Source organism: Pyrgilauda ruficollis, unplaced genomic scaffold (assembly GCF_017590135.1).
Source record: "Pyrgilauda ruficollis isolate IOZ18807 unplaced genomic scaffold, ASM1759013v1 scaffold18, whole genome shotgun sequence".
In the NCBI taxonomy this organism is placed as follows: Eukaryota; Metazoa; Chordata; class Aves; order Passeriformes; family Passeridae; genus Pyrgilauda; species Pyrgilauda ruficollis.
In genome coordinates, this window is record NW_024516984.1 from 8130649 (window position 1) to 8274827 (window position 144179).

At 39.4% G+C, this 144179-nt stretch overlaps 1 protein-coding gene and 1 long non-coding RNA gene across 6 annotated transcripts in view; one reads left to right on the forward strand and one right to left on the reverse strand.

The window, feature by feature from the left end:
* The window catches only part of LOC121352003, a 4719-nt gene extending 1097 nt beyond the window's left edge, over nucleotides 1–3622 (reverse strand). Inside the window, exons 1-3 of the long non-coding RNA XR_005954870.1 lie at nucleotides 3492–3622; nucleotides 2987–3141; nucleotides 1–1412 (exon numbers count right to left, since the gene is read on the reverse strand). The exon at nucleotides 1–1412 is cut by the window's left edge and continues 1097 nt beyond it. This is a non-coding gene — a long non-coding RNA (uncharacterized LOC121352003). The remainder of the gene's footprint in view (nucleotides 1413–2986; nucleotides 3142–3491) is intronic.
* Nucleotides 3623–10887: 7265 nt separating this feature from the next.
* JPH1 (junctophilin 1) lies at nucleotides 10888–93646 on the forward strand. 5 transcript variants are annotated; one of them, XM_041464540.1, is made up of 6 exons: nucleotides 10888–11448; nucleotides 17771–18527; nucleotides 65718–65836; nucleotides 82680–83341; nucleotides 90803–90898; nucleotides 91005–93646. In XM_041464540.1, exons 1-5 carry the CDS (start codon nucleotides 11070–11072, stop codon nucleotides 90881–90883), a joined length of 1998 nt encoding a protein of 665 aa, XP_041320474.1. In that variant the 5' UTR covers nucleotides 10888–11069; the 3' UTR covers nucleotides 90884–90898; nucleotides 91005–93646. The 5 variants fall into 5 exon arrangements, with proteins under 5 accessions (XP_041320474.1, XP_041320473.1, XP_041320475.1 ...); XM_041464539.1 differs by having other exon boundaries at nucleotides 91064–93646; XM_041464541.1 differs by having other exon boundaries at nucleotides 91148–93646.
* Nucleotides 93647–144179: the final 50533 nt, after the last annotated feature.

The following is a 144179-nucleotide window of genomic DNA, read 5'->3' on the forward strand; positions in this document are numbered from 1 at the left end:
ATGGTGTATTTGTTAAAGCAATTGTGCATGTAGCAATTGTGCAATTGTACAATTGTTAAAGCAAATGTGCACCTCTTCCAAAATCAGGCAAATAGTTTACAAACTGAAACTCACTCAATAGCCAGAAGAATGAGCCAGGCACTTCCAGTCATTGACTAAACCCAACCTATCTGTGCTAGACTTTGTAAGAGAAAGGAGGAAAAATTTTAAAACCCAAACAAGTGAAAAACACAACAAAATTTCTGATTAAAATAACATGCACATTTTTCACACTTAAAGGGTTATACTTTTTCCAATAGTTTTTTTTTTTAATCTAGAAACATGCCACTGACACCAAATGGCACAGAAAAGATCACTTTTTTTTTTTGTCTGTTAAACCTATACAACTCATTTTCAGCACTAGAACTGGAGAATCACAAAGTTGCATGGTGCCAGATTCATTCCCTTTCTGGTTACTGAAATTTAAGGTAAGAACATCCTGACATCATAAATTTTCAAAATTGGCTGAAATTTTTAAAATATTTCATTTGGCTCAATTTTGCAAATATGCAACCAGCTGGTAAAAATAAAATCTGATGTATAGTTTCGTTAGACAGAAACTGCAGTCTCAAATTTACATAAAACCAAAACTATATCCTTTTACAAGTGAAGACAAAACTGCAACTCTCAGCTTCTAACTTTAGCATGTTGTATCGCAGAAATAGTCCTCCAGCTCTGTTAATTTTTTTTTTTCAGGGCAGAACTTCTTATAAGCAAAAATAGCAGATAGATAACTGTGGGTGAATTAACATAATTTTTGCTATATTATCACATGAAATAAGAGAATTTCAAAATCAATTTTACTTCTCAAATTGGCTGAAAAAAAACTTTGTACCTAACATAATGAAATACCATGCAGGTTAATGACAACTTTTTTAATTAACAACCCAAAACAGCAACTAAGGTGATCTCTACAATGGTGATTTTAGGCATACCTACAAGTGAACAATTCAGTGATGAATACATGCCTAACTAAAAACAAATTATTATTCTGTAAGTCAATTACATTTATTATGCATTCAGACATAAGAGAACATCATATAATTGTTTTTCAAATACACTGTGTTATTAGGAAGACATACATTCCATGATTAGAGCAGACAGTGTCAGAGACATTTTCATATTCTGCAGAAATCTTAGACTAAATTCCACCATTACATACTTAATACAAAGTATAGGTGATTTACAAAAACTCAAATAATGGATAATTTTTCATAAAGGACCTTTTGTACAAGATCATAAACTTCTACATAAAAATATTTTACTTACTATGACAACTGCAGTTTCTAAAGAATGATATTTTGATAAAAATCCAGGTACATACAAAAAACTCAAAGTACATACAAAGACACAAAATCTGGTTTAGACTCCACCTAGAGAAAAGAAAGAAGAAAAGATTACCTTTAAACAAAACTTAAGGCTTAAAATTCTCCAAATCGTACAGTTTGTTTTTAGGAAAAAAATACTGCAGACACTAATTTATCCAATGTCTATCTTGTACTTGCCAGAAACACATAACACATCTTATTCACATGTAGAGCTGCAAACACAAACTCATGTGAATTCACCAAGAGCATAAAAACGGTTCTGCACGTGCACAACACAGACATTCAAAATTCTGCATTGTTGTTTGTGTCTTCCAAAGTGCAGATTCTAATCTTTAAGTGAAATTTCAGCGGACAAATAGAAAACCATTTTGCAGCACTGTGGTATTACAGTAAGTGCACTTGCTAAGAAAGCCAGTTTTCAAGATGCAGAGGGGGCTGATACTGTAATCCACACAGGGAAAGGGTTTCTTCATCATATAAAAACTTCATGACATTATGTTACAAACACTGAAATGGCCAACAGAAGAGAAGCAAATGAAGAATAAATGAAATCTCATACCAGCTGGGAGGTTTAATTCATTGGTTAGGCTGATTATGATGCATTAACCCATACTGTATTCTTTTATGTAAACTTAAATATCAAAACACATTGACGTATTTGTATTGACTTGTATGCTAGCTGTGGTGAGAAAAGTTTTCTTCCATGGCACAAATATTCCTGAAGAAGCTGAAGCAACTTATCAATAGAGTGCACTTCTCAACTCAGGCATATCAAGCATCTGTTTGTCTTTTACTGTTTTATCAAAAATCAGTTAGAGTAAGCCGCATTATCCTCACCAAAGTTTAAGCAGATTGAGGGAGTGGTTTTCTATTAATGGTCTTTGCAGCACAGCCTGCTTAGCCCTATGGTAATGTCCTCTAAAGCTCAATTCCTCTGTTGCAGACTTGTTAATGGAAACACATCTCAAAAGTGACTGTACTGTACCCAAAATATCCATATTGCCTTCAGTACCAAACAGCAAAACCCTCAGCTTTTGTACCTCTGGTAGCATTTGTCCTGTTTTCTCCATCATAAATTGAAAAAAAAAAAAAAACCAAAACAAGAAAAAAAACCCCCAAAACCAAAACAACACCAACAAACCCAAAACACTGTGATATTTAGAATGACAATGATTTTCAATTAATTTTGCAAACGGATTCACTCAGAAGAACCAATTATCTGAGGTGTAAGAAGCACCAACGCTAATTCATTGGTGAAATGCAACAGTTGTTCTGATCCAGTACAGCAAAACAGGAGTGTGACATCAGCCAAAACCTTCAAAAGGTCTTTTAAAATTAGAAACATCATATCTAACTGCTATTTTAACATTAATTTATCACCACTCGATTTTAAAAAAAAATCCATTTTTATAAGAAAAAAACAAAGAAATTCACATGACATCCCATGTTAAGACAAAATTAGTGAATGCAGACAGACATACAGCCTCATTCTTATGTCTGATAAAATCTACCTGATAAAATCAAGGCAGATCATAAGGAACTCCAAGCTCCAGGGAGTAGCTGAAGAACTGTGATCCCTATGGAAGCTGGGATGGGTGCCTTCTTTGAGGTGTACTCACCATTGCAAAGGTCTCCTGGTGTGACCTGCAGAGCTCTGGTCTCCTTCACTGGAGTCACATGAGACAGAAACACTGCAGAGCTGTCTGTCTGGCGAAGGAATTCTCTTTACCAGAGCTCTCTGAAGGTCTGTAATCACTGGTGATGAAAATGCTAACTAATAAAGGAGGATTTTAAATTAATAAGTGGACTAAAACATGGCAAAAAGCCTAGATCTCTGGGAAGATATAAGTGGTATAAGAACTCTCAATAGAGGTATTCATAAAAATAGCACTATGGTGAGCAGGAAGGCCAATGAACTTTTGTTTCCTAAGGTATTACAGCAGCATGTATGAAAATTATTCCATTCACTAGCTAATTTACATGAAAATTACTGGAGAAATTAAAATCTCAAAATAATGCTATTCCTACAACTTAAAAATAGCAAAGCCACAAAGTATACATTCAGGCAAAAGAGGTGCTTTGCACATCACTAACAAATAAACATTAAACAATACAAATTCTTACCTGATGTGAGAGTTAATATGAATCCTCCAGACAATTAGAAAAGCTTCAATCAGGTTTTGGTCCTCCTCAGGCACCTTGGAAATCTGTAGGACATGGCAATGCAGGACTCAAGAGCTTTGGGTGCTGCTGCTAGATCATCAAAGCACAGAACAGGATGAACATGGGGGACTTCAACAACCAAGAGACCTGTTGGGAAGGTCCTACAGGATCATTACAGTACAAAATCATAGAATGGCTTGGGTTGGAAGGGTCCTTAAAAGACCACCCAGTTCCAACATCCCTGCCATGGGCAGGGGCACCTTCAACTAGACCAGGTTGTTCAGAGCCACTTCCAACCTGGCCTTGAACATTTCTCAGGACGGGGAGCCCACAGCTCCTCTGGGCAACCTGTTCCAGTGCCTCACCAACCTCACAGTAAAGAATTTCTTCCTATATCTAACTTAAACCTACTTTCTTTCAGTTTGAAGCCATTCCCCCTTGTCCTGTCACTACATACTCTTTTAGGTAGTCTCCGTGCTTCTTGTAGCCTTTCCTCAGGTACAGAAAGACCGCTGTACAGAGCAAAGTTTTGTTATTGAGCAGATATGTGACTACAAATCAAATCTGGAATATCTCTTCTTTATTAATCAACAGCAGGCAAACTGACTGAAAGTGCAAGACTGAGGGGAACTTGGGTGAAAGATTATGGGGAAAATGTTATTTGTAATTCCTAGAAAAAGAGAATGGAATTACAAACAAACAAGGTGAACAGTAAAGCTGGCAGCTTTTCTGTATGCTTTCAATTGCATTAGGGCAATTGTTTGCATAGATGTTCTGCAAACAGAGCAAAGGATTCAGCTTTAAGAGCAAAATAAAAATAAATCTTTCTGCTGGATTATTTTTAAGCTGGATTGGTTTCCTGATCCAAATCACAGCTCACTGAAGAAACAGTTGTGCTGGCAGCACAGAGGGTTGGGGGCATGAGAATATCTCAAACCAGTGTCTGCCAAGACTGCCCTGTAAAAAAGACAAACTTAAGATTTGCTCTGTAAAAAAGAAACTTAAGATTTGCTCTCTACTAGGTTTTATTTTATTATAAAGTCCAAAGAGAGAAATCTGTAAATGTAATGTGAATATAATGTGAAAATAGTGTGAAGGGCATAAACAGAAACTACCTCGATGAAAAGGGAAAATAAGATGGGTATCATGAGATAAACTTGACTAAATCGAGAGCTCTTCAAAGGTCCTGAAACACTAGAAGGAAGCATACACAAGTAAAAATTAGGTCAGATTTTTTGGGAAGGGAATTTTAGGGAAGAGTGCAAGTATGTAGGGGCAAAATCAGAAAGGCCAATTCACAGAATGAGTCTTAGTTAGGAACAGAAAAGGAAACTGAGACAGCCCTAGAGGAGGACGGCGAAGGGAAGGGCTGTGCTGCTGCTCAATGGGGAGAAAAAGCTTTCAGCCACACCAGTGAGATAAACCAAAGTGCTAAAAGCTTTTCTGTTTCAGCCTTCACTAAAAGAGATGTTATGTATTTTGACTTCAGTAAAGCTGCTGATGTTTGTTAAATGTGATCTAAGTAAAGCTGTAAGAGACTAGACATTGTTTATATTTATTAAGTTATTAATGGTTATTAATCATTAAGTCACAAGCCTGAAGGATGTATGAAATGCTAAATTTGTACCAAAGGCTTTAATATTCAATACCTTCATGAATAACTTTGATCTTGGAAGAGTTCAGTTATTGCACATGCAAATGTGCAAACTGTTAAAAACCTGTGAGGAACTGCAATGTGGAATTAAAACTGAAAATTAACTTAACTTGGGAGTATAATCTCAAAGCGGAAAAAAAGAGAGTGCTGGTGAAAGCCTGCTAAGTGAAGCTCAACTTCACTAATAGAAAGTGGGAAGCAACTAGTTAAATAGTATTCTATGGGAAAGGATTAGGACAACAGTAAACCACAAACTGAAGATGCGTTTTTACACATCATCTTGTTGTGTGGAGGAGAACAGAACCATCACACTACTGATTCCTTGCACCAGTGTAAAAAGAATAACGTCTTTTGGGAGTCACACAGAATCATGCTATTTTAATATGACACAATATTAGCCAAATAGTGTGGTTTGTATTTGAAATCAGACTTTAGCAACTAATAACAAAACACAATTAGATAAAGTCCAGAGAATAGCAACTGGTACAATCATGAGGTCTACAAGAAAATAATGCATCACAGAGCCTCCTTAGGCTAAAGAAAAATGCTCAAGCAAGCCATCTTAAGAAATGGGAATTTGCTCCAAAGGGGAGATCCATAAACCTTTCCCATCTTCCCCAAGGAAACAAGACTTGAACTACAGCAGTTGCACAATTCCTATCACCATTTCGGAAAAATTTACTTGGGATATATCTGATTTTCTAGGTATACTCCTATAACAATAACCTATATAATGTGAATGCTAATTTAGGGCAATCACTGATATGACACTTTTCCTCATATCAAATGTTATAAAATAAAATACATAATAAGTTATATTTTTTTTTCTTTATAAATTGATTAAGGTATAGTGATTCACTCATTTTTGTTCTGTAGATATATATAAAAAACCCCAAACCCAACACAACTCCAAATGTTGATAAGATCCAGGAACAATATATCATATTTTTTCCACTATAATAAAATATTGTAGTATCTTTATACTTTAAAAAAAATCTTTTCAACACACTGTACCTTATTTGAATAGAGATTTCTGTTACTGTTAAAATAACTTCAGAGACAAAGGTGCTCAACATAAATGCTGCATTTCCTTAAAAAAATAAACTGCATTTTTATAACAAATCTAATTCAGTTGCTTGGAACAATGCTGAAAATAGAAGTCTGGGTACAGAACATACTCATCTTGTTTTCAAGTTAGAAGAGGATCTGTATTTTTGTTTTTTTCTAAGCTTTATCAGCACTTTTGCAAAGAAAATAATAACTGTATTCACTGAGTAAGCACAATATCTCTGGAATTAAATATACTGTCTTACTGACTAGGTCTCAGCTTCAGCTGTGAGGCAGAACTGACACTGATACACCTAGGAGAGCAGATTCATAACACAGCATTGCTCAAATATTATAGCAGATTTTAAAAAACAAACAAACAAAATAACCCAAAAAAACTCTAGAATTACTGTTTCAGTATTTACACTAACTTACATGGATTTACAGTGTATAAGAAAAAAGTGTTATGCTCCTGTTCTAAAAGTCACACAAAATTATTTGTGTTAAAGTTATACAGAACTATGTTTAAAAAGTCTAACACAGACTCCAGACACAAAACTTGGTAAAAAAGTTGTGGCTGTTCCTATGGAGCCAGAAAAGACCTATTTGCCTTTGAAATTTCTACACTGTGAGTTTTGTACTACCTTTACTTCTGTATTTCTGCCTCCCACACAGCAGTTTTGTGTGTGAACCCCTCCAATACAACGTGTGAGGCGTGCAGCTCATCAGTGAAACATCCTGCCTCCATTCTGCAAAACACTTGAGAACAGACTTCAGAGCTTTGCTTTATTTGAGCACAGATATCTTGCAGATGTTTAATTTAAAGCTCATGTGTAGTCCCACTGAAGTAAATGGGATTACTAAAGTACTTAAAGTAATTCCCTGCTGAATCAGGCCTTTAAGAGCAAGAATAAATGTGCCTAATTTTTATTCATGCATCAGATATCTATAGACTAATAGTTTAAACTCAGCAGTTTTGTATCCAGTTAATATTAAATGTCTGGAGTTAGTGTGTCTTCACCTGCTGCATCTACCATCCCTACAGCAAGGACCTTTTTAAATAGAACCCTGCAGCACAGGTTTTTGCATACATACTGTGTCATTAGGCACTCATGTTTTGCATACATATAGTGTCATCAGACCTGGTGCTGTTATGACTTTTTTGTAAATAATAAATAAACTGCACCTGGTCCTTGTATTTTTTGAGTGTTACATGCATGAAAGATTTCAGAAAAGAACTCTTGTAACTTAGATTTAAAAAGTAGTGGAAGTAATTCCATTTACTTTGGACAAAAGAGAAACTTTCATATATCTGTAACTGCTTACTTCCTGCATCTATGAAGTTGCAGAATAATTATTAATTTAATTCTGGGAAGAAGCAAAGGAAGGAAAATCTGTGGATCTAAGGTATTTAACGTATACATGCTAAAGGTTGCATATGAACGTTACTCGTGGCTAGAAGCAAATATGACGTGGCCTGAACTAAAGCTGAGATTTGTCCATGCAAAGTCTATCTGCAAAAAAAGAAAACCCAACCAAAAAACTAAATAATAAATCTACAGCTTCATCAGTAATGAGGCACCTGTGGCTTCTTACATCATCAGACCTGGCTAAGTGATGCTGGGAGTTCTCTGCAAAGCACTTTTATTCTCACATCTATTAAAATGTATCCCCTGCTAAAAGTAAAATAAGAGAAGGCTGGCAGTGATGAATTCATCTTGTCATCAAGCATCAAGTTCATTTAAACTGATCACTTCATTTAAATAAGTACACCTGGAAATATCAACCACATGCAAAATTACCACTGATTTGCAGGTCACTAAAAAAGGACCCACTGACACACACGTGATAACAAGAAAAATAATATGATTCCTTTCTGAAATTTTCATTGTTCATCTCTGGCCCACCTGATCTTGTTGGTTCAGCTAATGTAGTATTAAAACCTGGAAAATTTAAATCAAGGGGGTAAAACAGAGGACTAATAGGCAAATGCCTATTTAATTTTTGCAATCTTCTACTGTACAGATGTAAGAACCTAAGGCAGCCCCAATTAGCTATAGGTTTGGGATACCCTAAGAGACAGAATATCAACAGCTTTAAGGATAAACAATTCATTGCTAAGTAACAGTACAGTAATCCATCAGGGGTGCAATTACCCAAGTCTTTACAACAGCAAATTCGGTTACTCACCAATACCAAGCCAAAAGCGATACCCAGCTTGGCAAAGGACTTGCACAACCATGATTACTGTCTAGGCCATCGGGCAGAGCGACACAGCTGGTCCTTCAAAGAGACAGCAGATCCACAGAGGAGCTGGGTAAATCTCCCATTCCCTCATCAGACCCACCTCTTCCACTGCCAAGGTGCACTGTCTGGATTTGCTAATTCATTTTCACACCCCACCTCTGCTCCTCTGCGTGCTGGTTGTGTTCCAGCTGTGCACAGGGCACAGAACTGTTGTCCAAGGCAGCTCTGGCTTTACACCTCATTTCTGCACACTGCACCCAGAAACACCATGCAAAGCAACAGCAGCCCCATAACAGACATACCCATAACAGCTGCTCAGCAGCTCCAGTTCAGTCATGACAACTTCAAAAAAGTCTGCTCATATAATAACATGCACTTATGAACAGGCAACATCAATGCCTAGAAAATTTTACACCAGTATCACCTAGTATGCATGCTGACTTCCAACAAGTGATTCCCCAAACCATATAAAGCATTTCAATCTTCCGTAATTCTGTTCCAACATGACAGGGCTTTATCTTCTGTTGGAAGAAAGAAAAAAGGAAATAACTTAATAGAATGAAATTAGTAAACTCCTCAAAGCACATGGGTTGTCACCACTATTGTTTCCAATCTTTTTCTTGGGGAAGAAATGCAAGACACGTAGGGCATAAAACTCAGTAAGCTCAAGCAATACTCAGAGAATACTGCACTGTATCTTCTTCGGCAATCCCACCCACCACAACATTTTCAGACTTCCCCTCCATTCTCAATAACAGCTTTCCAAAAACACCATATTGCAGTGAAGGTCTCAGTCCTTAACTTCAGCACACTTCATAGCCTTGTCCAATGATACATGCAAGACTGTACCTCTGTGTTAGAGAAACAATATTTTTGTCTGGTTTTCTACACTCCAAAACTACAGAACAAAATTTTCTGGGCCCAAAGGAGCAGGGAAAGCTTCTCCATCTTCTTGTGAAAAGGCACAAGTCTTTGACTGTGTCTTTTTTCTCTTTGTATGTATGTGTACAAATGTGTGCACTGCCTTCCACCTCCACATGTTCAAGCAGAACTAGAAATCCTCTTACAGCACAGAAAGAAGGCTTTGAAGCTCACACTTCTTAAGATGACAAGAGACAGCAGTATCAGTTATGGTGCCCAACTCTCCCCTAGAAAAAGCAGAAATACTTTGGCACTAAATTGTGTAAACCTGATGTAAAAATGTACACAGAAGAGTGTGTTGTGAAGCACAAAATTTGAAAATTTATTCAAGCATGTTTAGTATGTGTAATACTTGAGTTTAATTTAGGTTTAAGTCAAAACTGCTTACATTTGGGCTGAATTTTGTAGATTTCTGAAGTGTAACTGCTTCAATTTCTAATGTATTGAATTCAAATCTTCCACTTGCAATTATTTTTCTGCTTTTATTCATCACTACTAACATAGCTATTGTTATTTCTCTGCTTTTCCAAATAACATGTGTCCCGATAGTACCATGACCCATGATTAACAAATATGATTCATGCTTCTAACAAAATCCCCATTGAAGAGGAACATTTTCCTTCGTATTTCAGTCCTGGTCTGTAACTGTGAAAGAACAAAAAGCTAGGACACCATGACAGCAGTTTTCAATCCCTTCCCTGCTATTCCCTCTGCAGTTTCATCGCTTATGTGTTTCTCCTGTCATTTGCCCTTACAATTTTTTATCTGATTATCAAATATCTGGCAAAGAAGTACTTGGCAGGATTTAGAGCTCTTCAGTCGCCTGATGACCGCAGAGCTGATGGCATAATGAGAGGCTCCCAGCCGTGCTGTCCCTGAAAAGCCTCGATACCACTCACGTTCTTTTTGCCCCGTATTTCTCCACCCGTGAAACTTGGTGGGCTCCACACATGATTTGGAAAAGGGACAAAACACAACTCATTTGTCCTCTTCATGTACAGCTTCGGCTTAAACCTCGTCTGCAAGCTCAGCGCAAGGAAGAAATAAAAAATAAAAAAGAAAAAACCAAAACCAAAACCAAGAATCACAAGGAGCTCTCGGAAGCCCTCTCTTTTTGCCTACTTGTTGCAGGGGCTAGCAGGTGTAGCAGCAACCTGCTCGGGAGCCTGCGGGGCGGGCAGCGCCGAGGCGGGGCAGGGCACGGAGCCACCTCCGCCCCCCGGGCATCGCGGGGGCTCCGGCCCAGCCTGCGCGCTCCCGGCTCGCCCCGCCCCGGGCCGCGCGCGCCCCCGACCAGCGGGGGGAACCTTTTCCCGGGAGCAGACGGCACACGGAGACCTCCCCGGGAGCGAGCGAGCGGGCGAAGGCGGCTGCTCCCGAGGGACGAGCCCGCCCAGGCGCGGCGGCCGCGGGCGCAGCCCCAGCCCCTCCCAGGGGCGCGCACCTGCCCCGCGGCAGCGGCGCGGCCACACCGGGGGCGGACCGCGGGGCTGCGGCTGGGCTGGGCGCGGGCGGCCGGCCGGCGGAGCGCTCGCAGTCGCGGGGAACGCCGGGGCTGTCGGTCGGGCGGCGGGCGGGAAGGGAAGAAAAGGCAAGGCAGGCGGAGCAGGGAAGGGAGCGGAAGGCGGGCGAGAGGCGGCGGCGGCGCCGCGCTCGCCCCGCTGCCCTGGATGACGGGCGGCCGGTTCGACTTCGACGATGGCGGCACCTACTGCGGCGGCTGGGAGGACGGGAAAGCCCACGGGCACGGCATTTGCACGGGGCCCAAGGGGCAGGGCGAGTATGCCGGCTCCTGGTCCCACGGCTTCGAGGTGGCGGGCGGCTACACCTGGCCCAGCGGCAACACCTACCTGGGCTACTGGGCGCAGGGCAAGCGCCACGGGCTGGGCGTGGAGACGAAGGGCAGGTGGATGTACCGCGGCGAGTGGTCTCACGGTTTCAAGGGGCGCTACGGGGTGCGGCAGAGCCTCAGCACGCCGGCCCGCTACGAGGGCACCTGGAGCAACGGGCTGCAGGACGGATACGGCGTGGAGACCTACGGGGACGGAGGTGGGCGCCGGCGGGGGGCGCCCCGCGCGCGGCGGCGCCGGGGGGCGGGCGGGAATGGGGGTGGGGGGGCGCGCGCCTGCGTGGGCGCGCCGCGGGAAGGGCCCCTCCTTCCAGCCCCGCGACCTCGTCGCTGCTCTGACACCGGGGTCGCTTCTGCTGTCCCTGCCCGGGGCCGAGCGCCTTTCCCGGCGCCGTTCGCTCGGCGCCCCCGAGGCCCCGCTGGCGGCCGGGGAGCGCCACAGGTGCCTGGCGCCCGCCCCGCCCCGCTCTGTGAGGAGCCGCCTGGCCCCGGCTGCGCTCCGAGCGCGCTGAGCTGTCCGGGCTCAGCGCTTTCTCCCGGCCAGCTGGTAGAAATCCGCATTACGGCCGCCTGCAGACGGCTTTCCTTTCTCCCCGCCGAGGCGGCTCCCAGGCTCCCTGCCCGAGGTAGCGATGGCCGGGTTGCCGCCCCTGGCTCGGGGAGCGAACGAGGCGGGCGAGCCCCGGCACCTCACCCCCTGCGCAGCGCGTTCGTGCGGGAACGGCAGGAACTTGTTATAATGGAGCCCTTGTGTCGCGCTGATGTGCGGGCTTTGTGCGCTCGATGCGCCCGGCTTGTAAACAAGAGGCTGGAGCTAATGGAGTGGGGACGCAGCTTGCGTGAAATCAATGAAACTTGGGTCCACCCTCATATAATAACTCCTGTTTTTACTGAAATAAGGGATGGTTTCAAGCATCCTGCTCAAAGCAGCAGGTGGGCGGTGCAGTCGCGCAGCCCTGCCTCTCACACCGTTCCCCACGGCAAAGCCAGTGTCCCAGGGCTGAGCTTGAGGTTGGGCGTGCGGAGCGGCCGCGGCGATCCGCCCTCTGCTGAAGTCGGGAGCGGTCGAGTCAGGGTTCAGTGAGGTTAACCAGGGCTGGAGCTTACTTGAGTGCTCACTTACAGTTCTTGTACTTCTGTCACTTCATGCTCTGCATGATAAATAAGTCTGATACTCTTTAATTCAGCCTTTGTTGGTGTAATGTCATCAGCCTCGCTGGAAGTGCCCCCTGCAACTTCTGCAGAGTTGCTCTTCAGCTAGGGAGCGGGTTTGGTCTCTTGTAACAGGAGGAAAAACGGGTCTCAGATTTAGGACTAGAGAGTTGCTGGGATTTTTTTTCCGAAATGCTGTTTGCTTCAGCGTTCAGAAACATGTCCAATTAGCAGGCAGGTAATAGAATTTACCAAAATCAGAGGTACTGTTCACATTACGTGACTAAAGGACTAACCCATGTATCAGCTCTCAACTGATGCTTTTGATGGTTTCTTCAAGGAATTTTGTCACATCATCTCTGGTCGAACTTTCAGGAGAATGGGTATTTTTGTATTATGCAGAAGATGAGATATTTGCGGTTGGGCTCCTATTTTTTCTTTTCCAAAGTAGAAAATATAGCAAGTTGGTAAGATTCAGTTCCTTCAGACAATGAAATGGGCAGTGGGTTTTGTACCTTGCTAGCCCCTAGTTTAGAGATATTTGTAGCTCACCAGAAATTGTTTCCTGGTGTGGAAAGTTCTGATATTCAAAGGCAGCTATGTTTGTGGATAAACTAAAAAAACTAAAACAAAAAAAAAAAAAAAAAAAAAAACACCCCACCAAAATCAAAGTATGGAAGAGATCAGAATGTCAATTTCTCTTTCATTGCACAATGCACTTTTCAACTTTTATTATATTTGTTTTGGCTAAATACAAACAGTGGCCTTCTTTTTTTTCCTCCCTACCCTTCTGGAAAAGTAAATTGCCATTCCAGTAAATCTTCTAGAAAATATTTTCTCAAAATAAAGTTGGTTTTATCCTTTTTTCTTTAGGCTTCTTGTGTCTTTTTAAAAAATCCTAATATAGTACTGGTTATTGGAGGTAAATTCTCTCAATATTTAGACTTGGAACAACATATGAAGGATCCAGTTCACACTGTTAGCTGAAATCTGTTGTCATGACTCCAGTCTTTTGCATGTTGCAGCTCATACGAACAGAGGGTGTGAAGTCCCATTGATTTTAATGAAAGTACTCATGAATGAAGCAGAGCAGTACGTCATAGATGTTTGCAGATGTGCTTTTGTTTTCATGCTCTGGGAACAATAGATGTATTTGCCCACCAGAACAACATCTGAAATGGGTTTATAAGGAAACCAGATGTACACATGTATCTTTAACATAATTTAAAACAGTTGCAGGAAAGCTCTCTCTTCATGAATACCAGAGAATACCAGTGTAGAGAAATAACTCATTAGACTATGCCAACTGCCAGTTTATTTTCAAACCCACTATAATCCAGGCCTCTTTGCTGCTAGCTTTTTGTTTGGCTTTTTTAGTATATCCCCAGTATGTTGCTTTAAAGTGTATTGGTGATATTATGATATGTCATTGAAGGAGGGAAAAGGAAAATAAGCATTGACAGTGTTCCTCAGTTTTTGCATACAACACTTTTTGTGACATGAGTAATATATGTCGTGCTGAGTTTAGATGCTTAAAAGTGTCACTCAGTCAAATCTCTGAGGAAAGCCCTGTGAATTATAAACCGTGATACTTCATTCATTGCATGTGATTACATTGGGCTTTTCAGTGGCCCATCTATCTGTCCCCTGCAGCAATCTGGATTTTTGTGCCCCCTTTAAACACCCTAGGTTTTGTTAATCTGTGTGAAGATGCTAAACTTACCAGAGGAGTGATTGTGGCTTAATTTGAAACTTCAGTATATCTAAATTGGTTCTTTATGGTAATTCCAACAACAGCAAAAACCAATTGCATGTTGTCATTCCACAAAGGGAGATCAGGGGAAAAAGCACCCTGAAGCAAAGGTCATATATGCTCATTGATTTCTGAGAGGTGTTTTTTCTAGGTCTACGCTTATTTAGCATTTGAGTGAGAAAAGCATGTAAAAGTCTTAATGCAGCAACAACTTTTTTAAACCACAGAATATCAAAGTAAAGGGTAAGAGCAAGTGGAGTAGTTAAAGTCTCAGTTTTTTTCACAGTGTAGTTTTAAATTTTAGCTGCAAGTGGGCAATGACATTTACAGCTGTAAGATGCACCAAGGGTGTTTTAGAAGGGATGGCACGCTGTAACTAAGGAAACAGATTATGAAATTATATCTTAGAGCAACTTGCCAACAAAAAGAAAAGGAAAAAAAATGCACTTTCTTGTAGCTCTCAGACTCAAAATATGAACACCTTTTCAAGAGAACCAGTTAAACACCAGATGGATGGTCAGCAGTTGTGGCTGACTGTTTCTTCATTTACAAAGGATAGCAAGCCTAGCTTTGGAAAAATTAGTGCTAAACAATGTTACTATTTTATGGTCAAATACAGTTTTAAATTGTGTTGGTAATTACAGTGTTAATAAAAATTTTAATAATTGATCTTTAGAGGAACTGCTTTGAATAGTCAACTACTGTCGTAAAAGGTGAAACAGAACGTGGTGTGTTTGTTGATATAAAGTTCCTGTTTATCTAGAGAGATATGTAAATACTGCATACATTTTCATCTTCATATATGGGAAAATCTTTATCATCATGTGTTATATCATACATTTTTGTTTTTAGTTATATTGCAATATTGACATGTCTTGCTTATTTAAAGATTTCTAAAAATTTTTTAATAAGGTGATGCAGTTAAAGTCTGATATAGTCAGTCAAATTACTGGTTCTTGTATCTACATTCTGGACACTGCTCTCCATATGTCATTAAAATAATTTTCCTTTAAAATGTGAGTTGAAAAACCAAGGAAAATGAGTTGGCTTTTTAGCATTAGTATCAGAAGCATTTCTACTAACTGATCTGTAATGATAGAAATGATAAGAGTCACTTGCTACACTGCATAAAACTCAGCCGAAATATCTATTACTTTTTAAAGACAAAATGAATTTGAATCTTTCATTTTCTTTTTTACTATTTTCTTCTTAGAAGAAGCTGGCATTGATTTTATTACCCCAATTGAAAGGAAAATTGGACTAGTGAATAGCAGCACATTAATTGTTCTTGTTTTAATGCCCTTACGGGCAGCAGCAAACACTTCCCTTCTTTCTAGAGTAGTGAAAAATACAAGTCCTAAATTAAGTATTTTTGAACTTTCCATTAAACACATTCATTAATTAAAATAGTAGGAAGAAAAAGAGGCTGACCTTTCATACTTCTTTAAAATTCTGTACTGAAATAGTTGATTGTGCTTCAAGTCTGATGTTGTAAGCAGCATGGATAGCCATAATTGTGAGATGCTGCTCTAATGTAATATTGTGGTATAATCAAAATTAGACTTAGATTTATTATTTCAAAATTAAATTAACTAGCACAGAACAATAAAGGGGTTATAATATGTAGCAATAAGTGTATGTAGCCAGATTCTTAGTTCCAGCATATCATTACAGATCCCAGAAATAATTAGGGACAAAATGAAGTAATTTGTGCTCATAGAATATTAATGTATTTCCAGGAATTTTCTGTTTAATAAAACAAAAAAGATTAGATTGTGGCTGTATATTTGCAGTATTTACAGAACATGTCATACCAGTGCTCTGTGCTCATGTTTCTATTTGTTCTTCCCCATATGCTGAGTTTTTTAAAATAATCATGTTCCTAGATTCAGCACCCTTACAACCAGTGCAGTAGTAGGTATCCAGGATACAGGGAATGAGAAAGAAACTAAGAAAGTTATTTGTTTGTGTCAGCAGCCATCTGTTAAAAACCTTCCACTTGGTAGAATTTTCTACCAACATGAAGTTGTTAGTTTTGGAACCTATCTAGTATTATATAATAGCGAAAACAGACTTAACAAATTTAGTTGTGTGCTAACACTGAAATACAAGTTAGCAGAAGAGGTAAAGAGTAAGGCAGGGCTTGATAGATGGTGGACACGTACACAACCAAACCAGTATGTATATCTGGAAGAGATTGAATCTCAAAGCAAATGAATCTTGGATCTACATCTTTAACTGCTGGTACTTCACAAATATTTTCACAAAAATTGTGTCAATCACTGAATTTGACATTTGATATTTACTTCTCTGAATAGTTAATAGGTGCTCCAATTGAAGGAGAAAATTTAAAACTTAAAAAAACTTTTTAAAACTTTAAAAAAAATTAGAAATTACTTATTCATCCCTCTGTAAAAATATTCAAAGTATCTTTTAAAAAAGAAAACTAAATACTCAGCACTAGGTGGGTGAGCGAATCATTTTGAGGAGCTTAAAGTAGTTTAATGAGAATGAGAGTGAAATTACATCACCAAATAAGTTATCTTCTACTTGCTGGTTGCGGTATCCATGCAGCCTTCCTTTGGAGCCTCTGGTACAAATGGCCTTCAGAAAGCAGACACTGGCAAGTGTCAAAATGAAAATGCCTTTCGAGACTACAAGAAGAAAAATTGCTGTTGTAATCTGATAAAAGTGGGGTTTGGCTCCAGTGAAACTTTGCATGGCCATCCATGACTTTTCATACCGTATACCATATTCCCTCCTTACATTGCTGTTTGAAACTTTTTCCAAGAGTAGTTACAATTAAATGTTTGCTAGAATGTTGTGCAGTATTGTGTTACTGCCTTGCCTTTCTTACATACTGCAGAACAAATGAAAGGCAAAAAAAGGGCTAAAGAATTCGTGCTTTTGATCGCTCTGTCCGAACATAGTGCAGAATGCAAGGGCATATTTATGTACTGGGGATACCAGAAAGTGTTAGTATGAAGAGTTCATGAAGAAAAAGGGGTCCTAAGGTTTTGTTCATTTATTCAAATCCGCACAAAAATTTTAAAAGATTTAATTTTACAATGGAGGTTTATGACAGTGGATCCAAAAGCCCATCTGTGGCCAATCTGTCAAATAACTCCTGACAAGGAGAGGTCTGTAGTCACCTTAAACCCACAATAACAGAATGGTTACTTCTCCTACTTGCTCTTTCTGTGGGCAGCTGGGCACAAGAGCTGTAAGTGTCCTGCTCTCTCCCTTATCAGCTGTCTACATATAATGTGTCTCTGTTTTTGCTGGTCACCTTCCTATCAGTCCACCTTAAAAATTGTTGAGGGTGTCCTGCTTTAGAAATTTCTCTCAATTTTTTTCCCCTGAACAGATCCATTAAAAAATGCTTATGGTTATAATTACTGTCTCTTAGTTACCAAAATAAATCAGCTGTGAAAGTGAAGGATTTGCTTCAAAATAATTTGTAAGAAAAACAAGTAACAAAAGTAGTTTATCTGTGTCGTGTGCATCTCTTCTTACCAAAATCAGAGCTGACAATGTAGTGTTGCCTGTATCATATTGGATGGAGAGGGCTAGGTCTTCTACAGCTTCCTAAATTTAACTTCTTGTTACTTTAAAAGGTACCTACCAGGGGCAGTGGACAGGAGGGATGAGACATGGATATGGTGTACGTCAGAGTGTACCCTATGGCATGGCCACTGTGATCCGTTCACCTCTCCGAACATCTCTGGCGTCACTTCGAAGTGAGCAGAGCAATGGCACTGTTCTGCATGACGTCACTTCAGACAGTCCTGCTGGAACAAGAGGAGGATTTGTGCTCAATTTTCACAGTGATGCAGAAGCCATGGGCATTAAGAAAAAAGGAGGCTTATTCAGAAGAGGATCCCTTCTTGGTAGTATAAAACTTAGAAAATCGGAGTCTAGGTCATCAATATCTAGCAAACGGAGCTCTGTAAGGAGCGATGCTGCTATGAGCAGGATTAGTTCTAGTGACGCCAACTCTACGATTAGTTTTGGAGATGGTGACTGTGATTATAGCCCTCTGGAAGACCATGTTGATGCTACCACTACAGAAGCCTACATGGGTGAATGGAAGAATGACAAGCGCAGCGGTTTTGGTATCAGTGAGCGTTCAAATGGTATGAAATACGAAGGAGAGTGGCTGAATAACAGGAGGCATGGATATGGATGTACCATGTTTCCAGATGGCACCAAAGAAGAGGGAAAGTACAAAAATAACATTTTGGTCCGTGGAATAAGAAAACAACTTATACCAATACGAAACACAAAAACTAGAGAAAAGGTGGATAGAGCAATAGAGGGTGCACAGCGAGCAGCTGCCATGGCAAGAACCAAAGTGGAAATTGCAACCTCAAGGTAAGTTATCAAATGGAAGGTTGTAAACCTTTGGGGTAGTGAGCACTTGCTCACCTCTCAGTTTCATGTGTGTAGCTCTGTTGACTTTAGTGGCATTATGCATATGGAACTTAGAACTTCAGCTCATTTGAGTAAAGAGTTTGTGTTTGTTACTTAATGTACTGTAAAAGTAAATTTCCATTCTTGATATATTTCTGCTTTCTCTCAAGAGCTGCTGCATTATGGCTTTAAACCTGTTCGGAAAATAAAACCGGTGAGGAATGTAGTGAATTATTTGGGGCATATGAGGTAAAGTTTTAATATTTTCCATAACTGTGCTCCAGTTATGCTTATTGTATTGCTGATTTTTTTGGTAGCATCTGAAACTCACTGAAGTTGCCCATTTGACAATGGGCATCTTCAGATTCATCTCTTTTTCTGCGAAACTGTGATGGGAACAGCCTAAGAATAATGGTCAAGAATGTTGTGCTTAGAGGCTGTTGATTTGGTTGCCAGGGCAGTATCTGCCAAAAGTATTCTTTATGAGGACTCTTCCATTTTGGAGCGTGCTTCTCCTTAACTCATCTGATCATACGACCACCACATGAAATAGTGGTGGTCAGCTTCTGCCTGTGCCTCTGCTGAATGTTTGAGATGGGAGAAGTGTATGGGTATTGGTAGTGGAGGAAAGTGTCATTTTCACTTTCAACTGCTAACCAACAACCAAGCAAAGTTTCTTGAAATGGAATTGTTACAAATTAAATAAGTGCAGACAATTTTAATTGATTTTATTGTTAAGTTTGAGAGCCCTTTAAAAAGCTATTTCATTTTTATTGCCTTCCAGTAAGTTTCTGTGGCGGTTTCTCTATTGGTGGCTTTGGTTTCCTCAGGCAGGTTTTCTTGAAATATGCTTTGAATAAAAAAAAGAGTCCAGAATGTACATGAAAGAAAATCTTCATGCTATTTTAGAAAGAGGATGTCACATTACTCTTTGAGCTGAACAACTGACTCCTAATTTAGTGTGGTCACTAGTGTGTCCCCAGTGACTACCCTTTTCCTGACTGTCATAAGAAATACAGAAAATACAAAAAAACTGCTTAAGTGGGAGAGTTTGTATATATAAAATGCTCATAGCAAGAAGTAGTTGAGACACTAAGATGAAGAATGTAGCATACCATTAAAGGACTTTTCTGAGAACTGGTCATGTAAGTAACTAAAGGGTCGCATATACTTGGTTACTTCTATAAATATATGTAAGGCATTATATGACAGCATACCATATTAGTAAGGCAGATCAGTAATACCTAACTTTAAGAAAGTGCTGGATCCCATTCATGTTCTGTCAGTACATAATAAGCCCTAGTTTAATAATAAAATAGGTGGGATGTATGGAAAGGGGGTGTCACTCCTTTGAGTCTGTATAAAGCTATTAAAAAAGCTGTTGTCTCAGACCATTACATTCTAAGGCACAGTGCGTTCACTTCCTCTTCAAGAAGTGTCTCTGAAGTGTTTTGTTTGCTTTTCCTTCCCTTTGATATTTAGGTGAAGGACAGAGTTCAAATTTCTTCTTTTGGAACAATTCATCAAAACAATGTTGATTTCTTGAAATTCCGTTTTTGAAAGTGCAATAGAAGGATTCAGTTGTAGTGCAGCTGTGACCAGGGGCAATCTCTGCCTTTGGCTTCTCAGCCAAAAATCTCTCTGAAACACTCCCATGACAGCAGGATAGGCAGCGAGACCGCAGATTCAGGTGTTCTCTCTTTTTAGTAGCCACTGCACCAACTGTACTGGCACTGATTCAAAGGCCAAGAGACCTGACACCAAGCTGGGCAACATCAGGCATGAAGATAATATTAATTTCACTTCTGAGGGCATGTTGGACTCCCCTAATAAGAATGGCAAGACCTTTCCTATCTCACAAATTTTCAGAGTTGTTTTGTGTATCTACCCATAGGAGCAAGGCCATGGACACTGGTGAACTAAAGAACTGTCTTACCAAACTGTCTTTACCAAGTTTTTACCAAACTGATATATTAATAATAGAATAATTCTTTGGACTGTAGCATTCTTGCAATGTCTTCCTATATGAATATGAGGATGGTGGTCTTGTGTGTTTCCCAACAATTACTACTGCACAAAAAAGTCTAGAAGTGCCTTCTGTGGTTTCTCTAGTGTGTAATAAATACAAAGGTGGTTCTGCCCATACGGCATAACCTCACTGCACAGCAGCCTTCTCTGTTTCAGACTGGACAGATGTCACCATCACTGTGTGCTTGATGTAGATTTCCATTCCATTAGTTGAAGAACTCACTAGACAGACCTTTTCTCACCCCAAAAACCAGCAAACCAAAGAGCTAGAAATCCTTACTCTCATCCAGAAACCTTCCTTTCCAACGCAGCTTGGAGTTGTTTGCTGTTCTTCCTGCATTGTTTATTCCCAGAATATTTGTTCAGCCAAATGGAAACAGACCATACTCCTTTTCATAGCTCCCTGCTGGTCATGACAGGCTTGGCTGGTAGTTTGACCTGTGACAGATGTCCATACAGTCTTCAATGAGACCAACCACTGTTTTGCTTTATATTCCCAATGTCTTTTTATTTCTAAAAGTCATCTTCAGTAATCTGCGTAATCTTCCCTTGTGTAAAGTGGCAGTTTTGTACAGACAGGAAAATATAAAAGTTGGGATCAGTAGTGCTTCTCTGAACTTGAATTTACGTTGTCTCTCCTGATTTAGCTTTTGGGTTTTTGATGTATTTGTACTGAGGTGCTTTGAAAATTAGAGCAGCATTTCTCAAAAGATAGCAGATTGCAACATTGTGTGATGTATAAAAAGCTGCTGTATCAGGAAAATAATTACTAGCTTCTACTACACAGATGTGTATTCAAAACAGATTAGAAATTAGCGGTTAATAAAAATTCTTTTAAAATTACAGTGCAGATTAATAGATTTGATTATGTATTAGTTTTACCAGCTGTATTTAAGGAAAAATGTTTTGGCATAAATACAAAAATCAGAGAATTTGAGAAACTTCAAAAGTATGCTCATAACTTTCCCCTTTCAAAGCTTTTAAGGTACCTTTTTTTAAATATCGTTATTATAGGGAGTAATTAATTCAAATTCATCTTTAATGCGTTGTACTAAAAGCAGTCAGGTTTACATGCCTTATTTGGGGTCCTCCTGTCTAAGAGGAGAAGCTGCTTTCCAGAAATGTTTGTTTCTTCTTTATACATATGAAGTGCTTTAAATGCTGGGAGATGTATGTTTGGAGGAGCCTTTTGGAAGCTACTGAAAAGCCCCATGTGTTGACTCAACAAGAGTCGAGTCAAGTGGAAACTCATTTTGAGGATATAATGTAATTCTCACTGTAGGGATTTTGAACTTCCTTTTCATCACTGTCATATGTCTCATTCAAAGGAGATATCCCTCTGCAGATCAATATAAACTGGAATTACATTAGAGCACTTCTTTCCTAGTATGAAAATTACTTAAGTTCTCATTATACTGTATTATATGAATTTTGTTGTCATTAATACTTATGTACAGTATAAAACTATTGTTTCTGGAATTCATTTTCAGCATTTGAACATAAACTTACCTTATAATACTCAGTGTCACTGGGTGTTTTTAAAATACATCAGTCCTGTAAGTAAACATGAAGCACTGGAAGCAGAATAAATGATGTTTGTTTACGAACAACCCTTTATTCCTTACTCTTTCAGAAAAGTCAGTTTTATGCATTCAGAATTGAGCATTCAGAGCCAGGCCTTTTTCTTTTCTTTTCCTTTCAAATATTTTCTAGCTAATTCCCCCCTTGAAAGGTCTTTTCCTTTAAGTGTCAACTCTCTGAGGAAAAACAAACTTCGCAAGGACACAGAGGGACATGATAAAAATACAGTAAGGATAAGAAATATGAACCAGAAGATCATGTATGAAGGAAAAGGGAGAAAGAAATCAAAAGAGAAAAATATTTCCTTGTTGATACTTTCCTTACATTTAATTGATCTTTCAGGTCATAAACAGAATTTAAACTCCTGTTTATTCTCCTTTTCACAGAAGCAGAATACTTTTAATTACTTTAAAGTTTTGAGTGAGTTTTACGTGAAGTGTATGTATTGTCATAATATGCCATGAGAACTTGTGACCGCCTTAAAAGCAATATTGTAATGGGCTCTCATTACATGAGCACCTGAGATTTGGTGAAGCATAATGGTTCCTTTGTGTTAAGCACTGCACAAACAAATTATACTGTCTGGAGACCTTGCAGTCTGGGAAAATGGCAGTGCCCAACAGATGAAAAGAAGCTGGCAAAAGATTGGAGTGGAGAACAAGATAACAGTAAAATCAATATCTTGCTACTAATAATATGGAGCAGTTCCTCCTTGTTAATTAGCTGTCTGTGCTCAGACAGCAGTGACTAGCAAGCCTCTAGTCACTCTAGTGCTCCTTTTAAGTGGAACACTGAAGGGGGATTAACTGACATCTTCTGCAGTGATTTCTTTTTCAGAGCAGCTTTTTCAGACAGCTCAGTTTTATTTTTAACATGTTTGTGTCCAAGTCCGCAGATGCTGGAGCTAAATTTCAGCTTTTATTTTCGTAATAGAAACTGCTGAAACTCTGGTTGTGATCCTGTCTCACAAGCAGGCTCCTTTGTTCTGCATGGCTCCAAAAGTCTTGAGTTCTTAGAAGTGAATGCAGGAGGAAAGTGCAGCAGGATTGACTTGGTAGTGGAGACCCAGAATAACTATTTTGTTTGGGAGTGAACCCACTTTCACAACATGCATTTTCTTGGGACCCTGCTCTCCCTTGCAGTCATAATGGCCTGGGCCAGTAGTGACTTGTGTGATGTCCAATGCTGGGATGAGGCAGAGAGCTCCAGTTTACCCTGGGTCCTGGCCTGGTGCTGCCCCAGCCTGGGCCTGGGCACTTAGCATTGGCTTCAAGTTGCTGGGCAGCACCTCTGGCTCAGCTGCCCACCCCAGAGCACCCACGTCCACAGTACAGCAGTTACTTAAGTACCCACTGCTTATATTTTTCACAACCTTGATTCAGAGTGAGCTTCAGTATTCTGTGCTGCATGGTGGGGTCATATGGAGCGTGTGGAAGTCTCAGGAAGCAGTACTAGGTGATTTGTTAGGCAGCTCCTTTGTTGTGTTCATCGCCTTGTGTGACCGGTGTGCTCAGCTTGACCTGAACAAACTGTGATTTCTATGGAGAGCTGAAATTACACGCATGTGATAGCACAGTTTGTGTCCACACTAGAAGGCAGCTGCCCATCATTCCAAACAGCATGGAATTATTTGTGCCACACACAGCTTTCCATGATGGATTTAGCTGACTCTACCACTCTCACTTTACTCAAGAAACTAAACTGGACACTTGCAAGCCTGGTGCCTCACACGCCTTGGAGATGCTTTACTTATTATAGCTGAAATATGAACATTGTGTTTAGGAATAGAATCCAGCAAATACCAAAGGTATTTATGTAAGACTGCTTGCTTCAGTACAAAAAGCTGCCTGAGGTTCAAAATGAAATCACTTTTAATCATTTTGCTACATAGCTTGTTTGAAGATAACGAATGAAATGCTGTGATAAAACTTAAAATAGGTCTTGAGCTTCTATAGATAGTAATTTTAGAATTAATTCTACATTTTTTATAGAAAAACATAGGTTATTTGAATCCTGTGGGAGTTACACCACTAACTTCATTGGGGCACGTATTCCTCAGATTTCACAAACAACTCACTGGTAAAAGAATATAATCTTGAACTGTTCCTCAGTTATTTGCTGGGGAATGAATAATACAGCTGTTTGAAATACACAAATCATATAAACATCACTACACAGATTTTTTTGTTTTACTTTCTTAGTATTTAATGCACCAAGATTGTGTGGCTGAAAATATGCAAAATTAGTCCTATACCATCTCTCAGCTTAAAATTTTAAAAAGCCTCTAGTATTTTGGTTTTTTTTATCAAATTACTTATATCCAAATATACCTACCTACAGCCATAAGCCTAATAGGGATTTAAGTTTTTTTGAAGCAGTTCTGGTGTGTATCCAGTCTGACCTTGTGTGTATTAGACACAGATTTGTTACTTGGGAGTTGCTTTTCTAAATTGTTTAAAGTCAGGAGATTGCTACTACAAGATTGGAAATACTCAGTGCTTTCAGTATGTAAATGAAACAATGCTGCACCACTGTTTTTAAAATAACCTTCTAGGAAAGCCTTTTACTGCTGTAGAAACATTCTTGAAATATTTATTTATTCAGATGATAAGGGTTTTTTCCCCCAATTTCCAGAACACTTAATTCAGAAACAGAGAGGATTTTTGCAGTAGTAGCCCAGCAAACGTACGTGACAACATTAAGGCTTTTTTTTTAATGATACTGGGATACACAAAGAGACCAGTATTATTTTGTAGCCACAGAAGATGAGTTGTTAGGCAGATTCTCCCCTTAGTTTTTATACAGCCTCTCAGTTTTGATCTGTATTACAACAATTGTTCAAAAGCTAAGCTGCAAATAGCATCTGTCTTTACTGACTTGTAGGAGAATTTCTGTGATGGAAATAAATACCCGTTTAAAAAACAAAATCTGGATCGTTTGTACTGGTTAGTCATGTGTGAACTGTAGAGTTAAGTCATTAGATTTATGTTATTGATTGCTATAAAAATACCCTCAAAACCAAAAAGATATTTTGTATTTCTGCTAGATGTACAACTGCATACATACATCTAGAGGTACTAGTTGGAGCTTGAGTAATTTACTTGATGTTTTGCTCAAAGACTAAATCAACTCTTACAGAACATGCCCACCTTATTTCTTCAAAGAGATAAGAAAACTTGCTACCATCTAACTGTAACATTGTCAAACAGTATTCTGTACAGTAGCATATTTCCCACTGAACAACTACAAAAGAAAAATACTCATTAAAATTATTAATTCATGCCCCCTACATTGACCTAACTCTATATTTCCCAAATAACAATTGATTCATTTTTACAAAACCGGTGTAGTTCAATGAGTAGTACTGTTTGTTTGAATACTAATGGTTCAGTGATACATATTATGACTTCTTTTTACGTTTCTGGTGATTAATACATTTTTCTGCTTTATGTATGTAACAAATTTCAGTACATGCTTCTGTACACTGACCTGCATTCTTCTGCCTATCTCACTATGATCTTCCTCTTTCAGTACTCCTCTATTTGCACTTTGTTTTTCTGCTTTTTTTGTTCTTCTGCAGTTCTTTGCTCTCATTGTCTGTGGAAGTAGAGGCACAGTCTCTTTGTGGCTAGGGTCCAGGAATAAATTTCTCCGTCAAACCCCTGTAAGCGTTTAACATCTGAAACAACCTATTGATTATTCCTGTTGTCCTCTCAAGATTTAGTATTCCCAGATCTGCTGAATAGCAGTTATCTCCCAAGAGCTCATTCCAAGGTCACCTTAAAGCCACTCATAAATCAAGTCAGGGTGGTTCTGCTTTACACATCACTCTTACGCTTAAATTGAACTTCATTTGCCATTAAGAGTGATCAGTGAGTTTTGTGCAGCCCTTCATTGCAGTTGTGCCTCAGACTTCTCTGATGCTGCCATTCACAAATTCAGTTACTTGGCTGTTCAAGCTTTTCCTTGGCATTTAAGAATAATGTGGGTTCTCAGCCCTGAGCCCTATGGGTATCCAGCATTAAACTGCAGTTGAGGGAACCAGTCATTTAGTCTGTCCCATTATGTTCTGTTCCTGAATTAATTTTTTGTTCACTTAAGCACTTCTTCTTTCTCTTTATTTTTTTAATCTTTATTTCCAGACTTTCTGGTGAGAAATGCTATACTTTGGTCCTTCTACATTAAAAGTAGGGATTGATGAGAAACTGTGGTATTACTGTTTTGCATTTAAAAGCCAAATTTTTCCTTCTAGTGTCCGACCAAACTGAAATCGGGTAAATGTGAATTTTCAGCTCTTTTGTTCTAGGAGGTTAAGAAGACAGGTATCTCTCTTTTCTTTTACCACTCTGAATCAGGTGGGTAGGGCTTATTTAGTTACCTTACTGCTATAATGCAGCACCTCCTCTTCGTGCTTGCCTCAGATGTTACTGGCGTATATAAGAAGAGGCAAAGGTCATTTTACTGCTAATGTAGCTTTCCTTTCTGGCTTTGTGGTGAATAATTTCAAAGATATTTCTCTGAATTTTTAGACTACTTCATAATTAAAGGTATTGGATCATGACACTCTTAGTTTTGCAAAAGAACTTAAAATCCAAATGTGGAAACAAGCAAGACTCAAAAGATTGTCACTGTTGAGGTGGCCTGTGGGCAGATACGAGCATGCATCACAGCCCTAGTGTGTTCTTGTCTGGAGCTGGGATTTCATACCATTTGCTGGTTAAAAACTTGATTTCCAAAGGGAAAAGAAAGAAGAACAAGAAATCTGGATGATCACTAAACTGAAGTGACTTCCTAGGATCTGGCTCTGTGTGTGTGCACACATGTATGTGTGTGTGTGTTCTGCCCAAGTTCACTTTTTAAGCTCCTTCGCTTGCAGGAATTTGTGATGTCAGTTGTATAAGCATCTTAGGAATATCTTAAAAACAAAGAATGTAGTGCCAAGTGCTAAGATACAAAATGTATTTCAGGAAAAATAAGAGAACCATCCCTGAAGGTGTTTAAAAGACATGTAGATGTGGTACTTAGGGACTTGGTTTAGTGGTGGGCTTGGCAGTGGTGGATTAACCTTTGGAGTTGGAATCTTAAAGGTCTTTTGCCACCTAAAAAATTCTGTGGTTCTGTAAGCAAAAGTTTACTGTAAGCAAAAGCAAACTGTAACCAGACAGGTGCCAGTTGTCAGAATGCTTTGTGAAGATGCAGTGGTGAACCACATTAAACATATGGGTGTCTTTTCCATATGTCTGTGTCGGGAGTCCCACCTCTACCTTAATGTGTCTTGATAAGGGCTTATTTTCAGTTTTACTGAAAATCGAATGATTTTTCATGTTTTAAATGTTTCTAAATTTATTACCATTCACAACATCATTTTCTGCTTCAGAGAAGAGTTCAGTTTTGGAAATCACAGATTAGCAATAAAGGTGGGAATGGCATCACTTCCATAAAAATCAACAGAACAGCTAAGTTGGTGACTTACTGTGATATTCAGAAATGTTTGATTTGTACAGATCTGTTGAAGTATTAGTCAGTGATTTCTGGTGAAGAGGCTTTCTCTTTATCCCACTGGTGACTAGATTCCTTGTGCAAAACTTAATTTATCTTGAGAAGTCTAATGTTGCCCAGCATTCACAATTTCTTAAAGATGCAATGTACGAGTATAAATATTGTTTTATATTCTCAGTGGATAATGAAATATGAGAAAAAATCATAATGATGTGTTACAATCCCAAGCACTGTTTGATAGTATATGCCATATCGGTGAAGAGTGTCATTTTATTTTCTAATTCAGAGTTTATATCTGTTCCAGAAACTGATTTTAAGACAGAAATGGGACAGATAAAAATTAGTGTATATTTTGTATTCTTAAAATTTAGACCATCTGCAAGAGATGTAGTTCTATTACTTGCTCATAATTGAGTTTTATAGAACTACTTGTTATCAGGAAAAGGCACTAAACATTTTCACCTCAGAGATGCAGGCATGCACAGATATGATGCATTTCAGATGAAAAAATTGTTGATGGAGCTCTGAGGGTGAACCTTTTTTAGCAGAAGGATTAAAGTACATAGCATTCAGCTTTTAGCTTTGCTGCATTGGTGAACAATAAATGCAAAAGCAATTACTCCAAGTTATAGTTCTGAATAAATTTACGAAGGAGTTTGGGCTAAATTTGATTTGATGTTTTCTTCAAATTTTAGTTGATCAGGATATGCTTTAAAATGGCTTTTAACAGTTCATTTGTTAGTTCCATCTTTGTAATGTAACAGATATTTGATTTGAATTCACTTGCTCCTTACACTTGTGGTTAGATCATTAAGAAAGTGATCATGAAGTCTGTATAGCAGTTAAGTTGTGAGTTACCTGTTGAGAGATGTCATGCTGCATAACATGATGAACTTTGGCTGCCGACCTCCATGGTGAGTGAGCAATATGAAGGAGCAGGTGTCTCTTTCAGGAAGGTCTGCATACAGTACAAATAGACTCTCAGAGGTCACACAAACTTGTTTGCACACCTAGAGTTTTGCTGTTTACAGCAAGGATGAAGCCAGACTGGAATCCTTTCAGTATAGAATATTATTACATTTTGGACCACTATTAAAAGTCCTGAGAAATGCTGAATTGTGCCCTGGTATTTGAGTAGGTGTTGCACAAGACTTGGGTCTGTGAAATGTGTGAGCTCATTTCCTCATAGCAGAAGTTCTCCCATTTATTTGCTATTTCGCAACATATTTAATCAGCTCTTTGTAATAATGAAGGCATTTTTGGTTGATGGTTCAAAGAACATACTGACTGGGTCTTCATAGGTCAGTCTGAGAAAGCTCAGCTTAAACTATCTTTAGAAGCCCTGCCTGCTTGTTCAAGGTCCCTGAAAATTTAAGAAATGCTGTTCTGCTTTTAGTGTATCTAATGTGATACTTAAAAAGATACTTTTCTTTGGAAAATATGACTAATTTCCCTGGAATTTGCTGGTACATGAAAATGTGGTTTTGAGCAGATGTATAACCTAGCACTGCTTAATCCATTCAAGAAAATAGTTCTGGTTTTACAGAAGAAATTCACTTTGCAGAATTAGGGTGACTGTTTCCTCTTGGATTTTCTGCTTTTATATGCTCACTGTTAAACTTAAAACCATTTCCTGTCTCTCTGACTCTGAAACCCTTTATTGTCTTTTCATTAGTGAAACTTAATTCACAGCTTTGCATCTTTTTCTCTGTTCTTTGGCGCTGAGTTGTCTCATTTTACAAGTAGAAGTTTCAAGGGAGGCAGAAATTGAGCCTGCTGAGGTGCAAGTCAGCTGAGGAAACATTTTGTGCACAACTTTGACACGTCCATCTATTAATAAATGAAACTTTAAAGTAGACTGGGACCTTTTAATGTTAAGTCCGCTGTAGTTTATTTCAGATTACACTAAGGAGTGGTTTAACTCAGCTTTTTTCAAGAATATTTGCTGTTTATAAAAATACTTTTGTTGTTCTTTGGTGGTCCTATTCCCATATTTTCAGATTAAATATGCTTTGTTCCACTCAAGATTAATATGAATAGAATGTAAGGGGAAATGGTTTATTTTCTGTCACAGCAAAATTCTCTTCCAGAAAAGGTAGAGGGTTCCCAGACAGCATAAACTATGTGCCACCCAGAAATTGCCTACACACTTAATTTTCTGTTTGTTTGGTTGTCTTGAGGTGTCACCAGCTGGTTTTGCATTATGAGAGTCCTATTTGAAGTGTTCCTGTGAAAGTTTGCCTTCTTTGTTTTGGTCTTCTCTTCAATTACTTTTGTGTAAGTGTCACTCATTCCCAATCCTTCCTTAGGAATGGATGCTGTTAAATAATTTTAGATAAATTTTTATTTTCTAGAAGATGTAAATTACTTGTCAATATCCTCATGTTTTGACCCTGTTATTGCTATCAGTGTAATGCATTTTCTTCTCTTGGAAAGAAATGCATTAGATGGATTAGCAAAGCACTAAAAATATCTTTGCTTAACCACCAAATTATATAACCATCCGATTTCTGTTGTCTGCTGGTCTCATGCTGTGATACAGTTTAGAAATCTACATTTTACAATCTATATCAAGTGAAAAAAGTTTTTGATTAACATCAGATCTTCTTTCAGAGTACCAAATACATCTCTTTTTAATATATCATTCTTTATTCAAAAAGTAGAGTTTACTGAAAGCTTTTGATAACTCTGCTCACTTCAAAATTTGACAACGATGCTGCTTTTATACCATGTATTTCTTCTATTTTTGATCACTCTAGGATGGTATGTCTGATGCTTGCTTTGGGTCTGTTGCTTGTTTTGGCAGAGAGGTATTTTTGAATGAATGGTAATTTAGATCAGATGCCCTGCTTAGGACCATGGTTCTCTGAAATAGGATGAATAGCTTTTCTGGAAAGTTCTTTATGTATGCGAGAGAATATTTGATCGCCATGACCTGGTTTAAAACTAAATGTCACATTTTTCTGCTCTTGCTGTGTCATGTGTAATAAAGGGTTTTCCAGAGCTAATTCCAGAGACCCCTGTAAGGAGAGAACAAGACTGAAATTATTAATCTTTCCTTACATTAATTAAATTTTTGTAATATTTCCAGTATTTTTCTCTAAATTTACTGCGAAGATCTAAAGTGATTTATCTTTTAGTTTGCTTTTGCAGTATTTGACTGTACAAGTAGGACTAGTAGTAAGTTGATGCCGTATCTCAGTTTGCAGCAGTGACTGAAGAAAAAAGAGGCTCAGTTTGAACAGTGTAGATAACTGATTGACATGCTCATCATAAATGTTTGTGATGAGATAACTTTGTTTGATGGCAGTATTTTATTTCTCTGTGTGCAGAAGATGATGTTATATTGCAGTGGAGCTGTTGACTGTGGTCAGGTTCCCTGCAACAGGGCTGAAAGGTTTCGTTCCTTGTGAATGTGACAAGACAAATCCACTTGTATCCTAAGGTCAACCAAGTGTCACCTTAGTCTGCAGTTACATCCTTTCCTGCTGTTTGTTTTTCTATTGTGTAGCTTTAATTGGAAAGAAAAAAACTTGAATGCCTGAAAAAAGGAAATGATGCCATCAGAGCAATCACTTTGCATCTAAGGGAAAAGACCCCACATATAATCAGCTGGCTAAAGGGCATGAGAACATCCTGAAAGGTAACTGGGCACCTTTTGTTGAAATACTCTGATATATCCCATTAAGAGGCACATTACTGGGCCTTTGTTCAGAGCCAAAATCTGCAGTTATCACAGTGTACATCACCATCTTAAAGCTGGTGCTGTTCATGGACCGCTTCTGGAAGAGTACGTACACAATGGGTTCGGACTTCTCATGACCTGTTTTTTTGTGCTTTCACCATGATGTTCTTTACAAGTGAGTGGGAGAAATGTATGGCTTTTTGAGATCCTTCTCTGAATTACTTCATACCTGCAGTAATGTTTTCTTGTAGAGTATGAGTAGAGACCTGGAGATGGTACCAGTTGTTTCTGATGGGGCAACTTAATATTGCACTTCTATTTGTTTTTACTCCATTTGGTCTGGAATATTTGTCTCCACATGTTCCATCTCATCTTTTAAGTTGCATAGACTCTCAGGCCTTTTCATCATCCATGTTTTAAATGGTGGACCTTAGTCTACTTGTGGTCATGCAGTTATTAGTAAAATGTATTCATTAATAATAAGAGGAGCAATGAAAAGATGATTTTCTCTAGAGGTTTTTTGGAATGCTGTTGTCCTGTTTTACTTCATTAATACCATCTTTATAAGCATTCTGCTGGTAAGAATAAACATGTTTGTTGGGGACTTTTTTCCCCCAATTTTTCCCATGACTTAGCAGGAAAGAAAATACAGATTTCTAATATTCAAGTGTCCAGTTTCTTCTCAAAAGGAAGTAATTAGCCATGGCCCATGGATGTTCTGATGTATGCAATTGCTTCTAGCCACTAGAGAGAGTGGTATGAAGGCATTGTTTTGGTCTCTTCTGTCTTTCTGCTGCTGAAATATGCCAAATATTTATACCAAAGGAAATGAGCACACATTTTATAACAAAACCCCCCAAACATAGATAAAAGCATTAGGTTGAATCTAGTGAATAAAGCAGGGACTTCAAGAGTGAGCATATTACAGTGACAGCATTACATTCTTCAATAACAAGAACAAGGAAAGATTGGCATGATTTAGATTATGGTATTTCAGAGTGAAAGCAGGAGGGTTTTAATGGAAGGGATACTTGCATTCATAGTAGTGTATACATAACATGAATATGAGAAAATTATTTTATTAAATTGATTTGAAATAGGCAACCAGAAGGGCGATAATATTGTGGGATTTTAATATGAAAATAGGCAAAGGCTTTCATATTATAATTTTAAATAGCCTACCCTTTCATGACCCCAAAGAGTACTTTAAAGTGTACTTTATTAATCCTAGAGGGTAGTTATGAAATAAAGTTCTAGTGAGACTATAGTAATGTAAGGTGTTTGGGTTTTATTGCACCTGTTGTTCTGAAGGAATGAGGTCATGTTTCATGCTCTGATCAGCAACCCCTCATAGCTGTTACTTGGCAAATTCTGAAATTAAGAGAAGCTGGAAAGGAGTATGCAGCTTGCTGCTCAGTAGATGGAGGGAGAAAATTGGTCAAGACTTGAAAATATTCACCTTACTACCAAAATAATTCCTGTGATGTTACTTTCCTTAGGAGCAGAGAAAACATCCCTTTCTAATCAAAGAGCAGACAAATGACTTTTATAGTCCATTTGCTTTGGACTTCACTGACTCCTGTTACTTTAAAGGATAAAAAAGGATGTGAGCTGATCATAGCTTTTAATTTATCCTTTACATAGGCTGCTGGTGAAACACGAAATGTTGAGCATGCTGACATCAACAGCAGAACTTCCCCTGGATCCAGTGATAGCAGGATATCACTGATGGAACAGTGCTCTTTGTGAGCTGCATGTTTTGTGGGAGTCACAGGCAGTTGAAAGGCCAAAGTCAAGATACTAGAAGTTCCCAGCTGGATCAGGAAGGGATAATCAAATACAGAGACAATTCAGTTACCACTGAAGGAAACTTTTAGGTTCTCAGTAGCTATCCACTTATCCTAATTTCCAGAAAAACTAAAATTCAATTTTTTTATGAATTCCAGAGGAACTAATGGTACTCTCTGAGATTTAGTCTTTTCCCTTTGCAAATAATGAAGCTTCTGTAATGAATCCCTATGTCACACGCATTCTGTCTGCTGTTACTCATGCTGAAGCCTATGCTGTTCTGCATACTGTCCTCAAAACCTGAGATTTGAGTAGGGTACAGCTCAGTATGAATAGGTGTGACAGAATTTATTCTAGAAAGACATGTCAGCTCACTTGCTGAGAAAATCCATATTTATGGAAATCAGGTGAGGGTTTCCTCTGAAAAGTAACGGGGTATATAAAGCTTTGTGCTTTATTGCTCTGCTAGTGAATCTGATTTCTGCATTTACATACATGTAAGAAATACTGCTAACAGCTTACATTGTTTGCAGTGTAAATAGCTGGTTATAGAGGTTACTGCTTCTTTATTCTTTTTTCAGTATAGCTTCTTCTATGTTGCAAATATCCTCAGTGTAGCTAACCAGGTAAAAGCATTTCTTACATGAGTGAGTTTTAATCATGATTTGTTTTCTTCAGCTTTACTTGTTCAGCCCCTTTTCTGGAAGGTCATCTAGGCAGTCAGTGGTGCCAGACTCCCCTGGCTAGATGCACGTGTCATTTACCTAGTAGCAGGGAAAGCTAGGTGGGTTATTGCATGTGCAGTGCATCAGAGGCTTCCAAGGAGAAGAGGGTGTTGAAGCCATTCAGACAGCTGGCTCCCGGCTGTGCTTTTCCCCAAAGGATCTTTAGAAGCAGGTGTGGAATGTGCTGTGAAATTCTGGTAGAGTCAGCCAGACAGCCCTGTGGTAGAGGCAGCAGCTCGGGGAAGGATAATGATCAGGAGTGGGCTGCTATTACTTCCAGGGTAATTTAATTGGCAATCCACTTGTGCTGCTCCTCCCCGGCTATCTGTCCAGTCAAAAGCCAGCCCTGGGTGTGGTGAATTGGCCCAGTGAGGTGCATGTGCTCCCAGGCCACAGGCAGGGCGTTCATCCAATGCATCTGAACAACAGTGCTTGGTTAAATGGGTTTGCTTTCCCAACATGACATAAACTTTAGTGTGACCTTTCAGCAAGAGTTAGTTACAGTGGGGTTAGAAATACCTGACCTGGGAGCAAGTGCTCGTTTAGGTTTATGTGAAAGAGAGCCAGAGGGATGTATGAGTGTATAAGTGCAGGTTTTTGTTGTACATCAAGCTTGTGCACCAACTCTCTGTGCATACCAAGAAAAGTGCAGTCTAGTCTAGATGACCTGCTCTAAGGATAAAATCTGATGAAAACTGGTGTTCATCTGCAGCATTGAAAGCCATATTGCCTTCTCTTAAAAAAGCAGGATATTAACTGGGTGTTTTAGCTAACACAATTAATGGCACTGTACAATGCAAAGTGAATTTCAATAGAATATATTGTGATTGTTCCAAAGGAATATGTGACATTGAGTGGGTCTCCTGTATTCAAGAGCTGACCTTTTGGCAGTAGCAGTGAAATAATATACAGCAGAATCTTGTTAATTCACGCTAATGACTTAAAAGACCCATCACAGATTACTTGATTTTACAACTTAGCAAGTAAGCGAAACATGATGACAAAACTTCAGGGATGCACACTTTAACAGTATGTACTCTGCTAATTTCCTCTATAGTAGCAGTTATGCTGTAAATATATTTGTAATAGATGAGTTAATGGACAGTAGTACTATTAATTAAAGCAGTGATGAATTCCTAAAATGACACTGTAGTACAGCAGCCTATTATTAAATAGCTTTAGTGAAACAGGACTAATCTACTAGTTCTGCAAGTGTGAGGCTGCTGAAATGGTTCTGAAAGTAACAGATGTTGGCTTTTAATATTAATAAAAATGTTCTCTCCTTATATGTGTTATGTCATTTGGAATAAATGTAGCTAGAGTTACTTGGGAAAAGAGTTATCCTATCACAGTAATAGTATACAGGTATATATGTAAATAAAAAGTTCATAAAAATTTATGTCTTCAGGTTGAATTACTTCTAGAGCCCTAAGCCTATTCTAGCCTATGCTCATTCTTAAAACAGTAATTCCCAAACAACGGGCTCATGAAACATTACATATGTTCCAGTAAGTTTCTTAGTCTTCAAAATACAGAGTAAATGTCTCCATTATGAAAAAGTCTGCAATTTTTTCTGGCCATTCTATTTCAGTCTACATCGTGTTCCCCATTAAATACTACAAAGAATGCAGTTTTGTTACTGGCAGTGTATTCTTAAATCAGAAAATAAGACTTTTTCAGTTGGCCTTAGAAAATGACACAAAGCCATTTAGTATTTGTTATGCTCTGAGTGAAAGGAGCTGAAGTCTGTATTGGAAGCATCATATGCACTTGTTACTGTGCATTGGTGTGTCAGCAGAGAAGTCTGACTAAATAAGGCAATGCACGAGTAGAGCTTATCAGCGTTTGACAGGAATACAGTCCACTAACAGCTGATACAGTAGTCCATCTTTTCTGTGCTATCATCGTCTCTCTACATGGCACACAGATGTACATTTATCATCTGCTCAGTTGCTGATAGTCCTCAAAACAGCCCTCCACCTTTTCTTTTTAGTTAGTAAATGCTCAAAGTAATACAAGTGAGCTGAAACCCTTAGGAAGCCAAATACTTTTTTATTTATGCAAAAACATATGTGAAGTTGTCAACTCAAACTTTGGAGAAGTACACTGTGCCTTCTGCTTCTTCTCCCACCAGACAGTGTAATATAAATAAAAAATTATATAAATATTATAATAAAAATAAATAATTTATAAATAAAATATAAATAATATAAATAATATTATTTATAAATAATATAAAGAATATTATTGATATTATAAATATCAATAATATAAATAAAAAATAGGAAAGTTCATGCATTTTTGTGCCCCTGTGGTACTACTGTGCACTAAGCAATGCCTGTATAAATTGTCCATAACTTCATGACAGCAAGTCCTGACTGATGGTGCCTTCTTCACTCGGAGAGTCTGATACTGCTCAAATGAGTGTCTAAGCTCCCAGTGATCTTTCCGGGAATAGTATTGCACCTTGAATGTTTGTAGGTGCTTTTTAAAAATACCCAGAGTAAAATACCCTTAACACTGTTTTCAGTGTCATTTTTTCTGTTATGCTGAGCTTGGTTGTCAGACTTTGTCCCTGTGTTGTGCAAGATCTGACAATTTTATCCATAATCTATATTTTTGGCATCTGACAATTTTATCCATAAAATTACTAGGCCAATAAATGCATTTTAAGATTTGTTAGCACCTGCTACAGAATGTCCCAAAACAATCAAACTGGTGACCTGCAAATCTGTTTGCATGTGTGGCCTTTTTCTAAGGGATTTCTGAAAAATATCAGACATTAAATTCTTATTCCTTACTATGAAGACAGGTCAGTGATTTGAGAATTCCTCCTTTTTTTGCAAATTCAAGTCATTAAACTGCAAGGCCAAGGCTGTTGAATTTCTGGTAAAAGTTTCTATTAAAAAAGTGATCAATACCTTTTTTATCAAGCATGAATTTAAGACAATAGTGAAAAACCCTCTTTATTTCTCTATAGCACACTTTTAATTTCATGTTCCTACTGACTGTCATTCTGTGCTGTCTTCTCAAGTCAAGCAGAAAGGGATGGATGGATGGATGGATGGGCCGATGGACCGTCATCTTTATTTGTGCCACTGATTTGGGTCTTCTCACATTCATCCTTTTATACCTGCCTATCAAATGTGTGCCCAAATTGCTTTTTGCACATTCAGGTAAAAGTAGTCTTGATAAATTAGTTAGTCTGATTTTACTGTAAATGGAAAACAGGATTTATAAACTTCTGCATATAAAATCAGATCCAGTGTACTTCTACCTTTTTACCATATATTTGTATGTACTTTCTGCCACCCAGTACTCTACTTTGGCAACTCAATATCTTGCTTATTTGTTCTTCCATATTCCTCCATTACTGTTTTCCTGTTTTCATAACAGCATCATCAGTGTTCACCCTCCCCCCCCCTTGTCCTCCTCTGTACAGGGAGCTTGCTGAGGAATGGAGAGTGCTTGGCCTCATTCTGAGAGCATTCTGAAGGTTCCAGGTTTGTTTTGTGGGAACCTCATATTCTGTTTAGAGTGTTCAACATACTCTATGCAAAATGATCAGGGAAAGATTAAAATTCCCTTAGCAGTTTAGGGAGAGTTTTCTGGTAACAGTCCTGGGAAAGTGTAACAGATAAATCTGAAAAGAAAGACAGTGAGCCTTTTTGTTTTGTCCTTCCTGCTGTCTCTTCCCTAAGCTTGCAATGAAGAATCAGGTTTCTTTCCTTCAAGATTTACTTTCCAGTCAGGACAAAGAAGGGACTTGCAATTCTGCCATGGGGAGAATGCTTACTTCTTGTACTCTCTAGCCAGGTACATGCTTGAGGTATTAGTTTCTTGCACACCACTTAGTGTCACAAAAATACAATGTGCCATTTCCTAATCAGGAGCTTTTAAATCCTATTGGCACAGCAAGCACTCTTCCAAAGTTGGTTGTTTTCAAAGTGTCTTTTCGTCTTACCCAATGCAATGTTTTAAAAACCCAAACCCTGCAATTTTAGCGGAGATCCATCTTCAGTTCAGTAAGCTGGCTTAAATGCCCTAATGTGAGTTCACACATCAGTAGCGTTGCTGTATGCAATATGTGTAACAGAGATGTCATTCTGTGCTCTGAGTCCATCTCTGATAATGGTCCTGGGAGAATAAGCAGTTCATTGGGATGTTTGCCAGTAGAGCACGTTGGGAGGGCTCACAGGAGATGCACAGTGTAATGGACTGTTTGCCATGTGTGTAATAGCTCCCCTCCAAAATAAGAGTACTTCTACAGTGCAAGTAAGGACACTTTCAGGCTGCCTTTTTGGCACTTTCCTGCTGTGCCCAAAATACTCCATTAGTTTTCTGGAGTGTGTCTATCATACACCTCTGTGATCTGCATGGAAAGAAATAAGATGTGTCCAGAGAAATAGAGAAGCTGTACAGCCCTGCATTTAAGTGCCATGACTATGCAGACAAACATAATAAAGTTATTAAAGTTCTGTAGTCATTCGGGGCTACTTTATTTTGAGGAATTTTATTAATTACTTTCATCTTTTTAATTTTAGAAAATGCATTTTGAAAATAATTGTTGTAATCATACTAATTATGTAGACTTACAATTTCATGTTTGCTGGTTCTTTTAAACATACTCTCCTCTTTATAAATATTTTATTATGTTTTCATGGCACACAAATTTAGTGAAGTATGTATCAGTTTAAAAAAGCTTCAGGCAGTCCAGGGCTCTGCAAACCTGGCCTTGTAGCACCTGAATATGCTTCTGTATCACAGCAAGTGTTGGGCAAGCTGTAGTACTATATTATGTATTATTAATTATACATTGTCATGGAAACTAAATGTTGATAAATAATGAACTTCTAAGGAATAACTCATTCAATAGCAGTCTTTTAAACTGCTAAATGAGACAACATGATCAGCCTTTGTAGAAGTTTAGTTAATGTCTACACTAGTTAAGAAATGCATCAGCTTGGACTGTGGGCTCATTACAAATTTTTAGCAAGCGCGTGTCAACTTCCAGTGAGTTTCATGGTAGGTGTGTTTAGCATACATCAAAAACTCATGAAGACCTTAAATTTAGTATATTTTAGAGATGTATTCTCTCTGCTTTTATGCTGAACAGTAACTCTATAAAACATAAGTGCCCCTGAGAAAGGAGTTTAGTCATCAGAGATGGTCAACCAGATCCCGCTCACGCTATCATATTTTCTTTGTAATAATTACTTCAGGTTTAAACGTAAATGTTCTCACTAAAAAGCCAATTGCATATATTGGAAAACATCCATAAATTACTTAATGTTAAAAAAAAATCAACTTTCAGGCCTTCTGGTGGGAAGTTTAGAATTTGAAAGTTAGTGGCTGAGAAGGATGCCCAAAAAATTACAGTTTTTAACTGTGAAAAGACATTTTTATACTGAGATGAAACACTTTGCTATGATGAGACTATATTTTCAACATTACATTAAAGTTCATTCCATACTTTTGTACAGTTACTGTATAACTGTGAAACTTCCAGTAAGCTATGAATTTCAGCTTTTCTTGGGAGATTCTAACTTTATTGTTCATTAACTATGATTTAGCTTTTGGATCACATTATATGTTAACAAAGTGAAGTCCCACATGTGTAATAAATAATCCATTCAGAATTCCCTTCATTACATTGCAGTGTTTACTGCTCATCCTGCAACTCCAGAAGCAGAGTCTGTGATATGCAGGTATGACTTCATCTTCTTAAAATGAGTGTTTTGAAGGTTTTCATTCTGAAATTTTATTTTAAAAAATTGATTTATACTTTTGAAACATTGGTTCACATTCCTTTATAGTTTTGGTTAGAACAAATAAAGAAGTTTTATGGGAGATAAATCTCTTTCAATAGATTTTACCAGCTGCTCATGGACAATATTAGAATCATAGAATGGTTTGGGTTGGAATGGACTTTAAAGATCATGTAGTTCCAACCCACCTGCCATTTACAGGGAGGTCTTTCACTAGACCAGGTTGCTCAGACCTCCCTTCAGCCTGGCCTTGAATGCTTTCAGGGATGGGACATCCACAGACCTTCCCTGTTCCACTGCTTTACCACCCTCTGAGTAGAGAATTTCTTCCTGACAGTTAATCCAAATCTGCCCTCTTTCAGTTTAAAGCCATTCCCCTTATCCTATCACTATCTGCCAGTGCACAAAGTCCCTCTTCCTCCCTTTTATAAGCCTCCTTAAAGGTACTGGGAGACCACAATGGGATTTCCTCAAAACCTTCTCTTCTTCAGGTTGAACAGCCACAGCTCTCTCAGCCTGTCTTTGTAGGAAAGGTTCTCCAACCCTCTGATGGTCTTTGTGGACCATTATTGTCTCTAATGAAACTTCTAAGCTTTTGATGGATGCAGTTTTCAGGTTGCAAGCCCAAACTCTGGTTTGGGGCACAAAAGGATTTCTCAGAGGTGACCTAGTGCTACTTTGTCTAACTAGACCCAGGACCTGACACATCCTGCTGCAGGTATTGAAAGCTATAGTAAAGGAGAGGGTCAAGTCCTGAGTATATAGTCTGTAATAAAGAGGCTGAGATCTGTTTTCTCTGTGTAAGTGTGTACTTTTCTGAACATGAAATTACTCCAAATTTATGGTGACTTGTTACTGTTTTCTCCTACAAACTGCCTTAATTTGAAATATTTTGTCTGTTAAAGCTGAAATTACCTGAAGAAATCCCATTGCTTTTGTGATGAAAATATCAAACTTCTATAATTATTTGTCTTCCTTGGTATAGTTGATACTGAGGGGTGAATATTCCAGTATTTTCTGTAAGGACTTACTTTAAAGGAAGATTAAGAAACTTGAGTAGTTCTTTGAAATGTATGTGGAGAGGTAATCTCTGTGAAGAACCTATTCCTCCTAGGAGAAAGAGCATTCTCCTTTGCTATGAAAAGTATGTGAGGTTTGTAAGGGTTGTCTGTAGTGTGCTAATATGAAGGGGTACTTTTTCTCTCCTATGCTCAAGTTACAGTATGCTAAGCAAATATTTATTAACAGACCTTTAGGAGGCTGTGCAATGTCAGCAAGTGCAGACACATCCTGGGTAACTAGGAAGCTTAGTTGCTTCCTGCCTCTCTCAGAAATACCACCTTAGTTGCCTCATTGTATCCCAGCACCATACATTAGCTCTTTGCTTCCACTCCCAACAAATAAACCATAATTATGGATACTGATATTCATAATCTGCTCCTTGTCTCTAATTCTTTCCCTGTGTCTCTGGGAATTTTTTTTAGCACTTCAACAACCACAGCACCATCTTGTAGTTAGGCTTCGCAGAAGCGCAGAACACACTGGGTTGGAAGGGACCCAGAAAGATCGTCGAGTCCAACTCCTGGCCCTGCACAGGACAGCCCCAAGAGTTCTGACAGCATTGTGCAAACACTTCTTGAACTCTTGTTGAGCTTAGTGCTTGACCACTTCCCTGTTACAGTGCCCAGCCTTTTTCTAACATCCAGCGTAAACCTCCCCTTACAGGACCCAGGCCATTCCCTTGGGTCCTGATCACCACAGAAGAGGTCAGTGTCTGTCCCTCCTCTTCCCCTCATGAGGAAGCTGTAGACTGCAGTGAGGTCTCCCCACAGGATCCTCTTCGCCAGGCCGAACAGACCGAGTGACTTGTGGCTCTGTTAGTTGCTGCTGGGTTTTGGCTAATCATGCAACAAATTATTGTGGGGTTTTTTGCTTCTCTGCCCTGATATTTCACACAAATGCAACAGTTTATTTATAATTATTTCTTTACCATGGTTTAATACAGTGTTTTATCTATAATATAGCATGTTTGAGAATGATCTTTCCTTTATGGAGCCTTACTGCCTTACCTGTCTTTTGTAGTCCATTTCAGTCCTGGTGTGTGGTGGCTGGCTATTTTACAAGCTGTCTCAGTTTTTGAGGTTTTAAATAACCAGGGTAACTGAGGAGATGCTTGCTTGTGTTTTCCCGGAATTTTAAATTTTCAGGGATTCATTGCATTGTCATTCTATGTTTCTGTCACTATTTCTGTTGGCTTATTTGTAGACCCTGGTAAGATGGGTACTGCAATGTGCACCTGTTCCTCTAAATCTTTCTCCTCTTTTGCATCTTGTCCTTTCTTGAAAATGCAGGGTGAGAAGGGGTGAGGGAAAGAAGATCTGCCAAAGGAATTTCTCTTTCAGTGTTGTATTTCACTTTCAAGTTTTTACCTTTGTCGCTGTGAGATCATGTGCCGAAGTCTTGGCGATGTAAAAGCTAGAAGTTGTTAAGAATATACTTGGGAGTGGGGGTGACCGTTCAGCCTGTCTGCAGCTGCCTCCTCAGTGTCCTTGAACAACAGGGCTTAGGAGTAGGCTGAAGGGATTGTCTTGCTGATAGCAGCCCACCCCTGACTCCCAAGGGTACTCGAACACAGCTGCGAGTGGGTAGGGATTTACTGGGTGGAAATAACATGAATGGGAAACATCAGCCTGGATGATATATACATTCTGCAGTGACAGGCTCTGTCTGTCTAGCCACTGCTAGTGGAGTGAGGAGCCACTGCTGCCAGGTGTCTTGGTGACATGGGCCCTGCCCTGCCACGGTGGGGCATTTAGACGCCATTACTCCATGGCAGACACAGTAATTTAGCAGCAATAGGAGAGCAGGGAAAGCATTTTTCTCCACTTTTCCATTCTCTGATTTCTTAGTATCAAGTGGTGGGCAGCAGGTTGTTGCCAAGCAGGAAGGAGCTCACATCTGCACGCACAGAGACTGTGTCCTTAGGCCAAGTGCCGTGCTGTGCCTCAACTGTGCCTGTGCTGATCTGCCCAAAACCAGGAATGGGCTTCGGGCATAAGTAATGTGGTGTGTTTGTTCTGGAAGATCTCAGCTATTATGCTGCAGCCATATCTATATCTAAGGTTCAGGATATTTGAGTGCTGTGGCAGATAATGACTTATTTGCATGCGGTTTTTGTGTGACAGCGTGAGCACCGTTGATCCTTTTTCCCTGTGGGTGCTTTTATGCAGCCCTGCTACTGACACTCACGAGTGCTTTATGTTGGCTCTTTTATGTAGTGTTTTTTGTAGTGTTTTCTTCAGCTTTTGGAAGTTATTAAACCCTTTGTACATTAATATCTCCTTTATGTTTCTGACAGAGTACTGCTAGCTAGCTTTTTTTTTCCTCTGCTTTCTCTTAAGGCACTTTGATCATCAGGACTAGTCTGGCACCTCCTTCTTGTAGGGAGAGTGCTTTAAGAAATCCTTTACCATTTCTGCTGTCGTTGGCTGCATCATTCCTGACTCTTCTGAGCTGTCTTCAGAGTAATTAACCAGCTCTGCACAGATTTGTATTCTCCTGTAACTGAATTTAGACTTTTACATCCTGTGTGTTGTAGGTAGTTTAAAGGCTTGTTTTTCCACTTTTGGATAATTGTTAGGTAAAGCTTTTTCTGTCAGAAGGTTTACTGTTCTGCACACGCCCTCTGGTATGTAGGTAGTACAGATTCAAACTGGAAGCAGGCACCCACAATTCATGTTTCACACTTCCTGAGTTGGTGTCCTAATTATCAGCAGATACACAAAGGATGTGCAGGACTGCAAACTGTGCCTTTGGCAGTGTTTTCTGAATACTGACCATAAGCCACTCATCTGTATTTAAATGCATGAATTTAGAGCTTAAAATCTTGAAAATTTTTATGGCCTGAAATTCATTATCACAGAGCTGCATAAGTACAGATGAGAGAATGTATTTTGAAGATGTCTCTAAGAATTTCCTTTAGGCAAGTTGAATTTTCCTAGTGTTTCAAGTGCTGCCCAGTACCTAATCTGTACATCAGATTCTCCTCCATTCACTGTGAGAGGATGTAAGTATTATTTGTAAGTATTAGGATTTTTACTCCTCGTATCTAAACACAGCAGTGTTGAGCTTCTTAATGCTTTGCTTCTGATCCCTGTGCAGTGTAAAATGAGAGCAGTTTAAATATCTGTTTTAGCACGGCACTTTGAGGATAAAGTGTACGTGCTGCAGAGATGGGGTAAAAGTAGGAAGTAAAATAATGGGTGGGTGAATGAACTTAGTGCCTGCCTCAAAGGCTGAGTGCCCAGCCCAGCTAATGAAGACTCCACCGTCATTCAGTTTGTCTTCAGTGGCTGCTGAACAGTTAATTCATTGCTTGCTGTGCTGTTTTCATCTTAATGTTTCTGAACAGTGTGGGCAATACTGAAGATGACTGAGGTAAACTTCAAGGTGGTGCAAGTTACAGGTGTTGAGGGGTTCTTGTGTGCATGGAGAGGAATGGTGGAGCAGACACAGGAAAAACAGTTAAAGTGTATTTCATTTATACACATTTTTTCTATATCACATGAAAAATAACTCCAAAGAAGGGTGGGAAAGCACACTTAAATAATATTTTTTTAAATTATCCACAGCAGTAATAGATAATGTTATGTTTGTACATATGCAGTCTATATTTCTTTTAATCAAAACATTTATTTTAAAATAAGTTGATAATATAATTCAGGTTTTCTTTTAATACATGAATAACATTGCTAAAATCAAGCAATTTAGATTTTTGATTTGCTGCTTCACTGGAATGTTTTATTTCTCAGTGAGACAAGCTTTTCCACAACAGCTTATGTTACTAAGGAGAATTTTTAATTAAAACCATCATTATATTTCTTCTGGTACTGAATTTCTTGTCTTTGCCAATAGAATTGACATATGATGCTGAATATAATGCTGTAGTACTATGTAATATGATTTTCAGTGCATTTTTTACTGAAAGAACAGAATAAGTCACTGAACTTGAGAATTTTGAACTAATCCTGTTTACATGTGCAAGTAGGAAGAAATGATGCACCCTTCCCCCTTCATTGTTAAGTGGTAAATTGTTGCTATGGTGATCATTCTTTCCATCTCATCAGCTATAACCTGGTTTTCCACATCAACTGAATAGCTTCAAGCAACGCATGATCTTTATTTTTTTATATATATCAGTTGATATTGTTTTGCTACATAGTTGTTGTCTTCAGACTTAATGTCACCAAGATGCAGTGAATGTAAGCAAGACAGTTCTAATTTTGTTGTCTATAAATCTGTGTACTCATTAAAACAATCTTCATGTAGCTGCCAAGAACTTTTAAGTAGATTTATGAAAGGAAGCTTATTTTTGGCGTGTACAGCTGATTATTCTCCTTTCATTATTTCAGAGTCTATAGGCTTCTGTAGTAAATATGTGGAAAATCTGGTAAATCTCTGAATAATGTCTCAGTTCAGCAATATCCTTTTTGTTACCTAAGGTGATGGAAACAGGATAGTTATAGTAAAATTTCATACAGCAGTTTTATTTTCCTTCAGTGAGAATTGGTACATATGGGTTAAGTGCAGAGAGATGCCTGCATTGTAGTGAGAGTAAGCCAGGTGGCCTGTTGTAAAGTCACCAGAGGTAAAAATGGATGAATATGGTCTGTATGGGGTCCTATGCATGTACACAACAGATTTGTATCAAGAGAAAGGGCAAAATGAGCATGTGGTCCATCACAATATTGCCTGGAGGCCAGATGTGCCTTCCCTTATCACCAGCACCATGTTTTTCAGGAAATGGGCAAGCTTTATGTTATGGCAAGCTTTGGAGCCATAAGTAGGACACTGGTGTATAGAATGATAAACATGGATCTTAGAATAACCTCCTTGAACTTAAGTTAATGCTTTTAAAAGACTGTCTGTCTAAACATACTTAGGTATTACAGTCAGTCTTCCCTTTTCTTCTAAGATGTAACCATATTGTGTCCAGCATTGCTGGACTGCATATGAACAACTCATGTGTTTCTAGATTTACTCATATTCCAGATTTTGGTGAGTTTTTTGGGTTTCAGGGTTTTTTGGTTTTTTTTGGTGCAGACTTTTTCATCTACTTTTCATCTGCATCACTTGTGCCTGTTTTAAGTTGTGTGTCAATAAAGCAGCAAGATCATATCTTATCTCAAGTGAAGTTTCACATCTATTACTGGGTTTAAGGTCCACAAGAGGACCTGAACAACAGAGAAGTATTTGATTATGTAATATCATGTAAAATGATTCTTAATTGTCTTATATGAAAATGCAGGTAGAATCTTGGGTTCTCTCCTAGTGGTCTTTTTGGGTTCTCTATAGGAAAGAGTGTTTTTCATGTCTCAAAATATTGTGCTGCCATAGGCATATTTCTATTAGATGTTCCTGACCTATATTTGCAGTAAGGGATGTTTTGCTAAAGAATGTCAAAGATCATCTCTCAGTAGATCAGTCTCTTAAAGGATATGGTGAGAGTTATAGTATAAACATAAATGCACTACCTAGGAGGTAAACTAGAACTGGATTGATATTTCAAGTAAGCAGGGTATCTCTGCACACTGTAAGTCTACAGGACAGTGTCTTGAATTACTGAATTGCTTAGACCTTTTGGAAGTATTTACTGCACGGCTCCCAGAGTATTCATCCTTTTGGCCAAAACACAGTTCACTAAGTAGCCTGAGAGAAAGTGTGCTGTGGAAGTGAGGAATGCCATATTTCCTTCCAGCTGCAGAGGATGAGAAAGAAGTTACTGAGAAAGCATATTGTACAGTTGCCTGAGCCAAAACAGCCATTACAGGCTTCTTGCAGTTATTGTTTTGCTTTGCCTGATTTTATTAAGTAGTATTATGCTTCAGTTTGTGAATCTGCTTATCTTCATTTCATGAGCTACCTCATTCCTTAACTTCCTCTCACCAAACCTGTATAATAGTGCAAACTGAGCACCTGTAAAAGTATACCCTGTGAGGTACAAAGTCCTTTCACATATTTCACAGTCACACAGATAGACCAGAGAAAGACTTTGTTGTCATGTACCGATCCTTTTCTTTTTTTTCATTGGTAGAGGGATACAAACAAATCCAGCATTTGGAGCAAAAACTGGGGAAAGAGAAGCAGCTGCTTCATGTTTTGTTGTTGCATTTTCTGGGGTAGTATTTCCTACAAAACCAGAAATAATTCTTCTCTGAACAGGAGCTGAATGACTCAAGACTCAGTAGCCCCCAGAGCCAAAAAAATAGCTGAGTATTCTTTACACCAAGCCCTTTTATTTGCTTAAGCTTCTCACTTCCTTATTTCTTTCTTGAAGCCTGTGTTTTCAAGTATGTTTTAGCCTGCAGTACCAGGAACCAGTACCAGGAATCAGCTGCAAACCTGAGACACAGACTGATCCAAGTTCAGGAATGACTGTCTGAGACTGGGGGAAGAAAAGATGGTTCCTTTCAGCTGTGCTTTTCCTTAGGTTTAAGCATACATGCAACTATAGCCTTGTTTTACCTGATTTTTTTTCCCTACGCAGTCCCTTAAAGGGATCTCATGTGTTCCTTTGTTGTATGAGAGTAATCTGGAATTTGATGACCTGGAAAAAATGTATTCAGGCAAAATCCCAGCCAGAGAATCCTCTGAACAGTAGGACTGTGCACATGGGACCTAGTATTCCTTTCTATATTATTTCCCTTTATAGCAATAGCAGGGGATGTTTTAATGCTTCGGTTGCTATTGTTTCTGAAACCATGTTCACGTTTTTATAGTATAGAATTAGTTCAATAAAAGACAAATATAATTTAAAATCAAAGCAAACTCATATTTGCCACATCAAAGGCCATAAGATAACTGTACATCATTCCACTCAAATTGTGAAAGTGAGCACAGGTTGCCCTGTTTATTCTTGGTAAATTCTATGTGTTTTCTGTAGGCAATATGCTGTTTGTTTTGCCATTCATTAATTCAAATTCAAATTCTCATTAATATATTGGTAAATAGACTTTGGGGCTATGATAAGTAAAGATTATTTCTAACCTATTCCTTGTTGGTATTGAAATAGAATGGAGAATACAGCTACAATAGTAAACAAGTTCCATATATTAATTTATTATCCATATAATTATATAATATGTATATAATCCAAGTGTTAATTTAATATCTGTGTTTAAAAAGTACAAATTTTAAAAATTACCAGTTTGATCATTTTAAGAATAAATGTGCTCACAAGGAGACAGTGTTCTCTCATTTCCACTCATGTAAGTAAAGATAGACAGACAAGCTGTTGATACTTGACAGAGAAGTCTGTTTCTATAGGTTGAAATGTATAGCTTCAAACAGCTTAAGGAAGAAATTTTGGTGTTAAAAAAAAAAAGGCGAACACCAACACAAAAAACCACCATCACCACCACCACCACCCAAAAAAACCCCAAATATATACAAAAACCTCTTTTCCTCTGGACCTTTGTCAAGAATTGAATTTTTTTCTCTACCCAAAGTGTCAAGGATGCAGTGTTCTGTTTGAGTGGATGTAGCACAACTCCAAAATTCAAAGACTGTCCTTAATGCTTTTCTTGCCTCCGTAATTCACAAGGATAAAGACAAAAATGGCCCACACCAAAGATTGTATGGGTACCAAGGAATTTTTAAGGTCTATTATTTATTTTATAGATTTATTGGTAGAATTTATCTAAAGGCTACATTTTTCTATTTGCAGTTTTTATTTGCTTCACATTCACTCAGTTTCTCTCTCAAATACTTTCATTTCTGCTGTTTGTCCCATGTATAGCAGTTAGCTGCTTTCACAGTTTAATTGTTGCTGAGCATGCTTTGTTTCCTTACTAACCTGTTTGTCTTCTTGCCTTTTAACATTTCTGATCTCTGACACAAGCCTGACACTGTTAAGAGGCAAATACCATTGTTCAGGGAACTTGCTTAAACAACATATGCTTTGTTCCTTTTAAGCGCTCTAAAAAAATGTCGTCTGAAGGATAACAGAGAGAAAAATTGTCAGATCTTTCATAAATATTTTTATCTGAAATGAGTGGTACTGCTTCTGTGTTCCACAGCCTTTCATCACAGCAAATTATGAGAAAGAAACATGATCTTTTCCATGCAAAAATCATCATAATAAGGGAAAGAAAAAAATTGTTTTAATTTTTAAAAAAATGTGATTTGGAGTAGGTAAATCAACAGACAACACCAATGCAGAGATTGTTTTCCTTACTAAATTATTTTTTAGGTGTGTAAAATTTGCTGTATATAAAATACTCTGGTATAATTCATTCATGCACTTTCAGAATAACTGCCTTTTCCTAGTGTGTTTTGAAAGTGCTTGATGCAGAGAAGGCAGTTGGCTTCATGATTTACTGAAACTAATTGTTACATTTTACAATGAAAACAAACCTTATTTTGAAATAATTTTCAGATGTGGGAAAGAAGACCACTCAAGAGAATAGGATAGCATTAGTACTGATTATTAGGCATTATGCCATGTTAATTGACCCAAATAACATACTTTTTTTACTTCAGTTTAATTCAAGGGCAGATGGATACCAAATATCTCTTAAAAAAAATTTAAAAGTAAGGAGTATTTAAGTTTCTGGATTCCAAAGTTTGCTTTGTCAAAGTTTCTAAAGCTTGTGTTAGATGTAATTCATACTCTTTAATTCAGATATATTGTAGGAGGAAAAGTAATCAGCTGGAGGTGGACTCTTCTTTGCTTAATTATCCCATCTCCAGGAGGGCTAAATTCAGCTCTGACATACGCTGGCAAAAATCTCATTCACACAGCAGCAGCACTGCAGTACATCATGCTCCAGTCTCAGCAGATGGCACTTCTTCTTCAGGTGTGTCACTGTAGGCACGTACACACCTCAGCCAGGTTAGACAGTGGGAGCTGGTCAGTTGGCTTTTAATAGCAGCACGTTTTCTGAACCTACATCCATCTTAGCACTTTTATGTTGCATGTAGAATAGCAAAGTACAAGATGTGTAAAGCTTCCAAGCAGAAGAATAGCAGAGAAGGAGCCGTATTTTCCTCTCACTGTGAGAGAATGTGATGGATATTGAAAACACTTGTTGTCAACCCAAACATTTCCCAAAACCTTCCAGAACATACAGAATCATGATTCTGCCCTGATTTATTATTCCCTGGTTCAGATGCCCCCAGTTAGAAAATCATAAACTTTAAATTTAGTCCACCTTTTAATTAACATACACTTCTTGCACAATATAATCAACAATTCTTCTGCTAGGGCAACTGCATGTTCGGATGTTCTGTATGTCTGCCCTTATCTGATGTAACTCACAGAATGTGAGGTTGATGGCTGAAACTGTCTTCTGCAGCAGTTCATGGCCTCGTCAAACCCTAAGCAAGCTCCAGCATTTCGATTGCAAGCAATTACTGTCCATTAAGTACACCACTGAGAGGACTAATACCCAACTGCCAGAGCAAAATGTCACAGAATAATAAAGAGTTAGCAACATACTGATGCCCTTACACCCTGCTGAGGTATAAAAATTTCAGAATGACAGCACCAATGCTTCCAACATGGACATCAGTAGCCATAGTTACTGCAGCATGGGTAACTCATCATTGATCCCAGTTACAGGGAGATGGATCCACTTAATCTGGTCCATCACTGGATTTGAGACAGCAGCTAGCGCAAATAAAAATTGTAGTACCAAGTGCACTTTATATCTATACAATGTTCCTGGAAGAGGTTTGGTTCTCTGGTCTTTGCCCTCCCCACTGAACAGAGAGCTCTTTTCCTGTGCTGAGTTTTCTACCCAGCCCCAGCTTATTCTACATCTTATGAGAGGGTCCTGTGAGTGTTTCTCAGGGTTGATTGAAAGTGGGCAATTCAGCTGTCAACTGCTGTTTCACAGCTTCTACTGTCCTTTGAGAACTGGTCTACACCAATGAGAGACAACAGTCTTACCCTGTCATCCTCTGAGGGCTTTACCACTGAGGATGTGTGTGTAGAAGAATGGGTTCTCATGACACATCATTAATGTGTGTGGAGATTCAGAAGACTGAGGCATTCATGGATGGTTTGCATCAGGGAAGTCATGTCAGCTTCTTATTCATGCAGGGTTATCTTCCATATTAATGGGTGACTGCTAGATTCGGTGAAAACAGTGTAGTAAGCATGAGCCAAAGAGATGAAATTTGTAGAGCAAGACAATAAAAAAGAGCTTGAGTATTTTTAGAGTGACTCCAGTTGAGCCTCCTAAGTATTGTTAGAGGCATTCTGACAAGCGGAGAACATCTAAGAACAAAGACCCCAAATAACCTTTCTGTGTGGAAACTGTACTTCAGCTTTGCTGCAGCTCTTTGGCTGACTGCTAAGTCTTGCAGGTAAGAAATCATCATTTCATGTAGGGTGAGAAGACACCTTGTTCACGTGACAGCAACAAGCTCAGTTTTGGTGAAACAAAAGGGTCCAGCATTAGCCAAGTAGCTTTGCAGGAGGAAATGGACACATTGGATATCTTGACCATTTATCGTATAGCTGTGTAGCTTCAGGTGCTCTGGAGGAAATGGGACCTTTTTAGAGCATGGAGATTTGGTACTGTAGACTCACTAAAAGAACTGGGATCTCTCACCCTGAGCAGTGGGGGAGCAACACACATTTCCTAACCTAGACTGTATAGTTACCAAAACAATTGTCCCAGCATTGCAAACATTACTAGAAAAGTTTCTGTGTTGCTGCTGTGGGAGTCAGCCTTCCTTGTTCTTTGGAACTGTTCATGTTTCTGGGGTAACCTGATAGATTGAATAAAAAAGCAGGTAACTCTTTTTAACCAGGACTAGAAAATACAGGCTCTCAGAGCCCATTTTGCCCTGTTCTGTCAAGATTAATTATTAGGATTTCAGATGGCTAGGTCTTTAAATGCCATGTTTTCTGACTAGTCCATTCAGTTTCAATTTTCTGTGCCAGAGACATTTTTATTTATTTTCCTTCTCCAAAGACTATTTTTTTTCCTCTGTGAAGTCTTTTTCAAACAAAATTGACCCTCTTGTTTCATAGAAGATCTTTAGATGAGGATCCTGCTTTCTTGGCACTGGAATCTGTATTTTCTCTAGGTGGATAAGAAAGGCAGTTTCTTTCCTCTCCAAAAAAAAATCCAAAGTTCTCCCCATGCTGTCTCATTTGTAGGCTGGTAATACTTAATTTTATCATACCATGTTTAAAGTGTAAGATTAATGCATTTTTTTCTGGCATTCTTAGAGTGGTAGTTCAGGATATATCTGAAATTATCAATAAAGGATTCTGCATCTGGAACTTTCCCATGATGCTCACGCTCTCTAGAAAACATATGATGTGTTTAAAATAAGGAATTCACTTCTGGTTTTGCCCAGTCAGCTAGGTGATAAGAGAGAAATACAGTGCAGTGATACATGATACAGTGTGACCTGTATGCTTTCTGTCCAGATATTACAGAGTTGGACAGCACTGGCATTTGAATTGTTATTCAAATCTATTAAAAGTGAATAAAAGATACTGTTTTTCTCTGCAGTGAGGGCTTTCCTTGCAAACTTAGAGAAAGGTTGAGTTTCTGCACTGTGATCAAAGTACATGAAGATCCTACAACTAAGAACTCCTAAAAGTTTTCTTTGTATGCCCTTTCTGTAGAATGCCAGGCTTGATTGTCAGGCAGAAATCTAGCTCCCATACTGACCCTTAAAAAAGAGGTAATTTTTATCTTATTTTCTCAGTATTTGAATACTGAAAACAGGGCTCTGCTACTAGAAATGTCTATCATTAAAGAAAAAGTAGTTGGCAAGATTTTGTAGCTGGACTCACTTGCATAAGAGTTAGAAAAAGAAAGTGCCAAAAGCAAATTTCAGCCTCTGCTGAAGGATCTCTTCATGCCTGCTGGCAAACTAACCCATTGCAGTAGTTCAGCAAGTCTGCTAAGCACTGGAGATTGTAGAACAAGTTTGGTTCATTTCAGGAGGACTTCCACCGCGCATCTATCTCACACAGAGTGAAAATGTTATTTATTTAATAAGATTGCGAAATCTCTCCTTGTTATGAAATTATTTCACCTTTCCAACGAGAAATCATATTCCATGTGCATCCATTTGCTGCTGGAGCATGCTTGTGCCAGATCAGCACACCTGCTATGTAGAACACACATTTTGTTCAGTAGTGTTGGCTAAGCATAACATGAGGTCATACTCCATGTTCAGTAGACATGCACTGCATCGGTAGATCTAGCTGGAATTCTGACATTTGTTGAGGGAGAAATTTTTATTGCTGTTATTATTCTGCTAATTACATAAAATGAGTTAATCTTTTCATTACCTTGCAGTGATCATATTGAATTATCAAATTCTCCAAGAAAGCATGTGTTCATTTTCCCTGCCCTTCCAGTGGCTCTTAAAGTATGTCCTCTATTCCTCCTTTAAGCCCCCAGCAATGCAGGCCTCAGCAGAAGAGCTGGGGCATGACTAAAGCCTTCCCAGTTGATGATTTCATATTTCCCCATGGGATTCATAAAATAAGATACATAGTCAGGTGAAGGTGGATCAGTGCAGACTCTAGGAAGGACCATCTTAGTATACAACCTGACAAAATAAGGTGTTGTTTCGGTGATTTAACCTAGGGAAAACAAGGGTCCAGGAAAATCGTAAAGCAGCTTTCCAGTACCTAGAAGGGGCCTAGAGGAAAGGTGGGGAGGAACTCTTTTGTCAGTGGGTATAGTGATAAGACAGAGGGTTTCAAACAGAAGGTTTATGTAGGGTATTTTTAGGGTAGATTTAGATTACGTATTAAACAGAAATTCTTTACTGTGAGGATCGTCAGATGATGGAGCAGGTGGCTCAAAGAAGTTATGATGCCCCATCCCTGGAAGTGTCCAAGGCGAGGCTGGATGGAGCTTTGAGCAACCTGGTCTGGTGGAAGGTGACTATAACCATGGCAGGGGGGTGAAGCTGGATGATTTTTAAGGTCTCTTCCAACCCAAACCACTCTATGATTTTGTGATTCTAGGATAACTCATTCAGCCCACAGGGTTATTCCAGGACACTGCTTTCCCAGGATTTATCAGCCCTTTCCCTGCCAAGATACATGCCCTTGACATGGTGAGGCTCCTTTAATGTCCTCAAGAAAAGTAGCAGGTGCAAATATTTTCCTGTCACTCACTGGTGTTCAGACCCTTGCAGTTCCCACTGGCTGTCAGCAACATGAATTGCTCTAGTAGCAGCACTTACTGCTGTGGTGTTATTTATTGAAGACACAACAAGTGCAGGACTCAGATGGGTATGTGTTTAATCATGGCCAGCACTTCTGGAAAACGCTGCCGTGTGCGTGCAGCACCATTATTCAGTGCAGATAGAGTAGGCTCTGGCAAGCCTGCTGTGCAAAAGGGAGCACCTGATGAGCACCCTTCTCTGATGCTCTTAAAAGCTCAAATACTTGCAGTTTAGAAGGGTAACTTCACTAGGAGATCTGTTTTTGAGGCTCAGGAATTGCTTGCCAATCCTGATCTCAAGCACCAGATCTCAAGATTGGGTCGCAATAGGAAGAGCTTTTTGGTGGGACAGGGAGCACATGGTATTGCCTGATGGAAGATTCTTGTCTTACCAGCTGCTCCAGTGTCACAGTTGTGTCAGTAAAACCCATCAACCTTTAGATTGTCTTGGAAAGTCTGATAAATCTGTGTTTGTGTGAAGAGAGGGCAAAGAGACATTAGGACTGATTATCTGGGGATTTGCTTTCTTCTTCATGGTATGCAGTATTGTTTACACTAAAATTCTGCTATTAGTGACTCAGAAAAGAAAGAGCTTGCTTTTTAGAGGAGACAGGGAGAAAATGTCAGGGCTCCAGACAAGGCCTGTGGTAAGAAGGGAAAGAAAAAAGGAGGAAATAGACCATGACCAGCTCTGTTCAGAGGGTCTAAAACAGTAGACTTTCATAAGTCTGCAGTAAGTCGTTGGCTCTCATGAATGGTTACTGCTAAATATGTAATATATCAACAAATCCTCAACTTTACTCTGCGGATCTGCATGACTTCAGCTAAACAAAGCAGTCGAGGACTGCTCTAAGCAGGAACAAATAAGCTGCTGTGAACTCTCAGCAGTCTCTGGATGCCACAAAAGCCTTCTGGGCATCTAGGCAAGATCACCAGCCCTATGTGAACCAGAACAGAGCAACATTCCTGGGTTTTCAATTTTTCTGGTAGCTGATAGGACATGGTGGTTGTTTATTCAAAGCTATATTGGCAGCATTATGGATGACTACAGAGAGTAAACATATGCATAGGTGTTTGTTGGAGGGTGGTATGTATATGAGAGAAGATTATTTTAAAGCTGTTAAGTGCATTTGTCATAAACTCAGGTTTTGCATTTTCTTCATGCTGGAGATAGCAAAACCTGTGAAATAGCTGTCAGCTGCCCTATGTCTGAAATTATGTGGTGTTATTTTCAATCTGAAGTGCTCTTTAGTTAAGAGGAATTACATGTTTACAGATGGAAGGATCATCAAAGTCTTTCCTCTGCTTGTTTAACCTGTTTGGTTTCTTGATGTTTAATATATAATATGAACAGTCTGATTCATATCTGTCAGCCTGGAGAAAAGGCAAATTACTTACACCATCCCTGCACTTGAGTACTTGTCTTTCATGAAGAGCTTAGGCCATTTTTAATTAAGCTGCTCAATTGTAATATATGTGTGTTTTCTGTTATTCACATATTCCTGTGAGTTTTGTAACAGTTATCTTTAAATAACTAAAAAAGGAAGAACTTATTCGAGTGGTTTGCTAAACATTTTTCTATCAATGCTTTTCTTCTGGACATCTGGCACCTAATCAGGGAACAGAAACGAACCATGCAAAGAAAGATAAGCCCAATTTAGTTTTGGCTCTTAGATTGCTAAGGACACAAAAAAGTAAATTTAAACACAGTTAATGCCTTTAAAAGGCTGAGAGTATTGCACTAGATTTTAATGCCCAAAGATTTTTAAAAGCTGTTAAAAAAAAACCCATAACATTGCCACAGATTATCTGAATTCATGGCAATATGTTTGTCATTTAAATAGTTTCCTTACACCACATTGTTTTTTAGTTACAAGTGCATAAATGCCACTATTATATCTCATAAAAATTTATTTTGTTCATAACTATGTTCTAGGCAGTATTTTCATTTTGTATTATTTTCTAGACAATTTTGCGCAATGTACGAAGCTCTTCTGTGTTTATTCTGTGGTCAGAGTTTCCTTTCTCTTCTCATTTGTTATGAAGATTTTAATTTCATAATATTACTTTATTTTGAGAAAATGTAAGCAAATGTGTGTGCTGAAGCTTTTGTAATGGAGAAAACCAAATAAGCACCAAGACACTAAGCATGTACTAAAACCACACTATAGTAAGGACAGACTGCCAAAGTCACTTAGAGAAAGCAAGAAGCATGCTTCTAGAAGTACTCATGATTGGAGAATTTGTCTTGAACTTTTTGAAGGAAATAAAACCCCACAGAATTTTAACTAATTTTTCACATTTTCCCTCTCATATCTGGGAATGTAGTTTTCATGCAACAAGTATGTTGCAAGTTACATATATTTTGATGTTAAGAGATCAGATGTTGGTCTTATATTACACATTCTATGCTCCAAAAGCTTTGGTATTCTTTATTGAAATATCTCTAACACTGTGGACTTCTTTTGCCTTGAAATTTTTAAAAAATGTTTAAAAAAACCACATCAACTCTGTATAAGGGAGCGATTGAGGAATACAGACATTGTCATGGATGACATTTGACGTAGTTTTCTTGAGTAAGTTTACTGATTAATAGAACTTCCAAAAGTTTCCTAACTAGAACTATTCTAACAAAAAGAAATTTCTAAATAATGACATTTTAGATCATATTTTCTGATTTTTTAAACTAATTCAAAGTGGTAACAATCAGTAGAACACTGAAAAACATAATTGTTTTGAATGGAAAAAACAGTCCGTTTGTATACAAAAAAAATCCCAATCTCTTTTGTAAGCTTTTCTTGTATTTCATCTAGTTGTATCCCTGAAACAAGTTACTGCTTTCTTATCTTAAAGAGTGTAGAACAGCTTCCAGATATTGGTGCTGATGATAGCAGTCATCATATTTACCATGTTATTTTATTTGTCCCAGATGAATAACAGGTTTTTTTAAAAAATCTCTGGTGGGGGGAATACCTTAAAAAGTATCTGAGCAAATGATCACAGTGGTCCATTTATTCCTATTTCCTTGAGTAGCATTGCCTTTACTGTGCACTTAATTATTACATTAAGTTCTTCTTTTCATGAAGCTATGATGAAGGAAGGAGAAACTTATGTATCTCCTTTTTGTTTTTCTTCACTTATATTTATGTCATCAGGAGCAGCTGAAGCTCTAGTGGTTATCATTTTTCATGCTTCTAGCTAGATTCAGAAGCTCTCTTCAGCCAAACAATATAATTTCCTTTAGTGATTGGAAACAACAAATTGTTTGCAGCTATTCCCTTATCCCTTTCAAAAAATAGTCCCTTCCTGTCTGCAGGAATTAATTTAATTATGGGGTCAGGGAACTGGAAGAAAATACTGCTCACTAAGGAGGCTTGGTAATAAAATAGAATAGAATACAATCTGTCCTATAAAGTAGGGTAGAGAAATACACATCAAGATTTATGTGACAGAAAAAATAATGTCAGTGACTCACCATTGGCAAAAATGGGGGGAAACCCCCGATGACCATAGTACACAAAAATGTATTTTTTCCCAAGTGTAAATACTCCCACAGGAAAACTTGGATTCTGCTTAAAGTGATGGTGCTGATCTTGATGAAATTGAAGACTGTGCGATCTTTAACATATAGCAAGGTGGGTGTCAATCTTTTCTCACAGATAATAAGCAGTAAGACAAGAGGAAACAACCTCTGGCTGTGACAGATTCAGAAGGTCTAGATTGGATATTAGGAAAAATTCCTTCACCTAAAGGTTGCCAACCATTGGAATAGGCTGCTCAGAGATGTGGTTGAGTCACCATCCCTGGTGGTGTTTGAAAGACTACTGGATGTGGGGCACTCAGAGATGTGGTTTAGTGGCAGACTTGGAAGTCCTTGGTTAATGGTTGGAGTTGATGGTCTTCAATGTCTTTTCTAGCCTGAATGATTCTGTGATTTCTGTGCTGTGTGCTGTAGTCAAGTAAATCAATATAAAAGCAAAACTCATTCATTCAAACTACTGACAGAGTGGTTTGCATACCATCCCATGAAGAGCCAGCTCCTTTTTGCAGCAGCAAAGTATCTGGTGTGCATATAAATAATGCTAGGCTAGTAGGACACCTGAAGTTAAGGAGAGTGCCAGAAAAAGAAGCCTCTCTAGTGATTCTAACAGCAATTCAAAAAAACTTTGTAAATTCAGACATCTACATGTGAGTCTTTTCCAGACAGGTGAGCAAGGTGAACAAGAGTGAGGGCCTGAAAGACAGACTAGGGAGATTGAACTAATTTGAGTCAATTGTTGAAAGTGGATTTTCAGAAATATGTTCTTTCAAGGATGCTGTCCTTCATTCACCTAAAATCTTTCTGAACTGCTGTGTATATGTGACTGGTGTTACAGAAATGAGTACCTTGGCACTCCTGAGTTGCTGAGCTGTTCCGGGTTTATTGATATGGACCCAAGAGGTCTGAAGGAGAATACAAACATTTTCTAAATCTTGGCATAAAAAGGCAGCTGATTCCTCAACAAGCACGTGGATTGATGTTTGCCATATTTGTAGGCACAGCATGTGTAAATGTGCCTACAAACTTGCTGACCACTGTAGGAGTCTGACATTTGTACAGTTCAGAGGTCCAAACTGAAAAAGTTGTTTATTTTAATGGAGTAAGATGAGTGTCTCCAATGAGCTGATTAGAGCCCTTCTGTCAGCTGTCTGAAACACCTAATGTAAACAGTCCCAAAATCAACTAATCTCACTTCCTGTAAACAACAGACTATGTAATTCTTTTCTCAGAAAATGGATTAAAGAGCACTTTTATTACAGTGCCTAATATCATTGCAAAGGCTTGGAAATATTCATCATTTTCTCTCTAAAATACACCCATAAAGTTTCAAGGTTGACTGTGCCCAATTCAGCTTCTTATCATGGGAGCAGTTATGTCTTTATCTGAAACACTTCTCTTCCCCATTATGTCCTCCCCATATTCCACTGTCAGATGCCTGGGTGTACACCTTGGTAAGTGGCTTCTCAGTGTGTTCTTTTCAGTAACCAATAGATAGAAGGCTCAAGAAGTGTAAGTCAAAAAGCTTGTCTTTTTAGATCCACAGTTATTCTGTGGTCCTGACATTACTTTTTCCTTCTTGGGATGTGGATGAGCTGGGCATTGTTCCCTTAGTGGTTTTATGGGTGCTGGATTATGTACTACAGCAAAAGCAAATTCCTTTGTTTATACCTGATTTTTGTCTCTAAATGCACATTAACGCTTCCTTTTGCAGCGGTGTGTGGGACCAGCCAGCAGGGTGTCATCTGTTTTTGTGCTGCTTTCCATGGCCATCTCCAATACTGGCTAGATTTTTGTTTCCCAGTATTTTGTTTTGGTACACTTAAACACAGCGGGGTTTGGAGTTGCTATGATTGAACTTCATGTTGCAGTAAACTTTAGATTACAGTAACTTTAGGTTACAGTAAATTGTCTTTGGGGTTTTTCAGAATTCCGAAGTTGTATAACTTGCCAGCTCTACCACAGTATGTTTTAGCTTGTATTGACACATTCTAAAAGTGAAATATTAAATAAATCTGGAACAAGAAACTAACTCCTAAGGTAAAATGCACATGGTCAGCCGTTTTCTTTGATGTTTTCTGCATTAAGCTTTGAAATGTGTCACAGTTAGCTTTTAATCCATTTTTATGTACTTCATTAATTGCATGTAATTTATGCTATTGTTTGAATACATTGCCATTGGGTACAAAATCAGAAACATTAGGAAAAAAATAGTCCAAGTATGTTCAATCAAGGCAAACAAGATAAGGTATAGGACCCATAATCTTTACAGGTGTGTGAAATGTTGGCAAAATACTTTGTTAAAGTATGATGTCTGGCACAACAACACTGTTAGCCTATAAATCTCTGTGGACATAGACCCAATTTATTTATGCTGTTATTTATGCCTAAAATTGATATCTTTTTTACCAGTAATTAGCCCCAGGTTATGTTTTCAAGTACTGAAACCAGGTTGGCTGTTTGCCAAGTGTAAGGAATTTCCTCAGTTTTTCAGGCATTACTAACTAAAGGTTAGTATTTTTGAAGTTCCTCTGAGTAAGGACTGAAAACTACAAGAAATTAATTTAGGCTGGGAAGGAGGAGTTTCAGAAGCAAAATCCATTAGGTAAGGTGATACAGACTGATGTGCCAGCAGTGTTTGCAGAATAGACCTGCTCGTGCTTTACTACATCAGACTTCAGTGGTAGTACCGGGCTAGTCCAGTTAGTGATGAAGTCAGTTCATAAAGAAGCAGTGGCTGGTTGAGATTAAAAATCAGTAAAGCACAAAGGAGATTGATGAAGTAAAGTTAGCTGAGGGCATAGGTCTCATTTTATTAATTCAATCTGGAGTTTAGAATCTCTTTAAATTACTTATTGATGTGAAGCTCTTGTATTGCATTATATATTAGTCAGTCTTTTTCCTCTTTCAGTTTCTCTCAGACACCCCCATTTCTTGCTGGTATTCAGCAAGTGACCTACCCTCACTTCTAAGCTATTACAGCAATGAGTTGCTGAGAGTTACGAAGCCAAGAGTTCTTAGGTAGCGCTACATAGTCATGCAAGTATGTATTTTTAATTCTACCGTAGCAGAATATTGGTTTTCACCCAGTATTATCACTGAAAGAAGCTGAGAAGAATGACTACCACACTTGATAAATGTCAGTCTTTCACTTGCAGTGTTAAAAAATGCATAGATGTTCTATATATATTAAGCATTCATTATTGATTTATATTATCAGGGGAATATAGAAGTAAAATGGGGGCAAGGAAAAAATTTGTCTGCCAAAGAACTTCCCTTAAATTCTTTCTCTCCAGCTAATTTTACCTGGAAATGCTACAGATCTCTGTACCAATTTTACCAGAACTTGGTTTTGCAGATTGCGAAGTTTTTCTCTGACAGATAGAAGTAAATGTGAAAATGTTGGAAAGTGTTATACTTGGAAAAAAACCTCAACACAATACTCTCTGCTTCCTAGAACTGTCACTGCATTTTAGAATTTAGGAAGGTAGGATTGTTTTTAGAGAATTCCAGTTTCAAGAAGGATGGTAATTGGTAACGTTACATACACAGTATATAATGTTACACAGATAAACCTGATACCTCTCATTAATAAAAAATATCTCTTGAGAACTTCATGTAGGTTTGGTCATTACTGATATTTTTATTCTTACAATACGGAAATCTGTTTATTTAACATTGTAAATATTATTAGTTTAGGATAATGTGATAGGAGCATAATTGTGTGTCACATACTTGGCAAATGAAAAGCAGAATTATTTTTATAATTTTAAGAAATAGAAAGCAAGCTCCTGGAAAGCTTTATGCTGGATTCACTGTGTTTAATAAAATCTGAAAAATGAAACAAAGTAAACATATGCTGCTTACATTTTTAGTTGACTCTGAATGAGGCAGCATTACAAGTGCGTTGAAGGATGCCATGGAAATACAAAATAATCTGGAGGGTAATGGACAGTTCTAAATGGGTTTTAAATTTAGATAAACATTACATAATGCATTCCAGGCACATGGCATTATATATAAGCATTGTTGCTGCAGAAAGGGAGATAATATTGTTTAAGCTCTTCAAACCTCAGCACTCCTTCTTCAAGTTATTTTTCATACATAAATAGGTAGAAATCTGACCATAATATTGCTGAAAGAAGGAGCTGCTTGTAAGAAGCCTCTGGCTCTGTGCTTATAATTTTTGAATGTAGTTAATACAATGTGTTCCTGTTTACCTACCCAGTGAAACACAGAAAAGAAAGATATCAGTGGTGATACCAGTTGTCCCGCAGTCTAGGAAACTTAGGCTGCTTTAAAGATCAGACCCTGGTTTCTCAGGTTTTCAGTCAAGCATTGGTTCTCCAGCCCTCACTCACTGATCACAGAGACTGGTGGTTTCTGGTACCTGCCAGGTATCAGATACACTGGTGTCTACCAGGCAGAGACTCCACATGCTGCCATGTGCTACCAGGACTCCCCATGAGCTATAGCTACAAAATCCTTTTTCATGTAAGTGTAGTTTGATTCCTGCCATAGATACAAATTAATTTCAAGCCCCTGTCTTGTTAAATTTACTATCTCTGTGCATTCGTTAGTGAAGTGGTAGATTGTCCCTCTAAATATTAATTTATTTTGGTAAATACTTTAATTTTTGTATTCATTTGAAAGCTTTCAGGTGTCTGTTTGCCACATCATGTAGAATATTAATGATAGTCCTGATATTTTCTGGGACAAATACACATATAACCACACTGTAATTCGAAAGTTACTAGTGTGAATTAGGTATTACAGTTGCTGAGAAATAATTTTTTACAAAGAGCCACATATTCACTTAAAATCATTAAAGGTCCTTTGCTATGGATTATAATGCAGCATTGCAAAGCAGGTTACTTATCTTTCTGTACTGTTTTGCAATCTGTGGATTGCTGCCTTCTCTCCTGCATAATTTCTATTTTGCTGCTGAAACGTGAGATCAATCCTTCCTCGAAAAAACCTACTGCAGTCTTTTTCTTGGCTGGGGAGAGAAACTGAGACTTTTTTTTGAGTTTTGCTTTCAACAGTTCTCATAAAGATCTCTTGTCATAGCAAAGGACACAGAGTTCCCTAGAGGAAAAAAAACAGTTCTCAAGTAGATAGTGGTCATTCAGTTGTGGGTCATTTTGACATATCACAGACTTAAATTTCAATGAATAATTGCTGATGAAAACAAAACTTGGAGACCTTACAGTGACAAATTTACCCCCAAAATAAAAGGTAAAGAAACCTTTCCAAAACTGTGGGAAGCATAAATGGAGCAAATGGATTCTATTTCTGCTTGGATAGTTCTCCTTTAGAAACGTGGTCATTCAAAACTAAAATATTTCTCCATAGTTTCTGATAATACTAGTCTGATAGTGTGCATGTCAGTTCAAGGCAGAATAAAACAAGTACAGACAAAATGTAGTATCAAGCAGCAGTAATTGTAAGCCAGTCATCTGGAAAACATACAAGCAGATCAAATGTGGAAGTCAGTATAAAAAAGAAAAAAAAGAAAATAAATAGCAACAGAAAAATTATTTGAGTCTGACGCTTAGAATTAAGTGTGCAAGAAGTTAAATTTTATCTAAGTATGAGGTTGCAAATGGAGAGGATAAAACACTCGTTGCTGAAGTTAGCCAGCGAAGCAGCCAAATGCCAGGGTGATAAACAGCAAACAATGGCAGGGAGCGGAGAGCCCGCGTTCCCGGGCAGGGCCAGAGCTGCTCTGCTGTGCAGGAGATCAGCTCCGCCGCTTTCCCCCGCTCTTGTCACTTTTGTCCCCGCTCGTCAGCGCTGAAGAGGCTGTCAGGGAAGTGTCTCAGCGCAGGCATGGGCACGCTCTGCAGTCTGGCTGTCGAAGGCCTGCTCAGGAGCACAAGCAGGCTCTTGTGCCTTGCGCTGCAGTGCCGGTGTCCCAGCGCTGAGCTCTGCTCCCGGGTGTCACTGCAGGACATGCCTTGGCACTGCTCGCTGCTGTTCTGCTCTGCTGCAGCTCCTCGCTGGCAGTACAAAAGGGGAGAACGGCAGGAAGTGCGAGTTGAAAAAAGAGGTGTGAGATAAGGCAGCCAAGGAAAGCTGTGCTCATTTACCTTCTGTTCCTTTGGCTTCTTCCTGTTGTGACCTGCTCTGCCCAGCTTCATGTGACAAAGTTACCCTGGCTTCTTACTCAGGTCACCACTTAATTCCATAACTAATTGACACTGTCCTTTTCAACAGAATGTCTGTTTTGCTTCTTGTATATAATAATACAGAAAATTAATAGGCATCAATAAATAAATGTATTATCCTGGCAGTATGCTTTTCTGATGCTGGTTGTTTAATATATTAGCTTTTAAAATGTCTGTCTTAGCAGTAGCAATAGTATTAGACTATTTTTATATGGGAGTAGTCTGGTTGTTCTTTCATCACAAAAAGATGGCCAGTGTCTCGTTTATCTTTGAGCAGACTACATTATTGTCTCACAAAACAATGTCCCAGTGCTAGGACTGCTTCATTAGGTTTATGCTACATAGACATAATTATGCAGGAGCTAAGAATAGCTCATCTAATTGAAAATAATGATTATAGGAAAAGAACGGGTTTGATTACTGTTACTAAGCAGCACATACCATACATCCATTCATGAACTGCACAGAACACATATGGGATTATACAGTGTATTTGTTTTTATTAACAGTTTCTTTCCGCCATTCTGAGTACAAAGCAAAGGTGTTACAATTCATTTGCTCATTATCTTTTTTCTCACAGACCTAGAGGGACCTTCAAGAAGGCAACATAAGCTAATATTTATCCAGTAAATTATGACAAGCTAAGCTTTGAAAGAGCATTCAACATTTATCCCCACACACATTTTAGGGAGGATGTAACTTAAATAAATCTTCTCCAGGCACCACAGATGAAACTGTCTATGTGGGTTTTTTATGTCTGTGTTTATACTAGTACCCTGCGGGATTAAACATCCTTTTAGAAATGCAAAGTCTGCCATACAGTTAATCTCTCAGTGCTCATTCTGGTTAATGCTAACATTTAATTCTTCTTTTATCTAAAACATATAGAACCCTTCATTATGTCTTGAAAATAACACTGATTTTTACAGTGAAGTTGTTAGAAATGTTCATTTCTCTAATTGCTACTCAGTGCTATTACCAGGCACTTGGGATAAAATTTGCTGCTGTTGTTGTCCTGTTAACTAATTCTTTTCTTACTTCTGTGTCAATTTTCTATTAGAATGTTGTGAGAAAAAGGATGCGATCACAAAATTTAATGTATTTGGTTTTAAAATGTTAGTAATATCTTTAGAGTCTCAAAAGACTCTGCTGGTTTGCCATGTTTAGCCTCCCCTCTGTTCTAACCAGCCATTTCATAGCTCTAGGCTATGTGCTAATGCTGTAGAGTCACAGAGAGATCACTACCATCAGGAATTTTTAAATAGATGACTGTTTGGAAAATGAAGTGGAGAGGGAAGATGGGACATGCAGTGATGCAAACCTGCAGTAACACAACTATCAGTTTGCAGTCTGGAATCAGAAGCCTTTCCAGAAGCTGTTCTTGGGGGTTTTTGAGAAATAGCAAGAAGAAAAATGTGGAAGCAGAGTGCACATTACCAAAGTACTGCATACTGTTGTCTTGACTTCAGAAAAGTTGCCTTTTCAGATTGTTTTTGGATTTGAAATTCAGAGAGTTACAAGAATTTAGGACAGTTAAGTTCCCATTTCTACAAAAGCTTATTGAAGTGTTAAATACATTTTCCAGGCTATTCCTTACCAACACGATCTGATTGTGGAAGACATTTCCTATTTTCTGGGCCAATATACTTGAATTTTTCCCTTCAGAAATTTTCACATGGCACCCAGCACTGACCCAGCATTAACTTTGAAATGTGCTAAAGGTAGTAGCATTCCTCAATCCCTTTGAACACCATGTGTCCTGAACTCCCAGAATCCTGTTTAGGAGTCAGTCTGGTGGCCCAGTCTGACCTTCTGTTCACTTCTGTACACATTCTGGTAGCATGTAAATAAATCCTAATCCTGTGTTTCTGTCAGATACTATTCTTTTCTTCTCTTTAGAAATTTTAATTACAAGCTTGGCCTGTAGATTGTGTTGCTGCAAGTAAATATGATCCAAGGATGAACAGGACTGAAGAGCTGAGAGGAATAGTGATTTGATCCTGAGGTACTTCACTGATTTGCAATTCCTCACAACAATTTGTCTAAGAGTGCACTGTACAGGATAGTGTATGATAGCTGAGGTCCTTTGCTCTCACATGCTTGATGCACCTGATAAGAGACTCCTCTGCATATAAACTGTTTTCTGCTTTGCACAGAACCGCACATGCAAGAGCTAAAGCTGATGCTGCGGATCAGGCTGCTCAGGCTGCTCGCCAGGAATGTGATATTGCAAGAGCAGTTGCCAGAGAACTTTCACCAAATTTCTACCAACCAGGTAATTGTAGATTGGGGTTTTATGTGGCTATTTGTTGTATTGCAGTGAAAAGATTTTGTGTTAAGTTAAAGTGTTGATTCTGTCTTGAATGTTGTCTTTTATACAGAAGTCGTGTATGTCATGAAAAGTGCACATTATTCAAGGAGATTTTGTTCTCCATTTTTAATAATTTGGTGACTATTTATTTGTATGAAAACAATTGAGTGTTGAAAAGTCAGTATCGAGCATATAACTTTGCCTCAGATTAGTAGTTTGTTCAGGACAGTATCAATGACTTCAGCAATCATAAATCACCAGAAATTTTGATTAATTCTATAATGTCCTTATTAGTGGGAAGATCTATAGGTTTTTTACTGTCCAGTGGAATTCCTGACAGTCTTGGTTAGCTAAGGTCTGAATTTTGGAGAATGTTTTACCATTAGACATACACAATCTGCAAGGGAATCTTCCTCTGGGGTGCTCTGTAGAACTTTAATTCTATATTCATAGTGGCATAGAATTAGGTCTGTCCCACTTCTATCAGCATTGCAGCCCGTCTTCATCTGTCACAGGGTTTGGAAAGTTGCTACAGGAAGAAGCAAAGCTGGTTTTGCATTGTTTTTCTGCTGTCTTTCCATGAGGTTCATATTTCTGTGTACTGCTCTTTAGCTTAAAATTGGATAGATAAAATGGAACTCCATTTGCCAGTTTAATGTCTTTTCATGTGTGCCCTTTCTTTCACCTGTCAAATTGAGTTGAGTCATACCTTGTTATTACTTCTCAAGGATCTGCCTGTACTCGCATGCTAATAGAGATTATAGCTCTGAGATTCATTTTCACTTACTGTTATTTTCTGCTCATCCTTGTTTCAGACACAAACTTACTTATCTTAAATGCGCCCATATAGTGAATGCAGGCTATAGTGACCCACAGAAGCAAAGAACAACATTCTGCAACATTTTCTAGTAACACAACTATTGACTTCAATTCTTAGTTCAAGTGGTCACTATATATATATATATTTGTTACTTTATGTCTTTTTTTTCTTTACTTAAATCTTTAATGTCAGTTACCTTATAGAATACTTGATTTCTTCTTTATTCCTAAGTATTTTGTTGTAGAGAGAGAATGTGTTTCGGGACTGGGGGGATTGAGGACCTCTTTATGTATTCATTTAGTGCCTAAGTCAAGGATTGTTCACCTGATTGGAATTTTCATTCCCTTTACCAGTATTGCAGACTTTCTTTGTACACATCCTAATATAAATTCATCTTTTTTAGACATGGCAGTCCAGAACTGCTCAACAGAACTATTTCCAGTAGTAAGACTTTAGTAGCTTTTAAACAGTATAAATATGTACTTTTCACTTTTGGGAATTATCTCAGTACTACCTCTCCTGTGGATTTATATTACTGGCCCATACTTACTGCTATCATAGTCAAGTCTTTTTCATTTTTCATTACTTCATTCTCCACCAGCTGAAGAAATCCCAGTTTACAGCAGCAGGCCATCTTGCCATTCATAAGTTAAGAAGTTATAACCTTAGCCATGCAAAGAATTGAAGCATTTCTTCATGGAAAGAAACTATTAAAAAACTGCCAAACCTTTCAAATAAAGCAATTCCAAACCCTTCAAATAAAGCAATTACTAGAGTACTTGAGAGAAAATGCCAACATCTGACAGTGTGAAATTTGACACCAAGAAATCACCCAGATCAAGAATTTATCAGGTATCTTTTTACTCCCTAACACAGGAATTGAAGTAGCATTGCTGACAGATCAGCTGAGATATGGGAGAGAAGGTGTGGGATCTTATTTTCCTCTCATTTGAAACTTTTATTCTATTTACGGAAGAGGAGAGTTTGTATCCCTTCCCACATATACGTGGAGTGACACAGCAAAACATTTCTCAGTTTACTTACTCTGTTCTCTGTGTGAAAACCTCTCCGTTAGCTAGCTCCTAGCAAAAGATAAATACCTTTTCTGAACTCCAAATTTTGAATTCTCTGATTGTTTCCAAGATAGTCAAATACAGCATATTTGTATACATCTGAAAAAAAAACCTATTCCCATGACGTAAACAACTTTTAAAGGTGTTAACTAAATCTCAGTTATCCCGAATAAACTCCTGCAAACCACCAGGTTCACACATCATTGTGATGATTTCATGTGCTATCATGTCTGAGATGTTTTCCAGGCTTGGTGTACATGATACCTTTTTCAGATACACTTTTTCCGTGTGGTGCCTGTTAAGCCACTCATTTGTACACATACTTGTTTGCTTAAGCATTTCCCAAGAACTGTGCTAAGAGTAAGTAACTGGACAATGATACTGTTAGCTTTTGTCATTTCTGGTAATAAAATAGGTAAATATTTTTAAGTATTTACATTTACTCACACAAACAGAAGTAAATATCTGCTTTTCAAATAGCATTTTTCATGTGTTTGAATGAAAAGAAGGTAACTGTTATTGCTCACTAAAACCAACTTTTTGGGTTTCTTTTGTTGCTTGAGCTTTTTATTTTTACAGTATCTGTAAGTGCTGCTAAAAGGTATCAGCAAATGTTCTGTCTCATTCTCTGAAACTATAGTTAAGTGAAAGCTTTCCATTGTACTAAATTGTCTTGAAAATAGGTTATGATGAGAAAGTGTGATTTTTCTCTTATTTCTTTAACTGCTTAGTATGGTAGGCAAGCATGCAGTAAATGTATGTAGCATATCAACAAGCCTCTTGTAACAAAAGAGACAAAAAGAAGTGAAATAAATACCTCTCTCTAAATAACAGAAGCATTCCTTTCTGTCTTAATGAGTGATCTCTGAATTACTTGTAGCCTAAAACAATTTCAATATTTGAAAACCTTTTGAAAACCTCTTAAATTCCAGATTCTTAAAAAGCAACTTTCTGGGCCATATATAGCCTAGTATTACACACAAATTATAATTACAGTGAATATTCATCATTCATTGTATCACGGCAGTTTATACTTCCCAAATCCTTTCTCTCATGTTTCACCTTTATGTTCATTAAGGCATTCATCAGAAGCTGCAGGCTCTACCTTTGTAGTACAGTTTAAAAGGAGACTAAAAGGAGAACAAAGCAGTAGGAAGTAAAGTAACATCCAGCAGGTAAGAATAATAATGAGGTACCATAGAAATCTTGAGATTCAGGTCTCCCAGTGATTGATTGCCTTAGTATTTGCATATAAGTATGATTGAAAAGGTCAGAGCCATAGTGTAAGGACTTACAAGCTTGCAGAGAGCTGTTTTCCCTGAGTTTGTTCATGCTATTCTCAGGCAAGACCCTGCTTCTACTTTTGCTGTAGCAGATATTTGGCTAGTGATTAATAATTAGGAGGATGTGTGTCTTTGCAGAGCCCTACCCACAAGGCTCTACATTTTGTAGATTTAACAAATGTTGTACTCTTTATAGAGACCATACTTTACTGGCCTTTTTATCAACAAATAAAACAAATTCTGAGAAGTCTCAGCTCTGACCTGCTTATTTCCTCCAGGCATCGCTAAACTTGTGGATGTGTCAAAAGAGAGCACACCAGGACAGGAAACAAATGAAACCTGAGTCATAGCCTCATTCAAGGGAGTCATCCAGGGACAGTTTGAGATTTGTCTTCACTTAGAGAAAAAAATAAGTGCTTTTTTGTGTCTCTTGTTAAAACCTAGAGAAGAACATATGACTGATGGGAATACTGTATCAAAGGTGTAACAGAAAATAAAGGTTTTTGACACTCAGTGAAAAGGGGCAATATTGTCCTAGTCTTGCACAAGGTTAGTGGATGCTTTGACTGACACATTCATTCTAAATTCCCAGACTGTCTTTAGGATGTGGTCTTGTAAACACACTATCAGGAGGTAAACTGGAGTATGGACTTGCACAGACTGGACAGCTAAGCCATAATTGTCTATGTGCATGTATATCCTGCAGCAATGGATACTGCTCTTTCATTCACTTTGAATGAATAACATTTGATAAAATGAAAGAAGGGCACAACTACTTTGCTGCAGGGTAAGAGCAGTCTGGGCACTTTACCACAGAGCAGTTAAGGTCTGGAAATTCAGATCTGAATTGTTTTCTGGCAGATTATTTGTCAGGCCAAACAGCTGCCAGATGAGCATACATGGATCACCAAAACAATTCATCCAGCCTTTGACCTCCTAAACAAGGCATGAGAGAAATCAAGGAGCAGTTCATAAATTAAAGCTGTCCAAGTTTAGAGATGGACAGGATTTCTTTAGGTGGAATATATGAGCAAAGACTTCCTAATGATAAGGGTAAGAATTTGGCAAGTTTTACTAGTATTTTTTACTATAAGAATTGGTTACTGTTAAAGCTTCTGTATTAACATGCTGAACATGACTAGTTTCAGAAATAAGCATTTTAAGTTTATTACAAGTCAATTTGTAATGGCCACTAATGCCTTAAAGAGGAACTGTGGTTTGCATTCTCTTTTGACCAGTGGTAGATATCCGTAGTGTAAGAAAAAAAACCATCCTTCCCGTCTTCCTCTTCTCTGCCATCCCCACCTCCTCGAGTTCTCAAAATGCAAACTCCATATGGACAGGAAAGAGAGATTTCTGGCTGATGCTAATTAACTGGAATGTCCTGGCTAAATGCATGTGTGCCAGACCAGATAGTTTTATTTTAAAAGCCAATTACAATGAGCATTTTGCATGATTAAAGTAACCAGCCATGCCATCAGTTTGTGCCTTAAAGCATACGGAACCTCGCTTATTATTCTTAGTCATACAAGAACCTGTTCATTTTCTGAATTTATTCTACATATGACTTCAGCATCCTCACAGATCTGTTACTGGGTTTCTGCTGTGCCATTTTTTCTCTACAATTTATTGCTTCTATCCTCTTTCTCCAGAACTCTAGAGAAGACAGAGCCTATAGACGTGTCCTAATGCACTTCTGTTGTATCCAGTAACCAAAGAAAGAAGGTGCATTAAAAGTGCTAATTTCAAGCTCTATTCTTGTTCTCCCCCTTCTAAGTCATATCATACCAGTCTTCACAACATGACTGTCAGATTTATCACCTGTCTCACCAAGCCCTCAGTACAGATGTCTCCATCCTTCCTTCCACATTTTTCCTCTTGCCCAGGTTGAGGGCCATCCAGCTTGCTGGGAGTCTGCATCCATCCTCCTGCACTGCCTGACACACCTGCTGGCTCAACCCACTCCTCGGTGTTCCTGCAATGCATCCGGGACAGGAGAGCCTGCTTGGGAGAAGGCAAAGCTAAGAAAGTTTGCAGAGGCATAGCCTTAATTCTTCAGGATGCTTTCTCAGTCTCTCCAAGATACATTTGAGTCACATAATCAAATTATTTGCTTAGGAAAAATATGCCTTATTAGTTTTGAGCAAATTAACTTTTAAAACTAATAACAGAGAACCAGTTTCCTGTAGAGAGATAAAGCTGTTACAATCACTGTAATTTTCACAGACTTGCATAAGTAGTGATCTAGTTAATTTGCATCCAGATGAAATTCGTGGTTGCTTAGTAAAGGCTGCAGGATCTGACTGTGAAACTAGTTGAAGCCTGGACTACCTGGACTAACTTCAGTGCTGTGTTGCTATCTCAAAGTAACTTTTTTAATTCTAGCCTAGGTATACCTATCTAATCTGGCACTATGGGAGTGTTAATTACAGGTGTAGGCTGAGAGAAGGAGGTCAGTGCTTCCTTTCTCCTGTTAAAAATTGTTCATTCACTCTGAAAAAGAACCATTCTTTCCAGGACACTGTTGGCCTGCTCCAGTGAATTTCTATATTGGTCTGTCATGGTGTCCAGCCAAGGACAAGATGAAGTAGGGTCTATCACATGGGAGTATTATCACAGTGTCAAAATTTCCATTATAAATCCTATTTATAACCGTGTCATAAATATTTGTTCCATGTTGAAATTCAGCTAACAAAGAACTGAGAACTTTCCTTACAGTGCTAATTTTCAGTCGAGTATGGTGATCTATTTGGAAAGGATTTTATTATACTAGTGGAGATTTAAATTATGTTTAAAAGGTTAGGTTTCTCCTGTTACACTTTTAACATGTGATGTGGACCATTAGAGAAAAATAATCTTTGCAGCTGCATTCTGTGTTTGTCAAGGCCACAGAAACAGATGGCTAATATACATGCCTTTTTATTCCAAGAAAGTGTGCAAAATTTAAGACTTATTTAAAGTTAGAGAGACTCTAGGGAGATACCCAAAAACGAAAAATCTAATTCATATTATAGACCTGAATAATCTAGAGTAATGTTCAGTATGGTGTGGAAGACCATGTTGAGAATTTGGAGAAGATGAAGCTTTCTACCTGTTAGTTCAGTAGTAGTTATTCATTCAGATCATTGTCTGAGCAGGAGTAAAACCTGGAACTGAAGCACAGCCAGCGTGGAATTGGTAGTTTTTGTATGGTGAAATTAAACAGGATGAAAATTGTAAAAGAAAGGTAGAGAGTCCAAGAACGAATAATCTGAGGTTATTTTCCTTGAAAGTATGGTTTAAAAATGAAAGAAAAATACAGGTGAACTAAAAGAATAAATCACAGATGTTAACAGACTAGACTTGTTTCAGAAGAGGAGAATGGTCCCCTGTGTCAAAGGAGGGTAAGAGTGGAGTAATGATACTGAAAAGTGACGAAGAAAATCACAGAGGCTCCTCAGAAAGTATCAGATGAAGAGCAGAAAGTATTTTGTCAGAGGCAGTTGCCAACCTGAGGAGTGTGGGATAGATTTGGAGGAGAGGAGCAGTAAATGGATATGGCAAACTTAGACTTTAAAAGAAATGAAAACTTAGAGCACTAATGAGAAAGGGAAGAAATGCCACTGTGTGAGGTCAGAATGGTAAGTGGCATGGTGAGTGGGGTTTCTCTTAAAATACAAAAGAAAAAGAACATATTGGAAAGAAGCCAGATTTGGATGCAAGGCTAAGCAGCTCACATACCCCAGTTTTACCAGAATTAAACTGATTGCAGTATTTCTCCAGTTCTGGCATTTGCAGTGCAGCAGTCACTTCAGGCTCTTACACTTCATAATTAATTTCAGTGCTAGATAAAAGAAATTAATTTTGCTGGAAGTGTGGTACAGCTTAATGAGTACTGTTATTGAAAAATACTGGATTAACCCTCAACCCTCTGAGAAAATTCATAAAGCCATATATTTCAAAAGCAGTAAATTTCAAGTCTCTTTATTTTACTCCTGTTCATAATTTCCAGTGGTTTTTCTATAAACAGAAGGCAATAAAGGAGACTTCTGAAAAATTAAGTCTGACATTATATCATATAATCATGCTAGAAATATCTGGAGTTTTAATTAAAGGCAGTAATGCATCTCTAGATGTGTAGAATCAGTGGAGTCTGAAACTGTCCAGTTTTTCCATGTTATTTTGCCTATCTATATCTATGCCTGTATATTCAAGAGTAATGTTGGGTGTTTGCTGACATACATGTATTTACTGTCTTCCCGGTTTTGAGCCTTTTTGGTAAGATATTCCACAGGCATAAGAAATGCTGACATCTACAACCCAAGCTCTGAGTGAATATCCTAGGCTCTGCTTTTTTCTGTAGTGGAAGAACAGAAGGGTGTTCTCAGAAAAACAGGCACTTTCTCTTTATGAAATAAGGATTTTTAAAGAGGCAAAAGTTAGAAGGGCTTTGGCAAAAAAATCCACGTTTATTGAATTTATTGAAAAACAGTTCTTAAGACAGGCTGACAGACTTGGCCAATTGGACAGCAGACATGAACCTGCTCCTGTTAAGGTCAGTTGCCAAACTCCCATGGAGCAGGATGATAGCCATGCACTTGAAATGTGATAAGAGAATAGCTAATACCCTTCCAGGCTTTATATACAGGAGCACGTCATGGAGAATGGTCCCTTCTCTGCATGATCCCAGTGACACTGAGTCTGAAATACTGTGTAGAACTTTGGGGATCATCATGTCAGAAAGATCTGGACATGCTGGGAGAAATGTAAAGAAGTGTGAATTCTACTGGGTAAGGACAGTTATTATGCCACATTAACAGTCTCTCTCTATATTTAAAATTCATCTTCTCAGAGAAAATGCAGTTGCAATGAGAATAGGATTACAGCCTTTCACTTCTGCCCATCCTTTAGGAGCTTAAAAAAATCTACTTTTGCAGTTAACAGCTGCCCCAGTGAAGTTCAGATGAAGTAAAGTAGTCTCTAGGTTTTTTGTGAAAAAGCTAAAAATTTACCTTCTCACTTATCGCCTGTTAAGCAGCCTGCAGGCTTAGAAGCATTCAAGTAGATTATAGTGCATGTGTTATTTGGCTGGGATCATTCACATTAAATACAATGTCTGCATATTATCTACCCTGGAAAAATGAAGCCTGTCCTAGATACAGGAGTCATATGCATCACCATGTAATCTTGACAGATATTTTTTGAAGTTCTGTCAGTATTCATCAACAGAAAGGCAGGGTAAGTAAAGCAAGCCATAATTAAGACTGCTGGTCACAGGCAATTCCTATGTCCATAAGCTGATGTGCCAGTGAGGTGTTAGAGATAGATGTGCAGCACTCATAGTGCCCTCTACCAGGTAAGATAAGTTTGTTACATTTTTCTGATGGTATTGAATCCAGAAGTATAAAGGCTTACACACTGCTATGCAGACACATTTCGGAAGTGTTACCCTGTTTTGGAAATACCACAGCTATTTCAGTCACCTGCTGAAGCAATTACAGGAGCAGAGATTGGATACATAGAATAAATTCATTGTTCTTGGTGCTGATTCCAGGCAGTTTCTGAAATTCATTAGTGTAGTCTTTCCTAACTTCAGATCATTCAGTGTGTATATGTCTGCACTTTAATGATGCATTTATAAACCTTTAGAGGAAGAAAATCCTATTTTTAGGGATTCTTTTATCCTTAATGATTCCTTAGTTATTGGATAATACAAAAATGCAAATTACATTTTCAGGTTCTGTATGCAGGTGTGTTAATTTTAGGGTAACTCTAATTTCAGATTTGGAGGAACTGACATGGAGAGAAGAGGCAGTCTGGTTTTCGTAGTGGTAGAAATTGCATTATCTGTTTCATCATCCTACTGCTAGACTCACAAGTTTGTGATGTTACCTATGATGTGAATTGTCTGGCTGAAGTCCATTTCCTTTTCTGTTGCCATTGCTGTTGCTGGCAGCTCAAGTGTGCTTGAGTAGATGTTTTGATATTTTCCAAAAGCATTGTGAGATAACATGGTGTCATATGCTTTTCAATAGATACCTGTGCGAAATGCAGAGACACCAGCAGTAAAGTAGTCAGGTCACACCAAGAACTGTATTGTGCTGTGTAAATATCACAGCAGAGTAAACACAGAGGCAGAATAACTAGCCTTGGGTTTGGCCAAAGTGTGTGTGTGTGTCGCTGTATGTGGGGCTAGTGAGTAAGTAACTCAAGGCTTTTGATCTCAGTCTAGTCTGTGTCAGGAAGCATTTGGTGGGGGTTTTGAGAAGGCTGTGTTGCCTTTGTTGACGTCAAAGTCAGGAAAATAAAACATTGGCAGATACTTTAAGTATGGTAGATGCATATTCTAGCAAAACTATGCAGAAGTTGTTCAGGGTACTGCACAAAACTGTTCCTGAGCAGGTATAAAATAGCAACCTTTATGTGCAAGAATTTGTGTGTTTGGGGTTCTTCAGAACAAGACACTTAATAAGCAATTTCTACCAGTGAATACTTTCTGTAGGTCCTTATCTTTACTTAGCAAAAAGGGAAGGTTGCATTTCCCTTTGCTTTGAAACCTGCTGGTATTCAGTGATGCTGCCTTTTAAAGTTCGTCCTAGCGGGACTAGGACTCCTCAGGGAGATGTGTGTATCCTGACTTTTACATCACTGAATGATGATGTGGCTTTGTCAGGTTGTGGCAATAGTGAAATATCACCTTATATTCTACCTCTTTGCCATATGTTTCAGTCATGTTGGTAGTACATGGTTTCAGAGACAGCAGGCTGCCAGGTCAAATCAGAACAGTTCCATAAACTAAACACATGTAGGCATCAATCTCCATGGCTCTCATGGATTTAGTGAGTAGCTGTTGGCACATGCTAGCTGCAGTCTTGCCTCCAGTCCAGCATGAGAAGGAAGACCACCAGGAATACTGCTTAAGGAAGTAGCAATGCTGAAAACAGATCAAGAAGCCCGGAAAGTGTAAGCTGGAGAAAACTTCAGCAAAGGGAAGATACCTTCAAAGAGGGAGGAGTAGGAAATGAAGATTTGCAATTAGGAGTGAATTAGGAAAGACTCTTAAATAATAAACATTATATTTTGGAGTATTTTTTGGATTGTGCAAAAAAATTGACTCCTCTCCCTCTTGTTTGCGTTGTAGTTTGCTTTCCTAGGCTGCCATGATACTTCCATGCTGGTGTATTAAGTCCAGGGGAAAAAAAAAAAAAAAGGATTCTAAGGCAGCCAAATGGAATTTTAAAATTGATCCAGGAAAGATTTTTTTTATTTGCCCTTAGCTAGGAAAGCTGGTTAATAGTGTTTAAAATGCTGGTCATACCTCACCAAAATGCAATTGCCATCAGAGGCTAAAAGTTAAATCAGCCATCCAGACTTGGGTTTCTTCTGCATTTCACAAAACAGTGTCAACAATTCCTTCCATTTTAATTTTTTTTTCTCTTTTGTGACATGCTTTATTTTTAAGCCTTAGCTAATGTGGTTTTTTATTATCTAAAGCATTCTCAAGTACAGTTAAAGAAAGCCATTATTCCAGGTGGCATAACCAACTTCAGATGCAGCTGAAACAGGGCAGCCAAACCTACATATGTGTTTTTGAATTAAGAAATTCTTAAATAACTTATCTATGCATCACTAGGAGTGAGACAGTTCTTATGTTGCCACACGTTGACCCAACCATGATGGAGCTGCACTATTCCATGCCCTACTGCTGGATCACTGCATCCATCAGAAGGGCACTGCACACACCTGGAGTGATAACCTCTGAAAATACCATTAGGAAGACTTTCTCTACCAGGAGGGTGGTCAAACACTGGAAAAGGCTTTTCTAGAGAGGTGATTGATGCCTCGGGATTGGCAGTGTTCTAGAGGTATTTGGACAATGCCCTTGGTAACAGGCTTTAACTTTTGCCCAGCTCTGACTTAGTCAGTGACTTGGACAAGATGATTGTTCTAAGTCCCTTTCGACTGAAATGTGCTGTTCTATTCTACCCATACCTAAGTCAAGCAGAATGGTTCTCTCAGAGCCCTATTGCTCGTTAAGCCCCTTGCCTTATATCCTTTAATTTTTCTGGCAATAATTTTTAATTTCCAGACCTATTCAGTCCCAGTTCAGTCTACCAGACATTACTAAAATTGTAACCACATCTCTGCTCCATTTTGCACATGACATTTTGCACATGACATTGCACAGCCCTCCATTCAGTTGGGCTGAATTCAAGCTAGCAGCCTAGCACTTAGGAGGTTTTTTTTTGTTCCCTGTTACCAGTATAACTGTCAGAAAATTAAGAACAAAACAGAGGAAGTACTAATGATATTAATTATAGTTCTTCTCCCTCCTTTCATATCTCCCCAATGACGAAATAATAATAAACCCTATCCTTCTAAAATTTACTGAATATAGTTATTTGCACTTCCATAATGACTCACTGAATAATTTATTTTAAGAGATTGATAATTGATTATTTATATTTCTTCACCTGTAGTTACCATCCTGAGGAATTCTTTTATACTGGATGCCCTATCCTGAAAAAGCCTAACATAAGGAAGAAAGATCCTATATTAATTGATCCTCTAAATGATCACTTGGCTTTTCAAAGTTTTATTAAGTTCATCAGAATAGCAAAGAAATCTTTTTCTGAGAGCGTACGTATTATTGCCAACAGTGACACATTAGAAAACCATCAAAAACATCAGAAGATAAACAAAATTGTTTTCACTGGCTTATTTCATGAATAGTATATATCAACGTGCAGTACCAACACTAAAGTATATACTTTCCTTTTTTAGTACAGTTTTTTTAAATACAAAAGTCTAAGCTTTTACTTCAACCATCTCATGCTCTGGATTTGTATTAGGGTATAATCTGCAGTAAGAAACTTATTCATCGTTTATTATTTCCTTCTCTCTTTGAGTTTTGATTTGGTAGATCAGGTCTTGGCTTTTTCAGCAAGAAGACATTTGTGGTAGGCAACAAAATTATGGCCAAAGTGCCATGTGGAGTTTCGATTACTCAGGGGACTTACACTGCATTCCTAGTTTTGACAAAGGCTTTCTCCACACGTTTAAGTTTGTCAAAGATTTAGCAAAGCTTTGAGCCTGTTGGTACTTTATTCACAGCTGAGCACTAAATTTGGAAAGGTTATTCAAATGAAACGTGGTTTGGGTTATTATTTCCTTTTGGGTTAGCTTCCCCATCACTAAAATGGGCTATTGGTATAAGCTTTAGTTTTGTACTTACAGATTGTGAACTTTTCAGATCAGGAATTCTCTCCTGTTTTTGTAGAAGTGTTGAGTAGTTCAGTAAAAAGAGGCCTCTAATTTTGGAAGGTTTGCATATAGACTGCAGTGTTCTGGTTGAGCAAGTAACTTTGATTGTGTCACCATTACCCCACAGACAGTTGTTAAACATTACAGTGAAAATGGAGCATCTTTGCACTAACAGTTCATGCATGTGAACAGAATTAGGAAGTGAGATATGTGGTTCACATTTGGAGTTTATCTATAAGCACAACATGAATTTTCTCATAATGATGAAATTATAGTATTGTTTCTTATTTGGATTATGCTTTATAGCCCTGTCTATTTGTTAACTCTCTATGTAGCACTAAAGATAGGTTACATCACATAACATGAACTTCAGTTTAAAAAGCAGAAATAATCATATGTTTATCTAATAAGTACTTCTGACATACCTTGAAATTGAATCACATCACTCAGCATCGATAGTACTTTAAATATTATATTCTTAAAAGATTATGTTCTGGAGCCTGCATTAGTGGCATTACAGTCTTTTTTTGCTTTCAGTAGACAAAAAAAATTGTAATATGAAATGCTTATTTTTCCTGAATTGTAAGAATGGTAAGATGTCTATAAAATCACTGATGCAATTGCATGTATGCCTTTTCCCTCACTATCCTGGATGTATTCTGCCATCCCTCTCAAGCTTCAGATTTCATTGTGATCTGATGAGGCACGAGGTCTCTTCTTAGCCTTCTTGGGGAACAGTGGCTGCATTTACAGTGTCCTGCAGGATGACATTTTCAGATGCTCCTTGAGCCACAGTCCTGCAACAGCCCTATGCTGCCAATATGTGTGCCTCACTGGGCCATGGGGGAAAGCATGTGGCTGTCACCTCCTTAAAAATGCTGTGGCAGAACCAGGCCATCCTTCTCTTCTCATTTACAGGGCTGGCCATGCTGTCACATCACTTACTGGAGCCCTCCCAGGAGGAAGGACATATTACATAAGAAATTCACAAGAAATTCTAGATTTGGAGCAATCATCTTCAACCGAATCAAAGCTTCCCTCACCCCACAGCCATCAATGAAATGCTGTTCAAGCTGACCATCAGGCTGTGTGAGACTGTGCAGACCTTGCACACTTCCACACAGTCCTTTGGCTTTCAGAGGCTATTCTCCCCAAATACTGGCTAGCTCACACTTCAATGGTGCCATCCAGTTGCTGGCATCACAGCTGGTGTGTGAGCCAAAACCACCCCGCGGCTGACCTTGACCAAGTGAAGGTGCATCAATTTTGATGCAATGGCAGCACAGCCAGCATGTCACCATAAGAAAACGTGCAGGTTCATCTTACCTTTACTTGGTTAGATAACATTTCTTGGTTCTGCTTTCCAGACCAGGTTCTTAGGCACCGAGATGTATCATGTCTAGATCTGCTTGCTTGAACTGCAAACTGACGAACCAGAGTGCCATGTTTATTTCCTGGTCAGAAAATCACTCTTTACCCTCAAATTCTATTCCCTTCCTCGTTAAGATCAGCCAGCTAAGAAATTTTACAGGAAAGGATGTTAGTGACTCTCTTTACAAATTCTCTTGGCTCTTGGTTCTTTAAACTTGTGCTGGAGATTGCTCTTATGATGAAGGAATGCCTTACCCATGTCTGTAGAATCATGTCTTTAACAAAGGGGACAAGGTAAATCCTGACAGCTCTTAGTCCTTAGAAAGGAGTGGGATCTGAGTTCTTGCTGCTTAGAGTCAGTGGTTAGGACAGGTGCACAGTCCAGTTGTATTGGATACAGTGAACAGAAGTTTAAAAAAGATTTGGACAATCTGCAAAGGGAACTTCAGCAAAGGGCCAAGAATTTCAGTGTTGGAAAGACTTGCCTGACAAGACTGGAGGCAAAGGATGTATCTCTAAATCCATATGTGATGTTGTGGGAGTGGGAGGGAGGGCTGCTGTGCTGTGTTAAAGGCAGTGGCTGAATGTCTGGTCAGACACCCTCAGATGTTACTTGGATGCAGCATTCTTTGGTGAAGCTCGGTGTCACATAACATCAAATATTGCCAAATACCCAGTGAAAGTGTGGCATTTGTTAGCCTGTTGAAACTTAACTTCTTTGGGAGGCTGCAGATTATATTTTTGTTTTGCTTTTAAGTTTTTTACTTCTCACTCCACCAGTCTCTTGGTGAGACCATGGGTTCCCTTCTATTTTCAAAAATTCCAGCAGCTTGGAGGTCTCTTGATGAGAGGCATTTTCTCTGGCCAACTTTGGGAGGCTTTTAGTTGATTGCAGAAAAGGGTGGAGAGGGATGACATTTCTGAGGTCATTTCTGGTGTCATTTTCTGATGTTTTCCTGATGAAAGTGTCTTCAGTTTGTCAAGTGCTGTCAGATATTAGTAAAAGTCAAATCTTTACATATATGAGGCAATGCAGAGTATGTCACAGTGAATTTTCAGAATTTAGGCAGCATTGTAAGACTGAAGAGGCGGTGTTCCAACTGGATGCTTTAACCACAGCAGTCATAAAGAGCAAGGTAATGTGAATATGGGTCTGTCCTTAATAAATAATCATTGCAATTTGACAGCTCCGTGGCTTGAGCTTAAAGATTAGTCAGAGTTCTTTTAGGTATCCTTTTCTCTTTACACCCCTAATTATATCCAATGTGAAAAGATATGAAAAATAAAGTTTATGCATGTTTAATCCCTCAGCATTACCTTATGTATCTCAGCAAAGATGGAAGGAAATCCCCAACAGGACTGAGAATTTTTGGAATGGCGATCATACCTGTAACTTTATATGTGGAAACTTAATTTACGTTGTGCTGCTTTTCCCTTTTACCAGGACGATTATAAAAATCTGTGAATCAAGCCTCTAGTTCTCTTCCTCTGCGAAGGCTTAACTCCTCAAAACTTCCTCCTCAAATGTCATTTGAGAACAAATCCTGGCTTGTCTCTGTCTAGCTTTCTTTCTTAACAGCTCCCTATTTCCACCCCTGGTTTTCAGAGATGCCAAAAATGTTTCCTGCTCAAAAGACCTTGCATGCCGAGTAATTCTTCTTCTCAGCAATGCTTACTTACCAGATGACTCAGTAACTTCCAAAAGCTTCATGCTGCTCTTCCTTCCTCTCATCTTCACACTGCGTAGATATGCATATGCTTCTGGCATCTGTAAAAACACTGTATCTGCCTAGCACAGTTAGAGCCTCCTCTAAACTCAAAAGCAGAAAAATGTGTGCAGACTTTCTTCTCTGGGCACAGAATTTCTCTATGACTTAAAGCACAGATAAGGCTCACTCAGAGAAGGGTAAAGAAATCAAAGGAAAGTTGTGGTGCTAGCAAGGATAGAAGTGAAGAAACAGTTGCAATGTGTTTTTCTGAAGCCATTTTTGAAAATACAGGAAGATTGTTGGCAGTTCTTTGTTCACAGAGCTCCCCAACTTCTGACTTCTTAGGGAAACTGATCCTGAAATCTGAGATGTGACTTCTAGGAAGTAAAGCAGAAAACATTGCCTACAATGCATGCAGATTTATGGCAGTTTTGCTTCTTCAGCAGTGTTCGCTGAAGTCTTACCATTAAACAACTAAATCTGAGAACCAAAACTTGGAGCAGAGCATGTCAGCCAGTTTCTGTTTATGTTAACAACTGTATAGGCATGCAGTTTGATAAGTGAGTCCTAGTAGTGAATGTGCATGTGAGTGTTTAGCTAGAATTTGGAGAGAGGATGTTCTTCACACTTGCTGCTCTGTAAGTATTTTCCAGGTGAATGTTCTATTCCTGCCTTCTAAGCAGGAATTGTATTAGTGACTAGATTTGGTTAACCTGGGTCTTCATATGGGAGTGATTGATTCTGGAAGACAAAGCCAGCATGTGAGAGTTCAAGTACATACAAATATGTGTATATAAGACAAGCTGACATTCATGCAAAAAAAAAAAGTGATTGAAGCCCTTTTTCCTGTAGCTTATAAGAACAGAAGAGACATTTCATTCTCATGGTTAACTATCTACATATCAAACAGGTACTCTGATCATGAGAAGTTCAATCAGTGAGAGTAATCAAGCAAAACATCCCTCAAAACTTGCATCTCAGCAAAGCAATGGTAGGTGATGTAAGGTTAGACAATCTTGAGTCACTCAGACTTCACTCAGGAGAAATTTGCATACCGTGGCCCTTTGAAAAGCTGAAGATCTAGAGTGAGCCAAGTTAGTAAGTATTACTGTCCAAGAATTATCAAAAAACTACAGGAACTCCAGTGCCTGAGCAATTTGGAGTAAATCACTGTGGATGTCAATGAACTGTTGGTAACATATACCCCTGCCTGCATTTTAGCAAGGCAGTGCAGTCTGACATCCCAGTGCAATAGTTTTACTGTGAACTTTATTTTGATCTTAATATTTCTGTTACACTATTTTTCAGGCCCTGATTATATCAAACAAAAATTTCAAGAAGGAATGGATGCAAAAGAAAAATCTGAAGAAAAAGGTCAGGAGAAACCACCCACCCCAAAAGAGTCACCTCACTTTTATCGAAAAGGTACTACTCCCCCTCGAACCCCAGAAGCAAGCCCAAGAAATAGTCCTCCTCTTTCTTCTGAGACTTCTCCTTCAAATCAACTGAAAAGGCAAAGCTCCACTTCTGGGGCAAGACTCAGTCAAGAAAAAAAGCTTTTAGCCACTGAGAATATAACACCCACAACTAACAAGCCTTTGTATTCAAAAGCACCAGTGAAGGAGGAAGCAGCTGGGAAACACCAGCCAAAGTTCTCAGCCCAGCACAATGCCAGCAGCACCGAGAATGGGGAGCTGCATGGTCACTACCATGGCTATTATGTAAAAATGAATCCAACAGCACTTCCACAGGAGCTCAGGGAAGAAGATGAATATGCTAACCCTTCACCATCAACACTTGCACGGATACCGCCCTCTCAGAAGCCAAGTCCTGCTAGATCTGGGGGTAAGCCAGATGCCAAAGAAAACAAGCCTGACATAAAAATTAAGAAATCAGAATTTGCTGCACCAAAGAACCCAGCTAATAATGAGTCACATTCAGCAATGGAGAAAGAAGTAGGAAACAGCTCGGTAAGTACTACAAAAAACAATCTCACTTTACTGCCTTTTTACCTCTGAGTGCTGAGCTTTGCAACCTAAGCACAGGCACAGCTCACTTCTGTCAAATCTTCAGTCTGGATACAGCTAGCTAAAACCCACTTCACTTGGGGTGAGGAAGAAATATTCCAGTCTGGAATGAGCACAGGAGTTTTTAAAATACCCTTTCAGATCAGTGTAACTCTTAACTTCATTATTATTTAAAAATAGTAAAATTATCAATAGCTATGCAGAAAAGGAGCAATGACTAGTAGCATTTCTATTTCATGTTAGAAGAAAAAGCCAGGGTATGAAATTCAGAATCTCTGATGATGTTTCTGTGATTTTTGGGCCAAGAGAAACTTAGAAAAACATTAGTTTTGCATACTAAAGTTAACCTTTCGTGAATGAAGAGTTTTAGATAATAGTCATAATGTTTCTCTTTTATAAGCATTGTTTATTTGAGTCATTTTTGGTGGTACTCTACAAAACAAACAGTGTTTCATTATTAATGGGATAAACAGAATGACCCATTTAAAGCGATCCAGATAGCCTAGTACTTATTGCATGCAAAACACTTGAATAATTGACATCAGACTTCATTAATAATAAATTTAGAAATAAAGAGGGGAAGTAACCAAAATGAATTGTAAGTGGTCTTGTCAAACAAGTTTGACATCTTCAGGTGTGGCAGAAGAATCATCATCTCAATCTAGAAGGTCACTTGATTTGCTTTTACATTGTCATGTATTCTGACAAGGAAACCAGAGTAACGCAAAGGCTAAATGTCACATTAAAAGAATGTTTTTAAACTGACTGATGGTTCTCAAAAAGTAATTTAAAAACCATCACTTATTTGATATTATTCTGGTGAGGTCATTCTTACATTAATTCTGTTACTCTAATCACATTCTTGTTAATGACATACAAGAGGGCATGAGAATATTGTCCATGAAGTTTATAGAAGACACAGAGACCAGAAGAGTAGTCTATAATGAAGACAGATACAAGCTCATGCAAATCAACTGCTGAGAAGGCTGAAAGTGTAATTATCTGTGGCAGCACAGCAAAATATAATAATTGTATATGAAAGACAATTTATAGAGCCTGGCACTGCAGGATCAGAACTGGAAAAGGTTGGTGGATCAGGAGCAAGAGAGGCAGCTGAGCATGAGCTCCCAGTCTGCTGCTGTTGTTCAGAGATGCTACAGAAAAGATTAAGCAAGAGTACATGGGAGTCTGTTCTGTCTGCTTTTGGCACAGGTGCAACCACTTCTGGGATAAAATAGTGTCTGTAAATCGGGGACTTAAAATGGAAAAAAAAGCCTTGAGGGGAAGTCACACAAAGAGCTGCAAGAATGATTAAAACATATCTTACAATGAAAGATTCAAGGTACAAAAACCCCTGATGTACTAAATCATTTCTGAAAGTGTGTTTTATAAAACAGTTTCCGAGGCTAACAAGCAAATGTGTCAGAAGATCCAACAGCTAGAAAGATTCAGATAAAAGTCTTGTTTTATGTTGATTTTAATGATCTTGATTAAATGTGCTATCAGTTTTCAGATGCCAGGGTTTTGGAGCCATCACTGAGTAGTTTGATAATGAGCATTTTGGCAAGATGATATTCTCTAGTTCTGCTGGAAGCTTTCATTCTGTTTTGTGCGGATCAAAGTAGATGTTCACAAAGGTTTTGTAATCTGCAAATCTGTATTACAGCTGATATCAGCCCTTTAACCTCTCAAATCTCACAGATATTACTCCTGTGTAGGGTAACACAAAGCTGACAGGCTTGTAAATGTTGAGGGAGGATGTACAAATTTTAGGCTGAATTGGAATTGTTTTTTAGCTCTGGTGAAAATAAGGCTCTAGAAATAGTCCTTATTGTTCCTTCATTTCAAATAATATTTTGGAGCTGAGGGAGGCTTCATCTCAACAAGTAAGCTATCTGAACAGCAGTTTATTTACCTTCTAGAATAATCAGGATAGGGACCACGAACCTACAGCCTGTTATCACAAAAGGTGTAAAAATGATGAGATATTGTGCATTAGCTGTTGTTTGTTCACTGATACTGCAGTGGTATCTGGGAACTCTGGGTCACTCTGGTTCATTTGGAGCATCCTAATTGCATTATTCTCATTACCAGCATTCCAATATGGAAGGAAGGTAGATTTTAGGAATTCATTTTTACTGTAACAGTATCTTAAGATATATGTAGATGTATGTGGGTGTTTTTCAAATATTCTAGTCTTCTATATGTGTTTGTAAATTTGCCCTTACAGACTAAATTTCCTACATGCTTATTTCTTCAAAAGGTTGAGAGTAAAAATGCTAAACTGATTAAAGCAAAAAAGAGTGGCCTACTGGCCTAGCAGTCTGAGGGAGAAACAGTTCAGAGTGACTGTTTACTTTGCTGGACACTTAATTTTCAGCATCACCTTTCAGCTTCAGAAAAACAGTAGCCTGTTCTACAGTGCTCCTGGGCTGAGCTCAGCAGTGTGTCGGAATTAAGCAGTGACTAAGTTAAGAGAGCACAGTTACTGAGGAGAAGCCGGATTCATGGAATCATAGAATAGTTTGGGTTGGAAGGGACCTTAAAAAAATCATCTAGCTTCACAACTCTCCTGCCGTGGGCAGAGACACCTACTAGACCAGGTTGTTCAGAGCCCCATCCAGCCTGGTCTTGAACCTTTTCAGGGATGAGGCATCCACAGTTTCCCTGGGCAGCCTGTGCCAGTGCCTCACCACCGTCACAGTAAAGAATTTCTTTGTAACATTTAATCTAAACTTAATCTCTTCTAGTTTAAATCTATTCTCCCTTTTCCTAATTAATGTACTTCTCCTTATCTCAGATGCTTCTCAATGTTGAGAGACTTAAGAATTCTAGGGTTGCATTGGGGAATGATTTTATTTCAGTAGAAAGCTGCAATTGCTTTTTCGTCATTCTGACAAATGATTTTGTTACGCTTTGAGGGTAAGTCTGCCTTATATCCTCCACAAAAGTTCTAAAATGCATTTGTTAAGGAATATGAAGAGAAAAGAGCTCTCACTCTCATGAAAAGAGAATGATAAAACAGAGTTTTGGAATGCAAAAAAATGAATCTATTAACATTTATCGAGCACTTTTGTTAGATTATCTGAAAGTGCTGTATAAAATTGTGCTGTGCTTTTTCCAGGTTTCCAATGATAACGCATTAAGAGCACAGATACAGAAGGGAAGATTTTCAGTTCTTCCTTCTATGTGTCTAAATCAAAGCCATTTCTCATACCTGAATGAAATGTCAGCTTTAATTTGGATTAAGAACTTTAAATTACTTTATTTGCAGAGAAGCTTGTAGCAGCTTGTTTTAGTTATCAAATTCATGTTTCCTATTTTCTGTGAATGTTACATCCTTAAGAATGTCTTTGAATATCATCTGTGCAATAAGTTAGATACAGGAACAGTCTTGATTCTCCAGATATCCCCATTTCTGGCTATACTTGAAAAATACCAGCACATACTTCTTATGCCACACATAAGTGTGTTTCTCTCTTTACTACTCCCTGTTGTTCAAAACTCAAAGATTGAAATTATTCCAGAACTCATAAAAGAGTCACAGTTTTATTAAGGTGAAATCCTGCATAAAGCACAATGACAAAGTCACCTGTCATTTCTGAGAGGTAAATCACTCCTCTTTCACCGAGAATGGGGCTCCTTCACATCACCTTGCACTTACCACAATGTGCTGTGTTCACAGACACCCTTGACCACAATCCAGTTCTGTTGTTTCTGACTGGTCGTTAGCAGCCTCCAGCCCCAGTTTCAGCTTGCACACTGCTGTCCTACCTTGAATATGAGCTGATTGGAGATTCTCTTGGATTTGAGTGAAAAATAGGATTGAGTTTCGCAAAACCCTATTGTAGTGTACATTCATTAATAGCCTTTTTATTTTGCCTGATGAGCATCAGTGTACTGCCCTAGGATAAATAACAAGCCTGGGCTCAAGTCTTTTACTAAACTGTAATTTTTTTTTTTTAGTTGGCAGGTAAAGATTTTTAAACACACAGTGTTTAGCCTGGTTTTTACCTGAATGTTACTCAATGATTCTATTCCCATCTCTTTGTTCAATTCTCATCTTTTTGTTCACCTAACATCCATTTAGTAAGGGCTGTAAATACCATGATGTTTGAAAAATAGATCACTATTTGCCTGATCCTAAAAAAACCTCTGAGCAAGAACTTTAGGCTAAATTTAATGAACATTCCTAATGCAATGGAATTAAAAGCCTAGTATTTTATTTCCTGGCACTACATTTTAGGAAAATAACTTTCTTTCTTCCCCAAATGGAAACTAATCATATGGTTGTATTTTGAACTACATAAATGTCTAACTTAAAGAAGCTGAAAGGGTCAATTCAAGCAGGACTGAAGGTTTTCTACTACAGCTTCTTTAGTGCACCTGTTCTAGTCACTCTAGGACTGTGTTGAAACTAATTTTGGCTTTTGCTATTTTAAGCCCTTGTGGGACACTAAAGTCTTAGTTGTGGAATTTGTCTTAAAGCATTAAATGCTTATTTCATAGGTGTCTCCAAAACAGGTGGTAGTTCATTGCATAATAACTGTGCTTCATAAATGTTGTTTGATCATTTTTTAGTGTATCAGGAAATCCTGCTTTGGGCTGAAAGGTATAGTTATCAGAAGGTGAAACATAATGCACGTAGCAGGCCAAAGTACACGAGCTTTAGTGCTTTGTATAAAGAGATATCGTTATGATATTTCATTATCATAAAGAGGTAACATATTTTTCTATGATCTTCATGTGAACTCAACAGCCCGGTTCTTAAGGTGTCACTTGCTTCTGTTTTGTAGATGAGACTTGTTGATTCAGAGCATAGCCCCTGGCATTTTTAGCCTAATTTATCTAATTTTATTGTGGTGAGATAGTTATACCTAACCTGACTGACAGACGCATCAAAAGAGAAATCACCTTCCCCTCCAGCAAGCTTAATTACCTGAGTCTGTGCACTAATGATACGGAGCTGCCATTAGAACTGCAGTCCCAATTTGGCAATGAGCAAAAATCTGTCTTGCAGCTTCCAGGATGCTGTTCCATTATGTGTTTCAGGTAATTAACTAGTTCTTGGCACCTGTGAAGAGACCGTGGGTTCCAAATTTTTTTTCAGTTGCAGTAAATCAGTGTGATTTTCATCGATGTTATTTTCAAATATGCAAAGTCCTGGATGGCCAAATCCTGAAAAATTTTAGCGGTACTTGGCAATAATCTTCACAGTTCCTTGCAATTCTTGGTGCAGTATAACTGTAAAATCTTCAGGTGGGATTCCAGCCTATCAAGGAACCATTGACCTGATTTGAATCACATGGGCAATCCCTATTAGAATCATAGGATTGTGGAACCATAGGGTGCTTGGCTTGGAAGGGACATTTAAAGACTGGTTCCAGCCCCTGTGCCATGGGCAGAGACACCTTCCACTAGACCGGGTTGCTCAAAACCCCATCCAACACTTCCAGTCATGGGGCAACCACAGCTTCTCTGGGCAACCTGTTCCAGTGCCTAACACCAGAAAGAAAGATGTTGAACCCACATCTTAGTGGAAATGAACAGTGTAATCAAATCACACTTCTGTAGAGAGCAAGGCTCTGTACAGAAGCAAGGTAATTAATCTACAGATTAATTACCACAGTGCTGTGGTAGCCACACCTGGAGCTGTGCTTTCCTTCCATGCCTGTTCTCTGCCCCTGAGTGTCTCGTATGCTTGGGCGCATGGTGAGTCGCTTCCACTAAGGAGGAAGGAACATGGTTCCACTTCTGTTCTGTGACCTGGTGGTTGAAACATACCACTGGTAAATGGGAGCTTGTTATTCAAAATCACTTAGACTAAGGTGTCATTAAACCTGGTATTCAATTTCCTAGTGAATATTTTAGACATTCCACCATTAAGCAAAATGTGGGTGCTACAGCCAGTACTGTTACCCTTATGGCATAATTTAATTTGCATTCTTATAATCTCTGTCACTGTTTGAACTTGAACACGTGCTTCTCAGCATGTGGACAGACACCTCTGAGTGTGTGCAAAGGGAACTTGGTGGCTGCTATGGATAGAGGTGCTGATGAGGTTTATGCTCACCAGAGATTTAAGCAGTGCCTGACGTAACATGTTTTGTGACGTACTCAGTCTCTGCCTGCCATCTGAACTGCTGTGTTAAGGTGTGTCCTGACAGAAGGTGTTCAGTGGGACTGTTTCAGGAGACTGTGGTATAATAGTGACACAAGTACTATTCCCTAGCTTCCCACTTACACTGCTGCAGCACATTACTAATAGCCAGATCTTACACCTTAGCATTCCAGAAATTATATAGCTGATGTTAGCGTTATGTAGTCATGAAGCATAATGAACTTCTCCAAGGCATGCCTCATGTGAAAAGTGAAAATACTGTATCATTTCTCATTCAGTATATACCTTCTTATGCAAGCCAGTGATTCAGCTCAGAAGACAGTTTTCTGCACAGGTTTTCTAGTGGGCTTCGTGATTTGTGATTTAGGAAAGTATTGTCTAAATGAAAAGTTTCTGCTTACAGTGCAACTGTAAAATAAAAGAGTATTAAAATCTTTGTGAAATCATGTTGTTGAATAAACCAAATATGTTAAGGGCAGAAGAAAATTGAGTATTTTCATCTGTTGGGACATATTTTCAAGTTGATCATTAGAAAGCATCCATTTAAAAAATAAAAAATATCCAAAATTGCTAAAAATAATTAAAAACCATTCTCTGGCTTCACAGAAATACTAAAATTGTGTAATGATTTAAACTTTCTAACCAATTTTAGCTTTAGCTAGGAATGGAAGGAGTTTTTTGACTTTTCAATTCTTCAGTGCATAGGTCTTTGGGTGTCTGAATAAATCAAAACAAATTTAATTTTTGCAGCTGCAAAATGCATTTTAATCTGTAATGTAAGTAGGTTTGTTAGTGCAATGGTAAGTAAATTTTATTTTCTATTTGGGTTATCAAAGAAGTGTATTCTTTTCATAAAGCATCTTTGTTATACCTGTTTTGAAATGGGTTGGAACTGAAAAAGGAACCCTCTGTAAGGATGAAGAGCAGCGCTCTGGCTTCCCTAAAGTAGTTCACATTCTTTGTTTTGCTTTATTTTAAGCTGACATTGTTTTTGTGTTGATGGGTTTGTTTTCATTTGTTGATGCAGTTGTATTTTTCAGGTGGCTTAATCTCAGTGTGATTAGGAGCAGAGAAGTACTCTCACCTGTATTTGTCCAGCTCGTTTTCACACAGGTGATGTTTATCTCACCTGAATATCAAGGGTAGTGGCTGTGTTTCAGCAGCAGGGTCTGTTTCCTTCAGAGCAAGGACAAAACCTGTAGAAATTGTGAAGTTGGGTCTTGTTCATTACTGTGCCTGTGTGGGAGGTTGCATTAATTCTAATATCTTTATTTTATTTTCAGGGCCCTAACTCAGTCATGATCGCCCTGGTAATGCTGTTGAATATTGGTTTAGCCATTCTTTTTGTCCATTTTCTAACTTGATTGGAATTAGGAAAGGTAAGAAAGGTCTCGCTTTCATATAAAATCACCATATCCACCCCACCTTAAATAATAAAGATTTAATTTCTTCACATACTTTTAATGTTCCCCACTTTAATTTTAGCTGTGCCTGAATGTGATTCAACATAGTTATTTAATATTGTAACTGTTTTGACCCTTCAGTGAAGTCATGACAACTAGTGGTGTTAGCCCACAGTTCTCTGCAGTTGTGTCACCAGCCTTTTAAATGGCACCTGTCATACTCAGACACAGGGAAGGAGGCTTGGAATTAGGATGGGACGCGAGAGAGATGAAACTTGGAAAATTCAGCCAGGGGCCCAGATCAGTTTCTCTGCTGGTGGCTCGTGGCTTTGGGGTCCTCTGAAAGCTGAAGCAAGCAGCCATGTTGGAAAACAAACAAAATAATCTGCTGAAGCAGCCCCGCCAGTGAAGCGCGTTGGCTTGTCCATCTGTTCCAGCAGAGTGTGACTAAAGTGGAAATGTACGGAGCTGCACTTTTTGTTGATGGAAGTTAACAGCTGCCTTACTATTTTACCGTCTGATGTTTTTAGTGGGGAGATGGGAAAACGACTGCCAGAGGAATGTGGTCAGAGGATTCTGTTGCTGTGGAAGTGATTCCAGCGTTCACTCCTATCTCATTAGAAGAAATAGTTAGCAACATCAGTCACCAGTCTTATTCCATTACCTGCTGCTTTTAACATCTCCTGCAGTGTTCTGGGAGATCGAATTTCATTTGCCTGTGCATGATTCTGTTCATTTGTTGTTTATGAAATTTGATGTATAGCCATAAGTAGTGTTTAGTCCAACCTGGAGAAAGCTACCAGTTCTGCCTAGCAGCCGAAGCCGAAAATCAAATATATTTTCCTAGTCCAGGGATAAATTTCTTAAATTCATTCTCTTAAACCTGAAGAGTCATTTTGCATGAAGGTTCAGTAAATAATACACCATTACTGCAAAACTTAAAGATACTGCTATCTTCCTTAAAATGCTCAAATACTTACGCAAATACCAAGCAAAATTTTTCATAATCAAAAAAAATAAAATCTTACATTGGTAGAAGTACATTCTAAACAGGATATAGACTATCAAAATAACCCAAGAAAGGTGAGATACAGGGTTTGCATGTTGACTTTTCCTTTCTTTTTTTCTTAGTTTTGGTGCTGTGGTAATCGGTGATTTGAATTATTATGTTGCAACACTGAGGTATTTTGACAGCAGTTAAAATAAAGTCTTGTCTGGGTGCACATTAATGCCAATGACAGTTAGCTAATGCTCATAATAAATAATAACTTTAAAGTGCTAGATTTGTGTTGAATACATTCAGGTAGAGCATTTGAAAATGTTAAGTGATTGTTTATCGATTTGATGCCTTCAGTGTCTTTAAAGTCCATTTATAATTTTACCTCAGCATTAAAAAAGCCTCAAAATTTTTCATTTGGAAATTTTGTCTTAAGTAGTTTCATAGCCCTTTGTTCAAACGACGCGATCACGTTTCTTTTTATGTGCCATTATACTGTAATTATTGTACCCTGTATTAATGAAATGCATGCTTATTTATTGAAGATATGTGGTGTGATCATTTGGCAAGCAAACATTTTAATTTAAAGCTGCAAAAAGCAAAGGGCTTGTATTACAGTTTATTTTATCTCTATTAGAGAATCTTTCATACAGTATAGTTTTTGAACCTGTTTGTAAACTTTCTAAGTTTTTGCATGGTTTAATGGGCAACATTCTTACAAAATACATTAGCTATTTTTTGATGCAGCGTAGTAAAGTACCGTAGGTATGGACTGAATGTTGTGCAGCGAAGCAGCTCCGAGCAGGGCAGTAACACCATGGTGTTTTTTACAGAAGTATGTTGAGAATCCTGTGTTTTGGCCAGTGTGGATAAAGAAGAAAGCAGAAAAGAGAGCAAATGAAAATAAAACTTGTATATTTATTTTTAAAGAAAATAAAACAACAAAGTTTAAATTGTGTTTTAAATTTAGGAAAGTGATTTTTAAATAAGAACAAAATTTTAAAAGTTACTGTGTAAGCCTTGAATTAATGGATGAAATGTTCCATCCCACTGTTAAATCACCCCCCGTCTCCTGACGTGGAGAGATAATTTTGTAACTGACATATTTAATTCCTATTAAATGTTTATTTAAAATACTTTATGCTCTGGAAATAATGGGTAACAAAGCTTATGAAAAATGTTTATAAATTTAAGTAAGCATGTTAGTACCATTTATAAATATGTATGATTTATAAGCTTTTTTAAAACAAAGCTCAAACAAATTGTTGGTATTTTTCTAAAACGTGCACAGTTGTATTTTACATGAAAGGCTATTTATAATTGGTTGTTATACTGTACACTACATTTTGGACAGCACAATGAAGCCTGCCAATGTACTTAAAAATGTCATTTTGTCTATTTAAAGTTTCTTGCTGTCAAAGAATCAACTCTTTATCTATGAGTTTCTCTATTTATAATTCTTGACCCAAAATGTACAATGTACAGTTTTCACAACTGTATTTGCTCTAATAAAAATAAGTTGGTTATTAATGGAGTTTCAGACTACTTTTTCCTGTTTATGAATTACTTTGTTCACTCTTTGGAAGCAATTTTTTCTAACTAATCAAATAAACAGGAGTGAAGCAGGAAAATGGGTGAAATTCTAGTCCCTTTGATATAATTGTGAATTACTGTTTTCAACAAAAGTGATTCTGGGAAACAATTAAAAATAAATTAAAACAAAAAAAGTCAAGCTTCCCTTTGTGTCTTCTTTTATCTTCAGGATTTTGTGTCTTTATAAGCATAGTATCTTAAATACACTGCCACTACAAGATGTTTTGATCAATTTTGTTTTAATTTGTGAGTGACTGGTTCATTAACAGCTGCTCTTATAGGGGAATTAATTTTTTTGGGCCTCACTGCTCCTCAGGATCTTCACAGATTCAAAATTAACATGAAGTTTGTGAGCCAGTATTTACACAGAGAAAATTTGTCCTTTGTCTTAAAACTATAGTATTTGCTGAGCTACTCTATCAGCTGCAAATTTTATTTTCCATGATTCCAGTTCATACTAGTAGCCAACTGTACTGAAATCATAAAGTTAGTTGAAGAGGAGAGCAATTTTTGTTAGTAGTTCCCATTTAATGGAAATACGTTTTTGGGAAGTAGTTATTACTGTCTTGTTCTTTAATTCTACAAGCATGAAGCTTACCTTTAAGATACTTTATTTTCTGCAGAATACCTGCTCCCTAAAGAAAATATTTGGCTCTTTAAGGAGAGAAAAATGCATTCTCAAGAAAAATGAACAGAAATAACTTTAATGCCAAAAAATTTTCATCAGCTTCAGTGAGATTATTCTTCTCTGGCATTTGTGATCCACAGTGTGTATGTTCAGAAATTAAAGTGTCCATGAAATATTTCTTAAGGTGTATGAACATGGTAATATACTCAGGCATATAAAAATCTGAACAGCAACAAGCAAGAGATGTGCACAGAAATAGAAGAAGAAAGTTCTCATAATTTTCAAATCATTTCCCATCTGAGATGTTTTTACCAGTGGTTTATATTACAAATGCTGTTACGTGGCCGAGTGTCTGCTGTGCCTAAAGAAAACAAACCTATGGACACACAGTACAACATTTGCTCCAGCACTAAAAATTACACCTCACTTCCAGCAAGGAAAGCTTTTTTCAGGCAAAGTGGTTTCTCTGGCACAGGTGTGTGTTTGCCCACATGTGCCCATGAGCAGTGAGCTCTGTCACCCTCGAATCTGAAACCTGGCTTCTTGGACAGCTCCATGTATCCAGTTAAACCATATGTACAGTGCACACAGACAGCAGGTGAGCAAGGGTGAGGTGCTGCAGGCTGAAGAAAGAAAGAGAATCATCTGTCATAGCTTTTAAGGCCTTTCTTTACTTAGTGTGTATATAGATATAGATATAGATATATTAGTTTTGTTTTTCATCAGAAAAACAGTAAGGAATATGAAGAGTTCCAGAGGAATTGCTGGCATTTGCTTTCCAAAGAGAGGGGTTCACTTTGAAAGTAAAAATTTTGAGACAGGGCTACAACTTGCCATTCAGCTACAGATGGATGTTTAAAAAATCATAAGTACAGCCTAGTGCTGACTTCAAAAGAAGTGAAAACCTCTTTATTAAAAAACTTGAAATATTTATTTACATAACTTTTAATGATGTTCTGTGATTACACATTTTTAAATACTCTGTTAAGATGCACAATATTAAAATATTCTGACAGTAACATAGATGCAAGGATAAAAGCCTGGAGAATTCAGCACATGCTGAGCCTCACTAACAGTCTTAGTTGTTATTAATAAAACATGGTTGTGAATTGTATCTGAATGGTTTTACTCATAGCTCATTTGAACTGTTTAGTCGGGAGACAGTTCTACAGGCCATTCTCCTATGGAAATGTAATTCAGTAAACAAAGCAAATTAAGAGAAGGGAGATTAAATAAGCCTTTCAAATTAAGTAGTCTTCTCAGTCTCTCATTTAATATTCACAGAAACAGCCAAAAATAGAAATTATGTTAAGTCTGAGCAAGAAGCTGTGTATGCAGGCATGCTGTAGCTGAGCCATCTACGGTATCTGTCTCTGTTTTTTTTCCTACTCCTCATAGAAACTGCAAACTAAGAAACATTACACTTCCCACCATTGTAGGAGGTAAATACAATTTCCATACTCAACATTTTTAAGAAAAACAGTCTATAATGTCTGTGGCTATAAACTAGAAGGAAAAAAGCCACTTCCTCTATCTGAACAGTTCATGTTGTGACCGTGACTGTAAGAGCAGAACAAATTCCTCACCCCTCCTAAAACCAATAGCAAAAATAAAGCTGGTAGCAGAATTTGATAATAATCTCTCGTGCTTCTTCCTTTTATTTGCTACAAAGATGGGATGGGGGGAGAACAGGGAACAGACAGCTTTTTTTAACCTGATAATCTAAATTTCATCATGCCAGTATGTGCTTGCTTCAGCTAATGCTTTTCACAATCTGTTGGGACTGGTTATCTAGGAGATTTTAGGTACAAACTGGCAGTATATTGAATGTCATTTCTTCAAGATGGTTTTGAGTTTTTCTCAGTAATGAAAAAAAGCCCATTATTTCCCTTACCACCAGCAAAAATGGGTTTGGTGATACTTTCACTGTGCCATCACTGTTTTTCTAATTATCTTCTGTCCTTCACTGCCTACCCACCTCCCAGTTTTGACAAATTCAGCTTCATCAGTTTTGCCCTGCTTGTGGACATTGCCCCGAGACTTCAGCCGCTCGCTCCAGAAACTTGTGTTTTCTGTGGGTTCAGTGTTTTTGCTCTCTGTGGCTGTGCAGCCCATCTCTCCTGAAGTTTGCCCCACAGCAAACTGCACGTGTCATGTCACAGTTTCCATTGGGTCCGTTTTCTGCATACTGTCAGCGCTGGTTTATGCAACTGTATTATAATTTCAAATCTACTCTCATTGTCTCCAGTGTCAGGACAGTGATTTAAATACAGTGTGTGGGAGCTGAAATGAAAAATACTGAAAGTGATGTCATACACAGAGATTTCTGATGGCTCTTTGGAATTCAGAGAAACCAGGGTAATGCTGGCATTATTAGGAAAAACATCTGGTATCAGCTGGGTTAGGAGCTCCTCTACAAATTCCTACAGTAAGACTGGGGAAAAGATTGACCATGCAGCTGAAGCTGATTCTCAAATTAGAAGAGCAAGGAGTCTGAGGGCTGTAATTTCCTGGGATGGTGCAGTAGGATGATTTCTGGACCTGATATAGATACATGTGGATTGTTGGACAGACTAAAATACATCTTGTGTTGGATATCTGGGGTTGCTCTCCTGCCTGAGCTTACATATGTCTTCCTCTATGTCTTACACTGATTAATCAAGCAGCTCTGCAGAAGATGGGTCACATATATTTAGACAAGGACTAAATTTTACATTTGTAAGTGCCTTCAATACTAATTAAGTATAGTGCAATAAATGATAGGTGAATCATAGGCTTTAAGCCATGAGCTTTGAGCTCTGCGTTTCTTAATGTTGATTTCTCCAAACTGGAAGAAAATACAGAATACGTCAAAGAGTAGAATTTCAGATGTTGTATTTCACAATAATAGTTATGTTAATCCACAACAGTACCTGAATTCCTTTGAGATAATACATTAATTTGAGAAAGAAATGTGTCTTTCTCAGCGTTACTGAACAGTCTGGTTCACTGAATAGCAGCTTGACAGAGACACTGTATTAGACCACAAAACACAGATACTGACCAAGAGTTTTGAGAATGGCTGCCCATATTTGATGCCTTAAATTCTAACTTTCATGTTTCTCAGATTCTGTGCTGCCTTGCTGTGTAGCTCTGAGCTTCATATTAAGTGTCAGTAAGTTGTCTCCACAGGGTGGTTAGACAAAACAGTCCTTTCCCAGCTTGAGACCAAGGACAGCCCTTATGGGCTTCAGGTACAAAAGTATAAACAACGAAGAACTGAGGGGAGCAAACAGGAAGGATGGGACTTCATAACCCAAAGCTGTAACTGGACAAGTAACTCCAATATGCAAAAGGACCAAAAACATATAAAAGTGTGAGACCTCATGACCAGTTGTCCATTTTGTGACCATTTTGGGTCCATCTTGGGTGTAGCCCTGGTCAGGCTGCTGCCCAAGGTGTATCCTTTAAGGCCTTTTAATAAATACCTACTTTATTCTCTTAGCTCTGTCTAGCCTCTGTTCCAGGTCAGCCTCTCAAGGCATCATGTTTACATTTCTTAATCTACACCTGATGATCTAAATTTAAACGTTTCCCAACTTCTGAACACCCCATGGTTAGTATTCCATGTCTCTTCGTATAGAGACATTTTGGGAAGAGGGAAAGGGGAAAGTCAGATATTACACTGAAAATGACAGGCTATGAAGATGTTAAATCTGGCCTACAAAATGTGCCAAAAGTTGAAAGCATTGAGATCTGGGTTTTGAATCATCATTCAAATACAGGCTCTGATTTTGGGATTTCAGTCAGAATCCAAATGTGGAGCTGATTCCTAAGGCATACAAGTGAAATACTTGAACCAGGAGTGCTGTTAAGGAAGGGGCTGGAGGGAGAGGGAGTTACTTAAAATCAGGCTGCTGTAACTCTGGGTTAATTAAACCATTACATTCTGTACTTTTGGAACAGTGTCATTAACTTTATTTAACATAGCAATTTTACTATATTCAGGACATGTTCCACAGAATACCTCAGAAAGCATCATCATTCAAGGTAATGGTGCTTAATTACTTACCCAGTTTTAGCTGCAGGGTACTTTTTCCATGTAATACCACCAAGTCTTCAAAAATATCATAAACTGCCTTCCATTTAATTATGACAGCTCAGTTCTAGATTTTGTTTAGGCCACTGACGACAAAGTCACTGAAGGATGGGATCGGCTACCATGGAAACAGTGAAGACAGAAGAGCACCAGCAGCATTTCACAGGGGCCAGGACTAAAAAAGACATTCTGCAAAGAGAAGGTATTTGAAAGGCATTTACATCACAGGGATGGCTTCCGTGCATTCCTGCCATTCCAAGACAACACATTCCTGGCATAGGCTGCAGCAAGCCTCCACATGCACCAATGGTATACAGCAGAACAGGCATTGTCAAAAAGGTTGGAAATTAATCTTTAGGGACAGGGAGGTACAGACACGTTGAAATATAAAGCAGAACAGTAGAGGAAAGCATGGGGGAAAGGAAGGGGAAAGGAGAAGCTATGAGGAACCCATATTTGCTAAAAGAAAGGGGAAGAGATTGTTTATAGGGAAAAAATACTAAGGAAATGGAAAACATTGGACCCAGAAGAACGTGGCATTTGTTAGATGGGAATATGAATGGGATAGAGGACTTAGAAGTCACCACAGTCACCATCCTCAGCACTCAAACAGCTGCTCTAGAAAGCTGCTTTCCAAGCCCACGGGGATTAAGAAAAAAACAGATGGACTTAAATTGCATGAAAATTGTGATCCAAGTTAGCCATAAAGAAAAATTCTCTAATTATAAGAATAATATGTTTGAATTAGATTACCACAGGAATGAGAATATTTATTTAATGTTTACTCTGAACAAGATGACAGATCGAAAGATTGCTGAATGTCCGTTAATGGCCTATTTTCTGTGATTCTGTGATAATTATTATGGAATGAAAAAATCAGAGAGGTGTGGTGGGAAGGAACTGGGGGACAAGGGAATGAGTTGTTCTTGATTTACAGAAGAAACTTAAACAAGAGTGTACTGCAGGAATAAAGTAGGAGGATGCTTGGATAAGGCAGATGGGAGGAACAAGAAAATGTGAGCCATGGAGAGTGAAGAGGAGTGTTGGGGTTGACACAAGGCACACAAGAGCAAAGGGAATAAATGGGCAAAACCCACAAATGCAGGGCTGCAATGGAGGAAGGAATACAGATGGGAAGTGGGCTGGGAAGCCTTAGGCACTCCTGCAAGAACAGCACACTGAAGCACAGCCAAAACGGCTTAGGAGACGAAGGCATAAAGCAAGGAAGCATCAGGTGTTCAGCAACACCACAGGTGTCCATCTTTGTTGTTTCCTCAGCTGAAGATACTCCATGGACTTTGATACAATTTTTAAATTGTGGGAATAATTGAAGTTATCAGGAAGCCTCCTTTTGATAATTAAATGTTCAGGGAAACATCTGTGTGCAAAATCTGCAAAAAACAACAGCTTGCTGTTACAGCAGGCTGGCTTGAATTCCACTGAAAAGAGTTAGTTATGCAGACATGGTTGCAGTGCATGTTCTTCACTCCTTGTGTAAAATTTCTCCAAGAGTACTTTATACAATGGGAGTTTCCTGCTCTTCATAAAGATGTGATAAAGCAAACAAACAAAAAAATTTAACCACTGCATAATCATATCAGCTATTTGAAAAGAACCTTAATGCAAATCTGCCGGTTTATGTCTCCGAACATCTCAGACTTGAGTGATCTCAGACTACAGAAATGTTGTTGGTATTTACAGTGATTCGCTGCTGTACCAAATGCTCTATAGACTGTGGTCTTGTGAGTCACACAGATTACGTAACATTTGGAAATACATTCAGTCATCTGCTTGCTACAGAAATATTGCTAACAGATTCTTCACTCTCTTTTATCTCTACAGTCTTTATCACCCTTGTTAAATGTTATTTTCATGCAACTTCCTCAAGGGGAGATGACTCAGTGAGAGAGTAAACGATAATGCTCCGTTGACACCAGTGGCCATATGTGCTGGTAATCAGGTGCTGCCGTCCCCTGCTCCTTGTCACAGCTAGCAGTTGCATTGGGGTTTAATTGTATCCAGAGTGCTGTTCCTTGCTGCATGCTAGTGTAAATGTCACCAGGACCAGGGTGAGAACAAACCATTGAAAGGCACAGTCAGTAATGCAGCCCTCCTTCCAAACAAATCACAGTTCTCCAAAGCATCAGCATTGCCTCCTGACCACGCACCTTTGGCCTTTCTCCTGCCTGACCACGCTGCGAGGAAAGATGGGCTTTTCCCTAAAGGTGAACAGGTGTAGGGTCAAGGACAACTTTTAGCCGCAGACCCTTTCTAGCAAACCAGACGTCACTCAGTCTCCTCTGGTTACCTGAGTGCTGACTAGTTTATGTCAGGTCCTCAAAAGGCTGTGTGGGCACCTGCACGCCTTTGAGGATTTAGGGATTCATCCAAGCCCCACCTCTTTCATGGAAGGTGGGGTCGGGTGGGAGGGCAATGGAGTTTGTTGGGGTTTTTGCATACACGCTCATGCATGCACTTGCTCTTGTCTGGTGTCCATCCTTCTCAGGCAACAAGAAACAGCAGATTTAGTGTTTTCTGCCAATAGTTGGTCATTTCTCCCCATCAAGCAGCCTGAAGGCAGCAGAGACATTTCAGAGACTCAGCATAGACATGTGAACTTCATCGTTTACCCTGGAGATTGAGCGCTTCTGTAGTCCATTGCTGCCAAATAAGTAAAAATACAGGATGCATAGAGCGTATAGACAGCTGTAAATTCTACCATTAATGCTTCTGGCCACTTGTACAAATGTCTTTTTAAATTATTTTAAGCATCAGGGCAGGTTTTTTGGTTGCATAAATTGTGGGTCTTCAGTGATTGGCATAAAAAATGTCAATCAAAGGCTTTGGCTGCCAGAAATAGGGACTGCCAAGTGTTCAGATAGGTGAGATGTCATCTTGTGAAGAAAAAAGCAGAAAGAAAAATATTTTCAATTCACCTCATGACTAGTAGCTAATTGGCTGACATTTCAAAACCCTGTGTTCACACATCTCACATTCTTCACACTAAATGAGAGAGACAGAAAACACTGAAGAAAATATATTTTCAGGCATGGGAGGAAGCATCACTTGAATTTACTTTGGATGGAAATGAAAAGTGCTTTTTGGTCATATTTATGAGTCCAAGAAGCTCAAAGCCCATTTGTGTACAGCAGTATTATGTACACAGGGGCCGAGCCTGCATCTCAAGGCTGGCGAGACGGGCTGCACACAAACACCCTACTGAGGACACCCTCTGTGTGGGCACAAGGCTTCTTTCAGTTCACTCTTTGGACAGCATTCCAGCTGCCAGCCAGCTGTAGGTGCAAGCTTTAGGGCAGAGAACTGGTGATGTGGCTAGGAAGCTGGAGCACCCTGGGCTGAGACAGAGACCTCCTGACGCCTCCACTTGCCCCAGCAGCCCTGGGTCTGGAGCACTCCCTGTGTCCTGGAGAGGGCAGTGGTGAATGATGGTGCTGACAGGAGACCTGCACACGTGCCTGGCTCCTACAGCCGCCCAGCTTGCAGCGTGCCATTAATGGTTTGAATGTCACAGCAGGAACCAGTTGTTGCATCTGGGCACCTACGGGGTATTTCCAGTATTCCAGATATGCCTCTGTCAAAGCCCTCTTGAATTACTGTGCAAGGACTGGTGGCAGAGTAAAATAAATTGGAAGGAGAGCATAAAAAGTTGCCACTTGGAAGACAAAAACAGAAACAAGAGGCGCTTTCGTCCTTACAGTTCGTGCACGTGATGCAGGAATAAGGCTGGCAGCCAAAACTGCCCAATTGTGCCTATCGAGTGTCCCTGTGTTGGGAGGGAATGTCCTGAGGAGCTGGCTGGCCACTGACATTTGGTAAATGAATGAATTGTGCTTGCCAGGTGCTTGAGAACAACATTTGGCATGAAATAGCTGGCATGACATGAGTTTGCAGGCAGTGTTTTATTTCCTATTCTTCTAGACCTTCCCATTGTATCAAGAGACTAAACAGGAACCCTTTTCAGAGGGCATCAAATATTCCAAGGGGATAGTTACAGATATGTTTGCAATATATTAATTTTATTAAGATATTTAATTAGAGTAGGATTGCATTTGGAATATTGTCCCAAATAATAACAGCAGTGGAGACCTGAAATGGATCTGGAATGCATGCTGTGGAGACACTGGGAAAATCTGGAAAAAGTCAAGGTAAGAAAATGTGAAAATAAGTCTGTTATTTCCAGAATTTATTAAAAAGGTGAATGAATTTTGCAGACCTGAGATACCACTGTTGTTTATAGAACTGCTTTAACTAGGAACAGGGTAAGCCCTGTTCTCTGCCATCCTTACTTTTTCCCTTTTGTGTTTTGTTGGTTTTTGGTTTTTTTTGAAATGCCACTACAACAAACTTTAATATTTACCATGGCAGAGGTAATCAACACCAAGCATAGATCAGGCTCCAGAGCAACCTTTCAATCCTTAGTGCTCTGTGTGTCTTAGAGAGGACACTTTGTTCCTGGAAGCCACAGATGCTGCTCATGGCATGCTCTACAGTAGACAGACCATTTTCATCTACCTTTGTTGCATTACTCAAGTCATATAAGGTAGAAAGTTAATATACTAATTCAGTGGTAATGGTGTATAACCTATAACCTGTATGAAATTCAGTGGCAATTAACAAAGTTGCTGTATAGCTGGAGAGGAGCTCTTATAAGCTGATTTGCTTTCTTACAAGCAAAATTATTTGGTTTGAAAGAAACTTGACTGGCAACTTTAGATGAATGATGCAGGTAGAAAAGCCAGGCCAGAAACATGAGCTGCCTGTTTCCTCCTGACATGCTAAGGTCTGCCTGTCTCACCCGAATTTTTCCGTGTTCTTCAGAGATTCACACAATTTGGCCCTATGGTCTTTAAAACAAAGGGGAATCAGCAATCCAAACTGTAGCATTTTATTAATGAATATGTAAGAGTTTACACTGATCTTCCTTTTTAATGCTGAGAAGAAAAATTTCAGTCAGGACATGGGTACAAAATGTGCTGCACTGTCACAGCTCCAAAGAGAGGCAGCAGAAGGGCTCAACAGTGAACATTCTCACCATTCAGCCCAGGAGACTTCAAAGGTCTAAATTGTCATCCTGCTTTCAAATTAGTGATTTAAAATTTACAAATGGTAGTCTTAACCTTAGTCTTCACCTTTCCTTCTTCTCCCTCTGGCTCACCAGTAAATATTTACTAAAATATCTGTTTAGTGTTTGTTTAAGGACAGAGAGATGCTGCATGTTGTTTCTCTTTGGCTTCACTTACACAATTCTTGTCAGGATTGTAAGACTTCAAAATGATTACCACCCACTGGAAAAGTTCAGGCACACCAACACATTAGGTGATTTACCTTCTCCCACTGACACCTTTACTGTTTTCACCAGGAAGAATAGGAAATTTAGGAAGCTTTTATACCATGTAAACAAAATCAGAATATCACAAGCACATAAATAATTACATGAAATCTAATAAAAAAAGATGGGTGATTATTTATTGCATTAATTTTATTGCATTAAGGAAGTAATTAACATCTGATTAATTATAGATTACAAGTGAATAAATAAACATTCATCCACATGCAGGAATGCTATCTTTTCAGGAGGAGGGAACATTTGCAGAACAATCTTCAGATTCTTCTCAATCAAGATGAAACAATGAAGTAAAATTCCTTTTTTTTTTTTTTACCTGCATTGTAAAATAAATCCTTAATAAATATGCTTCTAAATATTCAGCAAAATTCAATTAAAACTTTGCCGAACTTGAGACTCTGGGCATATCACAGAACTTTTAGAGTTGGAAAGGATCTCTAGAGGTCAACTAGTCCAACCCCCCTGCCAAGGCAGGGTTACCTAAAACAGGTGACACAGAAATGTGTCCAGCTGGTTTTGAGTGTCTCCAGACAGGGAGACTCCACAACTTCCCTGAGCAGCCTGTTCCAGTGCTCTGCCACCCTCAGTGTAAAGTTCTCCCTCACTGAGGTGAAATTTCTTGTGTTTTACGTTAAGGCCATTGCTCCTCATCCTGTCACTGGGCATCACTGACAAGAGTCTGACACCATCCTCTTCTCACCCACCTTTGAGTTATTTATATGTATTGATGAGATCCCCTCTCAGTCTTCTCTTCTCCAGACTAAGCAGCCCAGCTCCTGCAGTCTGTCCTGATAAGAGAGATGCTCCAGCCTCCTTTGGCCTCTGCCGGACCCCCTCCAGTAGCTCCCTGTCTTTCTTCTACTGAGGAGCCCATACATTTTGGGATGTTCATCCTTGACATAGAAACCGAAGCCTTTCTGCTAACAAATTTGAGACAGCATTTGCAAAGGGACCCGCACTTCACTGGAAGGAGAAAGATGTGAGCTTTTGTGTCACCTGTGGCAGACCTGCAGTAATTGGTAGCCAAGGTGCAATACTGCACCAGCGCCTCAAAGCGCCCGATTTGGGCAGCATATCCCACACTCAGGAGCACTCCGTGCTTGCAGCTTCCATCCTTGGCACTTTAAATCACTCTGTGAGCTGTGCCACCTGCCCTGGAGCTGAGCCAAGAGGCTCCTGCTTCCAGCACTCAGAGGACAGTAGCAGAACAAGCCCATCCAAGCAATGGAGCCAAACCTCCATGGAGAGAAGGGGGCACGGTGGGCAGCTTTGTCAGCAGCTAGGATCAGCAGCTGTGACAGCAACTAAACCTGCATCAAATCCTTGTCCAAAAGGTCTCACACCAGAACTGCTCTGCCTCCATCCTACAAGGGGCTGTCCCTGCCATCCATGGCAGTAGAAGGGGAGATCCCATCACACACACAACTCTGCTTCAGCCTTTAAATGGAGACTTCATGCTGAGACTCCCTCCAGCTGAGACAAAAAAGCTAAAAGTTACCAAATCCAAACTTCAGACCCTTCACTTTAGTCCCTCATAGGAACTCCTGACCAGAGCTCCCTGCCAGCATGGCCAGAGGGCACTGGGCATGTCTGCTCCATGCTTGCATTCACTGATAGTTGTGTGCTTCCATGGACATGTTGCTGAGACTTTCAAGTTTATTTCATCTAGCCAGTGCTCATCTATTTTCCACAGTATTTTGAAACTGCCTGGCATCAGAATTCTTGCTATTTATAGTTTTATGTGCAACTTAATATTTACTTCAACCTCCAATAGGGGTGCTTATTGTAAATGTCAGTGGATTATGTACTGTGGCAAATTAATTAGCTATGTAATTATTCTCTTTTTAGGGATGAGAGACTGTTAATACTTGTTGGATTACTTGAGCATTATGAGCCCTTTGAAGTTCTTCAGCATTTTTGAATCTTTAGTTCAGGACATGCAAGTTTAAAGCAACAGTGCGAATATCCCAGAGTTCAGGCGTAAAGAGAATTATTTTGTTTAACTCAGGTATTAACAGTACTTTGTCTCAAATGAACATTTCAGTTGTGCTAAATTACAATGAGATTCCAATTGAAGCATATAAGACGGGAACATTTAATTTATTGATGAATGTTATTATGGCGACTATCTGCTATGTTAATAATGATAAGACTGAAATAAAGTATCACCAGCTGTTACCAACCAGCTAAACAACAGTAATTTTTTTCCACTTGTGCCCTAAAATAAATTTTAAAAAGAGAAGGATAAATACTGAAATATAGAAATCCACATTGTTTAACTCCCTTTGATGTTTTTGGAGTATAGTTACTTTTATTTGTTTGAACAGGACGAATACGTGTGCAAAGTAATGATTGCTAGAAAATGCATAATTTGTAAAAGGTTGCAGTTCCCTGTAGTGACAGGCTACATTCTCACAGCAACCACCACAATTTAAAAAAATGTTAAAAACTAGCAGCAAAACCTGGGTGCTTGCTAAGTTGGTGCACACACAATGGATTTTCAGGTACAAAGTGCTGAAGGGGTTTTATATTTGACAAAAGAGAGGCCTCACTGACAATTTTGTCACTATTGGAGGCGCTGCTAGGCAGCCATATGTGCAGAGCAGTAGAGGCAAGTCCTCTAGGATGGGTCAAGATGGGACTGACTCACTGCTTTTATTTTGTACAGTGTATACTTCACTTGTAGAGCTCACAAGTAAATAGTGTGTGTTTCTTTGTTGTCACCACTTAGCATCTATTTGGAGATGCAGATTTTTTCTGTCCAGTGTAATTTTACTTTAGCCCTTTCCAATTGAGAAACAAAGGATTCGTGGTTTTGTTACCAGACTGCCAGTCCACCCTACTTGTAAAAATGCCTCGAGATCAAGAAGGATGGGAAGCTGTCAGGAAACAGCCCAAAACTGCAAAGCGAGGCTGAGCTGGAGAAAACACATCTGAAGGAGCTGTCCCTAGTGAGGATGGCTGGGGCAGCCTAAGGCCCAGCCCAGGAGAGCACACAAGCAGGAAATCAGGGAAACAGATGGAGCTGTGAGACAGGCAGAGGGCAGGGTGTAAATCTGGTGAGCTAAGCAAACGGGCACCATTGTTCCCAAACCCAAAGAGTTCTTCTACCGGAAAGATTACAGATGGAAATTAGCGTCCAAGCTCTTTGGTGTCCTGAAATCACTGCACTCAGGGGTCCCATTGAGAGATCTGGAAGCGCAGCTTCCCTTCTTAGAAATAATGGAGTTAGGAGGGTATTTTTGCATTAGATTTATCTGTCTGAAAAAATATATGCTTAGCATACACAGAACAGCCGACAGGAGCTCCTGGCTGGGGCCAGACAAATCTCCCGGTGGATCCCCTGCCTGCAGCTTCCCGGGTTCCCCCGCGTGCTGTGCAGCAAACATCCAACTCTGAAACAGACTCTGCTCCCATTTGAGGACTTGTTTGATTTGAATTCAGTTCTTCTGCAGACATAGAAGGAACGTGAAGATTATCTTCTAGCTAAGGCCCTCCGAGAGGACGCGCTTTCGATACCAGAGCTGTAAGTTCACTGCTCGTTGGTTCTGCTTGTTCAGAGTCATCGTTGCACAGTTACATCAGCATCAAGACAGCTATAGTAGGAAGGGAAAAAAATAATTGGCACTGTCTGGTTGCATTCTGGTTTGCATATATTCAGCAGGATAGCTGTCTAGTACTGGGAATAATTAGTGAATTTATAATGCTATTTCAATTATCATTACTTCATTGATACTCTTTGTTAACTTCAAGGCACCCTGAGGGTCAGGCACAGTGTAGCACTGTTCAGGAAAATGAACAAACCACAGGAAGCTCTGTTAAGCCAATTTTTCATCTCAAGGCTATTAAAGACTTCAGAGAAGCGGCATCCCCATTACTGAGATGAGAAATTGGATCATCAGCTGATCTGGATGATGTGATTGGACATGGTCTCTTCTTCTCATAGCAAGCCTGCATTTGGCTATAAAAAGTGAATCCTAAGAGATCTTCAAATTAACAATAAAAGCTTCAGAGTCTATAAGAGCACTATAAGTACTTGGGCTGAGTTTATCATGAAAAAAAAATGGGCCAAGTTTATCATTCTAAGACCAAATTACATGTTCTATATTCTGGATTTTTAAATATACCTGAATAGGTTTGAGTAGTCCTGCCAACGACGATACAAGTGTTAAAGTACAGACTCTTTTCTGGTGTCTCTGAGTTATATGGTTCTGACACAATTTAAAATTAAATATGCAAAAACCATGTCACATATGTATTCGGCAGGAAGGAAGCACATAGTTCATGCTGCTAGCAGAAGAGAGAAAGGATATCAGCTCATTTGAAATATAATATTTAGCAAATTGTTTGCCATGAAAGCAAAAATTGCAAAGAACCAGTTCCCAACATCTACATAAATTTTCAGTCCCTTTAAGACTTACAAAATCATTCCTCTTGATTGTATGGACAGTAATTTATATCCTAAGACCAGAGGAATGTAAAAACCCATATAATTTTGACCATTTAATCAAGCATATATTTACATTTAAGTTACCATCTATTTGATCTCCTCCTAAATGAGTGTCAGCTAATCAATCTGATCATAATTTAGAAAGTTCTTCAGTATAATCTCAAAAATTAAAATCTGTCTACACATTTAATTATTTTAGAAGCCATGTGTATTGGCCTGAAGTAAATAAAATAACTGCTATATGAATAAAACAAAAAATTTTAATTCTAGCCATAGAAATAACTGTGTCCTAAGTGAACTCTCCCTGATTATATAGATCACCCATGGCAGATGGTATTGTCACAAAGAATTATGAGTTTTGTAGTTTGAACTCTCCTGCAAATCACTCTAGGATGGAACATAATTAGACTTGCAGCCAGCACAGGTGCCTTTACCCTCAGCTCCCACTTACAAACATGGAGATTAGTGCTGGGAGCCCAGGACAGGTTCAGCTGGAAGCTACTATCTCTAAGCTCATCAAAGTGATGCCATCAGGGTGCCTCACAGAAAACCAGTTTGCAAAGCCCCTCTTGGAGTAAGCTCAGGAGGTTCGTGCCCATCTCGCAGCTACAACTGCACTGCACCAGCAGCACCCACACTGCTTCTAGGGCGTCTGCTCAGCCTGCTCCCAAACCTCCCCAGGGACACAAATCCCCCTCCTTCACTGGGCAGGCTGTGCAGAAAGGCCAGATGGAACAAAAAATGTTTTTAATGTCTAAAGTCATTAATGTTCACACACTTCAGATGAGATTGCTTTAAATTCACTGGAATGAGCACTCAAGCAGAGTAAGTTTCAGAAAACTCATGACCAGTCCAAGAGGAAAGATTGTTTAAATACATACTCTTCGGCAGGCCTGTGCTAAAGATGGGTTAAAAAGTTCTGTCTTATGATGATGCTTTTCAGCAGGTCTAGTGAGCAGGAGGTTCTTGTTGAAAGGTTACTTGTCCTACCTCTTCTGTACCTTGTGACAGAGCCTCTGACAAAAAAATCTTGCAAACCATTGATCAAGATTTATTCTGGGCTCGTGATTAGAGAATTTTACTTTCCTCTAAGCTGTTCTACTTCTGAACATTTTCTTTCTATATTCCCCCTATATAATGCAAAAATCAAGCTACTTAATCAAATATTTCAGATCTGCATGTCTTACTTTGAACGAAAGTACTGCTTAGGAAGAAAGAGGAACAGATGCTGAAGATAAAAAAATCTCAATCACTCTGAGCTGAAGTCTGGCAGTTTTCATCAATATGGATCTTATGACGCTGCTTCCAAAAATGGAGAATACACGTTAACCAATTTTTTCTGTACGTAACAGTAGTGTTATTCTTGCAGTAGTTTTGACTTAATGTGTTATTTGGTACTTTCTGACAAGGATTGTTACGTAGGATGCTGTGAGCTTTCAGTCTGTTGATGCATTACTTTCTGGAAGTGGGTGTATTTTACTGGTAAGTGTAAGGGATAGACAAACTGAGGCAGAAATCTGAATAAATCCATCTCATAACTGGGCGCTGCTGCATGCCCAGAGGGGAGCCTTTTTTGTATCCCTGAATCACAGGCATGCTCTTCCCACAAAATGTGGCACATTGTTTAAATGTGCTTAAATGTTGTTAAAATGTGGCACTGTTGTTTAACCCCAGCCAGCAGCTAAGCCTCACACTGACACTTGTTCACACCCCCACCAGTGGGATCAGGGAGAAGATCAGTAGAGTAAAAGTAGAAAACATCCTGTGGGTTGAGATGAAGACAGTTTAATAGGTAAAGCAAAAGCCTTCCACACAAGCAAAGAAAAACAAGGAATTAATTTATATCTTCCCACAGGCAGGCAGGTGTTCAACCACCTCCAGGAAAGCAGAGCTCCATCACATATAATGGTGACTTGGGAAGACAAATGCCATCACTGCCAATATCTCTCTTCCCTTTCTTCTTCCCCCATCTCTGTATGCTGAGCATGGTGCATATGGTCTGGAATATCCCTGTGGTCCATTAGGATCAGTTGTTCTGGCTGTGCCCGCTCTCAGCTCCTTGTGAACCCCCAGCCTCCTTGCTGGTGGGATGGGGTGAGGAGCAGAAAAGGCCTTGGCTCTGTGTAAGCCCTGCTCAGCTGTAACAAAGGCATCTTTGTGTTATCAGCACTGTTTCCGGCACAAATCTAAACCAGCTCCCTACCAGCCACTGTGAACAAAATTAACTCTACCTCAGCCAAAACCAGCTGAATCTCTTTATGACTGTCCTGGAATAAAATGTGCAGTCCTTGTTCAACAACGCGTTTGGGGACGCAAGCAGTTAATCACCAAACATCCACAAGGAATCAAAATCCTGGTATTGCCAGGCTTTGAAGGTTGTGTTGCTGAGCCAAATTATCAATCTGAGTTGTGCCGCACATAAACCTGCTCCTGCTTTAGGGCTCTGTGACCAGAGCTGCAGGGCACTTCAGTGCTCAGGGACGCTGGCTCGTGTGAGGGCTTGCAGGATCATACAGTGGGATTTTCATAGCCCTCATGGAATAACCCAAAGGTGATACCCACCAAACAAAAAGGAATAGAGAATGAATGGTTTTTGGGAAAGTAATTCAGTGTCAGATTGATCTCCCAGTGCACACTGCTGGCTTCCTACAGAAGTCTACATTACTGGCTTTCTGGAAGCTAGCAGGAATAATTCAACAAGAATTGGAGCTTTTTCTCAAACTAACTCCACAAGGCACCGTCTCCCAGAGATAGCACAATATCCTTATCTTTGAATCCCAAAAACTAGAGAAGAGAAGGGACCTGTTTTATTTTAGGCTTGGGGGAAAATATGAGGAATTAGGGGGAAATGCAGTACCTACCTCCTCAAGGTCTGGTCAGCTGCCTGCAACACCACACCCCAAGCAGCTGAGGCCAAGTGAAGTGTCAGTTGTCCTTCCACAGACACAAAGGAGAAGAGAGAGGATTCTCAAGCCCTTTCCTCAAGCCCCGTCTCTGGTAACAATAGTGAAGAGGTTGGTACTTGAGGATACAAATCCTCATCTTTAATTACTATTGTAGGCACATTTTTCTGGAGTTAAATATGAACTTCTAGGAGAAGTTTGTAGCAGAATGGCTTGTCATTGGGAGCTACCTGAGCCTTGCCTGGAGATGGCTGGAGAAGTGCAGCTGTCAAACCCCACATCAGCCTCTCAGGCTCTGGTCTCCTGCTTTCTTTTTACACTACCTATATGTCACCCATCCAGCTGTCAGGTCTCATTTTCCTATTGCAAGTCATGGGATATTTCATAGTCACAGCAATTTCATTCATATCTGCTAGGACCAGACAGTGAGAATTAACTCCTGAAGCCTCTCAATTGCATTTTATGGAAAAGGAAAAGGAAAAGGAAAAGGAAAAGGAAAAGGAAAAGGAAAAGGAAAAGGAAAAGGGAAGGGAAGAGAAAGAAAAGAAAAGAAAAGAAAAGAAAAGAAAAGAAAAGAAAAGAAAAGAAAAGAAAAGAAAAGAAAAGAAAAGAAAAGAAGGAGTTTTGCTCTTCTGTGGTTACAAAGATAGTATGGTATTTTTAAGCTCAAAATCCAGAAAGAAAAAGAAAAGCAGGATGGTAGTCTATTTCAAAATACCATAAGTTAAATGTTCTGATTCATGCATTTTGGATGTCTAGGGCTAGCAACTCTATAATGTAACTACAGACATTTAGCTCACAACCTGTATATTTAAAATAAAACTAGTTTAATCAGCTTAAGGAATATTTAATACGTTTCTTTAAAAAATGTGGCAACAGTGTCTCAGTTCATATTTTGCTGTCAGACCAACTCTGACATAAACAAAAAGGAGGATACCATGAGTTCAGCTTTTGCTCCTTTATGCATTATGCTCATATTTCATAACTTCTTACCAATAATTAAAATGCCAAATACTGTATTTATTTCTTTATCCTGTTGGTTTATTGATTTTAAGGCTGAGGTAGAACTCCCATGGATGTCAGTAAGACAGGCAAAAATCAAAATGGTTTTACAACTGAGCTCAAGTGTTGAAATTCCCCCTTTTCCTTTTTTTTTTTTTTTTTTTTTTTTTTAGAGGGCTGCAATCTGTCTTTAGAAAGATTATGATCCAGTTCAGACACTAAAACCCCTACTTCTTTATCCCAAAAAGAGACCTTTTTTTCCTGTAACACAATTTCCCCAAGCATTGAAATAAATTTATATTTAATCTGGAGACTTCAGAGTCAATATGCTTACAAAATCAGATTTCTAATAACATTTCAAAGGACTTTATTTTGGTTTTCTCTCTTCAGAGCTCATGAGCTTCAGAATGCACAAATGTCCTGCCCTTTATTTGCACCCCCAGGACTGTAAAACAGAGTTCTGCAGTTAGCAATAATAGTACTAAAAACAAGTCTTTCTCTCAATAGTGCTTCCAAGACCCTTAACAATCTGTGTATCTTTTGCATCACCACTGAGTCCTGAGCTGACACTCTGCAAGATCAGAGCAGCTTCCTGAAAAATCTCTTTCTAGTAGAGTATGCAAGTTTGATTCATGGATATAATTGAACTTCCTTTTCCCCATGTGCATGTTTTGCTCTTGTCAGCACTGAATATCATCTGCCTTTCTTGACATGTTACTGTGAGGTCTGGAGATCTCACTGTAGCTCTGCACAATCAATTCTTTTAGAATGTTCTGGATAGTTTTGTATCTTTTGCAAAAATGTTCTGTTATTGTCTCCATTTTCCTGTAAATGTAAGAGCATATTGAGATCCTAGTGATGTTTCACTGGTTAGTAGCCTTCACTGTTTAAACTGGTCGTGTACATAAGCTCTGCATCCCAATTCTCACAAGTCCCTTAAAAATAAACTGCTAAAGCTGTGGTGCTCTCTTTGGTCTGCCTGTCAATTTCCCAAATCCATGGTAACTGGTATATTGGGTTTCCATGGCAAGGTTTTGGTGGGAGGAGAGCCACAGGGATGGCTTCTGTGAAAAGCTGCCAGAACTTTCCCAACATCTGACAGAGCCAAGGCCAGCTGGCTCCGGGACAGATCAGCTGCCAGGCAAGCCTGAGCCCACCAGCAACTGTGTTAGCACCACTGGGGTACAGATGGAAGGTGAGGGAAAAGCTCTTGCACAGAAGCAGTTGCAGCAAGAGAAGAGAGGAGTGAGAACGTGTGAGAGGAGCAGCAGCTCTGCAGACACCAAGGTCAGTGCAGGAGGGGCAGGAGGTGCTCCAGGCAGCAGAGCTGGATTCCTCTGCAGCCCCTGGTACAGCCCAGGGTGGAGCAGCTCTGCAGCCCATGGAGGACCACAGAGATCCTCCTGCAGCTCATGAAGGATTCCTCAGTGCAGCATGTGGATGGCTGAGAGGAGGCTGTGACCCTGTGGGAAGCCCACTCTGGAGCAGGCTCCTGGCAGGACCTGTGGCCCCATGAAGAGAGCAGCTCTCTCTGGAATAGTTTTGCTAGTGGGACTTGTCACCTCATGGGAAGGACTCTTGCTGCAGGAATTGGTGGAGGGCTGTCTCCTTTGGGAGGAACCCCACATTGTGGCAGAGGGAGAGTATGAGGAGTCCTTAAGGAGAGGCAGAGACAATGTGGGATGAGCTGTGTCTGTAACCTCCATTCCCCATCCCCCTGCAACACTGGGGAAGAGACTGTAGAGGTCTTGTCAGAAAAGTGAAGCCTGTGAAGAAGGGGTCAAGGTGTTTTAAGATTTGGTTTTAGTTCTCAGTTTCCTAATCTGATTTCATTGGTAATAAATTAAATTAATTTCCTCATGTTGAGTGTTTTGCCTGTTTCAGTGGTTGGTGAGTGATCTCTCCCTGCCCTGATAGTGACATTTTCATTTTGTCTCTCCTGCCCAGCTGAGGAGGGGAGAGAAACAGTGGCTGTGGTGGGCACATGGTGTTTGGCCATGGTCAACCCACTACTACGGGTGAAATTCTGAAACTGAGAAGAGCATAAGGTCAGAAAGCAGATGGGGGTGCTGCTCAAAAATTCATGATTTTTCCTGTTCACACAAAAATACTTTTGTAACCTGTCTCACTTATGTGCATGAAATAGCAAATGCTTCTGTTTAGATATTATCACCAGCATACAGAGTTTGCAAAGAGATGAGACACAGCTCTCCCTGTACTTATGGCAAGATTTAAAGAGAAAAATGTTAGAATTTCCTTTACCAATTATCAAGATCTCACTGAGCATATGTGGGTTTTTTAACTTGCCATCGACAGAGAGCTCAAAGACTGCTGCCAAGGGGTCAGAAAGGTTTATTTTCAGTAGTGTTTACACTTGGAGCCTGAACTCAACAATGGGAAATTTCAAGGGGATACAAACCTAAATACTACAGACCTATGTGCAGGCCCTTGTACAGAATAAATCAGAAGACAGGTAGAATAAAGGCCTAGGGTTTCTATTCACCCTTAGAAATAATTAGAGGCAACACTGAGCAGGTAGGTTTAATGTAGATAATGAGAAACCTGTGGACTTCATTTTGCTGAAGACAAAGCTCAGGTGTTGCGCTGCTGGAGCTGTCAGAAGCAGCACTGGAGATAAGTGAACCTACATGAGGAACAGAGCTCTGCAGCAACTGGCAGAGGCTCAGAAGGTCAGTGACAGAACTCAGGGGAGACATCACTCTTCCAGTCTTCCTCTCACTACTTTCCCAGTCCTTCATTTCCTGGGTTTTCCTGCAGTCTGGGAGTCCTGTTTTTCAAGGCAGCACATAGGAACCCAGCACACAGGAACTCAGGAGGCATCACTCTTGGAATAACCCATTACTGAGCTTCAGCTGCTGCCTGATACCTTTGCTGGGAACTTACCTTGTCTGTTCACCAGCATCCTGCCTGTCAACCACAGAGGAAACCAAGCAATGAAGAAAAACAACTCTAAGGAAGGAAGCAGAGATGTCTAGGAGGAGTAAGAAATTATTTTTTTTTTTTTTTTGTCTGAGGTAAGACAGCTATTCTTAATGTCGAGGAGGAGTAAGAAATTTTTTTTTTTTTTTTTTTTTTGTCTGAGGTAAGACAGCTATTCTTTGCCAACTGTTCTTTACAACCCATGAAAAATATAAAGTGACATGTAAGATGCAAAGGATTTCTAAAGTTACATTATGCGAAAGTACATTTCATTTATGCTGTGTCAGTTGGAATTGGAGTCTAGTCCTTCTCCTGAGCTGTGAAAGCAAGAAAACCCAACCCCTAATTACTACATGCTGCCTCTACTGCAAGAAATACCATGTCTTTTAAAAAAAAATAATTGATGGTTTTGTCATTCATGTAACTTAAGACTTCATCCAGTCGATGAATCAATTGTTCAATTAAGTTGTCTCTTGACTTCCCAAGCTTGTCAGTTGAGCAAAAACATGCTTGGCTTCTCCCCTGTTCACAGTAGGGTCTTACATATATTTTTGTTTCAGTATGAGGACATTTCTAATGCCTGGAGATACATGTTGTAGGAAGAAGGCTGTGCTTTGCAGTTCACTTGCTCCAGTGCAATTTGATTCCATCATATGAATCAGAGAACTGGAAATCACTGATGAACTGAGTGTATTAAATTAACATTCTAATAAGCATATTTCTCTGGGAAAAAAAGAAGCCAATTCTCTCTAGTTAGGTTTAGAATATAGGAGGAAATGTGTTTCTGAGAATTTAACGCTATAGATTTGAGAGAAAAAAACCTAGATTTAAACAAAAATGCTTTAGAAAAAAAATTGACCTTTCAGTCACTTCTGAATGTTACTTTGTAAAATAGCGGAATTTAACAGTTATCCGAAGGTTTGGCTCATGGCCCACTAAAAACAGCCCAGCCCTGTGCCTGACCGGTGACAAGGGACAGGCACAGAGCAGGCAGGAAAGCTGTGACCAGGGAATGCGAGGGCAGAGCAGGCTCCAGGCACTGCTGTGTGCAGGAGTCCCACCCCCTTCCCCTCCCCTTCAGCCATGGCAGGACAAGTGCCCCACAGCTGTGTCCACCAGGCTGCTGGCTTGACCTCCCCAAAAGAGCTGGGTGACCAGGGAGTCCCCAAAATTTGATGCCCCTCGTGCACATGGGCTGACACCGAACTGAGTAGGTGCATTGAGAAGACCTTGGGGGTCAAGAGCCTTCTCTCCTTCCCCCCATTCTCTCAGCAGAGAATCAAACAGCCATTTGTCTTTACGGTAGGATATTTCCACATTGATGAGGACAAGAAGGAAGAGCTCAGCTGGTGTACACCTGTCTACTAATACCAGCCCAGGATCTGGCTTGGACCATGTTGTCCTAATATTTTCTATCAGTCAGGAAAGAGGAGCTTTTTGTACTCATCACTTCCCAGCACGAGAGAAGTAATATTTAAACCAGTGCTGGTGTGCTGCTGGGCACTGGAGATGCCAAGAGCAGGAGGAACACTCCTCAGGGCAGTACAGCTTGGAAAAAGTCCTGCTTACCCAACTGCCAGAGTGGCAGAGATTGTTAACTATCTTTTGGAATTGCTGTTTGCAAACAATTGGAGGGAGATCCTAAACTATTTCATAAGGGTACAAAGTACAACAGAAGCCAGTGCCTTATATAGAATAAACAAAGCACTGCACATTTTCTCTCCTCCTTCTGCATGCATGGATCACACTCCATGCAAATTAGAAATAAAGGGAGAACAAAGAATACATTCAATATCAAGTTTTGTGCATGAAAGTAACTCTATTTTAAGTTTTTTCCAAATATCAAAAGATGCCCATATGGCACAAAAACAACCTAAAAATGGTACAGAAAAAGAAGAATCGTATTCACTGCAGCAAAATAATGATAGCAGTTGAGAAACCAACAGATGTCTATGGCTCAGAATTTTGAAATTTGTTGCTCTGTCACAGTGACATTTACAGTATGGTAACAATAATTCTATAATTTAATCAACTTGGATTACTTTTATTTTTAGCATTTGAATTGTATAGAATCTTACCAAAACTGTTTTGAGGCATACCTGATAAGTACTTTTTTAACAAATTCCAAATTACATATCTTTTAAAAAAAAGCACCAAAGAGCCCAGTATATGTGATTCAAAAACACATGGTGAAAGTTTTCTAGAAAGAAAATATAGGAAGCCAGTGATTCATCATGGAGATGATGAGTCTGCCATAATAGGAGTACCATGACAGTGTTGCCAGATCTTCTCTGTATCTGAGGATATCTGAATTTTGGGCTCTCTCTCTTTTTTTTTCTCCTAAGACACCAACTTTTCCACTGACAATTTCAGATACACATTTCTGAATAGCACTGCTTGTCTCTACAGCCATTTACCAGAGATAGGTTTTAAAAACACTTACATAAAATAGGTATTGCTAGTCTTGTGTTTTAAACAATGTACTAATAAGCTATATATACCTTTCTCTAGCAAAACCCTTCAATCTACAATCTTTTTGTTTTTTCCAATTATTTATAAAGTTCCACTTTCACTGTGGTCACTAACGTAGTAAGTCACTTTAAAACAAAGTCAAGCATTTGCTAGACCTGTTCAGTAATTGTAATTGATTAATTATTTTTCTAAGATATCTAAAGAAGTCATCTTTTTACATACACAAATCATTCTAACCCAGACTATTCCATCTGGTCATTTGTCTCCTATATCAGCCATCCTCAAATCACTTATTGTTATTCCATTTTTCCATCACTTCAGGCTTTCCAAATCATTAACTTAGCTTCTCTTGAAGAGATTAAGGCCTGTGGGGTTTGGGGTTGCTCACTTCATGCAAAACAACAGAGACTTCTGAACAGCAAAGGTAGTCAGAACACCACAAAGAACGTAAATCATCATTAGACACTGAACTTACATTTTGCTATATCCATGCAGATCTATTTCAAAAAGCACTGAGTACCTCCCTCTTTCACCAATTTTACCGACACTTGTGAAAAACATCTTTTTAAAACTAGACAATTTTTTGAAGGAATTGTAGATATGAAGAGATGCTAGTTTGATTTATTGGAGAGTTGATGTTGGTTTTGCATAACTTTTTCAAAACAGCCACCATTTTAGCTGCAGATTTAATTTATATTGTCTTCTTATTTGCATTCAAATAAATGCATTTAGATTACTAAATTCAAACTCCTTGATTTAAGAGCCATTTCAGCATGGCCTGAACTCCCAAACCCCTTCATTCACAGGTGTATTCTTGAGCAGAAGTAGTGGCAAATGCAAATGCAAAAGCAGCAGCAACCCAAGGTCCCTGGCAGAACAAGGACACGGGGTTTCATATCTCACTCTTCTCCTATGTTCCTTTACACAGGCTGTGCCAATTGCTGCCAAGCCCCAGGCAGTGTCAAACCCCCCAGCTACAGTCAGGACATCCCATTTTCCATCTAGCCACTAAATCTGACCTGGCAATAACCTCATGTACCCTCTTAGCTTTCCCCATCCACGTGCTTTCTGCACAATGGGAAAGTATTTGAACCCCAGTTCCCCTTTTTTGCACAAGGACTTGATGTCCATCTTGCTGGGACAATTGGTGGTGGGTTTCCCATACAGGCAGAAAAGTTTTCTCTAGGTACCTGCATGTTTATTATAGAAACACAAAAGAGACCTTTCAGTACCCTATATTTTTCCCACTCTGATGAAAAAGCCCACACTGTGTTCCAAGTTTTTATTAACTGCTGTTATTCATAATTATTCCTGCAAAGCTTTATTAAAAGGAGGATAAAACATTCTCTGGCACTTCCTCCTCTTCTTCCTCAAGATCACACATCCTTATTTCTCTAAGTTATGCTGGCAGGCTCATGAAAGGTCAGCTTTGCTCTGCCATCAAAGCATCCTGATGCAGAAGGGAACCTGAGGTCACTCCCGCCTCCAAGAAGCGCCGGCAGCTTCCTGACCACTCACAGCAGGAATGGCATCACCCACAGTGACATATTATTGTTATTATCATCCTCTTACCACCAGCATTTGCAGATTAAACTGTGAGCCTGGCTAGAGCTCTCAGTGTGTAAAAGCTGATTGCTTTATTGCTCGTGCTCCAGTCCAGCTGATCCTGCTTTCCACCACCTCCACGCCACCGCCGGTTCTGTGGGTTCTCACGGTGCCAGAGCAAGGATCCCCCTCTCTGGGACAGGGCAATCACATCTGACATCTGACAACAGGAGAAGGAGAAGTGGGCAGGGGAGGAAGCAAAGGGAAAGCTCTGTCTTCTCTTCCCAGCTGGCAATCTCAGGCATTCAAAACAGAGCAGGACAAAGAGCCTGAAAATGTGGGCAGCATCTGATGAAGAGGCTGTTAATTCAGAAGAAGGTTATACAATTGGCAGTGGTCTGTTTATGGCATTATAGGTTCTTTTTGAGAAACACTATAAAGAGGGAGAAAAAATGTGTCAGCAGGGATATCAAGGGCCAGTCAGAGGAAAAGCTAGGGAAATACAGCAGCGTCTGATAAATAAATAACCACCTTTAAAAATACAACACATGCAACAAGAGGGAAGTTTCCCCTATTTCAGCCCCTTCTAGCAAGCAGTGCCACTTAAAGCTCCCTGTATGCCCTAATACACATCTCTTCTGTCTGCACATTTGTTATTTAACTTCCTTAATTTCAAAAAAGAAAAAAAAATAGAAAACATTATTTTCAACCCTGATCTATGCCTTTGAAATATGCAGGAACTCTATCACAGAATTTTTCCACGCTCATTAGTGCCAGCACACATTTTCTCTTCCAGAGAGGGAATACTAAGAGCTCCTCCTGACCCAGGCTGCTTTCCGCAGGCTCCTGTGAAACAACAGGAGGCGAAGGGCCCCCAGGCGCTGCCATCCCCTTGCAAGGACTATCAGTTTGCATTAGTCACAACAAACCTCCTCCCATCACCCAGCCTTCTCAGGGTCCTTCGCTTGGGAACAGTTGCTGGGCTGAGGCTGCTCTGCTGTTATCTTTTTAGATTGCCAACAAAGGAAATTACAGGTGACTGACAGGCAGTACCACACTCTGTAGGGTTTGGGGGGTTTTTGTAAGAGATTGTTTGTCCTCTGGAACAGCAGCCATCAAGCTTTAACCCACAAATCACAGACACAGGGAGGGCAATTTCTAAATCTGAAAGGCAGGCATAAAACCTTCATTATGAGAAATGGAGTTGTTTTCTAATTTCCTGACCTTGAAAGTTATTTTTTAAGAGTCTGAAGAGAGTACAGCTTAAAACTTCATGTCTGATACTTTACAACTGACATTTGAAAAAACTGTGGGTGCTGGGTTGGTTTGAGGGGTTTTTTGGTTTTTTTTTTTGTTTTTAAAAAAAAAAAAAAAATAAGAGAAGGGGGAAGAGTAGTAAGGAAAAGATCATACATATTTTCTAAGAGATACTTCGTCCAAAAGTAAATTTTGCTGCTTATATATACAAAAGCACTCATTTGGACCATTTTGAGATCTTCCCAGAGCACAGAGCTTCTAGAGCTGATTCCTGAGCACATCATCTTTGCCCACAGTCTCAGGCCTGTGCTTCCTATTAAGTTTATTTCAAAGCCTGTTTTTTTCCAAGAGTAAAATACTTTTGCTGGGGTGGATGCAGTCCCATTGAGAGGGTTGGTCATATGTCAGCACGTTAGATAACACCCATTCCTGAAAATTCTAACTTAGACCAGATACTAACATTTGTTATTGATGTATTTAAATTTAGGATAAGGAAAACTGTAATGTGTTATAAATCAGGATTTATTATATCACTTATTCTTACCAGTAAAACCAAAACATATTCCTAACAATGTTTTAAGGAAAAGGACACTGACAAGAAAGACAAAATGTGAGGTTTATTTGAGGTGTGATTTTTTTGGTTTTTAACCAAAGAATGAGGTCTAGGAAGATAAGTTCTCCTTCTCCAAGACAGTGGTGATGTTTCAGTCTATTCTGTGAGATTATCATCTTATCAACTCAAAAGTGTTTATATTTGTGTATATGTGTCAAAGAAAATCATTACAATCAACATTAAAATCCACATATAATGTATTCTCGTATTAATTCAAAGCACTTACATTTTGACAGGTTTGCATCTTGCCATGGATAGAAGAAGCCTGGACAGCTACATTAATGATAGCCTGGAAAACACAAACTGCAGGAAAAAACACAACAGAGACCCCACAAACAGCATGGGGCAAGGAGGAGGGGAAAGGGATAGGAAAGAAGGGGTTAAACATGCCAAGATCATCGTAATTTCTGTTGAGTAGAATCACAGAATGGTTTGGATTGGAATGGACCTTAAGCTCATCCAGTTCCAAACCCCCTGCCATGGGCAGGGACACCTTTCACTAGACCAGATTGCTCAGAGTCCCATCCAATGTGGCCTTGAGCACTCCCAGAGATGGGGCATCCATAAATTCTCTGGGCAGCCTGTTCAAGTGCTTCAGCAGCCTCACAGTACAGAATCTCCTGCTACAATCTCTGCTGTTGTCCTTTGTCCTGACCCTACACTGCCTGATAAAGACTACCTCCACATATTTCCTGTAGGTCCTCCGTAAGTAATGGAAGGCTGCCACAGGACTGCCCTGGAATATATATTTATAAAACACATATTTTTATATATACATAATATATAAAGTATTTATTCACTTTATAACATACTTTAGAAAATAACTATTTTATAAAATAAGTACCTTCACATAGCTAGCCAAGTCAGGAAAAGGCACGGAGGAAAAGGCAGAGAAAAAGGAGGAGGAGGCACATTACAAACCAGTCTAGTCTCCATTTCACAATATTTATAGCTTCAAGCAAGTGAAGCCTGCCTACAGGTAGCACAGGAGGGCAAAATCTGATCAACAGTGCCTTGGAGGCATCAAATCACCACCAACAGCTGTGGTTAGCATTGTTCCTGTGCCTTCCTGGTGGTTATTTCGATTTGCAGCAGCAGTGATCAAGCTGTTTTGATTTGCAAGGTGCCTCTATGTGCCCAGTGCTTTGGTTATGGTTTCCAGTCTCACAGACTTAACCTTCCCACACCAGTCTCACTCCTGACAGCTGCCTTTGGCTGACCTCTTGGAGGGAGACCAGCCCTGGACCACAGGCTGAGGCCTGGGTAAGCCTCCAGACACGGAGAAGGATAGGATGGGCATCTGTTAAGGAGTAGCAAAACCACATTAATTCCCACATAATGTGGCTAAATTGCTCATTACTACCATGCAAATAGGCATGTTTCCTGCATCGATTTTAGTGGAAGAAGGCCTCAATTCCTACAGCACTAACATTTCTAGCTAACTGATTTTACCCAGTAATGATACCTGTTCCCAAAACTCCTTGTCCAAACAAATGAATGTGTCTGCTGGCCATCACTCTCCACACAATTAATGAACTATTACTGTCTGTATGACTCATGGTGCAGAAGGATCACATGAGCTGGGATTAATATGATCTATTTTGCCCTATTTCCTACTTCTGTCATGTTATGTTATGTTTGCTGTATTACCTTTATTTACACTTTAAGGATGATAAATTAAATTAATCAGGGGACTACAGTGACAACTCCTGAGGAAATATGGGCTGTTTTTATGTGAGTGGATGCTTTAAGTGCTGGCTTAAATGTCATCCAAATCCTCCATATTTTATTCACTGAATAGGGAGTGTAAGAATATGGTGTAAGGAAAATCACTGATATGGTGAGAGCACAACGTGTGAAGTTTTCTGCCGCTTCCTTGTCCTCCTCCACCTGAAGGCACTCATTTTCTCATTGTCCAGGCTGGCTGGAAGCTCCCCTCCTAAGAGGCGAAGAGCCCAGCACAGCCCAATCCTGCCCCAGAGCTGCAGCTCCTGGTCAATAACAAAACAATACCCTTGCCCTCACAGCCCATCAAGAAATGCAGTCCTATTTACTTTATATAAAAAAACTTCTTTTGAATATCTGTAAGCGAACAAGGCAGCTGCCTGCAGAGGGACAGCCAGAAGACCTTGAGACACTCATCCAGCACCTGCAGCAGGAGCTTTGTGCTGCCTGTGCTCTGGGGACATGGCAAGATCCAGCCTTGCTTTTGAAATCCCTCACCCAAACCTCCATATGCTCTGGGAGCTGAGGTGTCCTAATACCGACAGTGGGGAAAACTGTGAGCTTGCACTTTGGAAGCTCGTCTTACTGACACTTTATCCCCTCTGTAAAGCCAAGGGGGATGAATTTGCTGTGCTGCTCATGAGCACTCTCTTTCACCATCTCCTCCAACTGCAGAGCTGTTTCCAGCCTTTCTTTTCTGTTCCATTACCATTACATTCTTTCTGTTCCAAAAAACTGGACAAACTGGCCAAAACTGGGGTGTTTTTCCATGCCTTGACTAAGTCTGTGGTTGTGGAAGTCTAAGATCTCACTGAATCATATTGCTCAGTTCTTCAGCATGAAACTTTCTCTACCTGTAACTCAATAACAACAATGGAAATGATCTGCTGTCAGCCTTACAAGTTAATACAAAAGCAATTGCCTGTCTTCCTTGCAAAGCCATTTCTCTAACTAAGATCCAGGCCTTCCACACGTTTATCTGGTATGTTTTTAACTCTGTCAGCCACCTGAAAGGTCTGGACCTTAGAGAAATGGTTTCGCATTAAGATACCAGGTACCTAAACAGCTTATTTTCTGAGTGTGAAAATTTTCACTCAGCTAAGCAGGACAAACTGCAGCAAAGAGCTCTTTGGTGTCCGAGTCTTTTGTGCACTTTCATCAGCTTTCCCTTCTGTGCAGTGCCTGCTTCTGAGACTCCCTGTGACAGAGCCCATGCATCCCAGCAAAGCCAGTCTTCAGGGCACATCAGAGCTCATGGAACACCCGGGGTACAGAGGATCCTCTGTTCCAGCTGCTCCACAGATCCTCAGCAAGGGGCTCTGGCAGCCTGCCAGCAGTCGGTCCTGCACTGCTGCTCTTTCATTCACAAAGCACCACTCACTGCAGGGCGGCTCCTCCCAGTCACTGCTATAACTAATCACTAATAACTGGCTTTCAAAAACGTGTACGTGCAAAATACTGACAGATCGTGAAGGCTGTTTCACTCTGGTTCTGTCTTCAACTGGCCAGACTGAATTTCACTTTAAGGAGAAGGAGACCCAAGTAATCAAGGTCTGCTAGACAATGACCACCTCTGTGTGAGTTCTCACATGAGTCTTGTGTGACTTGCTGCGGTCCAGGTGAGTCCAGGTGGAAGTGTGGAAGATGTGGGCAGGCTGAGGTGTCAGTCCTGGGGTAACAGATGGCCTGCTCAGCTAGAGAGGGCATCTCAGTGAGACCATCATTTATTTTAGAAAGGGAAGTTAGTATTACACACAATTAAAGGACTACAGGAGGTAGCACCACAGAGTATCATATCAAGCAGCAAAAAGCTTGTTAAAATATGCTGACCTCTCTAGCTAAGCCCATTTTGTCAGGGCTGGACAGTGCATTTTCTATCCCATTGTGGTTTCCACACAACAAACTCTGTCCTTGAGATATCCTACCCCCAAATCAATAATCACTGGCACCAACTTGCTCTTTCTTCTCCAAAGCTGCTTTGCAGGAATCCATTCCTGATGCAGTAGCACATATTGCTGCCTTCATTACTTTCTCCCACCACATAAATCTGCATTGCCTTAATTACCTTCATCTGAGACCTGATATTAAGGGATGCATAAGAGGCCATCAAATTCCCTGGGCTCGGTAGCACCAGAGGGATCAGGACATTCACCCTCTCAAGGTATCAGGCATCTGATGAAGTCACAGAAATGAATGAGTGAGTTTGCTTTTCAGGAAACTTTTCAAAAGCTCTCCTTTCTCTGTTGTGCATCAAAATCCCTTTTCCCTCTTTCTTTTCCTGTCAGAGATAAACATTGCATCTCCTTTGAGTCACTTTTTGCTATTGCTGTGGTTTCCCACTTCTAGCTTATACTACTGGTATTCCTCAAACAAATAGCATGCCAAGGCTTTCCTAATTCACTTGGAACCGCATTCAAGCCCTTATTCTTGTATACACTGGAGATATTTTTCAAGCAAAAATCTAAGTAACTTGATTCTATGATGCAACAGTTTGATAAATATAAATCTTAAATATACTTATTTTTCCCCAGGAAGAAGACAATAATTTATGAGACTATGTTTAGTCCTTTTTATGTTATTTTTTTAATTGATATGTTTCCCTGAATGTTCTGATCACTATGGTTTTTATTCTTATTGAAATAACATATTAACTTTTGCATTTTTTCCCGTGCATAACATTTTATTTATATATTTATAGTTTTGTATTTATGCAAATATATTTATGTTATTGTTCATGTGCTCATGTGCTCATTTTATACTCATATTTTTCATATATGGTTGAGTTCTTTGTTAACTTGAGATCAAAAAGTAAGAGCTTTCTGTGTCTTGTCTGGGTTATAAAGACTAAGAAAAATCTCTTCCTGAATTATATTTTTTCCACATCTTTGCAGGAATTGTGCAATATTTCAATGATTTTATTACCTCATTATAATTTTTGTGTGTTTTTAAAGATTCTTGAATATTATTGGAATTTTAGGAATTATAAGACCAACTCTGAAATAGTGAAAAACAGTGATAATTGAACTGCCACTTTAAATTGCTTCCAACACACAGAATCAAATTTAACACCTGTAAATTTAAAAAAATTCTTTCTGAAGTCAAATATGTAGTGGTGTAATCTTTTCTTTTTCTGAAAATACGTCACTTTATACAGGTAAAATTCACCTATAAACTATTCCTGGAAGAATTTTAATATTATGTCTGTCTTTTCTGTGTGATTTATTGCAGTTTATACACTACAAGATGAGCATATACCCAGAGAGTTGTATTTTAAATTATCTGCAGGCCAATTACTCTGTGGGCTTACATTCTCAGACACAAATTCTGCTTTGCCATTGGATTTGCTTCTCTGGTTAAGCTGTTTGTCAGGTTTAATAATCCTATTAATAAAGGATTAAGGATCTAAGGATTAAAGACACTAGGTGTGTTCAAAAAACAAAAAAAAAAAACAATCCTTAGAATTAAAAAAAATTAAATTGTTTCAAAGACTATAAAAACCAATTTATTTCTCTAGATCTGAAGGCAATCACTGACTCCATATGGTATCAAAATTTCTGAGGCTTTTCAATACTGGCTAAAAATACACCACGCAAATGCTCATTTGTACAATTCTGATGCAAGGACAGATGGAAACCGCAGTCCCAGTGCCACCCTTCCCTCTGCAGGGTCCAGGAAATGCTTACATTTCACTCCTGAGGTTGCTTGGATTTCATGCCAAAGGGTAAGGCACGGTACATGGATGAGGGAGAGAGTTCTGCTCCAGAGCACCCAAAGCAGGAACATCCCCCAGGCCTGGCAGGGGACACAGAGCTCTCTCGAGGCTCTCAGCAGGCAGGGTGAGGGCTGCCACCCGAGCACCTGGCATCAGCACACGCCAGCACTCCCTGCCCACCCACGCAGCCTCTCCTTCTGCCCCAGGAGGTGTCTGCAGCTGGAGGGTCTGGGACTGCAGAACTGCTTCTTTTTTCCTCCAAGCCTGGGCACAGCCACCCTCTGAGCTTTGCACACCTGGATGTCAAGAGGTTCCTCAAGCCAACCAAGGCCCCTCATGTTTACTTCACTTATACAGGGGTGGTTCCTTCTGACCTGACTGAGCTCTCAGCTTTGGCTGTGCTACATGAAACTTCAATATTTTGGACTGATGTTTCAAAACCAATCACTGTATATTCCTGCATAAAATAAACTCCTGTTGAAGGTGTCTATATATGACAGTGAACCACAACTAAAGGCATTGTTGCTTTTCCTGTTCACTAAATACAACTAAATACAAGTAGAAAGGATCTGTTCAGCCCCAGGGTGTAGCAGACAACATCAGCTGAGGCATCTCCATCTCCATTCATATTTCAATTCCTGAACTGTTTGGAAGACTATTACAGGACTTAATTTCTCCAACACATACGAGTGTGGAGAAAATACTGAAAAACAAAGTTCACCAAGAAGGAGTGCAAGCATTGGTTATAGTTCACCAGAAACAGACTGCACTCCTTAGGAGCAGGAACACTGAGGGAACTTGATGTACTGCCCTGGGGGAGACATGGAACAAAGGATGGGGTGGCACAGAGGTGTTGTGGTCATGCTCTGCCACTTCTCTTTCCCCGGCTAGCTGATGTTAAGGGAGGGGGGGCGGCAGTTTTTCCCCCTCGGGCTCCGTGGAATCCCAGTTCTCAGTTGTTTCAGCGCAGTATAAAACACAGGCAGTGCACACGGGTCCCAGGAAAGTTTTATTTTTGATGGTCTTTCTCCCTCTGGGCCCCAATGAAGGGGCCAACAAAGACTTATATCTCAGGGGAGAGTCAAGGGCAGACCCAACTTCCAACAAATCAGGAGAGTTGGGAGTAAAAACCTAGGCGGGGAATAACAGTAGTGAACCAATAAACTTCCAAGGGAGGAAAAACGGTTTCAGTTAATGAATAAAGTTTGGAGAAATAGAAACTAGAAACTAGCTGACGACATCTCTGGGAAAAGGGTGGAGACAAAAGAAAAACAGCACCAAGGAAAACCACTAAATCACAAATCAAACCATAGACCTACTAATAAAACAAAAAGCACGATACAACAATGCTCTGTTTAAAACAATGCAGCTAACAGGAACTGAGCCAAAGAAATAACCCAAATGGTGACTGAAAGCTGAACTTTGTTCCATTACCTCAAAAACTGGCATATGCTAATTCATACTCTGGCATATGCTAATTAAGTAAAACCTGTACATGCTTTACATGTATGACTAAAATCATTCAAACTCCTCCCAAACATGAAATCACATCAACTGTAGCATTATATATCCCCCTCCCTTAAAAAAAAAAAAAAAAATATATATATATATATATATATATACATATATATATATATATACATTTAGTTTCAATGGAAAGGGAGGTCAGAGATTTCATCTTGGCATCCTGGGATGGTTAACTATGGCTGCACCCATCTCCTCCCTCATAAGGACACCCACTGGGTATGACTCAAGCTGTCACCTATACTGGATGCTTCCTTGGGAAATTCAGAAAGTAACCTCATGGTGATCATACCTTTAGCACTATGGAGTCATTTCTCAATTTACAGCATTTTTTGCTGGCTACATTATTCGAATTTTGTATATTCACACGTGTTTCTGCAGACAGTGTGTTTATCACTGACAATCCAACAAAAACCTGCATTTCTGTTGCTCAATAAGCCACTTTGCACCTGCCCATGAGAGGTATTGAACACAACCAGATTTCTAATCCAGCTGGGAGAGCTCATTTTGCAAGGCCAGACCTACAGTGTGTGGCACTATTTGTGAATCTGTAATCATGGTAGTCTCGGAGAATGTGGCTGGATTTACAGAGCCAGTTGGCTCTGCACTTCTGGTGCTTAGTGCTCAAAACCTAAGCCCAGCCACCTCCAGCCCCTCTGATATCTGAGAACCAGCTGGAATGCAAGGGGGTCTATTTTCTGCCAAATCTTTCTCTTAATACAACAGAAAAATTTGCCTTATGCTTAACATGACAAGTAACCTTATAGTTGACACACTGATTTTTAAAATTTAAAATGTTAATTTTAAAATTTATCGTTTGTTTTTAAAAAAGAGGGAGCTATCTTTAAATCTTTGAATAGTGCCAAAACAACCAAAATCAACATAAGAGTGTAACCCTTGTACTAGTAGCTGATGCAAAGGCAGGCATCAGACCCAGGCCCTGAATTAACAAACAAGCCTGAATATTTAAGTCTGGCACTATGAGAACAATTTATACATAGGAAGAAAGACCTGTCATTAAGGAACTTGACTGAACTGGTTCACTTTGTAACAAAGGTGTTTTTCATTCATGAATTAAGGATGACAAAAGAATGCTGCAAAATGTTGGTCCTAAATAAAGCTGGTAGGGAAGTGTCACATGACAAATTTTAATTCAAATTTGAATTTTCCCAGGTATTTTTTTTTAAGAGCAAATGTGAAAGTACCAAAGAACTGGAAAAGTCCAATATACATCAAAATTTTCATAGATGAGTTGTTGGAGATCAGCAGTGTTTCAGTACTAAGCCCTGTTTGCTGTGGAGGACATTGACACAGGGAAAAGTTGGTCTGACTAGTGCCAAAGCAGTGTTTTTCCCTTGGTACTCAGCATAAGAGGGGTGTGTGCTGTTGTCTACTGAGGGCCAGAGAGGAAGAAAATCTAGATAACATTCCTCAGTTATCTAGATTTCTCCTTCAGTTCAGTTATCTAACATTCTCCTTCAGTTCTAGGGAACTGAAGATGTGCTAATGTTACAGCTCCCCCAGATTCCTTGGAGTGTCTTGTGCCTGGATACTCAGGGTGCCCATCAGCTGCCTCACTGCCTGAATCTGAGCAACATAGAGATGCTGAAAACATCCACATAAATACTCAAATTTAGTTTTGGCACAAAACTTTGGCAGTGTAAAATCAACAGTCTGACAAAGGGAGAGCAAGGGGACAGGAAAAGATAAAATACATTCCCTACCTCAGAAGCATCACTGTCTTTTGTTAATATCTTTAAAGGCACATTTGAGTGACCAAGGCAGGTGAATATGTGGCCAGACTAAATAAATACATATAAATACACTGTAATAAATACAGTGGCACCCAGTAATCCCTTGGGAGGAGAAAGGGGAAGAAAGGAAGAAAAGCAAAAGGAAAGGAAGAACCATGTGTTCCTTCTAGCCCAGAGGCTGGGGTAAGAGGTCTGCCTTTCTTCATAAGCTTGTGTCAAAAAAAGAGTAGATTTAAATGAGAGGAAGTGTAAGAATCAGCTTCCCTTTGATGCTGACTCAGGTGGGTTTGAGCCACTTCCAGAACCTTGAAAAATCTCGAAGTGTGAAGCTGTGTTGTGTCTGTTCAGTATCACAGCTAGAAAGTCACTACAAAACCAACCAATGAGTCTCCCTTCCTGGACAGGTTGTGAACTTCCACCAGAGGTGGAACAGAGGAGCAGAGATGTCACCTGAGAGCTGACCAAAAGGGCTATGAAATGTAGTTCTCCCCACAACAGCAAGAATCTCTCTTATTTCCAACAGCACGAATCAGCGTGTGCAGCCCAGATGGTGCAATGTGGAGGGCTGCAGTGCCTGAGAACAAATGAGAAAGGGAAGGAGGTATTTATCAGGAAGGAGGAAACCACAGCCTAGAAGATCCAAGGCTTGTTCTTAGTAAAAGAGCCATCCAACTCCCTGGCAAATGAGAACAGTCTTTTTGACTTCCTGAGAAGGTGCAGTTATATTGGATTCTTAGCAGAGCAAGATAAAACCACACAGCCACAAAATATTGCAAACAGAAATTTCTCTTCTGCATCAGGGTTTTCTAATTTTTTTTTACATTCCTACTGACTTAATAATTCCTGAGGGAAAAAAAGAAAAAGAGATGGAATCAAAGCAAAGCAAACCTCCTTTCCCAAATGGGAGCTCTGTCTGATGATGCAGCAGCTCATCTGCCCATGTTATCACTGCTAACAGCAAAATTAATGAGCAGATATGATGTATGAGAGACAAGTGAAACCAGCAAAAGCAGCAACGTTCATTCTACTTTAGCCTGATACAGAGAAATAGAATGAGATTATGGCTAGCAGAAAGAAAATGGTAGGAAAGGAATGGAAGAAGTTTAAATAAAGTCTTTATTGGGTCCTGTCCATTTTCTTGAGCTTGCCTGTGGTGAAAAGCATATTTTTTCAAAGCTTCATAACACAATACTGCAAAGCATGCCTGCCTTGTACTCTGTCTACAAGGCACCATCCTAGCTTCCAGTGCTCTCACAGCAGGCTATGGTAAACCAGTGCCTCAGCCTCTAAGGCATTTGACATAATACTCAGGTCATCACAGAGCACATTTCCCTGTAGAGCTTTACAATCACTTGAAGGTCTCAGGGAAAAATAAAATAATAACATAAACCAGCTAGCCTATTTCTGGGTCAGCACATATTCCTTGCTCCACCTTTCACCTGAACATCCTGTGCCCCTTCTGGAAGTTCCTTAATTAACCCTTACTTTATCTAACAACTATCAAATGTAAATTAATAGTCATGTGGGGTCATCTTTCCAAGGTTGCACTTCATAGCATACACCTGCTCCTGCCTGTCAGAATTAAATCTGGAGGGTGCTGAGTTGCTGTGTAATCTGCGTCATTTGAAGATACAGCTTTTCACCTATACAGCAAAGTGCAATCTTAATTTGGGCTTTATGATGGAAGCAACAAAGTCCCAGAAGGAAACTACTCTCTTTACAAAATGTTGGTTTTTTTAATTGAGGGTGAAAAATAGGATGAATATCCATGTTGAGATTTTATAGCCTTTCTTAACCCTCCTTTTTTTTTTACACATGGTGGGTTTATTTTAAAACAGCTTTCATTAACAGAGAACAGAATTCCCTTAGCCGACCTTAGACATATGCAGCCTCACAGATGGGAAGGAAGGGTGCTTTAGGCTAAATAAGCAAGTGATGTATAGGGGATAAACGGAGGAGAATTCTCCTCCTGCTCCCTGGCAGCTCAGCAGTGAGTGGTAGCACAGAGCGAGTCACCAGCACGCAGCAGCGTCGCTGCTCCGCGAGCGAGGTTCCGCACCCCTGGAGCCAGCGCACGTGGCCAGCACAGCCATCCTCGTGTACAGCCTCCTCCAACCCATCGGTCTATCTATTCCATTGGAATAGATATGCCTTCTGCCTCGGGAAGACTCCGAGGGCTAAATCTGCTCTTTGAAAATAGTGAAATTTGAGGCAGTTGCAGGTTTTTATTAACTGACTTCTTAGCCAGGAACTGTGGAACAGATTCAGTGTTATTACACGGTGGTAGATGGAGCAAATAGTAGTCAGACCATCACTCCAACAGTAATCACCATTAAAAATTGAGGAAAATAAATACTTTAGAGTGAATAATTTTAGTAAATATGTCATTTCCCAGTATAAAATTCTACCCTTTGGTCCTGCAAAAATTATAATAATTGAAATGAAGTTGGTTTATATCTTCTTTTTCACTCTATTTAAGTTAATAAAATATAAAAGAAGGAACAAGGAAAACAAAACAAAAAGCAGTCAAAAAGGCTTAAAAGAAATCCTGTAATTTCAAAGAGCTTATAATTTTATTTTGTTTTCCACTTCCAGAACAAATTCTTTGTTAAGAAACAAGTACCCAATATCTTGTAACTGTCTTGCAATATTTCCATAAAACATCTCCCTACACATAACAGTTGTATAATCTGCAACACTAGCACAAACTTTTTAAGACTTCAAGAATCATCCAGTAAATCTGTGCCATTGGGCTACATAAATTAATGTTTCCCAAAGTCCTTGATCTTGATGCCATCTGTCTTAGAATCCTAGAATGGTTTGGTTTGGAAGGGACCTTAAATGTTGTGTAGTTCCAACCCCTCTGCCATGGGCAGGGACCTCTTTCAAAACACCAGGGTGTTCAGAGCCCCTCCCAGCCCAGCCTTATCTTGAACATGTTATCTACATTAATCTGAAAATAACTATTCATCCTAACCCATAAAATCAGCTATGTACCTGTTACCTCATTATAATATTCAAAACTGAAGGTATTTTGATTACTTCTTGCTTAAACTTTTTCTATCAAAATAAAAAAGTAAGTAGAATATATTGAGGAGAGTATTTGTAAGAACTACTTGAAGTCATGCCAGTCAAACCTCAAAACAACGCAAAATAGTGCAATTTCCCCACCATAATAACTTCTCTTTTCCTTCCAACACACCCACATAGCAAGCATGTACCCCTGCAGTCCCACTGATAATGCTACATCTGACCTCAGGAAAACAGAGCAATATTGGAAAAGGTATTTGTTTCTGCTGCTCCCTCATAGCTCCTCGTTAGAATTGAAGTTTTCATTAGTAGGTAGATTTATATGCTTGTTGACCAGAAATGGGGCATTCAGTGAATCCATTGAGCCAAAAGACATCTGAGTGTATTTTTACCTTTCCACTGTGTTTTTAAGGCTGCTTATTTAGCTGAATTCAGATACTGGTATATATTCATGTAACTTTTTAGCAGTAAACACTTTGTAAATCAAAGAAAATTGTTGAAAAGGCCAGTGTGAACACACACACTCACGCTCAGGTGCATACACAAAAATAAAGGATAATACATTTTTGTGCATTGGATTACACCAGCACCACGTGTAACAGGATCTGGAGAAGATAAACTTCCTTAATCGGGGTACAACAAGAGCTATTTTAAGAAAGACAGGATGTCTAGAGGGGTCAGGTCTTGGACAGAGAGATCCTTTCTGCTCCTTTTCTTAGGGAAGAGGAGACACGTTGGCTAGATTAAAAAACTGTGTCCTGTTACAAGCTTGAAGATGGCTCATAGCTCATGCCTGAGTTTCCAGCAAGGTACAACTGATAACACTTCTGTGGGGCATGGTGGGCTGTGTGTTTCTACCAAGGCCCTTTATTGGGCAGAACCACACCCAGTATGCTCCACATCCTGGGCATTACGCTGCTAACAGCTAACAGGTGATACCAGCCCGTTTGAGGGAGTGCAGCTTCTTCATCAATTGTAAATGAGTCCATTTGCATCATTTGTGGATGCGATGGAGTGCTGCAATCAAGTTATTAGCATATTAATATTACACCTGTCCCCATTCTCACCACGAAAATCCAGTAGATTGCAGTATTGTAAAGGACACCCTTCTTAGACCTCTCCAAGGCTTCCCTTGTGGGTGGTATTTCACTGACAAAAGCAGTCATGAACTGTCAGGGCAGCTGCTGCAACAGAAATTTAATGAGATAATGTTTGGTATTTCATGACTAAATCTTTATTCTTTGCATCTTAGACAGCTTCTAAAACATTTCATCTCTTTGCCCATCATTATCAAACACTGGTATTGGGGAGGAAGGGGCAGGAATTTGGGCCCTACTACTCTGACTAGAGGATCTAAATCCTCCTTTTTCTGTTAGGAATTTCTTTCTGTTTTACACATGCATTTAGTGCAATGACAGCACTGTTCTTTAGTTTAAGTATTTCCTTCACTCCCTGGCCTTTGTACCCTCGAGACGTTACTAGAAAGCAATTCATTTTGCTGAATAAAGTAACATATTTTTTAATATGTCCTAAGACATCATTAATATAATGGTAATTCTGTTTTCTGCAAGTATTGTAATGTGAGTTCATAATGCTTGATTATGTGTGACCATGACAACAATGAGTCTGCAGGAGAGGTCTCACCACTGCCTTGCAGAGGGGTGTATATAGTGGAATGTACCCCTGTGGAGCTAATTCCTATGTAAATCTCTGCTGGAAGTGAAATATTTGATGTATTTTGGTGTCCTAAGTGACTTTTTTTTTCTCCATGACTACTACAGGTCCTTCTGACTATTTTTTAATCTGTAATTTTCAACAGATCAACTCCTGTCATATTGCAAGAAAGTGCTGTTATTCTTCTCTAAGCACGTGAGCTAGCACTTCATAGTGTTAAATCCAATCCTATTTTTATTATTTATTTATCACAGTCATCCCTTTATTTTCTTGTAGGAATCCTCTCTGCCTTAATAGCATGTCATCAGCAAATTCCATTAACAGACAAGTACTCTCTGTGACAAGGTCATTAACGAACACATAAAACAGGACTGGCACCAGAGCTAAATCATGACCTCTTCCCAGTCTGACTGGGATCCTTCCAATACAATCCACAGCTGTCTCCCTGTGCCTGGTCCTTCAGCCCTTTTCCCCAGCTCAGACAACTTCTCCTGTGGTCCTGTACCTAAGGTGTCAGTGCAGGCAATAGGGATTAGGTAGTGTCTTATCTAGCCAAGGTTGTCAAGGATAGATAGCAGGCTAAATTTTTTCATGCCCCTCACACTGAATTTTAAACATTTAGAATTTGCTTTCTGCTTTTTATTTAAAAACCTCCTTCAAAACGTATTTTAAGTCCTTGCATATGCTGAAGTCAGAGTAGCAGAGTACCAGAGTAATCTAGGAGAGATTTATGAAAGAAAAAATGTGGGGTTTCTGCTGTCTGAGGCTGCAGCCCCTTTGCAGCCCTGTTTCAATGAGCCTTTTACCAAGAGTAAAGGCTTCAGCTGTTTTCCAGTGACTTGGTGGAAAAACTGCCTGGACAGATTTATCAAACCTGCCTCATGGCTTTAACTACCATCTCAAGCACGTTGTGACTAGAAAAGTCACTTCTTTCTTCCTGCCCTGCCCCAGGGAGCTCAATGGGGCTCCTTGTGCCCTTTCTCCCTACCCTTCAGAAGGGCTAACATGGCACAGGTCCTCCCAAAGCTTCTTCTCGAGTCTGCTGTTGCTGCAATGAAATTCCAAGTCTCCTCCATGCTGGTCTCTGAGCTCCTTTCTCCAGCTCATATCAAGGCTTGTTGGTTCAGCAAAAAGTGTTTCTCTGTCATGTCCACGTTGTTAACTGAAAACAAACTAAAAAAATGGCATTCCTTTTTTTTTAGATCAAAGTTGCATTGGTGAATAATGCTGGCATTCCATAAAAACTAAGCCATGTCATTGCTAGTAATGTGTACTCTGGTTCATAGCTCAGAAGTGAAAGCTTTTAATCATAATTCCTAAAATCCTGTATCTGCTGTAGTATTACACAGCTCCTCATGTACTCTAAGGTCAGAGTAGCAGCTCTGTAGTTACCCAAATTTTTCTTTGCTCCTCAACTGCTCCCAGAACTATAACAACTACTTCTGACATCCCTTCTATCCTTCACCTTCTGTCATTTACATTGGTGCGGTATTCCGGAAGTTAAAGTGCCAATTTGTGGTTCATGTAAGTGTGATTGCCACAGCACATCAAGACACAAGCACTGCCTGAAGAGCTGAATAGGTGTGTTGTCATGGTGTGCCTCAGTTTGCTTTACCAATTTGTGGTTCATGTATGTGTGATGATTGCCACAGCACATCAAGACGCAAGCACTGCCTGAAGAGCTGAATAGGTGTGTTGTCATGGTGTGCCTCAGTTTCCCTGGAAGTTTCCTCCCCCTGGTGGTGTGTCAGTCACCACCTCTCCTTTTTCTTGACCCCTGCTGGGCACTGTCTATCAAACTAGAAATTCCAAAGGGAGCATTGAGTGATTGGCAGGTTCAAAGGATGCTCTTCACCCCCTGGGGGGGTCATTGGCCCACCCAGGTGTCCCTCTCACCTGAGATCTCCTCCCCTCATACCTGGTTGGTGGTCCTGATGTTCCCTCCCCTGCCCCTCTCCCCAGGATAAAGGGCAAGCAGAGCACGCGGTCGGGAGTTCTCTTGGAGCTGTTGCAGAATTCAGAGGCCACGCGGCCTGAAATAAAAACTCTGGATTAAAAACTCTCCACCAGGACCCACTCCTTCCTTCACCTTGCCTTAAAGGTTTCTCCAGCTCAGGAAGGCCTGAGGAGTGACCCCCTCAACAGCAAGCTCCAGCCGTAAGCGCTGGAGCTCGGGATGTGCCCGGACTTGTCCCCACGTGCTCACAGCTAGCCAGAGCGACTCTGGGGTGCGAAACTCCACAGGGGCCGCGACTGGCTCAGCAGCTGGGACCGGACAGACCAGGGCAGTCCCGTTCAGGAATATTGGTACTCCAATAAAGGAAACCATTGGAGTTGTTTCTATTGTCACCATCACTAGTCTCAACAGCAGAAACCAAATGTAATTTTAAGAGCAGTTGTGCTCAGGGAGCTACATAAATGCAGGCTCAAGGTTTTTAAAGATAAGCAGCAAATATGTAAAGATGGAGAACACAAGGTGCTGTAAACTGCCTGCAATAACAACATCTTACATTTACAATAACAGAGCTGCTTTAAAAGCTAAGCTAGTTTTCATCGTTCATGTCATTTGTTTCCTTTTTATGTCTCACTCAACTTGGGCAGTGACAGCTCCATTTGTATTTCAATCAGTTCTGTTGTCAGGCAGCAAACCTATGTTGCAGTTCTTGTGTTGGAAGTATTTTGAGGGAACAATTTGAAATAAACTATTTAAACAAAAATTGAAAGAAAATCTTGAAACCCCTTATCTTAAGGACTTTACAGACTAAATAGCTAAACTTTGCCTCAAAAACTGACACAATGTAACTTCCCTTGGATATTTAACAAATCTATAACGCTTGGGTGACTTTCTGCCTTTGCATAAAATACAAGCATGTGACTAAACTAACTTTTAATTTTTATGCCTATTCCACCCTATGCACAACTGCCAATTATAAAAGTAAAAAACTATGAAAGGTTGTTTCTCTGGAGAACAGCTAGATTTATTTTCTTCTCAAAACTGGAAGACTTAATGTACAGAGAGTAGCACAAGCTATTAACCCCCAAATTATTTTTGCTGTGCTGCAGCTCCACAATAAAAAACAAGAGCCAGGAAATAAGCCACACTGTTTTCCAAAATTCAGTGTAATCACAAGTTAATTCAATAATTTACCTTTTCTGCCTCTCCAAACATTAACATCCCCAAAACCACCTTTGAAGAGAACAAGCATTGTCATCAAATTGCAAGTCATCTTATTAATGATCAAAAACATAACATACAGATTCAATATCTCTGGACCTTTGAATGAATGACTTCTTGGAATAGCTCAAGACTCAGAATTTTAGTTGTAATAATCCAGAATTACTGCTCTTAAAAGGACAAAAGGAAAGGAGAAGGCTAACACACAGTTCTGTCCCTTGTCTTTTGCAAGAGCAGAGCTGGTCGATTGTTTTGGAAAGGGGGGAGATGTTCTTGTTCCCCAAAAAAACCACTCAGACTATTTCTTCAAATGTGGTAGAAGAACTGTATGAGAGCTTTTGCCCCAGAGAAATATCTCATGTTATTTCCTTTAAATACAGATAGAAGATGTAAAGACAAGGAAGTAGTCAGAGCTTCTATACTCTTTGCTTGGGAAATGCAGCTGCAGGGGAGCTGATTCAGGATGTCCCAACAAGCAACATTATCAAAAACCTGTCTGCCAGGGAAAAGCAATCAAAACAGTTTCCTCTTGGTGACCTTTGTGACTGAGATTGTGGAAATGGTAATACAAGAACCACTTATGCTGGCATTGTGTTTCTTGGGAATTCATCATGCTATTAATTGCATAGAGCAGAAATGGGTCCAAAACATATGATTCAGATTCAAAATTTAAGTGTCTCACAGTTTGAAGATGTTTAAATTAATGAATTTGAACTTCCTGTCACTGTAAAATTACAGAAATAATTGCTGCCTAATGTCGCCAAGGAAGTTTAAAAAATGCAAGCATGTCAGATCAAAATATACGTAGTTTAAATTTAATGCAAGTCTTCTTTTTGCACATGCTATATAATCAGACTGTACAAATGACAACCGAGAATATTTATCTCCGAATCTGTCCTCAGCTTCAGCCAAGTTTCAGTACAATGTCTCCCCAAAGTTGCAGCTTTGGAGAGAAGATATCTGGAGCAGCATGCTCCGTATGGCTTAAGAATTAAGTTTCTGATCCAAGCTCCTGTGATTATCAAATCCAGTCTCCATCCTGTAGGGTAGTCCATTTGTACTGTGGTCTGAACTTTTTTCTCTGAAAATTCAAGAACACCTGCCTAAGTGACTATTTCTGCTTTCAAATACCATAATATTACAGCAGTACTCAAGATGAGGGAGCCCAAAAGGTGATGCAAATTGGAAAATAGAAAAATTTACAATTACAGTTTTAAAAATTACAACAAATCTCCATTAAGATTAGTTGTGCTGCTTCCTTTCATTTAAATTTCAATATTAAAAATGGCAATAAAATTATTGCAGTTATAAAACCGTCTTCATCCTTGCAAAAAAAAAAAAAAAAAAAACCCAGGAGGTTTTTTCCCAAGTTTGGCTGTGATCTACCCTAAAAAGAGATTTTCACCATCAACCCCAGAATGGACATTTGACTCCTACGAAAAGCTGGGGAAGTATAATCAGAGCAGCTTTGCTAGGCATAGGTGCAGGATGCCACACATCAGATGTTTACTCAGTTAATCTGCAGTGTGAAACTAGAAAGAGGAGGAGGAAGAGAGGGGAGCCATGGCACAGCATTGTCAGCTTTTGCTTCTGCAATCCCTTCCCTCTCTCATTCCCTCAGATCTGTAGGCCATGTCTACGTGCAGAAGTCACATCAGCTTTACTGAAACTGAGCCAACAACTTGCATGCGTGCAACCCTGTTTCAAATTAATTACTGGCTCAACCGAAAGTGATATAAGTCAGTCTTAAAACCCTCAGAAAGTTCTTCCTGTCTTAACTGACACATGATTACAGCATTATTTAAACAGCAAAAATACTTCAAGACCTCAGTCCTGCTATCTCTGAGAGACAGGGTGGGCTCTTTGCTTGAGTCAGGCAGTGCATATCCAAAGGCAAAAAGCACAGGTGGGAGGGTTCAGAGAAGTTGGATGTACTAAGCCAGTGGACCTGGTGCAGCAGGCGTTTATTTATAGCACAGTAGTAGTGCACATGCATTCCCTGAAATACAAATCCAGCTTGCATGAAGCAGGCATGTTTCCAAAGGTCTTTGGGAGAGCGACAGACATGCTCCATTTGGAATTTAGCTGCTATTCAGCTATTTGTCCTTTTCCATAACATATTTCCTAGCTTCATATTCATTTTTTTTAACAACTAGCTTCCTACTTATTTGAGCTTGGAAAGGGAGATGCCCTGGGGAAAAGAGGTTTTCCTGGTGGCTGAAGGCTTGTGCAGAGAATACAATCATTTTCCCTAGATGATGAAAATAACTGTACAGTGTGAACTGGTACAGAGGTACTAACATGGAAGCTGCTTTCCTTAATTAAGAGTGTAGCAAGGTAGATCAAATTTAAATTGGGGTGGGTGGCCTCAGACAGGTTGGCTTTGGGGTTGCCAGTGTCAGCTGCTGCCTCCAGGCTGGAATCAGCCTGAATATTGCCAGTGGCAGGAGGTCAGAGCCCCTGCTGCAACCATGGCTGCTTTTCTGTCTGTGTCTCTTCTCTGCAGGTCTCTTGTCTGCATACTGAGACATTTTTATACCCAATGGCACTGACTCTGTGAGATACTGGACCAGGACAAACAGTGTGAGTGCCTTGCAAAACTGCAGCAGACGGTGGGGGGGTGCTAGCCAAGGAGTGAGGATGGGGAGGGTACAAATTCCTGATGATTAGCAGTGTCATTTGGACACACAGGGAACTGGCTGCTGCTCCTACAGACAGAGTTTATGTCCTGATTTGCCACCTGCCTTTTGTCTTCATCTGGACTATTCATGCACTTGAGGCAGCAGACGCTGTTACCCTGCACCCCCAGCTCTCCCACACTGTCCCACAAACAAAGCTCTCAGAAAGATGGGTGGTCTTGCCAAAAGCCTTTAAGCAGAGAACCGTGCTGGCCAGCCCTGGAGATTTATACAGATCAGCAGGTCCCTGAAGAGAGCATGGCACTGGCTAAAATCAGTGGTGGCAAGGGTAGCAGGCACTGCCCTCCACTGGGTCCTGCCAGCCCCACACAAGGGGTCATCAGTAACTCACCTGAAATCCGTGTGGCATTTCCTTCCCTCGCCTTTTAGGAGGTAGACAGTGATTTCACAAGACATCATCTCAGTAAATAATTTTCTGATTAATGCTTAGGCACCCTTTAGATGCAAAATAATGAGTGTAAAAGATCAATGGGTGAATTATTGATCCTGTCAAAACTCTTTATAGCTAATTATAGCACTGAATGCTAACTGAAGTGGCTATTGGCTACCTACCAGTCAAAATAAGGTCACTAGTATGTTTACAAAAAACTCCCAAACAACTTTAAATCTGGCACTGTTATTGTGCTCCACCTCATTTATCCCAAAGACAATTCACACCACCTGGATTACTTGGGGTGAGACAATGCTTAAGGACCTTGTACAAGGTCCTGCACTGGGTAGGGAGGATCCCAAGCACAAGTATGAGCTGGGTGGAGAACAGATTGAGAGCAGCCCTGAGAAGAAGGATTTGGGGGTGTTGGTTGATGAGGAGCTCAACATGACCCAACAATGTGTGCTGGCAGCCCAGAAAGCCAAAGAAAAGCAGAGTGGCCAGCAGGTCAAGAGAGGTTATTCTGCCTCTGCTCTGCCCTCATGAGATCCCACCTGGAATGCTGCATTCAGCTCTAGGGTCCTCAATGTAAAAAGGATGTGGGCCTGCTGGAGGAAGTCCAGAGGAGGCCACAAAAATTATCAGAGGGCTGAGGCACTTCTCTTATGAAGACAGACTGGGAGACTTGAGGTTGTTCAGCCTGGAGAGGACTCCAGGGAAATCTCACAAAAGCCTTCCAGTACCAAATGGGGGCCTACAAGAAAGCCAGAGAGTGGCTATGGACAAGAGCATGCAGTGACAGGAGAAGGGAGATGGATGCAAAATAAAAGAGAGTAGATTTAGATTAGGAAGAAATTGGATGCCCCATCCCTGGAAGTGCTCAAGGCCAGGCTGGATGGACCTCTGAGCAAACTGGTCTAGTTTAAAGTGTCCCTGCCAATGGCAGGGGTGTCGAAACCAGATGATCTTGAAGATCTCTTCCAATTCAAACCATTCTATGTTTTTATGATTTACAAACTATTGTCTCTGTCCTCTCTAGCAACAGAAAATGTTGCTAGCATTTGTGTGCATCTCCAGCGAGGCAGGATCTCATTGCAAAGTACTGTGTGTGTTAGACACAGAACACATTCCCACCCTGGAAAACAAAAAAGCTTTGAAATCATTTCAGAGTGTCTCCTTTACTTTTCCAGGGTAATTTCTCTTGCATTCAGTAAGATTTTCTGATAAATAATGGAGCAACATGGGTGTTCTGCAGCAAAAAAATCACAGTGTAAACTGTGTTTCACCTATAACTTATCCTATCTGGACCCTATAATAATTTTTATTAACCATCTGGATTTTTTTTAAGCAATTGGTTGGTATAAGTCAAAGTTAAAACCCTACTACTTACCTCTCTTGCATTAACAAGCATGAAGTACATTTAAATTTGTTAGTCTCCTACAAACCTCAGGAGGCCTCAGGAGACCTCTCCTGAGGTCTCTTGGACAGGAACAATTTTCTCTTTCATATTTTTACAGGGAACAGTTGTACTCATTTCAGATACAAATTATGCTGACACCTCCCAAAGTTTTACATAAGATGTTTCCTTTTTCTACTCTCAATAGAGTGGATTCTTCTTGCACAGGAGAGCTAAATTCAGCCTCCAGATCCAACTAGAGGTCTCCCAGGACATGAACCAGGGCTATTCCTAGCAGCTGACCAAACTCACTCTATCTCTCAGTATCGCAAACCTAAAAGCTCCACTGGGAAAATTTGTTTGGAACCACTATGCTCCCACCAGTCCTTTTTACTTCTGTGAACTGTCATTTTCTAATAACAAACATTAATCCAAAAATCCTGACCATCTGCTCTGTCATGCCATTTATCAACAGCCAGTATGCTGAGATTCACTGCAGAACTCACCTCGTGGTTTGTTGGGCACACGCAGTTTAGGAGGCTGCTGCACTGCTGGGTGCTACTCAAGGGGTGTACTGCTGTCTGCACCTGCAGGTAGGATAAGAGAAAAATTTGAGAAAAGATGACAGTGCTTTGGGGAAAAGGAGGAATTTGAGTAGAAAACTGAGAATCTGCCACAGACAATGTAAAAAGAAAAGCTGAGAAGGCAGGATTTGGATGCCTTGTGGCCATCCAGACTACCTGAGCTAACCTTTTTAAAATGATGCATACTTTCATGCTGGGATTCATTTTCCCTAACCTTTCAGTAGATATCTAAAGGCTTCTCTACTGTCAAGAGAAAGAAGATGGCACTCCTCAGGCACAAATCACCTTTGATTACATGGATATCCAAAATACTTTAGAAGTAGCAGTCTCATGTAGTTGTTTATTTCTCTTCATTGATTATTGTAGGGTGGGCTGGGAGATTGTTCAGATGAAGACATTGCAGATATCTGCAGTTTGACAAGAGGAACCTCATTCTCTTCGTGGCTGAATCACACACCATGCACCCATGAAAGAGTCTTTCAAATACAGGACAATCCAGAAAGCTCTATTTCAAAGATACTTCATGAGTGAATATGATTTTGGCTTCCTTACACGTTCTCTCCACTGAATTGATCAGTAATCCAAAAGAGGACAGAAAAGTACTTCTGAAGAATCAGACCCTTGATATAAAAGTGAACATTCTGGCAGGACAGAGAGTGCCTAATATTACTGAACTGTTTTGGGTTTTTTTTTCCTTTTTATTTAAAGAGATTTCCTTGTAACTTGCTCAGATGGCATGCTCAATGCCTCAGGCAAGACTGTGCAGCTGCCTCTACAGCTTGCAAAGGACTTGGCTACATTACAAGTGTCATATTTTCTCACAGATAAATTGTTCTTGAATAACATTGCCTGAGTAATAGGGTTTCCATCAGTATCAGCTTTGCATACCTCCTTCCTTCTTTTCACCCTCCTTTTATCATACAGACATGTTAACTGTGACCACTGCAAAGAAGCTTTTTTTATGCTTTAGTTCCCCCTGAGTCCCTCTTACCATCTCCAAGGGAATGGGTGGCATATGGGATCATGTTCCATATGCCACCCTGGTGCCTTTTTTTTAGCACCTGCTTTAAAAATCCAGGGCCACGGTGCAATGGACAAAGTTTAGTCAGAGCCCAGAGCAGTTGTTATACAGTAGGCTAGTGACTGAAAGGAACTGTCCTCACCCAGCTTTGCCACTTCCAGGAGCCATTCTTGCAACTCCCAGGTCTTGTGAGGACTCGCTGAAAGCAAGGGGGTGGATTTTGTGCATGTGTGAGTTAGAGAAGTGTGGGTTTGCAGATTCTAGGAAAGGAACTGACTTCAATGTACCAGCAGAAATGCACCTGTTTTTGTTTATCTAAATAAAATCTCTTACTTCACATTAAATATTTCATTTATACCCTCTCTTTTGCTGTGTTGAGAAGGGACAATATATAGCCATTTTTGTCCTGAAGGAATTCTATTCTCCTAATTAAACTCTTTTCCTCTGTCCAAATAATTCCCCTGATGACACAAATTACACAGGTCATGAATCCCAGAAAGTCAGACTGTGTAACTTCCTGAAGACCATGGGAGTGGCACAAATCCACAGAGGGGCTGGGTGCATGGTCTGTAAGTGTAGAGACAGGGTGTTACTACACTTACAGATCATCCACACAGCTCCCTGTCCCTAAAACTGGCTGAACAAAAGATTTCAAGTGGGCGTTATGTACACAAGACTTAAAATCCACCACATCCTTGTCCACAGGTTGGCAGCCCCTCTCTGGCTCTGCAGCTGTTCCTCACCCCACGT

Bases quoted from the DNA above. Each gene is read 5' to 3' on its own strand.
- JPH1 (XM_041464540.1), top strand. From the start codon at position 11,070: ATGACGGGCGGCCGGTTCGACTTCGACGATGGCGGCACCTACTGCGGC. The intron at 11,449-17,770 runs GTGGGCGCCGGC...TTACTTTAAAAG, and splicing joins GGAGACCTACGGGGACGGAG to GTACCTACCAGGGGCAGTGG. The intron at 18,528-65,717 runs GTAAGTTATCAA...TGCTTTGCACAG, and splicing joins GTGGAAATTGCAACCTCAAG to AACCGCACATGCAAGAGCTA.